This window comes from Tenrec ecaudatus, chromosome 10, assembly GCF_050624435.1.
Source record: "Tenrec ecaudatus isolate mTenEca1 chromosome 10, mTenEca1.hap1, whole genome shotgun sequence".
In the NCBI taxonomy this organism is placed as follows: Eukaryota; Metazoa; Chordata; class Mammalia; order Afrosoricida; family Tenrecidae; genus Tenrec; species Tenrec ecaudatus.
In genome coordinates this window covers 147021868-147166046 of record NC_134539.1, presented here as the reverse complement: position 1 = coordinate 147166046, position 144179 = coordinate 147021868, and the positions used below count along the sequence as shown (strand labels likewise).

The 144179-nt window shown below is 41.8% G+C and overlaps 1 protein-coding gene across 1 annotated transcript; it reads left to right on the top strand.

Annotated features, from left to right (window-relative positions):
* Nucleotides 1–71062: 71062 nt before the first annotated feature.
* On the top strand, nucleotides 71063–121613 carry ABCA10 (ATP binding cassette subfamily A member 10). Its single transcript, XM_075559683.1, has 37 exons — nucleotides 71063–71096; nucleotides 76046–76207; nucleotides 76629–76732; nucleotides 78701–78927; nucleotides 82586–82727; nucleotides 82938–83123; nucleotides 85260–85407; nucleotides 86061–86229; nucleotides 89746–89804; nucleotides 90387–90497; nucleotides 91006–91181; nucleotides 91358–91477; nucleotides 91697–91835; nucleotides 93565–93655; nucleotides 96962–97101; nucleotides 98474–98593; nucleotides 99841–100039; nucleotides 102535–102701; nucleotides 103063–103196; nucleotides 103905–104042; nucleotides 106558–106665; nucleotides 107846–108016; nucleotides 108229–108342; nucleotides 110172–110291; nucleotides 110984–111058; nucleotides 115399–115490; nucleotides 116162–116282; nucleotides 116939–117053; nucleotides 117478–117569; nucleotides 118184–118359; nucleotides 118632–118707; nucleotides 118778–118872; nucleotides 119417–119536; nucleotides 119753–119893; nucleotides 120072–120151; nucleotides 121331–121386; nucleotides 121515–121613. The coding sequence occupies exons 1-37, from the start codon at nucleotides 71063–71065 to the stop codon at nucleotides 121611–121613; spliced, it is 4617 nt and encodes a 1538-aa protein (XP_075415798.1).
* Nucleotides 121614–144179: the final 22566 nt, after the last annotated feature.

Sequence of the window (144179 nt, the reverse complement as noted above, 5' to 3'; positions counted from 1 at the left end):
AAAACAGCAATGAGGCCTTCTCCTAGTCTCCCCTTCCTCATTGTTATCCTCCTCCTCCTCCTTCTTCAGGAAGTTAAAATAATTACAGACAAAGTCAACATTTCCTTTGACCAGACACCTTCCACGGTCTCCTGCTACACTCCACAGAGTAAGCCTTATTTTCTATTTGATTACAGTTATGTACACATCCAAGAGGGCTTCCCAACCACTTGCCTGTCCGTTTGTTGTACTGTGATGGCTTGTGTGTTGCCATCATGCAGAAATTGTGCCACTGGTATTTCAAATGCCTGTAGAATCACCAAAAATGAGCAGGTTTCAGTGGAGCTTCTAGACAGAGACAGATAAGAAGGGCTAAGTTTCCCGCTTTAGAGGAATTGGTCATTGAAGGCCTTATGCATAGCTTCTAAACATTGTCTGATATTGAAGGCCTAATAAATGGAAGCAAAATATTGTCAAAGTTAGTGCCCATGGATGGGTCCCTCAGGTTGGAGGGCACTCAAAGTTTGACTGAGGAAGAGCTGCTTTCTTGAATGAAATAGACCATGGTGACTTGAGTCGGGCAATGCTGGTGGGCATGGAGTCTTCAAGATCTTCCTTTGCTGATGAAGCAAGACTCAAGGAAAGGAGAAAGAACTGCAAAATAATCTGCTAATGCTTGGAACTTTGAATGTGTGAAATATGAATCCCGAAAGATTGGAATTGGACAAAAATGAAATAGAATACATTAAGATTGATATTTTAGGCATTAGTGAGATGAAATGGACAGCGTATAGACCATTTTGAATCCAAAAATTATATGATTTTTACTCATGGGAATAACATAACCAAGAGGAATCATTTTACAGTCATTGTAAAGTAAAAGGACATTTTGAATTCAATCTTGCAGTACAGTGTGGAACGTGATAGGATTATATCTATACACCTTCAAGGATATCTAATCAATACAACTGTTTTTCAAATGTATGCACCAATCACAAAAGCTAGTAATGAAAAGTTGGAGAATTCTACCAACTGCTTCAGTCAGAAATTGACCAAACCTGCAGGCAAGATTCATTGATAATTATTAGTGATTACAATAGATTCAAATATAGGAACGATTGTGAGGGTGTTGTGGGACTAGGAGACATTTCATTCCATGGTGCATAGGGTCTCTATCAGTTGGTACCAACTCAAGAGCGCAATAAAATAGATTCTGAAGTCCTTATTCTTCAGACTCCTCAAAAATCATTACATCATATACTTTTATAAAGTTGTGATTTGGTTGAAAGTTTACTGAGCAAATTAATTTTCCATTGAACAACGCGTACACATGTTGTTTCATGGCATGGATTGCCATCCTCACAATGCAGTAGCATTCTCTCTTTCCCATTTCCATTTTCCTTATTTCCCATTCGTTCCTGCCTTCTGGGATGTCTCAGTAGTCAAATGCCACACTTTGGATCTACCGTGGCTGATTGTTCTAGAAACGAGTTGAGCATATGACTGTTATCCACAGCTAAACACTGAGAGATCATCAGGTCCCGTGCAGGCAAAAGATAAGGTTTTTACTCTTGTAAAATGTTACATTCTTGGAAACCCAGAAAGATAGTTCTACTCTGCCCTATAGGTTTGCCGTGAGTCAGAATCAACTCAATGGCAGCAATATTGCCTGAAAGTTGAGCAAGGGGAGGTGAGAGGTGGGGAAAGCGTGAGAAGGTAGAAGTTTTGAGGGCTATGAATTCAATTACAGGCTTCAAGGGCACCTAGTCTCTATCATACTACAAAGGCTTGTCTTTTTTCTTTAACTTTTTATTGTGAATTGGGTGAAGGTTTACAGGAGGAATCTGTTCTCCTTCAATAATTCATAGACATTGTATTGATTCTAATCCCACCGATGTAGCATCATTTATCCAACTACTTCTCTGTGTTTTCCATGAAAAGTTCTTCTTTCTAATCCTTCCTACCTTCTGAATTTTGTCCTTGTCCAAACCGTCTTTTTTATCTGATCAGACTGATGTTCTAAGTAGTCTATACCTCTCTGTGGTACAGCTGATGTTCTGAGGAGTGTATACCTGTCTGGTGTTACTATTCACCTGATAGACATGTTTGCTCTTTGGCCGCAAGTTGAGCCAGAGGAGTGAGTTCTGTTTCAGATAACATCTCAACGGCTGTCAAATCCAAACCATAGCAACCCTGTAGGACAGAGCAGAGTGGCTCCCAAGGGCTTCTGAGACTGAAGCTTTCCAGGAGCTGACAACATTTCAGTTAACCGTTCACCACTTAACCCGCTGTGCCACCAGGGTTTTCTAAACATCCCAGTGATCATCAGACACTTTTCTTTACAATAAACCAGCCAGCTTAGATGTCCTCTTGTTTCTTATGGGATGAAACTGTTCAGACTAGTCTCTCACGCACTGCCGTGAGGTTGGTTCCAACTCATGGCAACACTATAGGACAAGGTAGAGCTCTGGATTTCCGAGATGCTAAATCTTTACAAGAATAGAAAGCTGCACTTTTCTTCCACACAGTGGCTTGTGGTTTTGAACTGCTGCCCTTGCAATGAGCAGCCCACTGCGTCACCACTGAGCCACCCAAACTACCATACAAGTCATGATATTGAGACCGAAACCCCTTTCAACTTCACACACACACACACACACACACACACACACAGCTCCCTTACCTTGCCTGCCGAGCAGCCTGTGGGAAAACCTTCAGAATCTCCATGTGGACTCTTCATTTCTACTTCTAATAAATAATCCTCCAAAACTTGCTTTTTAGAGGTTGGATGGAACCGATGCACCTGCATCCAGGCAAGGAAAAGAAGAATGGAAAGAAAAAATGCAGGCCTCTTCATTTCTCCCCCGTTTCAAAAACAGGAGACACATTTGATTAATCCACCCAGGAACGGATGTGGCTCGGCTGCTTACACTGCGCTGCTGTTCTCTCCAGAAGAATTGTTCTTCTGTGTGAGGCTAATGCCTCAGGGGGTTGTGTGCTGCTGGATGGCACCCACCTGAGCCTCCCGGACACCATGATGGCCACATGGTCGCACACAGCCTCGGCCTCGGCCATGTAGTGGGTGGACAGGAGGGCGCCCCGCTCCGTGTTTCTGACAGTGCTCCGAATCGCCTGCCTGGAAAGGAAGGGATGGGTTGCATTGAGAATAAGTCAACCAGAAAAGTAAATATGCAGACACCAAAACGGAGAGCTCAATAGGAGATGTTATAGCAGGATGCAAGATCTTTGCCATAGAAGAAGAAAAAACGTGCTCCCTTATTTTCCGCTATGACCCTAGTAGTGCATTGTGCTTTGTAAATGAAACCCCCCAATGAGCAGAAAAGTATAAAGTAAAATGTTCTCTGGAGGGGAAAAAAAGAGTGGGAGTGGTGGGGGGCGTAGCATAAAAATACCACGGTCTAGAATTTTCCCGGATGGTAGGAAAATAAAATAGAAGAAAGAGAAAGAGGCAGCCGGGGAGGAGACAGATAAAAATAGCCCAACCATGCCCGTCTGAGAGTGTACTGGCTTCTTGAAAGCTCCTTTTCCCTCTCTGAGGACTCTGTGTGCTGTGACTTCAATAATAGAGGGTGGGACCCCACAGTGACTGCAACAGATCTAAATCAATCAATGAATGGAAACCACCCTGGACTCGTCACATGTGGCTCGGCCACCAAGGAGGAGGACTCTCTCACCACATCTGCTGCTGCCCTTCTGGGTCCATCCTCATCCAGCAGCCTCACCGCTGGGAAGCAAGAGGGTCTGGTTAAAGGAGCCTGTGGAAGCTGTTCTAGAGCAAAGAAGTTCATAGCAGATGAAAACTCCCCAAGATCAGTCGGATTCCAAAGTCTATACATGACACTTTCCAGTATGGTAGGGAGATATCCAATAAAAAGTAACAGTAACGTATGAAAGAGAAAATTAAAATAAGTAAACACAATATCCCTCTGATTATGGCAGTCACAGGCCTCATAGCTGCTAGTCTTTGGAAATCATAAATTATGCACATGATGTGAATTCAATAAATTAAATTCTAAAGTAAGATTATTTTCTAATTGTATTATGTTGCATAACCTTGCAAAGTGCCCCCCAAATACCAGGGCTTTTAGAAATGAGTTGGACCCCAAGGGCCTTTACTTCTGGCCATGGTGGCTAGCCAAGGGCCCTGGAAGAAGAGATCTGGTTGTATAAGACATCGGGGCCTCAACCTGTCTGTTGTGGTACTTTTGAAGGGAGAGTAGTGTGATTTCACACTGTGGCCTCAAGCTTGGAAGGTACACAGTTTACAAGTAAAAGTTTAACTTTCACTGGCTTTCATTTTATGTATATTTGAATTTTCATGAAACTAGATGTCCTATTTACTATACTACTTCCTTTGTTATTTTCAGAGCTAACAATTCATTCAAAAAAGTCAAACTGTGAATAACATTCTTCCAAGCATCCTTTCTGTGTCTCTACTAAGCACATGAGTCTGATCTTGACAATTCTTAGTTGTGCGTAAGCCTCCACAAACTCTCCCTCTTCTCTCCTCCAGCTCATTCTCCTGTTTCATTGCGGAGGTGGGAGTGGAAGGTGGCATGGGTATGGGCAAAAACTTTGTGGTGTGACAGGGAAGACAAAGCAACAGCAGAGAGGGAGGGAGAGCTGAAGGAGGAAAAGAACAAAGGGAGGGATGTAGCAATGAAGGAGAAAGAGAAGAAAGAAAGAAAGAAAGAAAGAAAGAAAGAAAGAAAGAAAGAAAGAAAGAAAGAAAGAAAGGAAGGAAGGAAGGAAGGAAGAATAAAGGGTGGAAGGAAGGAAGGAAGAGAGAGAAGGAAGGTGTTCACAGACTCATCTCTCATCCCACCTTCCCTTCCTTTCAAAGTCCAGTCCTTGTCTTCTTTCTTTCATTTAAATCATTTTATTGGGGGCTCTTACAACTCTTGTTACAATCCATACATCAATTGTCTCCGACATATAAGTACATATATTCCATCGTTCTTTTCTAGACATTTACTTTCTATTGAGCCCTTGGGATCAGTTCCTCTTTTTCTCCCTCCCCACCCCCTCTAACCCTCGTGGTCCCTTGATAGATTGTAGATTAATTATTTTCAAATCTCACACCAACCTCTGTGTCCCTTCCCCTCTGTTTTTTGTTGGTCTTCCCCCTGGATGGGGGTATGTGGTTATGTGCCATTCATTGTGATCCGTGCTCCCTCCCTCCCCACCTCTCCCCCACCCCTTCCCCCTGCCCTGTTGGTATCTCTATTCCTATTCCTGCTCCTGGGTTCCATGTCTTGTGAGTTTTATCTCCCGTCTATACCTATGCACAGGCTCCCGCCAGTCTTTTTCCATATTACTCTCAATCCGGCCCCTCCCATCCTCTGAGGCCTTCACCAATTAGCTCCTCCTGCCTTTATCCTCGACTACTTCCATTCTGTTGGCTCTTTCCCACCATCACTGAAGCACATTCTCAGTCTCCCATGCATAAAGTAAGTAGTCTTCTTGACTCCACACCTCCCACCTTCCACTTTCGACTTCCCTTCGTAGCCAAGCACCTCAAAGTTTGTCTGCTTTTAATAAAACTTTTAATGCCTTTTCTTTTCTGTTGGCAAATCCAATGGGCTCTTTTGGCTCTGAGAAGTCAGTTTTCTCCCTTACCTCTCCCCCCCGAAAAATCCTCTTTACTGTACACTGCCTTTCTTTCCACACATGTGAACACATGTCTACCATCTACCTGGTGTTTTTTTTCCCTTAACCAGCAACCTTTCCCTCGTGTCTGCTAATTCCCTCACCTCTAAGCTTTGCTCAAGTGTGGCCATTTCCAAGAGCCCAACCATAACCAGCCTATTTAAAATTAGAATGGACCCCCAAAGCCAAACAGCCCTCTTCATTGTCTTACTTAAGTCTCTTTAGTATAACCTACTAAATAATGAACTAAGACATCTGACTGATTGTGAGGGGGGTCCCTCACTGGGCAGTTTCTTTCTGTTGTGCATAAGGACACTCTGATTGCACAGATGTAAAGGCAGCGGGTACTTACAAGGACAAAGGAGCTCTTCTGTTGTGCTGTAACTTTCAGAGGAGGAGCTTTGCCACAGCACAAACCTGTCTCCTCCAGAGAGTTCCCTCACTGATGGCTTTCACATTTCGGAAGAGCAAAGACCTGCTGTATTTCACATTTGTTTTCCGTATCTCGGCTCACAGCTACTTTTAAAAAAATACTTTCACTGGGGGCTCTTACATCTCTTATCACAATCCATCCAGTGTGTCAAGTACATTTGCACATATGCCACCATCATCATTTTCAAAGCATTCTTTTCCCACTTGAGCCCCCACTTCTTTCCCCTTCCTCCCCCTCCCGCCCTCCTTCACAAACCCTTCATAAGTTATAGATAGTTATTTTCATATTTTACATCATCCTCCATCGCCCACTTTTCCATTGTTTGTCCCCTCTGAGAGGGGATTATACGCTGATCCTTGTGATTGATTCCCCCTTTCTCCTCCCACGCTCTTGGTATCTTTACTCTCATTGTTGGCCCTGAGGGGTTTATCTATCCTGGATTCCCTGTGTTTCGGGCTCTTATCTGTAACAGTGTGCATGCTCTGGTCTAATCGGATTTGTAAGGTAGAATTGAGGTCATGATAGTGGGAGGGAAGGAAGCACCAAAGAGCCAGAGGAAAGTTGTGTGTTTCATTGGGGCTATACTGCACCCTGATTGGTTCATCTCTTCCCTGTGACCCCTCTGTAAGGGTATGTCCAATTATCTACAGATAGGCATTGGGTCTCCACTCCATGCCTTCCTCCCCACTTCATATTGAGTATGATTTTGTTCTGGGTCTTAGATGCCTAATACCTGACCCCATCAACACCTCATGCTCACACAGGCTGGTGTGCTTCTTCCATGTGGGCTTTGTTGCTTCTCAGCTAGATGGTTGCTTGTTTATCTTGAAGTCTTTAAGACCCCAGATGCTATATCTTTTGATAGCCAGGCACCATCAGCTTTCTTCACCATATATGCTTATGCATCCATTTTGTCTTCAGCAATCCTGTCGTGAAGGTGAGCATCACAGAATACCAGATTGTTAGAAGAAAGTGTTCTGGTGTTGAGGGAGTGCTTGAGTCGAGGCCCAATGTCCATCTACAACCATAATTTTTAACATGTAGATATGAGTACATAGTTCTAGTCCCCTCTCATTTTATTTATATGTGTGTGTGTGTGTACATATGTACATGCCTGTATTTAGGTCTCTGTAAATGTCCTTTGCTTCCTGGTTCTTTCCTCTATTTTCTTTTACTTTCCTCTTGTCCCACCATCACTCACATCTATATTTTCTTGTTTCCAAATACCAAAGTCTATAGCCACAAACCATTGTAATAAGCTCTGGTTTTAAATTCTCTTTAGAAACATTTAAGATAATATTGGAATCTCTGTGATGACATTTCTAACAACTTCAGTTAGCTAATATCCATGAATCCTACTTTCAAAAGCTTTCCTTCCAACAATATAATGAATTCAATCTAATTTGTGAATAAATTAATTTATGAGAATTATTTAGGCTCTTGGGAAGCATCTATGCATTCATACCAACAGCAGCAAATCTTCACTAGGGTTTCTTTTGTAGCTTAAGTTTTATGCGAAGTGTAAGGATAAATTTATGGCCCTGAGTTCCAAAGATGTCTCCTCTGTTATTAAGAATCTTGTTCACAGAAATAGTTTATCACTATGCCTGACATCCTGGTTTCTGGATAGGATGCCAGGTAGTGGAAAGTCTGTAAAAGACCTTCTGTTTGAATTCCACATATACCACACTTTAGCTGTAAGGGCTTAGTTATCACTCAACTTCTCACTACCTCAGTTTTCTCGTGTCGTCAGAAAGTTCAGAACATAACCCAGGATCGGAGCATAGCGTTTGTCACATTGTTGATGTTAGGTGCAATCAACTGTGTTCCAACCCATCACTATTCTATGTACAATAAAAGAAAATACTGCCCGGTTCTTCCCCATCCTCACAAATGTACTTTGTTGGAGTCCATTGTTAAAGCTACTGTGTCGATCCATGTTATTGAGAGCCTTCTTTATTTCGCTGCCCCTCCATTTTATCAAGCATGATGTCCTAAATAGTCTCATTACTACGATTACATAGTAATGAGTAATCTCAAGAAAGAGAAACAGGCAAATATACACATGACCATTGGAAAACTCCTAGTGACTAATAGCAACTCTGTGGGTTTCTGAGGCTATAAATATTTATGGAAGTAGAAAGCCTTATCTTTGTCCACTGAAGGGGCTTGTGGTTTCTAAATGCTCACAAGTATCTAGAATCTCAAGAAAGAGGGTAACCTCAAAAAAGAGGAGATCTTACCTTATTATCTGCTATTCATATGTCAATAAGAATTCATGCATTAGCTAAGAGTGAGCACGTTTTAATAGGAACCAGCATGGAAGACACAACCCCAGAATTCATGGCACTGGCAGAGAATTCAGAGTGACTGATGCTGAGAAAGGAGTGGCCTCCACAAGGAGAAATGACCTTCACTGCCATGGGAAGTAAGCAAACGTCACCACATAAGCTGCCTAGCTACCAAGCCTGATTGTGTTGTTAAGCATAACATGATTATAACTGTGTGAAGCATAACATAATTATGGAACTTTATGAAGTAGACAATCCTATTTTGCTTCAAATATCCATTCCAGGCAGAATTCCATGGGAAATTTTATAGATACGAATTGTGCGCAGTCTTTTGTTTCTCTTTTTAAATAATTTCTGTTAGTAATGTGCATGCCTGCTTCATCAATTGATTTTCCTTCTAGGTTCAAAAATACTTCATTCAGAGTTGTCATGGAAACACCATAACTCATTATGTCCTGGTCAGAAAACGTATCAAGGTCATTATAAAGATCCTAAAATGATAATAAATTGATGCAATGCTAATGAGCATATTTAAAATTGCTAATGAGAATATTTAAAATACAACTTGATACAGATGACTCAGAATAAATAAATCTTTTAAAATTCATAATAGACTTATCACGATAATTCAAGATAATTTATTCCATAAGATGTTCCCTTCATCTTTATTACATTTTATTATATGGCACTTCTATTTTGTTTAATAAGTTTCAATTTTCCTTGTACTAGTATGACCACAGGAGCCCTCATGGCACAGTGGGTAATGAGTTGACCTGCTAACCACAAGGTCAGCATTTAGAAACCACAAGCCACTTCAATGGACAAAGATGAGGCTTTATACTCCCACAAATATTTACAGTCTTCCAAAGAGAGTCACTCTTAGTCACTACGAGTTTGAGTTTTCCAGTGGCCATGTGCATATCTGTCTCTGTTTCTGTATCTATTTAAATGTGTACCAGGCATAGGGAAATTCTAATTTCTTCAATATATTCCTGGCTTTTTACTTAGAATATTACTTTATAATCAAAATTAAAGTTAAAAGGCCTTTTAAAATATAAAGTCTCATTTAATGTGTCTCTAATCAAAATTTTAAATCTCCAATTTGAGGGGGGTGGGGAAGAAGGGCAAAGCATCATTCAACATTGACAAATAAAGCTAATCTAGGCTTCATGATGCGCCTTTTAACTGCTCCAAAATGAAAACTCTGAATCTGGTAGTGCAATTTATTATATTGGTAAGAAAGACAGAGGACTTAAAAGGCAATACTGCCCATTGCATAGGCTTTAAATTCCAACTCATAAAGCAACAGAGAACACAATCCGCGTGATCATGGAGCTTCCACATGATGAGGTGACGCGGTCATGGTCCCTCCGTGCTGTTTTCTGACAGAATAAGCAAGGATTCTCACATGTTCGATGAGAGCATGATCAGAAGCCCTCAGTGGTGTTCCATAGGAAACTATCATAGTTCCTCGGAAGGATTCTGTGAGACCACCAACATGGAGCCTCCGCAATATCTGCTACAATATCATCAAAGACTTGTAGGATGTCACCCACGGGCCCGGAGTGGTTTCCTCTGAGAGAACAGACAGGAGACCTCGGTGGTCTTCTATAGGACACAATGATGGGTCCTCAGCGGGATTCTGGGAGATCATGTCCCCAAGTGGTGCTCCGAATGTCATACTCATGGGCACTGGCTGATATTTTGTGTCAGACTAGGCATGAAGCCTCACTTGCCTTTCTATAAGCAAATCCATTGACTCTCAGGTGCACAAAGAAGGACCTTTCAATCAATTATCTGGAAACTTGTTTGTGTTTCCGAGAGGCAAATTATACACAAGCATCTCTTTACTCCCAGATCTCAGCTTGGCTTCAGGGAAGTGCTGTTTAATGAGGGATATGACTCTCTCTGGGTCGTACGTTTTGTTCCTGTGTAAACTGTGTCCGAAGAGGATATGTCTTTTGAATATGTCCACACCAACTCTCATGGAAAAGACAGCGTTTGAGTCCATAGTTTGCATTTGTTATAGAAACATCGCGCTGAACTGCAGTGATCCTTTCCCCCAAATTCGCTAATCCATCCAACGTCCTAACTGGGTATCAATTTCATATTCTCTTAATGGGGAAAATATACACATCATATGCCAATACCACAATGAAAAGTCTGCAGATGTGTGTGCACACATGTAACTCCATGCACAACAGAGCAAAACACTGCCCAGCTCTGTGTCATCGCTAAGATTGGTTGAAGATTATATAATACCCTGTTGTAACATGAGTGGGATTTTTGGAAGTAGATACTTTTTCTCTCCTTCCAGTCTAGAAGCTCTGCACAACCTCTGTCGGCATAATAGCAACATCCAATCTGCTATGACAAACGGATGCACTGGGCACAAGGCTCATTGTCTGGGAATTAAGCTGAGATCGTCTCTGGCATGAAATATGAGTATTTTGCACTGAATTACCAATACTTCATAAATACACACACCAAACCAAACCCATTGCCATCAAATCAATTCTGAATAATTACAACTCATATACAAGCAGAGTGGAACTGCTTCACGGGGGTTTCGGAGCTGCAATCTTTACAGAAGCAAATCATCGGGCTTTTCTTCCAGAATGGCTCTTCATGGGTTGGAAACACCAGCAGTTGGGTTAGTAGTTGATAAACTTTTGGAGAAACCCAGAGAGAAAAGGAAAGATATAAAATGTTTGAAAGATCTCTCTTCTGGGTGGCTGAAACCCTAATATGCTTGTTAATCAACAGTTGCTTTCTGCAAAGCAAAATGACTCTTCTCAGTAATCCCTTTATACATCTCTGCTCTTTTGGGGGGAAAGGTGCTTTCCTAAACATTCCATGTGATTCTAATACTCTATCAAGAGGACCTCATTGGGAGAGATCTTGTTAGGAGGGACTGGTCCTTGGAGAAGAACATCAGGCTTGGAAAAGGGATGGGGCAGTGAAGAAGAGGAAGACCTTCAGTCAGATGGATTAGACAGTGTCTCAAACAACGGGATCCAAACATGAGAACAACCGTGATGATGGCAGAAGACCACGCAGTGTTATTTTTCTACTGCACATGGGTTTGCTGTGAGTCAGTTCTGAGTCAGAACTGGCTCAAAGGAACAACAACAAGTGGAACCAGGATACAACTTCAGACTTTTAAGTTTATGAGATCATCTTGCTAAAACTGGCCAATTGCTTTTGGGGGGCATAAAACTACACTTTTTCACATACATTTTAGTTCACCCGATTTTTACCAAATCGTATGCTTTCAGAACTTTACATGGTTCAAACCAAATTATTTAACAGAACGGTATTAGTGAGAAGAATATTTTGCTTTTTTTTTTTTTGCAAATCCATTTCCACCAATAGTTAAGTTCACTTTCTACGATTACTAAAGAATCGAGTAGTGATTCAGGAGTCCTGGTGGCATAGCAGGTTCTTCATTGAGTTGTTGTGTTAGTCTGGGTACTTTAGAGAAACAAATCCACAGAAACTCATGTATAAGAGAGAGTTTTATATAAAAGGTAAGTGCGCATCAAGAAAACATCCCAACCCAGTGTTTCCCAAACCCACAAGTTCAACAACATGTCTGACACCGATCTACAAAGTTCTCCTCCATCTCCCAAAACTCACACTATGAAGCCAACTTCAGGAGGAAAGCTGAATCCGTGAACATGTAAGCATCTCAGCACTGGCAAGGGTCTCCACATGGCTATTCCAGCACCCAGGGCTGCATCAGGTAGGTCCATGTGGCTTCTCCTCGGGGATGTCTTGCAGGGAGTGAGCCTTGCCAGCTGAAGCAGGAAACTGGGTAAGGCAGCTGAACCCTAGTCTGACCATCAGAAAGCAAGAGACCCGAGAACTAGAAAGGCAAGGCCCACTGAGCCATTTATCTCTCTGCCCTTCAATTAACCCCATATGTGTTTATTGGCCAGGTTGGCACAAAAAAAACTTTAACTGTCTCAGCTGTTAACCAACAAGGTCACTAGTTCAAAAACACCAATTACCATGTGGAAGAATAATGAGTTGGAGTCAACTTGATGGCAGTGGAGATGATTTTGATGGTTAATATTAATTTAGTCGTATTAAAAATAATTTCTTTGAATATGTTAATGGGAAACTATCTTAGATGATATTCAATGCCCCATTATCACTTCAGAAACAAGGACAATCCTGCACATTTCCATTTCCCTTTAGACAGAAACACTTTTCTTTTCATTTTTTCTTTGTAACCTTTTGTTTAATGTTTGTTTTATAAATCATCTTATTGGGGTCTCCTACAGCTCTTATAACAATCCGCACATCAAGTGTATCAAGCACATGTGTATATATGTTGCTACCATCATTTTCAAAACATTTTCCTACTGCTTGAGCCCTTGGTATCAGATAGAAACACTTTTCTATCTAAAAGGAAAGAAAGAATCAATTATGGAAAGAGTAATTACTAACAGAGATATGTTCTCTATTCTGGATACCAAAATCAACTTTTTGATTTAAATGTAACCTTGATGTGAGTGATCCCTGAATGTGACACCACCTCTCATCCCCGTGCTTCCCTTGAAGCAGGACTTGGGAGCCCACTGCCTCTCCTACAGCCAAGCCAATGACACAAGTCAGATGACCTTTGTCCACACACTTTGTAGGTTACTTGACAGTGCTCTCCCTCCATGGAGTCCACTATCAGCCTTGTTTAAGTAAGTCAGTGACAGATTAGCCAATACTGGACAAGGAAAGCCTTAAAATGGAGTTGTGTATTGATGATTGCTCTCTGTAGGTTCAGCCACTGCCATAAGGACATGCCTGGGCTTTCAGCCAGTTGGTGGCTGAAATACACCTAGAGAAGGGCTGCCACCTGTCAATCAAGTTAATGGTCAGCCAACCACTAGACACATGAGTTTACCTTGTCAAGACCCAACAATCCCCTCAGGTGAACCCACCTTCAGTTGTACGGCATTGACATACGCATATTGACCTACAGTACTGAGTTTTAACTGGTTTCTTATGCATCATTGTCAACACAACAGATCACCAATACCGTAATTAAAGTTTATTGAATACCACACAGCCAACATCTATTTTCTGTCCACTGAGTCTTCTCCACTTCATTTGTTTGGGGTGTTGTCTTTTAACTCTTTCTCCACTCTAGTCTTCCTCTTGGTTCCAGCTCTGATTTTCCATTCTTGGCTCTTCACACACCACACCTCACTCAATGAACAAAAGATCTTCCTAAGAAGGCAATCCAGATGTGTGAAGCACATCTTCCCGACTAGAAGATTCCACATCCCCAGGAAAAAAATTTATATGAGTTTTTCAGCTTAAATATATATATACCTGCTAGTAATGTAAGCCAGCAGGTAAATTAGAGATGAGAAGAGATAGGAAGCAGGAGCCCAAGAGCTCACTGGGAATTCAAACCTTCTCCTGAGGGAAAGTTCACTTTCAGGACACAGTCATTCACATGGGAAGTAAACAAGATTCCCTTCTGTTGGAAACAGGCTCTAGAGAATTTCCCTCACACTAAACCTTTGCTTAGCTATTAAAATGCAGAAACTGAGATTCACCAATCAAGATGTCAGGCTCATCCATGAAGTTGGTACTGAAGAGGATCACACGGTCTGATTTCTGCTCCTTCCCAGGCTCCACACTCGGTGCCTTGAAAAGGGATCCAAGCCAGCAATTGGATCCTCTAATGGAAAAACCTACTGAGGAAAAACATGGATGAGATTATTTTCTAGTTCACAAAGTTATTATGTTGTTGTTGTTTCTAAAAATAAATGGGTTATGAGTTCTCATTTTCTCATAGATGGGAAATGTCCGTCACTGCCCATGAGTTTCATTTACAAAAGAGTAAAGTAATTGTTGAACAGGAACAGAGTCAGGGGTAGACTTAAATTATTTCTAAAGTCATTGATTCAAGTGTGTTCGCCCATCTATTGATCCACCTCCTCCGGCTGAATCCCTTTTATGTTCAGCAAATAGCCTGAGGTTTTCTTACATGAGAAAGTCCAATTAGACATTGAACTGTGGACAAAATCCAAGGTTCTTCCTGATGTCTTCCAAGCTAGTTCTTTGAGAGAGCTTGGTATGATAAATACTGAAGGAAGTTACAAACGGGGATTTGAAAGAATGTGACATCAGAGTGACAGCTATAGCAGAGTGGTAACATATGGTATTCATTTATTACTTATTTTAAAATAAGTGTCTGGATATATTTGAAGAAACGTCACATTTTCTAATTGTCAATTCTAAGTCTAATTAATTTCTAATCAATTCATTTAACAAACTTGTGTTAGGTTGAGTTCTCTTGGAAAGTCAAACCAGTGATTATCTTTCATCGAAATCATCTATATATCCATTTAGATATATACACATATATCTGTCAATAGATAGATATGGAGAGAAATTATATCGAGAGTATGGCTCACACAATTGTAAACTCACTGCCATCAAAGGTAATTCCAACTCATAGCAACTCTATAGGACAGAGTAGAGCTACCCCTATGGGTTTCTGAGATGGTAACTTTTTATGTGAGTAGAAAGCCTTGTCTTTCTTCCAGAGTGGCTGATGGTTTCGAACTGCTGACCTTGTCGCTATCAGCCCAATGTGTAACCACTACACTGCCAGGGCCCCTCAGACAGTTGTAAAAGTGAGTAAGTAATCCAGTTTAAAGTCCTTTGGTCAGATGTTAAGTTAGAGGCTACCCCTATCTCAAGGAGCTTTGGGGGAGTGGGGTGTTGATGACACCACAGGCTTCAGAGACAGATGAAACTAAGGTTGGTCAATCCACCTTCTGACCGAAAAGAACAAACCCAAGGTCAACAGGTCAGATGGCAGGCCTCCAATGTCTCCTGAGAGAGGCAGGCAATATGGCAGGTTTGGGGCTCAAATCCAAAGAACCAAAAGTCAAGGAGCCAGATTCAGGACCCAGATCCAGGAAAATACAAACTAGCTTTCCCACACTCACGAAAAAACTCATTCCCAATGTTGATTCATAGCGATGCTAGAAAACAGGGTAGCACTGCCCCTTTGAGTTTCTGAGACTGGAACTATTGATGGGAGTAGGGAGCCCCATCTTTCTCCTGAGGAGCAGCTGTGGTTTCGAACTGCCGACCTTGCAGATGGCAGCCCAGTGCGCAACCACTATGCCACGAGGGCTGAGTGTAAATGTGATGTATACCACGTCTGAGAGGCGATTTCCTTCCAATTGCATCAGGGCTGACCTGAGTAAGGGGCTAAACTTTACCCTAAACTTCCCACAACTGGTTGGCTACTTAGAGCAGACCCTATCATGGACTCTATTACACTATGTTCGGTCACATCGCAGAGCACTGCTAGCCCTCTACTTTGAAACCACTGAAAATCCAGTCCCAGACAGGTTGGCACAAAACCTATCACATCCCACCCTTGGTCAACTTGCCATCTGTATATCTCTCTTTAACCTATACATAATCTCTAAATAAGGATAATAAAAAAGCATATTTTCATCTAACATGATATAACTAATACATATATAACCAAAAATACACTAACCAGTTCACCTCTTATATTTTATAAATGAGCAAAAGAAAATGTTTGATGCATACCTCCAGTGAGGATCTCCTCATAACAACTACAGTCCTCATCGCGGCAACTGCTCACTTAGCCACAGCTGTTATTTACAAATTATCCAGTCTCTAGTCCCTTGTATCCATTCTCTGTTCTTCCATTATCCATTCTCTGGTCCCCTTTCTCTCAGCAAGCCCCTCAGCTAGGCAGGGTTCTTGGCCTGCTGGAGGGATCCTAAACTTCACACCTGAAATGTCTGGGCCATTATTAAAAATTGGGTCTCTGAGGTTTACCATTGACTTTAATCACAGGGCATGATAGTACTAAGAGATGACATAAAGAATCTCCTGGATTCCAGACATATTCTTCTTTACTTCTATCATAGAACACCAACACAATTTCCCCAAGGTAATCAGGGCCAATCGCACTACTCAACACAGCAGGATTGAGTGTTCTTTGCCTATTGATTCAGAGGAATGAAGAGTCTGAAGTGACCAGGACGCATTCTTAACTTCCAGTTCAATGAAATCAGAGCTGTATCTCCAGGTGGGCAGGTTCCTTCCTCGGGAGCTAAAATTTCCTTCCTTTGGATCTAAGACTTCTGGCTTCAAAGAGCATAGGCTCTCAGGGATAGGAGGCAAAGATGTTACAAATGGTTCACTAGGAGAAATAGTGGAACTGCAATAGTACCACCCCCACTTCCATCCCTCTGTTCCTAGACCTTTGAATCCAGGTTATTGGAGTAACAGCATTGTGTATTCGATGCTGGTGTAGAGCATATACAGGCCCCAGGAGAGCACTGTCCCAATCCTGAAAGGTATTGCCGTCTAGCAGGCACCATGATTGTGTCGTTAGAAAGTCGTTTGATTGGTCTATCAAGACAGTTGCATCAGGACCTTGGGGAACAGGGAAAGAGCAATGGATTCCACGAGCCTGGGCCCATTTCTGCACTTCACTTGCTGTGCACTGAGTCCCTTAATCTGGGGCAATGTTGTGCGAGAGACCATGCCAGTGGATACGGTGTTGTGGGTTCGGATAAAAGAGGACTAGTACAATGTCCAATTAGAACTATTGAAGTCTTTATTGTCAGGCTAGCCGGGACTGCGGTGGAATATGGTTCAGAAGGAACGTTTTACCAGACTGCAGTGCCTGTTGTCCTGGCCAAGCTTCTTTTACATTATTCAGAGAGGGTGGAATACAGAAAGCAGAAGAAAAAGAAAGTTAAAATACATATATCACTCAGTGGTCCTGACAGAAGTAAAACAAAACTATATTTAGGTAAAGTTTCAGGTGCTTTGTTTTATGACCCCAGTCCTGGATTTTGTCTCCAGCTTACCCTCCTAACCCGGGTGGGAAATGAACACTCCTGTCCCTGAGAGAATGACTTATAACATCTCTTGATAAGGAGACAGGGGTAGTTTAAACAGGCCTCTAAGGGCATTTACAACCCTGCATTCCATTGTGATATTAAAACAGATGCCCTCGGGCCAATCAGAGGCTGGCCAGAGGCCCAGAGGGGACTAGGAAGATGTCCTTAAGGAAAAGCGTTCTCAGGACAGTTCTCAGATGTGGTGATAGGAGATTGTCTATTATGTCCACAGACGGTGGTTTGGGCAGAAGTACCACGTGCAGAGACGGCTAATCCATAGTCAGTGTCAGTTTTCATTCCAGTAAGGACAAAGCATTGCCCTTTCTACAATTGAAGTTGTCCTATATAAACAACGTGCTATATAAACAACGCGCTACCAAGTTTCTGGTTGATCTGTTGAGGAATGAGTGGTCCTACATCTCATCCTCAGTATTGGTCTTTGCTGTTGATGGTTTGGGTACTCAGCAGGGTAGCCAAGTCAGTCTTGGTGAGTGGAAGTCTATTGTTCTGAACTCACTCATAACCTCTATCTTTGCCACCATGGTCATGAGCCCATGGAGCAATGACAAGAGTGGCTGGTGAATGATGAGGACTGATGGCCACAAACACATTATCCTAGCCACCTGGTTGTTAAATCCCTCTCCTACCTAGGTAATCCTTTGGTGAACAGAAGGAATTTATAGACAGTATCGGGCATAAGGGCTAATATCGGATGTATGGGCTTGATCTTGAGCTGGACTGGGCTGGGATGTTTCCTCAATATACAATTGTTCTTTGATCTAAAGTTTTGTCTAACACGCATATGAGTGTCGTTGGATCTGTTGCTCTAGCCAACCCGGTCTAACACAAGAACCTATGAGGCCGTATGTTCAGACTGAGAGAAAGAAGGCATGTAACAGGAGAGGCGAGCATAGGAATCTGCACCTCTTCTTTATGCAGCTTATTGGTACTTCCAGGTCCTGCTTGAGCCCAATCTTGTACAAGCCACTTTCGTTTAATGATGGGGTGCTGCTGTGCATGTACAACGTCATGGCTTTCTGAGTCAGGCAACGCCCAGCTCCTAACGACAGCTCAGGTCACATGAAGATTCATTGGCCCATAGTGAGGCTTTTGGTTACTAGTAAGGCCACATAGCAAGCCAAAAAAATGCTTATCAAAAGGGGATAGTTGACTACAGAGGAGGGCAGGGCTTGCTCCAAAATCCTATAAAGTTCTACTCCACGCTTCACCATTAGGGCCCAGCCAAAGCCTCCAAACTGCATTTCTATCTGTCACTGCCACTCAAGCACCTTTGGATCAGAGGGTTCAAATGGCTCAATTAGAAACGTGGCTTCAACAACAGCATGGACTGAGTGCAGAGCCTGCTCCTGTTCTGGGTCTTCCTCGTCCCTAGTCATGTTTTGAGTCACTGGATGAAGAGATCAGATTTGCACACTCAAATAAGGGAGATGTTGGCTCCACAGTCCAAAGAGGGCCACCAGTCGTTATGGTACTTTTACCGTTGTGAGATGGGCCAGATTCAAAGCCTGTCCTTCCCTTGACATGCCTCACATACTGGACCCCAAGAAATTTCACCGAGGTGAAATGGTTCTGATTTTTTGTCAGGTTGATTTCCCACCTTACAGCATGAAGATGTTTTACCAGTAAGTCTAGAGTCAGTGGTGATCCGTCCTCTTTTACTGGGTCAATCCATGTAATGCCATCAATACTGGGTCCATCCATGTAATGCCATCAATGTAGTGACCAGTGAAACATTTTGTGGAAGGGGAAGGTGATCAAGTTTCCTGGGAAGAAATGGTGACCATTGCTGGAGAGCTGATACAACTCTGAGGGAAGATTGTGAAGGTTTATTGTTGTTCTTGCCAGTCGAAGGCAAACCGCTCTGGTTTAAAAGTAGAATTGAGAGAAAGGCATTGATTAATAGCGGTGTACCAGGCACCAGGAGACGTATTCATGTGCTTACACAATGAAACCATATCTGGAATAATGGTTACAACTGGAGTCACTACCTGGTTAAATTTTCAAAAATTCACTGTGATTCTCCAAGATCCTTTTGAGATTTGCACGGGTCTAATAGGCAAAAAAAACAACAACAAAAATACAGAAAAAGAAGGTGAAATGATGGGAATCACCACCCCTGCATTCTGGAAGTCCTTGATGGTGGCACTAATCTTTGCAATCCCTCCAGGAATACAATATTGCGTTTGGCTTACTTATCGTACTAGTGGAAGCAGGGTTATAAGTGGCTTAAAAAACAATTAAAGGTGAGAACCAAGTTAGAAAACTTAGTTCTTTTTTATTTTAATGCTCTAGAAACACTCTGGGTACCAAATGAGCTGGGTTCTCTAGAGAAGTAAAACCAATGAAGCTTATGTATGTATACAAACAGAAAAGTTCCTATCAAGGAAATGGTTCACACCATTGTAGAAGTGGGAATGCCCAGTCCAGTTTGAAGTCCATGGGTGAGATGTTCAGCTGACGGCTTCTCTAACTCAAACAGTTTTCGGGGCTGATGCACCCATTGTCAACAAGAACACCATAGGCCACATAGGCAGACTGAAGAGATGAACAAATTTAAGATCAGTCGATCTGATGCCATGCTGCAAATGGCTCCTGGGACAGAGTAGGTAATATGGCAAGTCTTTGGTTCAAGTTCAGAGAATCAGGGGTCTATGAGCCACATGCATGGTCTAGATCCAGGAAAAAGCAAGTTACCTTTCCCATAGTGCCAACTTATATAGGAAGCAGACCACACCCCTGAGGAAACTTCCTTCCAGTTGCAGCAAGACCGTGTGCTGAGTAAGGGGGTTACACTCTACACTAACTTCCCACCACTTCTTGGCCGCTCATAGTAGATATCATCATGGAATCGATTACCTTATTTTAGGTTCCATCATGAAGGATAGCTAGGCCTCAGCTGCCAAAGTACTGAGAAAGCTGGCCCAGCCAATTGACACAAAACCTAACTCTCAAAAACTTGAATTTTAATATAAATTACAGTATCCACAAGAATATATGAAATACCAAGGAAAAGCTGGATCAAGATGTAACCCATCTCAAGAAATGATGTAAATGTGGGGGGGAAAATAGCTCCACTCCTGAAGGAGCTAACTGTGCAAAACGTCTGCTTTAGAATAACACCCTTATTTTGCATAATCAAATTGTGGGTATTGAATTTACCACCTGCTTTCTCAGCCAACTTGCTTAGTAAAATTATTTTCTCACTTTCTGTAGAAATAGATGAGCTGCCCAGAATGTTCAGCAGTGTTGATTTAACAACTGCACTGTTCCCAAGAATTGCAGTATTCAGACCCTTCATATATCTCAAGAAATACGCCTACTCAACATATGTACAAAAGTGCTTGATACAATGTATGCATGTGTGATAGGTAGGTTTATTGTGCCAATCTGGCCAATAGGAGCATGTAGGATTAATAAGGGCAAAGATATAAATGGCTCAGCAAATCCTGCCTGTCTCTCTCTTGCTCTCTGGTGATTGAACCACTGTGCGGCTGCCTTAGCAAGTTCTCTGCCTCAACTTGTGAGCTACACTACAGGTGGGACACCCAATCCGTGAATCATGTCACTAGAGCTTGAGGTTCCTTTGAGACCTGCTTCACCACACTGCTGGTGTATATATCGCTTGAGCTGGCGACTGTTGGATTCTGTCATCTGGCTGACTGTTGGTGTCCCGCCCTGCTGTTTGCTGCCTGTGGCCAGACTGCCTGCATTGCCCTAAGGAAGACTCAGCTGTCTGCTTCTTTGACCTTGGATCCAAACAATGTTTTTCTCCTTGCCTTGCAAATCTTCTATTTTTCTAGGCTTTCAAGTATATTCCTTTTTAATGTTACTTTTTTCAGAAAAAGAATATTAAGCAACTTTGAAGTAAATACATTTTCTAATAACACTGGTTCTATAAACTGCCCAATTTATGGTTAGATTGACTTTGTTTCAAAGAACATCACAATGAATTTAAAGAATGACAAGAACAAGAATGACATCCCCCAAAGATGATATTTAGAAACCCTCTTATCAAGTTTTGCATCTCATGCAGGGAAACCAAATTTAGGAAGGAAGAAGGGAATGTCAACTGATTATCTAACTGACCTCATTTCTATCACACAGGGATTCCCTGCTATACACAGGTAAGCCTACCCCTCATAACTTGACAAATGACATTGACTTGATCTGATTTTGTCCTACCTCTTAAAGTTCACCTCTCCTTCATCTAGTCTAAGGAAACCTGATGGTGTAGTGGTTACACGTTGGGCTGAGATCCTCATGGTCTGCAGTTTAAATCCACCAACAGCCCCTTTGGAGAAAGACTGGGCTTTCTACCCCTGTGGACAGTTATAGTCTCAGAAACCCACAGTCGGAGGCTATGAGTCACTATTGACTCAATGGCAGGGGGATGAACAACAGAAACGTGGAGACAGCGGTCAATGTAAAACATTAAGATAACAATAATGTATCATCTGTCAAGGGGTTACGAGGATGGGAGTGGAGGGAGGGAGGGGAAAAGAGGAGCTGGCACCAAGGGCTCAAATAGAAAGTAAATATTTAGAAAATTATGATGGCAACATATGTACAGATATGCTCAATATAATTGAAGTATGAATTGTTAAAATGATCTTTAAGAAAAAGAGTACAAGCTCTACAATCAAATATATGGGAGTCGAATATATTATAAAATGGTAGCCCTGCTCATTCTGGCACATGGACAAATTACCTACCCTTTCCCATGCTATGGTTGCTCTGAGAAGTAAATGTAAGTAAAAGCTGACTAGATACTTACCAGCATGTGACATAGGACACATAAGAAGCCCTAGTGGCACTGAGATTAATCCTTCAGCTGGGAACTGAAAGGGCAGGAACTCCAAACCACCAAACTCTGCATGAGAGGAAGGTGTGGCGGTTTGCTTCCATAAAGATTACTACCATATATACTCAAATATAAGCCCACCCAAGTATAAGCCAAGGTACTTAATTATTACCTGAGAAACCAGAAAAACTGATTGACTCAAGTATAAGCCTAGGGTGGGAAATGCAGGATATGAATTAACACAGAGACCAGAGGGGAGAGACAGAGCACAGCCACAGACACATCCTTACCAGTTCAGCTGCCGGTGTAAGTGAATCACTACGGGTACTTCTGTGAATTGGAGCCGTCCACGTCATAGGACGGCTCTGATTGGTTAGATGTGAGTAAACAAACATTCAAAGCCCTGCAGTGTCAGCAGGGCTTTGAATGAACAGCAGAGGAACGGCAATCACCCGGGAGATGTTACATATCTCTGGGGTACCACTGACCCGTGTATAAGCCGAACCCCAGTTTTTCAGCACATTTTTTGTACTGAAAAACTCGGCTTATAAACGAGTATGTATGGTATCTTGAAAACCCTATAGGGCAGCAGTTCTCAACCTGTGGGTCTCGACCCCTGATTCCTAACAGTAGAAAAATGATAGTGAAGAAGTAGCAACCAAAATAATGTGATGGTTGGGGGTCCCCACCACATGAGGAACTGTCTGAAATGATGCGGCATGAGGAAGGTCGAGAACCTCCGCTCTAGGGAACCTCTGCTCATCAAGATTTCAGAGGCTGGTTCAATGGGCTCAGGCACAGGAACAATTGTGAGGGTGGCCCAGGCCCGGCCGTGTTTCCTTCTGTTGTACTGGGGTTGCGAAGGGTCCGAAACCGCTGCATGGCACCTAACAGCAAGAATAACTATTTTTCACAAGTGAATCGCTTAATCCTTCTTCCTGTCTTAGTCTGGAAGTTCGTCTGAACCTTCTTCGCCAGGGGTGACCTTCTTTAAAATACGTGTACTGCCAGCATCAAGGACAGTTTAATTATTTCTGTAAACGGAATATCTGTTGAAAGAGTGCTCAAACATTGTATAAACAGTCCTTTGGCGTCCCCCTCTCTGACCATGTCACAGGGCCAGTCTGCACCCTGCCAGTGAAGCCTTTGGCCTGTCCTCCGCTATCTTCTGGTCTGCCAAACTCCAATTGTGTCGCATACAAATAAGAAAGAAAAAATGATAGGTTTGGGTTTTTGTTAGTCCTTGAGTCTGGGGTGATTTGTTATGTAATTTTATTCTGGCAAAAGCGAATTGATAAACAAATCATAATTTTTTCTTCAACTCCAGGAAGCTTTCTTTGTTTTCCACTGCCAGCATCTGGCAAGCTACAAAATCTGACACCCGTAAAATTGACTGCAGATAAAGAAAAATTGATGAGTGACCAGTGCTTGTTATTTTTATTCTTTTATTTTACTCTCATGAGTATCCTGATTCGTGAATTTATGATGTGCTGGGTAAAGAAGCAACTTACCCGAATGCTGACTCTAGGAGACGCCTCCCGGCCATCAGTTTGTTAAAGCTTGTTCTTTCTTTTGTAGCATTCAGTGATGCGGAGCATACAAAGAGGGATAAAGAAGTTACAGAAAATGGATACAGGCCTACCACTCAAAGTCCTGGCTCTGTAATGAAAGGCAGTACCTTCACATTTATTCCAGTGACAGGCATCAGCTCCCCCACCAGATGACTAGCTGGGACCTGGAGTAGAAGGAGAACAAACAACTGTGTGGTGGGGCCTACAGGAGAAAAAGCACGTGCCTTTGTTTCTTTTCCCTTCCACTGTCTACATATGGTCATCATTTTTAAATATGGGGAGATTTGAGTAGCCTCAAAACAATCTTGATGTCACTTGAGTGTTAACTTATGGGCATTACTGGTGTCGTTGAGGAATTAGTAAACCCCTGTGGTGCATAACCCACTGGATTAAGGGATGGGACAAGAGGAATGCCCACAGAAAGTGACCTTGCTCTCAAGGAGCCTTGCATTTCATGGTGGAGCAGGAGAAAGCAGAGGAGATTTTACACAGAACAACGACCGCTCTGAAAAAAAGAAGGCACTCTGAGAGCTAAAATATGGATGACTTTCCTAAGTGATTGGGATTTTATTCTAAGAATTGAACACTGGGATCTTACCCTTAAAAAAAATGGGAGGAGAGGGTCCAAAGAAACATGTGGGCAGTGGAGACAGCATGCACAGAGCAGAGAGAGAGAGTGGTGTATCAGAGGCTTAGGAAGGAGATCAGTGTAGCCAACGTTGCCAAATAAGAAACAGGCAGAGAAGGTTGGAGAATACATTGCTCTCATGTTTCAGGCAATAGATGATGGTGATTGGCTAGTGCTAGCGGCAGACTTGAGCAGCTCTGGGCCAGACTCAGCAAGGCTGGATGAAAGATGAGACACGGTGAGTCCAGCACAGAGAACTGTCCCTGGTAACTCTCCAGCGTGCACTGGAGCCACTACGTGGGTGGCTCTGGCATTCCCTGAGACTTGGAAATTGAGAACTGAGTAAGCCATAGCTAGAGAGCATCGCCCAGGTTCAGTTTTGAATATACTAAATGTGAATTGCTTCTGAGCCATCAAAGGGGAAGATAGCCAGGAAACAGCAAAGATCCGACTGTGGTCCACTAAACAAACGTGGCCAGCCACTCATAACCGTGTTACTGGAACACGATCTTGCTACTTTGTGTGCCAACTTATGATGGTTGCCTTCCCAATCCAAAGACAGAGATCCGTGGAGACCTGGTGGCATAGTGGGTTCTGTGGGGGGGCTGCTAACTGCAAGGTCAGCAGTTGGAAACCACCAATTACTTCACGGAAGAAAGATGAGGCTTTCTACTGCTGTAAGAAGTTAGCCATCTCAGGACCTCACAGAAGCAGTTCTCCCCTGTCCTCTGGAATCACTGATGGGAGAGTTGGGCTTTGGTTTCTCAGTATCGACCCTAAAGAATGAAATACTCCCTGGCCCTTTACAGAGGAAGTTTGTTAGTCCAGAATTTGAAGAAGGGTTTCTGAAGTGACCAGCATAAAAAATTATAATCAGAATTCTAGAAACGAATGAGACCCTCTAGAGCAGCGGTTCTCAACCTGTGGGTCGCGACCCCTTTGGGTGTCAAACAACTCTTTCACAGGGATCGCTTGATTCATCATAGTAGCCAAATGACAGCGATGAAGTAGCAACAAAAATAATGTTATGATTGGGGGTCACCACCACATGAGGAACTGTATGAAAGCGTCAGGACATTAGGAAGGTTGAGAACTGCTGCTCTAGAGAAAGTATAAAGGAGGAATGAGAACTTTGGGGAGCAACGGAATTTAAAGAGGTGGGAGAGGAACCATGGATGACCTGTGAAGGTGATGAGAACAACATGGCTGGAAAAGTAGAAGACTTGAAAAACCTCGTAAAATGAGGATTGAAAATTATGTCGATTTTTGTTGACACAGGGGAGTGAAGGATAGAGAAATATTGGGTTGAACTGAGGTCATGTGAAGTTAACTCTTTCAAAAAGTTTAGCTGTAAGGGAAGGGAGATAGATAATTGAGGAGGATATTGGAAGGGGAGCCCTTGGTAATATAGGGACGAAATTGTTCATTTTAAATCCTGAGGGTGAATCTAGTCGAAAGAGGGAAGTTGAATAAAGAGGAGTCACAGGAAAACCGATACTCCTTCATCTGCCCCATAGGTGATTCGTAAACCTACGCATAGAATACCTGGAGAATGCAGCAGCTGTTTAAGGCATGGTCTCCCTTTTTCACTTGTTGATGGTTAATTTTAGGCCCTGATGTTTCGACTTTCCTTAGGTTGATGTCTACATTCAGATGAAGGAGCTGTTTAATAAACGGTTTGGTCAAGCCTTTAAAAAGCACTTTGCTTTCTCTAAGGCCATTGCTTTCCTTCAGAACCATCCAATACTGTCAGGTTGCAATGTGATCATTATACTAACCGGCAGGACTTAGGTGGAAGCAGAATGAGAGCATGAAAGAGGAGCTGTGATTGAAGTGGGTTGGGGTGGTAGCAGACTTGAAGTTTTATACAAAACACTCGATCTGAGACTCATGTGATTCTAAGGACTCTAAACAACCCAAGTAGCTGGCACTGGACAGGCAAAGGACCATGTCTGGTTCCTCGGTTGAAAGAGTGAGTGTTATGTTTTTAAAACCCTAAATAAATCTAATTCCCCTTTCACCCACCTACATGCCAAACCCTACACTAGCTGACTTTTCAGTTAACACCCAAGCACTTAACCACTGTACCACCCAGTCTCCATCAAACATGGGAAACACCCCAGGCTAAACCTCACACTGGATTCAGCAAGACCACTGACCCTTGCCTACTCTCATTGAGTCAGTTGGGACTCACTATGACCCTACAGGAAAGACTTGAACTTCTCTCTAGGGTCTCTGAGATTAGGAATCTATGAAAGCACATTGCCTCGTCTTTCTCCCGACGAGTCCCAGGGGGTTACAACTTCCATCCTTACGGTGAGCAGCCCACTGTTGAGGCCACAGGGCCACCAGGGCTCCCTATTGACTTTTGAGCATCGTACATAAACCAAATGGGCACACGAACATCAAAGCACGCCTGTGTAGGTCTCAGAATAATGTAAACACTGGTCATTTGACAACAGACCTTTCATAACGGAGCCCAAACCATCTTACCCATTATCCTCTGTGTCAGGCTAGTGACTGGTGTGAACACCACCACTATTTCAGAGTCGTTAAATTCATCTGCACAACCCAGGACGTGAGCAGGATGTTCAGGAAGTTGGGTGGCTCTAAAGCTTTCCCAAAAGATGCAGAAGTACAGGCCCAGAAGCAAGGTTAGTTCCCATTCCTCCAGCACACAAAAGAAAAAGAGTCACGTCACCACGTGTTCCAGACAGTGAGCCACACCAAACACACGTTAAGCCATGTCACTTGACTCCATTTCACTATTTACCTCTACTCTTCATTTCACTATTTTTTTCCTTCCCAATTACTGCCTTTTTTATTTTAATTTTTTTAAGAAGGCAAAATCCTGTCTCACGTGTTTTAGATGTGTTCTCAGGACAGACCAGTCCCTGGAAAAAGGCATCATGCATGGTATAGTGGAGGGCCAGGGAAACAGAGGGGAACCCTCCATGAGATGGCAGGACTTGGTGGTGATTTGTTCTGCTGGACACGGGGTGACCATGAGTTGGAATCAACTGAGGACATGGCAGCAACACGTGGCCTGGTCAGAGTCCTGCAGAGTCACTGGGTGGCTTAATAGCAGAGAGCATAGCTGATGTACCACTGGGGACTCTAAATGTGTGTGTTCATATCTGGTGATGGTCAGGGTGAGGCAGGCGCTCCGTGGGAAAAGGACACCATTTCTAAAGTAGGCAACTTTGACATAATATTTCTAAAGCTCAGTTGACCTCAATCCCGTGACAAATTTAACACCCCACATAGTAAGACCACCTTTCTTGATAGACCTTCATAAGTCATGTGCCAATGTCAGTACACAACATCTCCTATGAGATCATCTTCCTTTTTTTTCTGTCACTTTTTATGTAATTAGGATGGGGGGTTACAAATGGATTTCACTTTCAGCAATTCATGTACGTGTTGATTTGAGACATTGATTACAATCCACACTTCCCTCTTTCTTCCCCGTGTTTGTTTTCATTTGTTTATTGTTATTATTTATTGCTTTCATTCGTCCTTCTCTTCTGCCCCTTACTGCCTTCTGAGTTTATCCTTGGGCAAATGCTGCCTTTGATCTTGGATGGATGGTGCACTAGGAAATGTGTGCCTCTCTGGTATTACTGTCCACCTTAAAGGCCCGTCTATTGTTTGGTGGTAAGTTGAGTCATGGGGGTGAGTTCATGGGGGTATAAAAGGTCCATAGCCTTGGGGTTCTGCCAATCTTTTTAAGTAGGCTTGTCTTGTGTTGTGTTACCTTTTTTCTCCCACTCTATCCAGGACCTCCTGATCAGCAGTGGTAGCCAGGCACCACCTAGTTCTTTGGGTCTCAGCGTTATGGAAACTGATTATCTGTATGGATACTTGATCATTCTCACCCTATTTTGCTCCCATCAGAGGGGAGCCAATAGTTGCACCTTAGATGGCTGCTCACAACCTTTTAAGACCCCCTTCACTAACCACCAAAGTAGGATTCAGAACAGTCTTTGTGGACACTATTATGCCCGTTGTCCCCTGAGAACATTGCCCTGAGTTCCCCAACTCAATGACCCATTCCTTCAAATGTTTGGTTATGTCTCTCTTATATTTATGGATATACCAGTATTTGCAGCGCATATAAATATGTAGTAGTAATATCCTCTGTCAAATCCATGGATGTCGGCGTAGTTCAATCCACTTTCCCATTCCTGTCCAATTTGCTTGTCTATCTGTGAATCCACCTGAATATTGTCGCTATTATTGCTCTGCCAGGATAGTGCATGTAATGGTATCTATCTCTACTGCCTGTAACTCCTATGTTGCTCCCAGTGTTTCTCTTTTCCTTGAACATTTTGAATTGATCTTCTATGATTGTAAATCACCTTTCCTTTGACCAAAGGTAATATGTGTCTACTGCTTGTGATAATGTGCACTTGGCCAGGCCAGGTGGCCCTTGACGTGACCTAACATAGTGCGGTCAACTCCAGGATGGGATCTTTTGTGAAGCAGTTAAGCAGTAGTGGGGGGAATAGGCCTCCTTAGTCTCGACCCAGCCTTGATAGAGTCAAGGGCATGCTACCTTCATGTGGCCTTCGTAGAATATAAATTGACAGTGTGTGGAACCTAGATCACTCCTCCTGCACCTGGATCCTGCATCTGGCTCTGGATTTTGCCCGCCAATCACAGAAGCTATCAGCAGACTGCCAACTTGAATTCATTAAGCTGATCGGGACTCTTTCAGATTGGCATCTACCTGCCTGCAATCTTCTGGCTTCATCTTCCTGCTTCCCGTTCCTCAGTCCCTTCAACTACAGGGGTCAGGAGAAGCCTTCGGCTTATATCTGATCCATGGACTTGAACCGGATTGGACTTATCCACTATTACCACTTAATATAAGTCTCCTATATACACGCACAAGCATTGCTGCATTTGTGTCTCTAGAGAACCCAGCCTAACACGCCTCTCGTTAGTGATTTACCTTCCTACCCCTGGTAACCGTCTAAGAACATTTCATTCTGCGTAGTTTTTATTTTTTACATTTATAGAACTAGTCTAATGTAATATTTGTCCTTCTGCGATGGACTGATTTCACTTAGTATAATGTCCTCCAGGCTCCTACATGTGGTGAAGTGTTTTACTGAGTCATCATTACTCGTTAACACTACATAGTGTCCCATGTGTGTAGGTGACATAGCTTGTTTATCCATTCGTCTGTTGATGGAGACTTTGGCAGTTTCCATCTTTTTGCTATTGGAAATAATGCTGCTATGAACCTGGGGGTGCACATATCAATTTGTGTCCAGGCTCTTATTTCTCTAACATATGCCCCTAGTCAGTGAGATTGGTGGGTCCAATGGAAATTGTACTTCAACAATTTAAAAAGAGTCAGACCATTTTCCACATTAACCATTGTTAGTGGTTCTATAGTCTTACCAGATGAGTACAATGTTCCAGTCTATCCACACTCTGTCAACATTTGTTATTTTTTGTCCTTGTTTTATAAATATATATTTTTTCTAATAATGCTGGGGTGAGATGATATCTAATCATCATTGATTGCATCTCTCTAATGGGTAATTATATTGAGCATTTCTTCTTGTGTTTGCTGGCCACCTGGATGTTTTCTTTGTTGAATTGCCTTCTGTCCATTGTTCAACTGTTTTGTCTTTTGGTTGATGAACTCTTGTGGTTTTCTATAAAATATAGAGATTAAACAATTGCCTAATATGATTATCATAAAAAAATTTCTCCCAAGTCTACAGGTTCTCATTTTTACTTTTTAGATGAGCATAAATGTTTGGTTTCTAGTATGTCCAGTCATCTCCTTTGTCTCCTGTGGTTTGTGCATTTTAATTTATACTTGATAATGCATTCATGCAAAATGCATTAATATTAAACCCACTGGAACCCTATAAGGTAGAGTAGAATTATAAATCTTTACAGGAACTAAAAGTCTCTTCTCTTTCCCATTGAATCTTTGGGAGGTTTAAACTTGGCTTTTCACCTTGCAGCAGACTAACTTGCAATCAACTATATCTCCAGGGCTCCCCATGCAATGTATTGTTGTTGTTAGGTGCCTTCTAGTTTGCTCTGGCATCTTTAAACCCGTGTATTAGGTATTTAGAAGCTCTTTATTCAGGTGTGTAGATTTTTATTATGGTTATGTCCTCCTGTTGATTTGATTCTATACATATCACTATATAATGTGCTCCCTTGTTTCTTTGCTACCTTGTACTATAAGTTTACTTTTTCAGAAAGTACTATTGTTAATCCAGTTTTTTCTTTCTTCTTCTTTTTAATATTTTTATTGGGGGCTTTTACATCTCCTATCACAATCCACACATTCATCCAGTGTGTCAAGCACATTTGTGTATATGCCGCCATCATCATTTTCAAAGTATTCTCTTCCCACTAGAGTCCCTGATATCAGCTACCCATTTCTTCCCCCTCCCTCACCTGCCCACCCTCCCTCATGAAAACTTGATAAGCTACAGATTATTATTTCTATATCTTACATCATCCTCCATTGCTCCCACCCACTTTCCCATTATTTATCCTCCTGGGAGGGAGTTCTACATTGATCCTTGTGATTGATTCCCTCATTCTCCCCCCACCCTTCCTTATTCCTCTCATTGTTGGCCCAGAGAAATGTATCTATCCTGGATTCCCTGTGTTGCAGGCTCTTATCTGTAGCAGTGTGCATGCTCTGGTCTAATCTGATTTGTAAGGTAAAATTGAGGTCATGATAGATGGAGGAAGGAAGCACCAAAAAACTAGAGGAAAGTTGTGGGCTTCATCTGTGCTATACTGCACCCTGATTGGCTCATCACTTCCCTTGGGCCCCTATGTGAGGGGATGTCCAATTGTCTACAGATGGGTCTCCACTCCATGCCCGTCCACCCCCATTCACCTTGGGTATGATTTTGTGCTGGGTCTTAGATGCCTGATACCTGATCCCGTTGATACCGCATGTTCACACAGGTTGGTGTGCTTCGTCCATGTGGGTTGTGTTGCTTCTCAGCTAGATGGCTGCTTGTTTATCTTCAAGCCTTTAAGACTCCAGACGCTATATCTTTTGATAGCCTGGCACCATCAGCTTTCTTCACCACATTTGCTTATGCACCCATTTTGTCAAGAAGTTGAGCATCGCAGAAGACTGGATTGTTGGAACAAAGTGTTCTTGTGTTAAGGGAGTACTTGAGCCAAAGTCCAATGTCCATCTGTAATATTAAGTCTTAGCATATAGATATGAGTACATAGTTCTATTCCCCTTTCGTTTTATATATATATTTACATATGTGCATGCCTGTATTTAAATTAAGCCTCTATAAATGCCCTTTGCCTTCTGGTGTTTTCCTCTATTTCCTTTTACTTTTCTCATGTCCACCATCATGTTTGGCCTTCATTCGGGTTTAGTAATTCCTCAGTGCTACATTGTCCTTGATTGAGCCCCACTAGGCATCCTGCGACCTTCCTTCCATTGATTATAATTCACTTGTGGTTCCCTTGTCCCTGGGTTTCTGGACACCCTCTTTCCTTTACCCCACCTCTCCTCTCCTGTGTCCCTCTGGAACCATCAGTCCCATTGTTTTCTCCTTGGGATTTTTTATTCCACCTATCTTATCTAGATAGATATGCAGAGACAACACTAAGCACAAAAACAAGACAGAGGAAAAGAAACCCCCCCCCAAAAAAAACACCCAATAACAATGACAAAAAAAGAGAAAAGCCTATAAATAGTTCCATGTCTATTGTTGCCCTTTAGAAGTGTTTTCTATTCGAGTCTGATTGGGTGCTACACCCTGGTCCCAACAACTGTTTTGTATTCCCCGGAGACTTCGATGCTTTGCGGCTCTGTTGCATGCCATTGGTGTTTTGCCCTGGTGTGGTCGGGTCAGATTTGGCACAATTCCCACACTGTGTCTCCAGTATTGTCCCCTGTAGCACTATCAGTCAGTGAGGGACACCGTGTCTCAAGCTGGAGCTGGCCCTATGGCCCTCTCTGTGCCTTGGCTGCTCTGAGTTGGAATATCATCCTGGGGCTTGGAAGGCTAGGCTGTGTTCCACTCTGTCTCCTTCCCTCTTTGTTCGCTCCTATGTGCTCTGATGAGCCATGCTGCTCTGCCTGAGCTGTACCTTCAGTGCTGCCCTCTGAAGTTCATTCTTCTGGGAAGGGGGTGGGGATTGTCCATGAATTTGGGACTGGGGCCGGACCCGCAGACCTCTCTCTTGGTTCCCTGCTTCATGCTAGTATGTTGCATTCACCTCTTGGCACACCGGGTTGAAATCTGATCCCTCTCTCCCTTTCCTGTGGAGATATAAACAATACCCTCTCCTTGGATGGGTTAGTGCCCTGTTCCCCCACTACCCATGTCTTCTTTCTTTCTTTCCCCCTCCTTTTTAGTTGGCTGCCATATGTATCTCTGGATTGGGTCTGGCCACTGGCATAGAACCTGGGCCTCTCCCCAGGAATGTATGTATATAGTAGCTTTCCCCTACGCCCCATTTGCATTCTTAAGCTTACCTCAGTGAACTCATGTTGTACTTGTCCTTTTACTTAGCTTACTTCACTTAGCATAATTTCCTCAAATTCTTCCTATGAGGTAATGGGCTTCATCACTGCTTTTTAGGGATGCATAGTACTCCATTGTATGTATATACCACAATTTTTAATCCATTAATCCATTGTTGGAAATTTGGGTTGTTTCCAACTCCTTGCAATTGTGAACTGCACCGAGATGAATATTGGAGCACAGATGTCTGACTGTGGTTTGTTTCTTGCCTCTTCTGGGTATATGCCCAACAGGAGGGTTGCTGGGTCATATGGTAGCTCAATTTCCATCAGTTTTAGATATTGCCGAATTGATTTCCATGGTGGCTATACATGCCTACAAGTCCACTAGCAGTGGACGAGAGTTCCTATCTCACCACAGCCCCTCCAACATTTGTTACTCTCTGCTTTTTTTAATTGGGCTATCTTTGAGGGTGTCAGGTGGTATCTCATAGTTGTTTTAATTTGCATTTCTCTTATGGTTAATGATCAGGAACATTTTCTTGGGTTTATTGGCCATTTTGATTTCTGCTCTTGTGAAACTTCTATTCAGGTCCTTTGCCCACCTCCTCAGTGTGCAACTAATTTTTTTTCTTATTGTAAGCTGGCAGAGTATTGTAGTTTATTTAGTATTAAGACCTTTGTCTGATGTGAAATTGCTAAAGATTTTTCCCAGTCTGTGGGGTCTCCTATTACTGTCTTGGTGAATTCTTTCGATGTATACAGGTGTTTTATCTTCAGTACAGGCCTTCATAGTACTCTGTAATTACCCTTTTGATTACATTATGGTCCGTTGTAATGTCCCCTGTTTCATCCCTCATCTTTGCAATTGAAATTTGTCCCTTCCTTTCATTGGTTAGGTTTGCCAGCAGTCTGTCATTCTGTCAATCTGTTCAAAGAATCAAGTTTTACTTGCATTAAGATTTCCCATAGCTTTCTTGTTCTTCCTCTTATGAATCTCAGCCCTGATTTTTATTATTTCTTTCTTTTTGTTATTAGTAGAATTGTCCTGTTGACTCTGCTCTAATTTCTGGAGGTTTTGTGTCAGCATCTCCATCATAAGACTCTCTTCCTTTTTCATATACTGCATGTATTGCTATCAGACTTCCTCTGATGACTGCCTTTGCTGTGCCCCAAAGGCTTTGGTACGTTGTATTCTCATTCTTGGCTTCTAGAAATTTCCTAATTTCATCTCTGATCTGGGCCCATACTCACTCCTTTTGCAATAGTTATTCAGCCTCCAGGTTTTTTTGCCTTTGTTTTCTTATTCATCCTTTTGTTGATTTCCAGTCTTATGGCATAATGGTCTAAGAGAGAAGTCTATGATCTCTATGTGCTTAAATTTATAGATTCGACTTATCATGTGGTCTGTCTTCAAGTATGTGCCATGCGGGCTTGAAAAGAATGTGATTTTTTTTCATTTGGGGGAGAGCTCTGAAAATATCTATCAGGTCAAGTCGTCTAATTGTAATGTTTAGATCTATAGCCTCCTTGTGAAGCTTCTTTCCCTGTGATCTGTCTTTTGTGGAGAGTGGTGTATTAAAGTCTCCAACTATAATTGTAAAGCCTGTGATTTCTTTTTTCAGTTTGGAACTTTGATTGATGAACTTTGTGGGCCTCTCTTTGGGCACGTGTGTATTTATTATGTTCACTGGTCCTTGGTCTACTCTTGAACATTATATAGTGCCCCTCCTTATCTCTCGTTATGGCTTGCACCTTGAGATCAATTTTGTCCTAGATTAAGATTGTAACCCCTGCTTTTTGTTAATTTCCATTTGCTTGGTATATGTTTTTTCCAGGCTTTGATTCTTAGCCTATTTTTGACTGTAATCTGAGATGTGTCTCCTGTAAGCTGCAAATCAAGGAGTTGTGTTTTCTAAGCCAGTCTGCTAGCCTCTGCCTTTTTATGCCCAAATTCAGAAATTGATATTCAAAGTTATTACATCCATCTGTGGACTCTGTGATGTCATCTTGTACCTTTTGTGTTGGGTGTTTCCTATCTCCTTTTCTTATCAGTGTGTTTTAGGTGTGAGTGTGTTTCTTTCCTCCCTTCTTTCCACCATTGAGACGGTGCTATTTTCGGGACTGTTTTATCTTTGTTGCCCTCTGGGTGGAGTTTTTTCTATGTGGAAGTCTCTTATTGTGCTCGACGAGTGTTGTTCTTCTGCCCATATTGGGTTGGTAAGGACATTTGTAGGGGTGGGTTTCTTTTAACATATTCTTTGAATTTGTCTTTGTCTGGGAAGACTCTTACTTCTCCATCTATCTTGATCGCTAATTTGGCTGGAGGGTTTGCATTCTATGCCTTCAATTTTTGGAATATGTTACTCCACTCTCTCCTCTTCTTCATAGTGTCTGCTGATAGGTCTGAGCATATTCTTATTTGAGTCCCTTTATCGATGACCGCTTGTATTTCCCTGACTCTTTTTATGATTATCTCCTTTACCTCAAAGTTGGATAGTTTAACTAATATGCCTTCATGACTTTTTCTTGGGATTCAGTCCAGCTGGTGTTCTTTTGGCCTATTGAATGATTGCCTGGTTTTCATTCATTAAGCTGCAGACGTTTTCCTCTAAGAATCCCCTCTCAGTATTTTTGCCATTGACGTATTTGTTGTGTCTTGTTTGGTAGTCCAATTATTCTAATGTTGCTCATCTTTATAGCATCAGACATGGCTCTCAGGTTTTCTTCGGCTTCTCTGATTATCTTATTTGACTGCCTTTCACGTTTGTTGAAGTCTGCCTATTATCCTCTAGATCAGAGATCCTCAAACTATGGCCCACAGGCCACATGCGGCCCGCCAAGGACATTTATCCACCCCGCCAGACTCGTCTAGGGCCAGCAGTGAGCATGTGTGGAATGTGCGCCACACTGCACTCTTCGACTACCCTCCTTCTCTCTGTCTTGCGACTCCTTTCAGTCTCTGATGTGACAGGATGAGTCACCAGCTTGCCTGTGCAGAACCCGCTGATGCCTGAGGGCCCAGGTAAGAACAAGTTAGGATTTTTATTTTTTGAAGTTAGGAGGTCTATTTTTTTTTTTTTGCAGTTGATAGGGCCCATTTTTTGCGGTTAAGGAGGGCCTTTTTTTCTGACGCTAGGAGGTCTTTTGTAAAAGTCGGTTAGGGGTGGTTTCTTGGAGAGTTGCATCAGAGTGATAATGAAAATTGTCAGTGCTCAGAGGTAATGATAATTGTAAATGCTCAGTATTAATGCAAATTGTCAGTGGTCACTGTTATCACAAATGGTCAGAGGTCAGTGTTAATGCAAATGGTCAGTTCTCAGTGTTATCACATGGGGGCCCCAAACTGGTAATCTTCCTAGGACCCCCATGGGAACTTAATCTGACTCTGCAGACAGCCAAGGAGTAGGAAACCCAATTTAATTGATAGTATGTGCATTTATATTCTGATTGCTATGGAGTTGTGTATGATGTTGTATGCTGTGTGCTGTGTAAGCCCTGGTTGACACTGTTGTGATCTCTGAGCTGTGAGAGTTCAGCCATAAGCTTCTATGGCTGAATTCTCATTAGATTCAGAAGGAAAGAGGCATACGTGCCTTCTTTATTCCTGCAATGGAATCTGATTGCTTGGGTCTTCTCACCCATGCTATCGGATTCCTGTGTGAGTTCACAGATCTCAACGCATTTCACAAAGGGTAGTGTGAACTGGAAAGGTGGTGGAAGAACCGGCTCTGTAATCGTGCCGGTTCCCGCACTGCACCATTGTGAGCCTGAGGTGAAAGCAGAGTTCCACCAATATGGGCACTGGTAAGGCTGAAATGATGTGGACTGACAAGAATGCATTGATGGACACTGATCAGACTGCATTGATGCGCACTGATCAGACTGCATTAATGGGTAGTTCAGTCTATATGTCTCTATGTGGGCAAAGTTATTGCTGATATATTGTTTTGTAACACTGTATATATGCACATATGTGTGTGTGTGTGTGTGTGTGTGTGTAATTTACTGATAGCAATTTGGAATCCCTAGGAAACAATGATATCAAGAAAAAGTAAAATTGACTCAAAGTGTAGGATATTCAAAGAACAGTGGACTTATGGTTACTTTTTCATGCAGTACAAGGAAAGACCTGTGTGTTCACATGCCAGAATATAGTGTCTGTGTTCACAGAATACAATTTGCAACAACACTATCAAACTCAACATAAAGATAAATATGATTGGTCAGAGAAGTGAGAAAAGATTAAAATATTAAAACTGAAAAATACATTGACAACGCAGCAAAATATGTTTGTGAAGCAGGAGCTGCTAAAAATTTTATCACTGCAAGCAAGTTTTCAAGTTGCCAAGCTAATAGCATGCACTGGCAGACCATTTGTGGAGGGAGAATATGTTAAAGAATGCCTTCTTTCTGATGCCAAAGAGATGTGTCCAGAGAAGGCTGATTTATTTAGTAGAGTGAGTATTTCAGGACCTACAATTACACGAAGGATTGAAGAAATGGGAGACAATTTGCATCAGCATTTGCAAAACTCCACACTCGATGAAAGTAATGATGTTCGTGATTCTGCACAACTTCTAATTTCTATTCGTGGGACGAATAACTATTTCAAAGTCGCAAAAGAGCTTGCTGTACTACAAAGCATCAAAGGAACAACTACAGAAGAGGATATCTATGAAAAAAATTTGCCAAACTGTAAATGGTTTGGAGCTGGGCTGGCCTAAACTACCCAGTGTGACAACTGATGGTGCTCCTAGCATGGTCAGGCCTAAGAAAGGAGTAATTGCTCGCATTAACCAAAAGATGGACAAACATAACCATTCTCATCCAATAGCCATACACTGCCTCATCCACCAACAAGCGCTGTGTAGTAAATCACTGGAGCGGGACTCTGTTATGAATATTATAGTATCTTGTGTTAACTTCGTTAGAGCTAATGCATTAAACCACAGACAATTTCAGGAATTTATGTCTGAGCTAATTGTTGCCTGTGAAGATGTTCTGTACCACACAGAAGTCTGTTGGCTGAGTCGTGGGAGAGTTTTGGAAAATTTCTATGACTTACTTGCACAGATTATAGCTTTTATGCTTTCAAAAAACAAAGAAGTACCAGAACTCAATGATGCAGAATGCAAATGGCACCTTGCCCTTCTGACAGATGTAACAGAGCTACTCAACAGTTTCCATGTGCAACTTCAAGGAAAGGGGAAGCTCATCTGTGATATGCAATCACACGTGAAAGCATTTGAAGTAAAATTAGGGCTCCTCATCAAACAAATGAAGGAGGAAAATTTCTGTCATCTCCCCACAACTCAAAATCTGTTAACGGAAAAACCATTGGTTGCATTCCCAAACAAAACATGTGTGGATTCACTCACAGAGTTGCAAAAGGAGTTCAGATTTAGATTTAAAGAGCTTCATCTCCATGAACAGGACATACAGCTTTTCTGTAACCCATTTTCTATTGACATTTAAAATGTGGATACAATTTACCAAATGGAATTGACTGAACTGCAGAATTGTGACTCTCTGAAAGATGCATTCAAATCAAGCAGCCTTCCTAATTTCTATGCATCTCTCGCCTCTGAGACATATCCTAATCTCAGGAACAATACACTCAAAATGACAACCAACTTTGGCAGCACTTATGTCTCTGAACAGACTTTTTCCAGAATGAAACATCTGAAATCTCCAACCAGATCTAGGCTAACCAAAGTCCAATTGCATCACTTGTTTCGACTAGCAGTGACAAATATGGAACCGGACATTGACATTAGCAAAAAGCAGGCCCATAGTCCGCATTGAAATACTGATAAGTTAGTTGATATAACTTTACTTGTTCTTCATTTAAAATATTGTATTTGTTTCCATTTTTGTTTTGTTTTGTACTTCAAAAAAGATATGTGCAGTGTGCATAGGAATTTGTTCATAGGGTTTTTTTTAAAACTATAGTCCGGCTCTCCAAAGGTCTGAAGGACAGTGAACTGGCCCCATGTTTAAAAATTTTGAGAACCCCTGCTCTAGATCACTGGAGAGATTCTCTGCCGCCTCGAGTTTGTTTGCGAAGTCTGTGAATTTGCTACTCGCTTTTGTTATCTCATCCCTTAGGTCTTGTATTTCCCTTTGGTGTGTGGCTTTAATCTCCTCTTCCATTTCATCCCTTTTCTATATCGCTTCCCTCATATCCTGTATGACTTCAAGCACAATTCTGAAGATTTCTTTCTGTGGAAGATCTATGTCTAGCTCTTCTATGCACATCGTTAAGTTCAGGACTTATGTCATTGCCTTTGATTTTCCCGTTTTTTTGTTGAGATCATGGGGCTGGTTGCTGTTTGTGTGTTGTTTTAGAGGAACCCAGTGCCATTTTCCAGAGAGTCGGAGAGCACTGGGTTCTCACTTTGGACGACTCATAGGAATGCTTCTTTCAACAGCCTGCAGCTAACTGCACTGGGGGTTGAGCTACCACTTTATCCTCCCATGGTTTCACTCTTTCTAGCCAACCAGTATTCTGTTATTTGGAGGGCAAGTTAGATGGTCCTTTAAGGGAATGTTGGTCAGGTGGTTATGGGTCCGAGAGAATGGCGCTGTACTGGATGATCTCACTGGAAGCTGTGGTGGTGTAGCCCATAGCGGCTTGGAGGGTGTAGAGGGGTGCCTGCTGCAATGGCCGTGACGAGAGTGTGGGTGAGTGTGCTCACTTTGTCGTAGAGCACTGGGGGTGATGGGTGGAATTTCCCTAGTTGGCAAGATCACCATGTAGGTCCAGCGGAGGTAACAGCAGCAACATGGACCACTGGTGATGGCTGGTGTAGCTGCTTTAAGCCATGTGAGGCACTGTGGCAGGCAGGACGAAGTTCTGTCAGCTGTGTAGGATGGGCAGGTGATCCCCAAGCCACATGGAGTGCTGTGGAAGGCGGGCAGAGGTTCCCACTGCCAAGTGGAGCACCAGGAATTCCCCCAGCAACTTAATGGGCCTTGGAGGGTAGGCGGGAGTTCCCCCAGCTGTTTGAAGGGGAGAACCCTGAGGGTTTGGGGTGTAACAGAAGGCAGGCAGGATTTCCCCAGCCACATATAAGGCCACAGAAGGTGGGTGGGAGCTCCCCCAGGTGGGTGGGGGTCGGTGTAGTTTCCCTAGGCAGAGGGGAGTGGCCAGCAGTGGTGTGTGAAAGGAAAGAGAAGAAGGGGCGGGGGAATGAACCCCCTGAGACTGTGGCAGGAAAGAGAAGAGAGAGAGAAAAAGTAAAGAAATTGCTGAGCTCCAATTGCTTGACCATGAGGTTGGAGAGGTTTAAACCCTGCCCAAAGGCAGTGGTAAGCTGTGATTGTGTAGAAGTAAAGTCGTTAGGCCGTCCAAAGTATACCAGCTCTGGCCAAGACTGTGTGGGGCTAAGGCTAAGTCCCAGCTGGCCTCCTCAGTGGTAAGCCAAAAGCCCACAGCTTTTTAAAACCTAGTGGATCTGTGTCTACTTATCTTCATGATACTCCTCCTGTGACCTGGAAGAGTGGAATTTCCCTCTCAGTGGCTCTCCTGCACTGATTTCTGTGGAGCCTCTCTGGTGTGCGTTACTCGGTTGCCATCTTGCTGGAACTCCGGGTCATTGCTTCCCATCTATTCTGCAACTCTCTGACGCTTTTTGTTGTTTTGCTGGCTTTTTTTTTATTTTAACAGTTTTGTTGTCATATAATTCACACATCATACAATTCCGTGGTTTCAATATATTTTTTAAAGTTGTGCAATCATCACCCTAATCCAATTTAGAACATTTTCTTCTTTCTCATATTCATTGTTATAAGCTAGTTATTTATTTCCAACCTCCCCTGCTCTAATCCTAAGAAATTATTAATCAGGTTACTGTCTCTATAGATATACCTTGGCTGATGTTTTCAATCCATTAAAATTCAGTGCAATTATCAATAAATATACTTTTACCAATGTCATTTGCTGTGTGTGTATGTTTTGCTTTTTCATGGTACAGATTTTTGTTGTTGTTATTCCATACATTTTTTTGTGCTGAGTTCATTTTTGAAATCAATAAAAATTATATTAAATTAGAACAAACTTAAAGGAATGCATAATAACTACATTCCTTTAATTTTAAAGTAATTTTTCTTAACCTTAAAGGGGCATATTATAAAATGTTACATCTTGCAAGGAACTAACAATAATGTAAAATTCAGCAATTGCTTTAGTGTATTCTTCTCATACTTAAGTAAAATTGAAGTTTACTATTTATTATGTTTTTGTATAGCATGATCTCATTTTGAAAACTTATATGCCCAAAGTCTTACTTATCTACTTGTTAAAGAGTCCTGGTAGCACTGTGAATTAGGCTGTGGACTACTAACTACAAAGTTGGTGGTTCAAACCCAGCAGATGCTCTCAGAGACAAAAATGAGGCTGTTTGCGCCCTTAAATTTTTGCCATCTTGGAAACCGTACATAAGATCCCCTTGAGTCCGAGATGATTCAATGACAGTGGGTGAAATGGAACCCTAGTCATAATACTTTTGACTTATGTTCATATTGAGCAGTGAAGTGTTATGTACCTTGAGAGGACAACAGAGGGAGATGAAGCAAAGATGGCAAGATGTTAGCAAGTCTCAAACCTGGATATTGAGTGCAGAGGTGTTTCTTTTACCAATCATTGTACATTTGGGGGTTTTATTATACATATGGATATATATCCACATCTATATGTATGTAAGTATGTATGCATGTATTTATCTTAATTCTTATAAATGAGAAATAGAAATGTATCCTTCTTTAACATGAATACTAAAATACTAAAACTAAACTGTTTCCGGAGCTATTATAGAGATAGAAAAAAAGACATGAATTCTGCTTTGTTGTTGTTGGGAGCTATTGAATCAGTATAAAGAATGAAACATCACCGAGTCCTGCCCCATCTTCACAATTATTCTTATATTTGAGCCCATTGTTGCAACTGCTGTGTCAATCTATCTCATTGAGAGCCTTCCTCTTTTTTGATGCCCCTCCACTTTACCAAAGATGATGAACTCTGTTAGCTACTACCAGATGCTATTTTCTATGTTCAAACAGAGTATAGCCTACATGCGGCTCTATAAGGCAGCCCAAGATATCCCTCATGGAAATAAATTGTATATATCTTTGTCCTAATGTACATGTCTATCCACTCAACAAATTGCAAAGTTACTAACAATGATTAATCTAGCTGCTTGCATAACCTCGAAAGAGATGACCTGAAAAATTCTCTCATGTTTTTCTTTTGGTCCCTAGAATAGACACTATTATATTTTATTTTCAATATAATATGGTTTTCCTATTCAAAATTCTATTCCTATTCAAAATAGATTCATAAACTATACTCAATTGAAAACAAAAACATTAGTCATCCCCACTAAAAATTCAAAAAGGATTTTCTGAGCAATCAAACAACATAGGCTTAAAGTTTGAATTTCATAAGAAATCATTAAGTGAATTTGAACTTGAGATGAGGACAGAATTTCCAACAATTTCTGAAATAGCCCTAAGCATACTTTTGCCGGTTTGTACTCTATGTTGATGGGAAGTGGCACTCTCAGGATTGGTGGTTATATAACCAACATATTGATCAACTCTGAAAAATGTTGAAGATGCTCTATGTCCAAAAGTAGCAAAGAGTATGCCAAAATTTAATTCCTTAGGGAAAATGAGTAAGAATATCATTTCATTTGTTTACAAGTATGCTTTAGTCTTTAATAAATAGTAAAATTATACATATACAAAGAATTGTTCTAAAGCACATGTCTTTGTGATTTATTATTAGTAAATGTTTGATCTGTTTATCTAATATACTCAGGGTCATGTAGGCATTTCTCATGTGACTAAAGGTCATGGGTGGAAAAAGTTTAAGAAGCCCTGCTGTAGACGATAATTGCTAAAACCGAGGATGCCCTACTCCCTTCTTTAAGCCACATCTAATTTTGGGTGTTTGAAAATAAATGAATGAGGTCATCAAGAGATGAAGAAGACAGCTGAAGTTTACTCTCCCACCTTTAAATTCTCTGCTCAAAGCAAGATTGCACTGTTCTGAAATTACCAACCTGGTTTCAGCCTCGGCTTATGATGTTATCCAGGTAGGACTGGACCTCTTCTCACCTTTCCTGGAAAGTGAAGCAGGAGGCCAAAGATGTCTGATCAGGGTTCTTCTTCGGTTATCAAATGTTCTTAACTACTTGATAATTTCCATTCAAAATATATTACTGCTAGCTCACATTTCCAGAGGCACCCTGAGGGCATAGTGCTTATGAACTGGGCCACTAACCACAGGTCAGAATTCTAAACCACCAGCTATTCTGAAGAAGAAAGACAAGGCTTTCTACTCCCAGAAAGGGTTACAGTCTAGGACACTCACAGGGCAAAGTAATCTTATAGAGTTACTTTGAGTTGTCATTGATGAAATGACAATGAGTTTTTATGAGGATCTTAATGGGGACCTGGTGGTGTAGGGGGTTACATATTGAGTTGCTAACATCTGGATTTGACAGAAAATTCCAGGTACTCTGTGGGGGAAAGATGAGGCTTTCTACTCCCTTAAAGAGTTGTAGTCTTGGAAAGCCAGGGTAAGTCTACCCCATCTTATAGGCCTACCATGAGTCACAATGGACTCGATGGCAGTGCGTTTGTTTTATGAGGCTCTTAAGGAGACCTGGTGGGGTAGTGGAGAGACCATGTTGGGCTGCTAACTTCAAAGTCAGCAGTTCTAAACTACAAGCCACTCAGCAAGAGAGAGATGAGGCTTTCTGCTCATGTAAAAAGTCCCAGTATAATTCAGAATGGACTCAAAGACAGTGAGGTTTTTTTGGTTTGAGTTGGGTTTTTTTGTTTTGTTTCGTTTGCTTGTTTGAGTTTTGGTATGGGACTTTTTAAGGAGTGTTAGTGGCATAGTGAGTTATATGTTGGACCACCAACCACTAAGCCAGGGGTTCAAAACCACCAGCTGCTCCAAGGGAGAAAGATGAGGCTTTCTACTCCCCTAAAGATTTTTATAACCTCAGAAACCTATAGAGTGAACTCTACTCTGTCCTATAGGACAACTGTGAGTTGGAATTGAGTTTGTTTGTGTTTGTTGGGCTTTTAAAAGTGATATGGTGGCACAGTGGGTTATGAGTTGTATTGCTAACTTCAAGGTCAGCAGTTTGAACTCATCGGCCGATCTGCAAGGGGAAGGCAACTTAGGAAATTTTATACAGGGTCACTGTGAATCTGAATTGGCTCAGCAGCCGTGGGTTTGGTATGGGGCTTTTAAGGAGCCTTGGCACACTATGGGATAAACACTGGAACTCAATGGGTTTAGTATAACTGAGTTTGGTTTGGTGATGTGTGGGACTTTCGTTTGTCAGTTCAAACCCAGTGGGAGAAAGATGAGGATGTCCGCTTCTGTAAAGATTCACAAGCTTGGAAACCCTACAGAGAAGTCGTATCTGCCCTATAAAGTCACTGTGAGGTGCAATCCACTTGATAGCAGTGGGTTGGGGGATGGATTAGCCTTGGTGCTGCCGCCATTAAAGTGCTTGGCAGTGAATCTAAAGATCAGCCGTTGGAACCTACCAGCTGCTCCTCAGAGGAAAACGAGGCAGTCTACTTTTGTAAATGATTGTCGTCTTGGAAACACTATGGTGCGGTTCTAAACTGCCCTACAGGCTCGTGATGAATCCGAATGCATGCAATGGCAAAGGGATTTGGGTGGGATCTAAATACCAGTGGCCGTAGGGTCCACTCTGATTCATAAGGACCCATGGGTATCAGAGCAGAACTGCATACCACGAGGTTGTCAATAGCTGGTCTTTGGGAAGTAGATTATCAGACCTTTCTCCCAAGCCATCTCTGAATGGTTAAGAACCTCCAGCTTTGAGATAGAATTGGTTTGACATGAATAAGCTTTTGCCTCTTCCTTTCTCAAACTCAAACTTGCAAAATAGGACTTTTGTTAGTCAAGCCTGGAGTATTTTCTCTAACATGGGATATTCTACCATTCAGATGGATAGCTTCCAAGTGAAGCTATTCAAGGTCAAGAGATAACTCTGAAATGTCACCAACTTTGGATGAAATACTAGAGACAAATGAAAGACTATCTTCACAGCAATGTTTGCTTTGAAATTTTTCTGAGAATATCAATAGTCATACCAGTAAGAAGCCAGATGGGCTCATTTGGTGCTTTTGCTAGAAGATAAAAATAAGCTCAGGACAGAAAAAATAGCAATCTTTGATAAGTGCTGGAACAAAGATAAATCTCTTGGGTTTTACAGAAATGATCTTTCTAAAAATCCAGTGCATTTTATACATTTCCTGTTTCTTGAGATTTGTGTATATAATGAATCTACTTTTCACTCCTCAATTGTGGGGTGACCAGAATAGCATCTAATACACACACTCAAGACTTTGCTTACTCAGAGGAACAATATTTTATTGCACTGTTTTCTTCGGTCACGCCCAACTGGACAGGGAAGTCTTGATGTGGTGCCTTGCTATGGGGGGAAAAGAGAGCAAGTAAGAAATTGGTAACCTGCCCTACAATAACCTCTCCCAGGAGGCTTGTGAGGAGAGCTGGGTCTATATCCTGGCTGAGTCCTAACTCTTGGGTAGTAATGAAATTTCAGATTGTTCACTGTATCTAGAGCCACAAGGAAATCAAACTCTGCAGAAAAGTACCATCCGCCGGGGAATCAAAAAGTGGTGGTACACATGCCCACTCTTTCTCAAACAAACCAAAATGTTTTGTGGGAATTGGGAGGCAAAAGGAGGAGGAGACTGACGCTTGGGTTTCCTTATTTTCTCTTATGTCAATCTTAAATGGAAAAAAATCCCTTCTCAAAGTCAATACATCTCCCCCTTGAACTCAAAAATGACAGGTTCTAGGACAGATGAGAAAATAAACAAAAAAAATAGTCTGAAGAAAAACACATAGAGAGACCATTGGTGGGTCAGAAACAGTGAAGACTTGTGGAAAAAACACCAGTGCACAAGAGCACATGGAAGAGGGAAACTCAGACTCACAGGCAGATAGGAGAGAGGACTAGCAAAGATGTTAGCTGTGTTCTGGAAGGAGGTGGATGTCAGGAGAAGGAGAGGTCCTTGGAGGTAAATATCAGCCTGGTTTATCTTCAAAGATTGACCCTGACCACACCCTCTATTTGGGTTAGCATGATCATGCAACATGGCTGGAGAGAATGAAAGAGAAGAAGCCAGTGGAAGGTAAAACAAGACTGTGGAAGGATGTGTTGGCAGTACAACTTCTTCCCACAAGCTTCTCACTACACTTAGTACTGCTTAAGTGACATTTGAACCTGTGTCCTTTACATTAGTAGCTTGTTTGTGCATCATTAGTGGTACCTTCTTCCATGTTGAAGTTATTAAGATTGCCATTCACTCTCCTCTCTCCAGTCTGATCTTTCTTTTGGGCTAATCTAGGATTGTTTGACTGATCGGGCATGCCCCAGCCTTGATTCCCTGGAAGAGGGGGTTTATGATGCATTCTTGCCTACGCTTGGCATATACACCAGTAATACCAGGCTTTGCCTCCCTGATCTCTGGCTCTGGCTTTCTCAACAATCTACATTCTCTGTGTGTTTCCACTTCTACCTTCTCCTCTCAAGCATGCATTCCTCCCAGGGAATGGCTCATGGTTGGGATTTTCCAAGCTTAAAGGACTCTACCAAGAGATGAGCACATACATATTTATATATGCTGTGTACTGGGATGAGAAATATAAGGTTTGTAGAAAACTTTCCACTACCTCCCATTTAGAATTTTCTCTACATGAAAATGTTGGGACCCCAGGAGGATAAAGGGAGTCCAGCCATATGTTTTTTTTTCCTGCCAACTGTGGCAAGAGATACGCTTTGAATGCTGTTCATGTTAAAAATAAAGCAATTAAAAACTATCTTTTCTATCCGTCATAGTGCTCTCTCAAACCGAGTCACTTTGGATAGTACTGGTTATAAAGTATTAAAACATAGATTTCAGTGGAAGCAGTCTGAGGTTCAAAATCAATATAACTAATATTGTTTTGTAATGACTAAGTAGTCTTGGCCACCAGTTGTCTGTCACTTTGGCATACCACCTTGTGGCGTCTTGTGTGTTGCTGTGATTCTGGTAGCTATGTCACTGGTGCTTCAAACAACAGCAGGGTCACCAAAAGTGAACAGATTTCAGTAGCGTGTCCAGACTTAGAAGAGACTATGAAGAAGGATCGGGCTGCCCACTTCAAAAGAAGCAGCCATTTATGCATAGCATCGAAAGATTGCCAGACACTGTAGGCCTACGGAATGGAATCAGAACATTGTGAGGGTTGTGCATGAAGAACGGACCTTTGATTCAGAAGGCACCTGAAATGGGACTGAAGAGGAGCTGCTTTCTCAAAGTAGAGTCAACCCCGGTGACATGAGTAAAGGAAAGCCTTTGGGAATAAAGCCCATGGGATCTTCATTTGCTGATGGAGTACAACTCAAAATGAGAAGAGACGGCTGAAGAAAATCTACCGATAATTGAAACTTGGAATGTACGAAGGAGGAATCTAGGAAAATTGGAGGTCATAAAAACTAAATGGAACACAGGAAAAATTGACATTCTGGGTGTCTGTGAGCTGAAATGGACTAGCATTGGATTTTAAATCAGAAAATCATATGGTTTACTATGTCAGGATGCCACAATCAAGAGGAATGGAGTTGCAGTCACCGTCCAATGACCATTTCAAGGTCCGTCTTGAAGTATAATGCTGTCCATTATAAAATAATATCAATCCCCAAACAAGGAACTCCAACTGATACAACCATTATTCAAATCTAGGCACCAATCACTAAAGCTGGTGATGCAGAAATTGAAGAATTCTACTAATGTCTTCCATCTGAAATTGATCAAACAATCAAGGTGAATTGACAGCTATTGTTGGATGGAATACAAAACTCAGTAACAAAGATAGAAACCATAATTGGAAAATATGGTCTTCTCCTCCCTGGGGGACAGACAACAGAAAAGGGGGTGAAGGGAGACGTCAGACAGGGCAAGATATGACAAAATAATAATTTATAAATTATCAAGGGCTCAAGAGGAAGTGGGTAGCGGGGAGGGAGGGGGAAAAAGAGGACTTGATGCAAAGGGCTTAAGTGGAGAGCAAATGCTTTGAGAATGATGAGGGCAAAGAATGTACCGATGTGCTTTACACAATTGATGTGTGTATGGATTGTGATAAGAGTTGTATGAGTCCCTAATAAAATGTTTATTAAAAAAGAAGAAAATATGGTCTTAGTGATAGAAATAAAGTCCGAGAATGCATGATAAAACTTTACAAGACCAATGACATGCTTGTAGAAAAATATATGAACTTCTCCAGATGGAATACACAGAAACCAAATTGACTACATCTCTGGATGGAGAAGCTCAATGTCAGCAGCTCAAGTCAGAAGAGGAGCTGACTGTGGATCAGACCATCAGTTGCTTATAGGTAAGTTCAGGTTGAAGTTGAGGAAAATTCAAGAAAGTCCGTGAGAACCGAAATACAACCTTGAGCTTATCCCACCTAAATTTTGAAGACATCTCAAGAACAGCTTTGATTATTTGAGCACTAATGACAAGACCTAACGAGCTGTGGGATGACATCAAGAACATCATTCATGAAGGAAGTAAAAGATCATTAAAAAGACAAGAAAGAAAGAAAAGATCGAAATGGATGTCAGAAGAAACACTGAAACTTGCTCTGCATCATAGAGTCGACAGGGCAAATGGAAGAAACGATGAAGTCAAATAGCGGAACAGAACATTTCAAAGGGCAGCTCAAGAAGACAAGGTCAAATACAACGAAACGTGCCAAGACTTAGATTTAGAAAAACTAAAAAGGAAGAACACAGTCAACATATTTTAAGCTGAAAGAGCTAAAGAAAAAAATCCAAACCTCAAGTTGCAATCTTGAAAGATTCTGTGTGCAAAATATTGAATGATGCAGGAAGCATCCAATGATGGAAAGAATTCGGAATCATTGTACCCATAGAACTAAGTGGTAGTCCACCATTTCAGGAGGAATACGTTGAAGTTACACTGAACTCACTAGCCAAAAGCAAGGCTCTGATAATTGATGGGAGGCCCATTGAAATGTTTCAGCAGACTGAAGAAGCACTGGGAGCCCTCACTTATCTTGGCCAGGAAATGTGGAAGACAGCCAGTTGACCACCTGACTGGAAGAGATTCATATCTGTGTCCATGCCAAAGAAAAGTGACCAAACAAGATGTTTAAATTTTAGAACAATATCATTAATATAACATGGAGGCACTGCTACAACAATGGAACATGGAATATCATTGCTGATGTCAGACGAACCTTGGCTCAAAGGAGAGAATACCAGAAAGATGTTCACCTGTGCTTGACTGACTAGGCCAAGGCATTCGACTGTGAATTAAAACAATCTATGGATAACCTTGAGAATAATGGGAATTCCAGAACACGTCATTGTGCTCATGTAGAACCCGTGCACAGATTAAGAGGCAATTGTGTGAACAGAACAAGGGAATATTGCATGGGTTACAATCAGTCCAGGTGTGAGAAATGGTTGTATCCTCTCACCATACTTATTCAATATGTATGCTGAGTAAATTATCAGAGAAGCCAGATTTTCTGAAGAAGATCAGGATTAGTGGAAGGTTTATAACCCCCTGTGATATGCAGATGACACAACCTTGCTTGCTGAAAGTGAGGAGGACTTGAAGCACTTGCAGATGAGCCAAGGATTGCAGCCTTCAGACTGGATTACAACTCCATGTAAAGAAGACCAAATTCCTCACAAGTGGACCAAGAGGCAATCTCGTGAGGAATGGAGGAGAGTTGGAAGTTGTCAGAAATTCCGTCTTGCTTGGATCCATGATTGATGCTGATGGAAGCAGCAGTCAGGAGGTCAAAGGACAAGTTGCACCGGGCAAATCCGCCGCACAGAACCTCTCTAGGGTGTTCCAAAGCAAGGAGGTGATTTGGAGGACTGCAGTGAGCCTAGCAAGCCACAGCATTTTCCATCGCCTCAAATGCATGGGAAAGTCGGAACTGAATATGGCAAACTACAGAAGAATCGGTGTGTTTGAGTTACGGTGCTGGCGACGACTATTGAAAGTACCATGGACTGGTAAAAGAACCAACATGTCTGTCTTGGGAGAAGTACAGCCAGATTAATCCTTAGGGGCAAAGATGGTGAGACTTTGCCTCGCTTACATTGGGAGGGTTATCAAGAGAGACCAGACCCTGGAGAAAGACATCATACTTGTACAGTAGAGGGCCAGAGACAAACGGAAAGCCCTCAGTGAGATTTGTTGGCACAGTGGCTGCAACCATGGGCTCAAATGCAGGCACAATCGCGAGGATGGTGCAGGACTGAGCAGTGTTTCGTTCTATTGTGCATAGACTCACAATGGGTTGGAACTGGCTTGATGGCACCTGACAACAACAAGAAGTGCCAGGGGAATCCTGCCCCTAACACATCATCGCGGGTTCAGTAGGCACAATCATACAGCGATAATAAGTAAAGATTATAGTAAAGTCATAAAGCGCATGAGAGAGAGACATAATGGAGTCAGACACATGTCATGGAGGACATATGTCACAGGAAGGGGTTGTGCTATAGGTAATACAGTAATGGGAGGGGGTGATCTAGGGGTATCCACGCAATAGGAAGAGGAGGGATTGGGGTTGACATGTGGCAAACCAATGGATCCTAGATTCAGGATGGCAGCCTCACTTGGATGTCACTGAGCTGGTTTGACCTGTTTCCTGGCTCATCTCTAGAGACCATTATCAGTAGGGTGTGAACTCCACCTACAGGAACCACATCAATGACTGCAAACCTTTAGGGAGAAGCAACTCATTGTCCTTAACAGCAGTGGGGGAGGGGGGGGCTTACCTTAGTCTGGTGACTGACTGCCTCAAGGGAAGTAACTTTTACCATTGGCTGCAAGCAGTGTCCTAAGTCTAATGTATTTGGGGGAGAAGACTTGGGAGAAATCTTTCTGTTTCCCACAAAGAAGTAATCCTGGAGTCACTGTGGTTACCAGCTAGGCTGTGCACTAAAGGGTCAGGGGTTCTTAGGCCCCAGCCACTCTGCTGGAGAAAGACAAAATAGCCTTTTTGTGTAGACAGTTGCAGTCTTGGAGAGCCTATGGCAGGTCGACCTTGTCCTAGAGGCTCAGTAGGAATCAGAATCGACTTGATGGTCAGAGGATCAGGATGGGATCTAATTACCAGTGGTTGGAGAAATAGTTATGGTGGCATAGTCAGTTATGTTTGGGCTGTTAACACTGAAACCAGCAGCTGCTCCGCAGAAGAAAAATGAGGTTTTCAACGCTCCTAATATTTAGTCTCAGGGACAATTCTGCTCTGTCTTATAGGATCACTATGACTTGGAATTGACTGGATGGGAGTAAGCTTTTTTAAAATTATTCATTTTATCTTATCACAATCCGTACATACATCAATTGTGTAAAGCCCACTTATGCATTCGTTGCTCTCATCATTCTCAAAACACTCGCTTTCTGCTTGGACTCCTGGAATCAGCACCTCATTTTCCTTCTCCCCCCTCCCTCCCCGCTCCCCCCTTCCTCATGAACCTTTGATAATTTATAAATTATTATTTCATCATATCTTACACTGCCTGAAGTCTCCCTTCACCCACTTTTCTATTGTCCATCCCCCAGGGAGGAGGTTATATGTAGATCTTCCTACCCCCTACCACCCCCACTCCCTGTTGCCTCCTCCTTCCAGGTATCACCACTCTCACCACTGGTCCTTAGGGGTTCATCTGTCCTGGATTCCCTGTGTTTCCAGTTCCTATCTGCACCACTGTACATCCTGTGGTCTAACCAGGTTTGTAAGGTAGCATTGGGGGAATGAGCTTTTGAGTGGTTGGAGAGTCAACTTCGGTTCAGAGTTCTACTTACATCAGACTAAAACTGTGCACCAAGGGTTTGCAATGACTGATTTGGTGGAATTCGATCACCAGGCCTTTCTCCCAAGTCACCTCTGGGTGGATCCGAATCTCCAGTCTTTCAGTTAGCAGCTAACCATGGTTATTTCAATTCTTCTAATGTAATAATTTTCTCACGAATATATCAGCTTTCCTTCGTATCTCCAAGCTAATGCCACCTGACAATTTTGCTTCATGGGAAATGCCTATGACTCATTTGCTCCACTATTAATGTTCTCTACTAAAATTTGAATCCAACAACATTTGAGATTTGGGGCATGACTAATATACTTTCTTTGGAGAGGAAGAAACATGGAGAACACAAGATTCTGTGACTTTCTTGGATTCAGAAAGAAGCCATGCCTAATTTTTTTTCCCCTCGAGCTTTCAGAGAAGTAAACACACTATTTGGCTTAAGACACCTGACTAAATTGATGTATAACCAAAGAAAGCCTCATCATGACACTAAATCGCTTTTGTGAAGAAGAGGCTATCTAGCATCTGTTTTGATTCATGTTGCTTGAATCAGGAAACCTTTTGTTATTTCTGTTAACATGGGAATTGAGACCTGTGGTCACGCTGGGCGAATTAAGGCTTTGTAATGTTTCCTATTAGGTTGTTGACTTCCTGCAGCTGTTGAAAAAATTGCTAATTAATGTTGGCTGGAAGCATTGATGGTGCCTGCTTCCTCTGTTCTTAGCTTGGTTCTGTGTGGCATGCAAGTGAAAAGGAAGCCTACTTTTTTATCCCACTCATAACATTTAAAAGTTAGTCAACCCGGTTATATGTCACTCACTCAAGGGGACAGCTTACCAAAAAGATATCCTTATTGTGCTTGAAGCCTCAGCCTTAAAGAAGGTTTGCTTTGAGCATGAGGAAGCTTGGCATGTGGCAGTGTACTCACCGTCACTTGCTGCAACTGCAGGTTTTAAATCATGGACTAGACATCTAGGCCTTCCTTGCTCAAACAAAAACAAAAAACTCACTGCCATCCAGTGGATTTCAACTCATGGTAACAGGGTAGAGTAGAAGGATCTCTGTGCGCATTTGAGGTTGTAACTTGGAGTAGAAAGCCTCATTTTTCCCCGGTTTCAAACTGCTGAACTTACAGGTAGCAGCCCAACACGTAATCCATTACACCACCAGAGTTCTGCTTTCTTATACTGAAGTTAAGGCTAAAAAAGACCACGTACAACTTTGACTTAAAGATACACTTAGAAATGAATCTCATTCACAACCTGGGAACAACCTGTATTTGCATTTTAAAATGCTGAGTTCTACCCATGAGAATGGGTCTTACATTGGAATATGGCAGTGATAGGCTTATTATCCAGAAACATTCTCTCTCTAATCTGACCAGTAAAGTTTATCTCCTTCTCCCTCTCCCTCCCCCCTCCTCCCTCTTTCTCTCCCCCTTCCTCTCCCTCTCCTCTTTTTCTCCATCTCTCCCTCTCCCTCTTTCCCCCTCCCTCCCCACCTCCTCTCCCTCTTTCCCCCTCCCTCCCCCTCCTCTCCCTCTTCCCCCCTCTCCCTCTTCCCCCCTCTCTCCCCCCTCCTTTCCCTCTCCCTTTCTCTCTCCCCCTCCCCCCATCCCTCTCTGGATCTCTTTTAGCCTGTGACCACAGAGCCTCCAGCCTCTAACCCTGCCAGAGGAAAACAACAGAGCTAAATGCTTCCAGGTGTTCCTTAGAGATGGGCGGACAGAGGGGTAGGATGCCGTCACTGCCCGCCAGGTGGCGGCAGAGCGCTTTCCCGCGGTGGCCCCGCCCCACGCCCTGCGGGAGGAGGGGGAGAGAGGAGGGGGGAGGGGGGGGAGGAGGCTGGCAGCTGGAGCAGCTGCAGAGCTGGAGCTGGAGCTGGTCTAGAAGGGGAAGCTGAACTCTGCTGAGCCAAAGAATCGCCCATCTGCTCTGGAAAACAAAGGTTCAGGATGTCCAAACAAAGAACAAGAACGAAAGGGTGAGCCAGAACACAGCCGCAGCCATTCATCACATTGAAGCAAGTCAGCAGGCAGAGGTCCCCATTGGTGGGAATGGGTAGCCAAGAGCCTGAGGCTTTACTTTACATCCCCAATTTTAACGCCCACCACCACCCATTGTCGTGGTAGCTCAAGTAGATCTGATCGCCTCTATAGGACCATAGAATTGCTTTTTAGTTTTTCTGCCCATCTTCATCTTCCTTAAGGGAAACAAGTACGTTTGCACATCCAGACTTGTAGTTAGAAGCCCAACACCTAACGTGTTCCTCTTCATCAAACCCAAACCAAACTCCCTGTCTTTGACACGATGCTGACTCCTAGCGACCGACCCAATAGGACAGGGTAGAACCGCCCCTGTGAGTCTCCGAGAATGTAACTCGAATGGGAGTAGAAAGCTCATTTTTCTCCCACAGAGCGGCTAGTGGTTGTGAACTGCTGACCGCTGTGTCAGCAGGGCTGAGAGGCACAAAATCTGAAACTTTCCAAGCAGGCAGGGGATCCTGTGTGTAGCACCTCTTGACCTGAAAGTAAACTTTTTTTCTTAAGTTGGGATTTAATACATAACTTACAGCATTTCACTTGATGGACAGAAATGTAAAGCACTCCACCTATGAACACGAGCCAGTCTAGGAGGGCCCTTAGTATCCCTCTTACTTAATATAATCTTAGAAATTTTAGCCAGAGCTATTAAACAGCAAAAAAGAAATCTGTGGGCAAACAAGAAGTAAAACTCTCTCTTTGCAGATGACCATGTTCTGCATGTAGAAGACACCGAGACTCCACAGGAAATTGGCTAGAATTAATTGAAAAATTTGAGAACGTAGCAGGCTACAAGATTAATATACAAGAATCAATAGAATTTCTATATATTAAGGAAGAGAACTCTAAAGGGAAACGAAGAAAACAATATCCTTTTCAATAATCGCCCCAAAGATGAAATGTTTACAAATATACTTAACCAGAGGAATAAGAATTATACAAACTACAAAACATCACAAGAAACTGAAAGAGAACTACATGAATGGAAGAATGTTCCATGTTCATAGACACAAAAACTTACTACTGTGAAAATGTTAGTGCTACCCAAACCAATCTGGAAATAGAATGCAATGCCAATCCAGAGCCTAGCCTCGTTCTTCAAAGAAAGCAGAAAACTCATCATCAACTTATATGGAAGGGAAAGAATCCCAGGAGAAGCAAAGCACCACTAAAGTAGTCGAACCAAGTTGGAGGCCTCCAACTTGCTGATTTCAAACCTTACTACGTAGTCACCGTAGTCAAAATGTCTAGTATTGGTACGGCGATAGACAAATAGGCCAATGCAGCAGAATAGAGAACCCAGAAACCATTTCTGGCTGAGATACATTAAGTGGTGAAAAGGGAGTCTCTTTTCCAAACAAATACCCAAACTAAACTCAATTAAATCAATGCTGCCTCATGGCGACCTGCCTGTTGGTTTCAGAAACTGTAACTATTTAAGGGAGTAGAAAACCCTGTCTTTCTCCTAACGAGTTGCTGGTGCTTTCAAACTGCTGACCATGTGGCTCGCAGCCCAGTGCATAACCACAACACCACCAGGTCTCCTTTCTTGCACAGATGTTGCTGGCAATCTTGCATCTCCATTTGCAAAAATAGAAAACAGGACCAGTACTTCACTCCATATTCAAACTCAAGATGGATTAAGCACCTAACTTAACTCTAGAACTATAAAAATTGGGAAGTCAGGAGACCAAAAAAAAAAAAAAAAGAACTAATGTGTCGGACACAATTGATGTATGGATTGTAACAAGAATGGTAAGCGTCCCCAATAAAATGACCCAAAAGAATTGAGGGGCGGTGGGGAGGCAAAAATTAAAGACGCTAATACAAAGCAAAAACACACTATCAAACTTAATGAAAAACACCCACAGAACAGAAGCCAATATAGAGAACTGAGACCTTCTAAAAATAGGACATTCGTACCCATCAAAAGATTGCATCAAAAGAGCAAAAAGAGAACTTACAAACAAGGGGAAACTTTGGCAATGCTATATCAGATAAAGAGGTCATCTCAAAAAATCTATAGAAATCATCAAAAATCTATAGAAAACATCAACACCTCAACAAGAGAAAAAAAAATAATCCAATTTTTGTAATGGGCGGAAGACATGAATAGAAAATTCACCAAAGGTGACATTCAGGTTGTCAGCAAACATATGAATGAGTGCTTGCTATTATCATAAGCCATTCAAAAATGCAAATAAAAAACCAACAACCTCACACCAGTACTAAGAACAAAGTTTAAAAAAAAATAGAAAATCACAAACGCGGGAGAGGACCTTAAGAGATCGGAACCTTCATCTACTGCTGGTGGAAGTGAAAAACCACTCTGGCAAGCAGGATGGCACTTCCTTGAGCAGACAGGACACAGCGATCTCTGTGCGTGGTATCCACCCGAAGGAAAATAAAGAGCTAGACCCAAGCAGATATATACACCCATGTGGCTCACAGCACTATCCTCATAGCAAGACAACTGAAACACCTTCCAAGCCCATTGGTGGAAGAATGGCTAAATAAAGGCTGGTACATGCATGTGAGGGACCATTATACATTGCTGAAGAATATTGATGGAACTGTCAACCCCCACATGACCTGGAGGAATTTGGAAGATGTTATGCTGCTGTAAATTAGTTCATCCTATAACGACAAATCCTCTAGGAAGCCAAGATTATAGAAGAAGAAAATCAAGGAACCTGGCTCTCACCTCAAAAGGAGCAGACTCTGATGATTACAGAGAAACTTGAATGAGTGCGGCAGAGGGAAGGATCTAGGTAAATAAAAGTGGTTGTGTTTTTTTTTTCTTTTTAAGTGCAAAGTAGGAAAAGCAATGGGGAGTAAGGAAGACCTAGAAGAGGTGCGTGAAAGTAAGCGTAGGACCGGAACTTGCAGCAAAACTGTGCCATTATCAAAGTATACTGTGCTAGAATGGAAGAGATCCAAACCCAATTATAAATCTGAGCAGAGACCTGAGGATTTTAAGGGACACAGCCAAAAGGTGACAGGTTTGGAATGAGAGTCTCAGACTCCTGAGGCTGTAAACATTTCCCTAAACTATACTGGCATATGAAATCTTTAATATGATGAAGTCTAGAAATTATCTTTAAATTTGCTTATTGGAAAAATTATATTGTCTGAATGTAGTATTGTGTTAGTTGTTTTCCCCTACTTAATAATATAAATATGACTGTTCATGTCTGAGATTGAAACCAAATTAAATATTTGATGGTTTCCAGTTCATGAACTTTTACTTTTAGTAATGACCTTGACTAAACAAAAAGAGAAACGGAGCTGAAAACCAGGGAGAGAATAAAAATTTAATGATCTCAAAGGAAATGGTCATTTCCCTATTTTTAATGAACTGATTTTTTAAGTAGCCTCACACGACCTCCCATCTCATCTGTCTGTCCTTCACTTCCATGACAGTTATTAGCTTCTCTGTACATCCTAAGAAGTACATTGATTGTGAAAATCAAATAATGAGCTTTGTAGGGTTGACACTGGTTGTTATTTACAAATCTGAGGATGTCCGATTTAGTTGTAGATGGCAAAAAAGAAAAACAATCACTAAATGTCCACCTATGTTGTCTAAATTCTTATTGTTTTTTAAATCATTTTATTGAGGGCCTGTACAACTCTTATCGCAATTGATCCATCCATTGTGTCAAGCACATTTGTATATATGTTGCCATCATCATTTTCAAAACTTTTCTTTCTACTTGAGCCCTTGGTATCAGCTCATCCCCACCCCATGAATTCTTGATAATTTTTTTTCATATCTTACACTAATGGCTGTCCCCCTTCACCCATTTATCTCTTGCCGCCCCGCTAGGAGGGGGTTATGTGTAGATCATTCTAATCGGTCCCCCCCTTTCTGCCCCATCTTTCCCTTACTCTCCTGGTATTGTTACTTTCATTATTGGTCCTGAGGGGTTTATCTGTCCTGAATTGGACATTGGATATCACTGCTTTGATTAATTTGATTTGCATAATTGCTGCTAATCGTGGAGCTCTGAAAGAACACTTGTCTATAATCCTTTGTTGGCGTTGACCTATTTAAACAGCTGCAAATCAGTCTACCCGTAAGCCTCAGGTTTAACATTTGTAAAATGGGTATATTATAAACATAATATTAACTTCAGTGCTACATTTTGGTATTAAATGAGGTATATTGAACTCAATATACTGTCTCATGTCTAAAACATCAGTCAATAGTAATAAAAGTTCAGTTAAATGTAAGGTGAAGCTTACTTCCATACCAATAATTCCTCATATTGTTGTCATAGAGCTGGTTTCAATACATGGGTGTTATTGTGATCGAACAAAGTATTGCCCAGACCTCCTCCCTAATGACATCTGTCACCTTAGTATGTTTGAGCCCATTGTTGCCACTACTGTTCCAGTTGTCTCGTTGAGGTTTCCCTTGTTTACACTGACCCTTTACTCATTAAACATGGTGGGCTTTTCCAACAATGGAGCTTTCCTGATGATGCATCCTGAACAAATAATCAGAGAATCTGGGTTATGTGAAGAAGTTCAGGATTGGAGGAAGGTTTATAACCAACTGTGATATGCAGATGACACAACCTTGCTTGCTGAGCCTGAGAAGGACGTGAAGCACTTGCTGATGAAGGTCGAGAATGAAGCCCTCAGTGTGGCTTATAACTCGATGTAAAGAAGGCCAAAATCTTCACCACATCATCATAAATGGAGAAGAGATTGAAGTTGTCAAGAATTTTATATTGCTTGCATCCATAAAGAATGCTCATGGAAGCAGCAGTCAAGAGACCAAAGAACATGTTGCATTAGCTAAATACACTGTACAAGTCCTCTTTAAAATGTTGAAAAGGGAAAAAAATGTTATCGTGAGGACTAAGCTGTGCCTGACCCAAACCGTGGTATTTTCAATTGCCTGAGCTGCATGTTAAAGTTGCATATTGAATAAGGAAGACCAAAGAATTGATGCTTTAGATCATGTTAGCAAAGAATACTGGAAGTTCCACGTACTGCCAAAAGAACGAACAGACCTGGCTGGGACAAACTACAGCCATGGCTCTTCAGAGACAGTGGTGATGAGCCCTCCTTTCATGTACTTTGCACATGTTATCTGGAGAGACCAGTCCCTGGGGAAGGACAACGCCCCGTTTTACATGAGAGCATGGCAAGTCCTGGGTGCTCTCGCTGTGTAGTTAGATGCTGTTCAGTTAATTCTCATGTACCAGAGCCCTACACACAATACAGTCCTGTACCATCTTCACAATTATTCTCACGCTTGAGCTCCTTGTTGTAGCCACTATGCCCATCCATCTTGTCCAGGATCTTCCTCTTTCTCACTACCACCTCCCCCTTACCAAATATGATGTCTCGTCTGACAATATGTCCTGTTGACTGGACCATCAGCTCCTGAGTGAGGAACGGCTTCCAATTTAGTGTCTGACCCCTGGAATTGAGCTAGACTCGGCTTGCCTGGCGTGCGGCTGTGTGGGCCACTGGCTTGGCAGGCATTTCCTATAACAGTGTAAGTGTCGTTGGTTTTGCTTCTCTAGGGAACCCAGCCTAGCCCATTTGGAGCCCAGAATGGCATTCTTGAGTAACCAAATACTAAGCACAGAGGACAAAGGCATGTGTCCTGTGCCTTATGAGGACTGGCCTTGGATTCAGGTGGAGTTGGATTCTCCTTCCCCCCGTATAGCCAGAGATCAGATATGGCTTCCATGCCATTTACTCTATTTGGCATCTGGAGCAAGATCCAAAGCAGTGGCTCCGGACTCATGGAATCATAAGGTGCTATAAGAGTCAGAAGAATGGAGCAGGAAAAGTAAATGTCTTTGAATGTGGCTGTGATTGCTACTTCATGGAAACCAGGGTTGACAGTGAGAAATGTCCTAATTGAATTAAGACTCATAACGATAACGAGGCTAATTGGGCTCCATGCTGGTCGGAGCTAAGTGTCAATCCTTAATTGACAGAGACAAGGAAGTCATGGGTACCATAATGGATAGCAGAATCAATGTAGTAATTAGAATAGTCTGACTCCCATGGCTTTGTGGTATTGACGATATAGACAATCTCGTCTAGAACCAGCAATACATGAAGACGGCAGCAAGGAACACCGGTTCACAATCAACACCTCTCTTTTCCTTGTAGTGGATCCTGGTCAATTCAGCCATAGCCATCTGTCGGGGCAAATGGATACCAAGAACATGCTTGGAAGTTCAAACACACCTCCCTGCACGTCAGACCACGAGGCCCCTTCGCATATTCTCATCAGCCCTGGTTTCTTAGAGATAAGTCATGCCCACAGGCTCAAGATTCGATCAGCTCTCAATTTCAAACCAGCCAACTCTTCCTCTTCTCTCATCTTCAGCCTCTGTAGACAAGGTCAATGGTTGCCTATGGAACAGTTCCAAATTCAGCCTGCCCCTTCATTGCTTCCTTTCCCCCACTTCCACTCAATCAGTGGATCAACGTGGTCATCTAGCAAGCATACCAGCTTGCTCACGAATCCCTTTAATGTTCAGCTCTAGAATAGGTGTTTTACCACCATCGGCACACCCAAGGCAGACTCCTTGCTCAAAATTCTGAGAGCCAGAGTCACTTTTTCTCCTGTAGGCTTTCCTTAAAAGTACATCTTCTATGAGCTCCTGTTAACTTATTTTTAGAGAAAAAGAAAAGCTGTTTCTGTTTGGTTGGGATTTAAACTCTGCCAAGAAGGGTTGCAGCTGCTGAGGAGGAAAAACAGGTGTGCTGTTGAGAGAAAGATGAGACGCTTGGTTGGTCCAGAACCTGTTTGGTAGAACCAGGTAATTGCTAGTCAGAGTGGGTCTGCCCAGTTTGAAGAGTATTGAAAGCTTAGGAGGGGTCATATAAGAGGCAACTACTGTTTGAGGCAACTCCTGTTTTCTCCAGTGTGATGTAAAGAAGAGTGGGAACAAAAACCCACTCAAGGAAATGGAAAGGACGAATGAACCACGTGAGCCAAAGTCTTGTCTAACAAAAGACCAGAACAACTAGATGCCACCTGGCTACCGGTATCAGCTATCTGAGGAGGATCACAATGGGACTCCTGGAGAGAGACAGAGGAAAAAAGGTACAACAAAATGTTAAAGTATAAAATGACCAGACTTACTGGTGGAACCCCCAAGACTGTGGCCTTTAGGCACTCCACATCTAAAACTGAACCCACTCTCAACCAAACAATAGACGGATCTATAAAGTTCATAAGAACATCAGCCAGAAACTCACTCTTCAATGCAATCAAGTGCACCAGACCCAGATATGGAAAATAGCATGCCCGGCTAGAACAGACACATGTGTCTTGGAAGAAGTACAACCAGCCTGCTCCTTTAAAAGACAGTCTTTCGAGACTTAGTTTCAGGTGGTTTGAACATGTTATTAGAGGAGCCCGTTCCTTGGAAAAGGACATCATGCTTGAAAAAACTGGAGGAACATGCAAGAAAGAGGAAGACCCTCTAGGAGATGGGTTGACACATTGGCGGCGATCACGGGCTCAAACACAACAAAAACACAACAATGGTGAAGAGGAACAAGACCAGGCAGCATTTCATTCTGTTGTACCTCGCCTCACTGAGTGCGTACTCATTCAACAACGCCTCACAACAAATCCGTAGGGCAGCATTTGCCCAAAAACAGAGCTCTGAAGTCGAGAAGGGGCAAAGACAAAGGGTACAGGAGAACAGGTTACCCCAGGGAGGGTGGGAAGGAGCTCTGTTAACAGCTAATGTCACAGAATGCAGTGTGTTTAAATTGTTGGATCAGCAAGCAAAAAGCCATCTAAGCTTTCAAATGACACATCAATATAGCTCGGATAGAGTTGTCCATAAGAGATTCTTTTCTTTCCTATGTTAAATCCAGTCCCTTTTCTGTGCGTGCCAGAATGATAGAGCCAATAAACAAAGTCCACGTGGCATGCTCAGCTACCCACTCCCTGCAGAGGAAACTGGACAAGGACATCAGAAATGAAAAGCAAAACAACTTATCAAGCAAAGAACATGCTTGGAAGATTTTCTGCCCAGAGACCATGGCCTGTTTTCAGAAGCCAAACTGAATAAAGAGAGTTCTAGAAGAGGGAAACATTTGCAAGGCAGTCCTTGAGAGATTAATCGCTGTTTTCCTGGATAGAAAGCAACCAGGGAATCCACTTTGCTTCCAAGTTCCTTTCTCTGATCTTCCTCACAGTAAGTCAAGGACTCTTTCACTTTTCATTGTGTGTCAGTTCATTAGGACATAAATCTTGATTGACATTCATTTGTTATGTTAGTCAGTCATTTCTCAGTTAGCCAATATTTTAAATTGAATGGGTGATTTATTTTTTTGTAACTCAGTTATCTTAATAGAGGTATATAGTATTTAAATGCACGGTTTAAATGAAAAGAGAACTTAGAAAGTGGGAAGATATTTTAAATGCATTGTCAAAGTGACACATCTCTGAATGTTTGTTTGTTTTTTTGATAGTTTGTAAGCTTTGGATCCTTGGGGATGTCCAACCGTTAGGATGTGCTCTTTTCCCCGTGGTTGATTCTTCATTAGAAACGTCCATGCTTACTGAGCTATTCAAACAAATGTAGATTCCTTCATATAACTGTCACATCCAGCTTTATCAAGTTAGGATTTAGAGATCATTCTGGTATTTGGTAGTTTTACCTTTCCTTGTGTAAAATGACGGGGCAGGTGTGATATAGAAAATACAGAAAGTTTTCTGAACACGAAAAGGTATGTATTCTAATAGCATTTGCTGGGTTGAATTAAAGTAGCCACAATGGAGGTCCTAATTGGCTTCCTCTGGAATTTCTCATTGCAAACAAGGGAGAAGAATCAGTGTTACACAAGATGATCTAGACATTAGTTACTCTCGTTAACTTGGCCTTTTCTGATATGCATCTTAATAGCTACTATATTAAAGAGAGTTGACAAAGTTAAAGAAGAGGAAGTAGCTAAGAATGATTATGTTATTCCCCGCTGCTTTACTTAGTAGTTAACACCTCTCCTCCATCCAAAAAAAGAATAAAACCACAAAAATCCACTACTGTCCAGTTGATGTGGATGCATAGGGGCTCTATGCATTTCCTGGTTGCCCTTCTGCGTTGCCTCACCAAGAGCTATGTTTGTCATTTCAAGAGTGCCCCCAGCACTTCCTTTTCCTGTGGTCAGCAAGCATTACCAATTCCCAAATTCATGATAACATGGGAAACCTTGAATCTGTCAGGAACAGGCTTCTCCTTCGTGTTTCTGAGATGGTAAGTCTTCATCGGAGAAGACAGCCTCAACTTTCTCCCATGGAGTAGCTGGTGGGTTCAAACTGCTGACCTTGTGGTTAACAGTTCTATCCCTAGGGCTCCTTTGCTCCGTAGTTTCCTGGGTATTAAGTAAGTGTGCCATTCAACGTAGGGGCATGCTTGTAGGCAAATCTCTGGCCAAACCGAAATGGAAATGTTTTATTCTAACAACACCTGTGTTTGTCTTTAAACTAAGTAAAGCTGAGTGTTTTGTGGATGATAAAGAGAATGAACATTTTGATTTGCTCAGGAATTTCTAATGTTGAGATTGTTTTGCTTCAGGTTGTGGTAATTCTAAAACTGACAGCAGGAAAAACGAGCTTCTGGGTCAAGGGGTGAAGGGACCTCTCACACCATCTCGCTCCCAGTCATACCAGCCAGGCAACAGGATATTTAATATTCATTAAGAGCCTGTCTTCTTTCAAAGGACCCTATTGAATATCAACTACAATGTCATGTAAGATTTTAAATTAGTAAATGGAAAAACAACATCATGAGATTTCAAAGACTTTTAAACTAGATTTTTTAATCTTCTTTCTCTAGTTATTTCCCTACAGTATTTACATTCTATTCTCTTTTCAAAGAAGGGGACAAGATGGTTAAGAAAGAGATCAGTGTGTTTCAGCAAACTCGGGCCCTCCTGTGCAAGAATTTCCTTAAAAAGTGGAGAAGGAAGACAGAGACCTTGTTGGTATGGTTCACGATATTTATTTTTCTATATTTAGTGAATGGAGTAGTCTGTTTGTTGTTGTTGTTGTTGTTGTTGTTAACAGATTCTCGTTTCTGGGGCTGTGAGTGTAATATTCTGCAAATACCACAGTATACAACAGATCATAGAATAAGATAATACTGCAAAAGGTGACATTAAGAAGCCTGCTATGACAGCCCATGAAAAAAATAAATTTTATACAACTAGTTTGTCCCCAAATAATTAGTCCAGTGGATTCTCACAGGGCTACTCTTGTTTATCCTGGGCCAAGTATAGTGTCAGGAGGGAAAAAGAGGGAGAGACATATTAGGTAAAATGAAATGGATTTTTGAATGGGAAAAATGTATTACATTAAACACCAAATATATTGGATGCATTTAGGGACGTTGTTTTAAGTGGTGGTATGGGAATAATAAGATAAAAAGTGACAGAATACTGATGATCTCTTCTCAAGGTTGTGTAAACAGACAGATTAATGATTGTCAGTATATTTGTAATCTGTTGAGGGAATTACTGTGTATATTTGGACAAAGAGCATTGCTGTGTATTGCTGTGGGTGCATATGGGGCTGCCTTAGCGAGCCATGTAGAGTCCTTACTCTGTTGAAGCACAGAGAATAGCATTTATGAAGTAGCTGGCAGAGTTCATATCTTTTAGATTCTCTATAATAGCTCCTGAAACAGCTCAGTTTTAATAGTCTTGTTCCCCTATTGAAGGACACATTGAGATTGCTCATACCCCTAACTTATATATATTATAACATATGACATATGAATGTATAACAATATGAATATGAATATTCAATATGAATATATAACTATTTATAAATACAACTGCATCAATTTTTATATGTATACATAAGCATATATATTATGTACTTATATAACTAGATATATAAACTATATATACTATATATATGCATGTGTATATATTTAACTATAACTATGTATTTGTATAAATAACTATAACTATATATGTGTAAATAGTTTTTTCTACCAATCTTTCTACTTTTGGGGATTTAAAAAGTGAGTTTGATGTGAATATAAATATATATGCTAAATTCACTAAATAACTGTAAGTAACATATGTATATGTAATATATGTAACTAATCTATATGTTATATATAGGGTTAGAGGGTATATGTGTTATTTATATCTATTAATTAGATGTGTTAGTTATATATATTTTATCTACATGTTTATTACATATATGTACTAACTATAAATAGTTATATACTAGTATTTATAGTTATATGTTAGTTACATATAATTGATGTTAGTTACATATAATAGTTATTTTATATAAATTATACATGATTAGTTTATATATATTTAAATTCACTATTTAAATCCTGAAAAGTAGAAAGATGGGTAATCAAGCCCGTCCACAGTCAATATCAAGATTTGACAGTTGTGAACATGTTCCCATGTTTACTTCACCTCCCCCTCTCTGACCCGTCACCACTCAATATGAGGATAAGTCAACAAGTAATGTTATTAGGGGTCTATGTCATACACAAGGATCCCTGGTGCTGTAGTGGATTACATGGTGGTCTACTAACTGTATGGTCACCAGTTTGTATCCACAAGGACTGTTCTACTCTGCCTTACAGGGTCACAGTGAGTCAGATCCACCCCTTGTCTATCAAGGGGTGTACTGTTGTACTGCCATGGCTTGTGTGTTGCTGTGATGCCGTAAGCTATGTCATGACATTTCAAGTGCCAGCAGGGTCATCCAAAGTGAACAGGTTGCAGTGGAACTTCCAGACTAAGAACAGCCAATGGAGAAAAACTAGCTGCCCACTTCAGAAGAAGTAGCCATTAAAAACCATACGCGTAACTTCAAAACATCGTCAGATGCTAAAGGCCTAAGGAAGGAAAACAGAACATTGTCTGATAGGCCCCTTGGGTTGGAAGGCACTTGAAATGTGACTGCAGGGGGGCGGGGGGGGGCGCTGCTTTCTCAAAGTAGAGTCAACCATACGGAGATGAATGGAGTGAAGCCCACTGGAGTGGGATGTTTGCAGCTTCATTTGCTGATGGGTCATAATTCAAGTGAAGAAGAAACAAATGCAAAAAATTAATAATCAGAACCTGGAATGAATGAAGTATGAACCTAGGAAAATTGGAACATATCAAAAATGAAATGGAACTCATAAAAATGTATATCCTCGGTTACTGTGAGCTGAAATGGATGGGTATTAGCCATTTATTTCGAATCAGAAAACCATATGGTTTACTATGCCGAGAATGACACAATCAAGAGGAATGGCATTGCATTCATTGTCAAAAAGGACATTTCAAAACCAATCTTAAAGTACAATAGTGTCTGTGATAGGATTATATCTATTCACCTTCAAGGAAATTTGATCAATACAACTATTATCCAAAATTTATGCACCAACCACAAAAGCTAGTGATGAGAAAATTGAAGAATTCTACAAATATCTTTAGTTGAGAATTGACCAAACATGCAATCAAGATGCATTCATAATTACGGGCAACTAGAATGCAAGCATTGGAAATAAAGAGGAAAGAACAGTAGTTCGAAAATATGGTCTTGGTGATATAAATGCAGCTGGAGATTACATGATAGAATTTTGTAAGACCAATTAATTGCTCACAGCAAATACCTTTTCTCAACAACATAAATGGTACATAAATGGTACACATGTGAATTTCTCAGGTGTAATACACAGAAATCAAGTAGACTTCTTCTGTGGGAAGAGAGAGTGGAGAAGTTCAATATCAGCGGTTAAAATCGAGCTAGAAGCTGACTGCAGAGCAGACCATCAATTGCTCCTGTGTAAGTTCAAGTTGAAATTGAAGAAAATGGAAACAAATCTCCCAAAGTCAAAATTCACTGCTATCAATTGTCTTCTTGGCACTGCTTTTGCTGTGTCTCAACAGATATGGACTGCTGTCTTTCCCAGCTTGTTTAATTCAAAGGATTTTTTTTTTTGTCTTCTACTATCCAACAGGATCGTATTCACTTTCCTTCTTTTTCTTGATTTTTCTGTTGTTGGTTTCTGATTTTATAGTCTTGTAATCTGAGAAGATGCTTTGCAGTAGTTGATGTTTTAAAATGTATCGAAGCCTACTTTGTGGCCTACTATATTGTCTATTGTAGGCTTTCTGCTCCCATTAAGACTTTCGGCCTCAATAACCCTAGGGAGTTTTACTCTGCTCTTCGGGGTCGCTATGAGTCAGAATAGATTAGATGACCCCGGTACTTCATGGCATAAGAACACTATCAAACACACCATATATACTCGTGGATAAGCCGAGTTTTTCAGCACATTTTTAATGCAGTTTTTGTGGTAAAATTAGGTGCCTCGGCTGATATTCAGGTTGGCTTATACTCAAGTATATACGGTAAATGAAAATGCACAAGCAGCAGAAGATAAATTAGAGGGTTGGGACCTCTTAAAAACCAAATAAAATACCTCACTAAAAAAGAAAAAGGGGAACATAAACACTGGGGGGCTGGGGAGGGGGGGATTTCGGCCACAACTAAGCAGGCAAGGAACTCAAATGTATAGGAAAATTTGACACCTCAACAACAAAACATCAAACAATTCCTTCTAAAAAAGAAGACATTTAGGCTGCCAACAAGCTTAGTTATTAGAGAAGTGCAAATCAAAACAGCTATGCGATATCATCTCATCTCAGCATTAATAGCAAAGTTTAAAAACAAAAAAATCAGGTAACAAATGTTGGCAGGGTGAGAAGAGATCAAAGTCTTAATACACTGCTGGCTGGAATATAAAATGGTACAACTAATGTGGAAAACAGTATGACACTCTTAGAACTTAGACACAAAAATACCGTATGATCCAGCAAACCCACTACTAGGGTTTCTTACTATTGAATTAGATGTATGCACACAGCAGGACTATTCCCAAAGGATGGCGATAATGATCCATGCACTCATGGAATACTCCACAACATCCAATAATAATGAAATGTCTCATAAAATGGATGAGCCTGGAGGACACTATGCTGCATGGAATTAGTCAATCTCGGAAGGATAACTCTTGCATTAGACCAGTTCTATAAAACGTCAAGAAAAGCTTACTGAAAGAATGAAAGATTCCTTGAAGGTTACCAGGACTGGGCGGGGAAGGAAAGACAATCACTAATGAGAGTGCAGACTCATATTAACTTGGATCAAAACAATATACAAGAGGGCAACAGCACAAAGGAAGATACTGGGAGTAACATGAGAATTTATTACAAGCAATAAAGGTGAATGCTACTATATTCCCAGTCCTGTGATATTGGAACAAGTAGCCTAAGGAACAAACTCAAGTACCACATGAACCTCAGCCTTCAGAACCCTGGGACCCAAAGAAGTGGTGGCTGCTCCGAAGGATCACAGTAGGAGGTCCTGGAGGGAGGGAGTGAGAATGATGAAATGAGACTAAATTAAGCAAACCCCCAAACCCAAGGCTAGTGGTCTGATAAGAGAGTTGGAGCCCTAAGAATGTGATCCTTCCATAACCTCGTGCCTAGAATTGAACTTACTCCTGGCTCAACTTCTCAGCTAAACAATAGCCACACCTGTAGGGTGGATGCCATACTCCAGAGCCTGGTTTCTCCTGAAACGATTCCCCAAGTAAGTCAGATGAAGTCTTGCCATCCATCCTTGCCTCTCAGGAGCACTCTGGTCTTCTTCCAATACCGATCAGTTTGTCCTTTTAGCGGTCGTGGTACTTTCAATATTTCTCTCCAGCACCACAATTCAGATGCATCAAAATTCTTCTACAGTCTTTCTTATCTAATGTCCAACTTTCATATGCATATTAGGGGATATCCCCCCAAACTGAAATTTTTTTCAAAGCTATGTTTTTAAAATTTTTATAAAACAACCTTATCACCTTCAAAGTACTCTCCATTACACTGAATACATTTGTTAAATCTGTGATTCCATTCCTGGAAGTATATTTCAAGTTCATCTGTTCAGATGGCCAACAGCACCTCCCTCGTTTTTTTTCTTCACCTCTTGTATATCATCAAATCGCTGTCCTTTCATGTCCCTCTTCATTTGAGGAAACAAAAAGAAGTTCCATTGAGCAAGGTCAGGTGAGGAAGGTACATGGGGCACGAGAGGCATGCTGTTTTTTGCCAAAAACCGGTGCATTGAGATGGCTGTGTGAGCAGGTGCTTTGTCGCGGTGGCAAAACCAGTCTCCCATCTGCCACAAATCAGTCCCTTTTTTGTCTCACACTTTTACACTATCTTCTCAGAACCTCTAAATAGAAACCTTGATTAACAGTCTAACCTGGTGGAATGATCCCCCCTCACATCAAGAAAACAAATGATCACCATCTTGATCTTTGATTTCACTTGAGGAACTTTTTGTGGGCAAGGTGATTTCTGCAGGCTTGATTGATGTTTGCTTTCAGGGTCATAAGAATGGAGCCGTGTCTTGTCACCAGCCATGACCGTGGGGGGAAAGTCTGGGTCACTTTGGAGCTGTTTTTTCAAAGCACGGCATGTTTCCAGACGATGCTCTTGTTCCTGGTCAGTCAGAACCTGAGGCACAAATTTCACAGGGACCCTTCTCATTCCCAAATCTTCCATTAAGATAGTCCAGATAACTTCCCCATCTCTTCAATGGTCCATTGTCAGTCCTCGGGCACAAGTGCAGGAGTGTGGTTGACATTTTCATCCATCCGGGAAGTTGACAGACACCGAAGGAAGTTGGTCATCAATGTCGACATTTCACCTTTTCGAAACCAGAAAACCACTCATACACTTGAGTTTTTCCTATAGCACTGTCCTTGTAAGTTGTGTTCAACATCACAACAGTTTCGGTGGCATTTTTCCCCAAGCAGGAAACAACATTTCACAGCAGCTCAGTGTTCTCTTAAATCAGCCATCACACACACACAAAAAAAAAAGTTTAAAGGAATCTGCTTTTACGTAAAAATTCACTGTGACTAGAGAGAACCTTCCCAGGAGAAGCCACTGGGTGCACTAACTCAGAGGGAGTTGCTCAATGCTCACCCAAAGGGAAAAATACATACTAAGAAATCTCTGCCGGGAAAGTTTTTTTTTTCCTTTTTTGGGGTGTGTGTGTGTGTACCCCCTCATATAATGCAGTGGAAAATACCATGACTTGGGTCAGGTACACCTTAGTTCTCAAAGTAATATCCTTGCTCTTTAATACTCTAAAGAGGTCTTGTGCAGCAGATTTGCCTAACACAATACATCTTTTGATCTCTTGATTGCTGCTTCCATCAGCATTGATTGTGGATCCAAGCAAGACAAAATCTTTGACAACTTTAACCTTTTCTTCGTGCTTGGTAATCATGTGTTTGGATGTTTGGACATCATGTTTGGTAAAGTGGAAGGGCCGTGAGAAAGAGGAAGGCTCTCAGTGAGGATGGACACAGCGGGTGCATCAATGGGCTCAGGAGTCGGAACACGTGTGAGGTTGGCACATCGTGCTGTGTTTCCTTCTGTTGTGCACAGGGTCATGATGGGTCACAGCCAACTACATGGCATCTGACAACAACAAAAAGAACTTACAGTGGATAATAATACCAAAGAGATATGCACTTCCTAGAACAGGAATTATAATATTAAATTATAATATCAACGGGCAGAATTTGCCAAGGAATAAAGCTCAGCAAGCAGTAAAGGATAGAAACGAAGGTCAAATGAAACCCCTAAGCACTAAGAGAAAGCGGGAAGTATGCCATTGCATTGTGGGGATGGCTGTCAATGTCACTAATCGACATGTGCATAAATTGTTGCGTGAAGAAACAATTTGTATAAAAAGAAAGGAAACTAAAGAGGATCTCAAAGAAAGTGCTGTGTACCGATAACAGCAAAGCATCACATGGACAGGGACAGAATCAATGGTCATCCTAGTAAGTAGGGTGTTCAATTTGAGCACAGGGTTGAAATCAACTCGACTTGTTGACGGCATCACAATGTTGCGTAGTTGTGAGATGGGTCTCCTCTGCCTTAAAAGACAAAGGGTGATGAGGAAGGAAAACTTTCATGAGCGTGAAACGAAGCCGCGCGGTGCAAGTGGTGTGGTCCACTGTCTGGACACATCGTGACTTGGTCCCCTCTTTCTCTTTTGTACTGGAGGAATGGACACTGGCCTTGTTTCTGAGCCTATATCCATGCTTGAGCCCGGAAAGCTTCACAGCCACCCAATTTCCTGAACATCCTGCTCATGTCCTGGGTCCTATGGGTGAATTTAACGACTCGGAATTAATGGTGGCATATACACCAGTCACTAACCTGACACGGAGGATAATGGACAAGGTGGCTCTGGCTCCCTTTATGAAAGGTAGGTTGTCAAGTGACCGATGTTCCATTGTTATGAGACCTACATAATAGGTCTGACTTTGACTTTGGTTTTGGAGTACCCATTTGGTTTATGAACCAACCCTAAAGGTCAGTAGGGAGCCCTGTTGGCACAGTGGTAAGTGACAGGCTGCTACTGACACATGGCATTGGGACCCAGGAGAGGAATGCAGCCATAGAATTTTGTAAAGATTCATGGTCTCAGAAACCCAATGGAGGAGGTGGCTTGTGTCCTATAGAGTCACTAGGAGTAGGAATTGCCTCATTGTTAGTAGAGATGAGTCACTAGTTGTCAATAGGACAAGGATCTTCTATCTGTACACAGTTTGGGGTTTAGCTTGGGGCACTTCAGATGGATTCTGGCAGCCTAGTGGCACAGTGGTTCAGTGCTCGAATTCAAACTGAAAGTGTATGCAACAAGGGGTTAGATGGGTGGGTGATAAATGAAGTACACTTATTTAGGGACTTTTAAAAATAATTTTATTGGGGGCTCGTACAATTCTTATCACAATCCTTACATACCCCGATTGTGTCAAGCACATTAGTACATTTGTTGCCATCATCATTCTCAAAACATTTGCTTTCTACTTGAGCCCTTGATATCAGCTCCAACCCACCCTCCTGGTATCACCACTCTCAGCACTGGTCTTGAAGGGATCATCTGTCCTGGATTCCCTGCATTTCCAGTTCCTTTCTGTAGCAGTGACCCTCCTCTGGTCTATCCAGATTTGTAAGGTAGAATTGGGATCATGATAGTCTGGGGTGGAGGAAGCATTTAGGAACTAGAGGAAAGTAGTATGTCTCATGGTTGCTACACTGCGCCCTGATTGGCTTGTCTCCTCCCTGTGATCCTTCTGTAAGGGCATGTCCAGTTGCCGACAGATGGGTCTTGGGTCCCCAATCTGCACCCCCCCTCATTCACAATGTTTTGATTTTTTGTTCTTTGATGCCTGATACCTGATCCCTTCCACACCTCGTAATCACACAGACTGGTGTGCTCCTTCCAAGTGGGCTTTGTTGCTTCTGAGCTAGATGGTTGCTTGTTTACCTTCGAGCCTTTAAGACTCCAGACACTATATCTTTTGATAGCCAGTCACCATCAGCTTTCTTCACCACATTTGTTTATGCACCCACTTTGTCTTCAGTGATCGTGTCGGGAAGGTGAGTACCATGAAATGCCAGTTTAATAGAACAAAGTGTTCTTGCATTGAGGGAGTACTTACGTAGAGGCCCAATGTCTAACTGCTACCTTAATACTAAACCTATGAATATATGCACATAGATCTATTTCCTTTAGGAGTTTTTTAAACAGCACACACTCTGTAAAGGAGGAATGATTCATAGACAGCTCCCTGCCTGCACAGTGGAGCTACTTTTTATGTTCAGAATGCTTAGAATCTCTTGGGTTCCCGGACTCTTTTATGTAAAACACTCAAGTCCAGCTCCCACTCCAACCCACCACAGTCACAACGCCTCTTCCAGTATCTCCTCTTGCTTCTCCCTAACCCTCGCTGACTGGTGTCCTCACCCTGTCGGGGCTAGATAGTATTTGTATGCCTCTCAAGGGAAGCCTGGGCATCTCACATCTGTACTCAGCTTGAAGAAGTGTTTTTCAAAAAGACCACACTGTCACTCCTCCATATCCCTCTCCACAGTATTTTATTAGCTCGGATTTAAGACATATAACACATCATTCCATATTTCAATCATGTCAAGTAGAATTGTACAATTACCACCATAATCAGTTTCCAGCCATTCTTTTACTACATGGACTCATTCACATTGTCTCCCTTTGACCCCACCACCACCATTGGACCCCCACATTCCTCCAAACCCCTTATTCTACTTGCTGTCCTTATTGGTTCATCAATCCGGGGTTTCATATACCGAAAAACAGATAAGCAGAAAGCACAGCTTCAAGAGGGTAACTTCCATTGACACAACGCCTCTGAGATACACTCTATTATGAACGAACAAACACCAAACAAAACAATACAAACTGAAACTATAGAACATTTTGTAAACCAGATCAGAACCGGCCTCCGTTACAGGGAGGGGGCCGGGCAGGGATCTACAGACAATGTTTAAACTGTTCAGGTCAGATTCATGCCTTTGATCTTCTACACTCCTCTCCTTCATCTGAATGTACACATCAGTCCAGGTAAGATTTAAAAGTTAGGTCCTAAAATTAGTACAACTCTTTGGAACCTAAATCATAAATGTCTGAAAAAAGGAGACCATAGCTTAAATATCACTGTTCTTCAGACCTTCCATTAGTAAAAGGTGGTGAAGTTGGGTTGCTAACCACAAGGTCAGTGGTTCTGCAGGAGAAAGTTGAGGCTTCCTATTTCTGTAAAAAATGTATAGTCTCAAAAGCCAACAGGGGCAGTTCTACCTGTTCCACAGGCTCAATACTGAGTCTACATCCACCTAATAGCAATGAGTTTTGTTTAATTTTATGAGGTACATGAAGGGTTCCTGATAGCACTGTGGATTAAGCATCAGGCTGCTAACTGCAAGGTGAGAGGTTCAAACCTACCAGCCACTCATGGGGAGAAAAAGGAGGCTTTCTGCTCCAGGAAAATTTCAGTCTCATAACCCTAGATTGGATCTCCATGAGTCAGCATCCACCCAATGTCAGTGGACATGGGGCAGATTACTTCTGCGGAATATAAATTCATTTTATATTATGATGATGTATTCTCAACTCTGAATTTTTAGTTATGATGATGTATTCTCAACTCTGAAGAATCTGACATTTTCAGACAGGCTGCAACTCAGATTCTTCGCCTGAAATTCACTTCCACTGGTGTAACTCAATTATGTGATAGAGATATTTGCAATATTGGCAGGAGAAAAAGAAAACAATTAATTTTCAAGTCATTCTATTGGTTATTTTAATTTTTTTCTTTCTAATATTTGTATTACTTGGATCACAAAAGTAATATCCATTCTAAAAATGGTTAAAGAAAATTTTTCCTCTTTATTTATCTTTATAAATCATTTTATTGTGGGCTCTTACATCTCTTAAAACAATGCATACATCAGTTGTGTCAAGCACATTTGTACATTTGTTGCCATCATCATTTTCAAAACATTTTATTTCTATTTGAGCCCTTGGTATCAGCTCCTCAGTTTTTCCTCCTTTCCCCACCCTCCCACCATTGTGAACCCTTGATAAATTATTATTATTTTGACATATTACACCATCCACGTTTCTGTTGTTCATCTCCCTGGGAGTAGGGGGGGGGGGGAGGCATGAATACATTGATCATTGTGACCTGTTCCCCCTTTCTCCCCCTTCTCTCTCCACCATCCCTCTACCCTCATGGTATCATTACTCCCATTATTGTTCCTGAGGGGGTTATCTGTCCTGGGTTCCATGTGTTGATAAATCTTCTCTGTACCAGTGTATATGCTCGGGTCTAGCTGGATTTGTGAGGTAGAACTAGGGTCATGATAGTATGTGTGTGTGGGGGGGGGATGCATTAAAGAACTAGAGGGATGTTATGTGCTTGGTTGGTGCTATACTGCACCCTGGCTGACTCACTCCTTCCCTGTGATGGGGATGTCCAATTGTCTATAGATGGGCATTGAGTCTTCACTCCGACCCCCTTGTTCACATTGATATGATGGTTTGTTTGGGGTCTTCTGATGCCTGATTCCTGATCCCTTCGATACCACAGGCTGGTGTGCTTCTTCTATGTGGCCTTTGTTGCTTCCCTGCTAGATGGTTGCTTATTTAACTTCGATCCCAGATGTTATATCTTCTATAGCCGGGCACCATCAGCTTTCTTCACCACATTTGCTTATGTGCCCATTTTGTCTTTGGTGATCATGCTGGGAGGGTGAACATCACCGAATTCCAGGTTATTAGAACAAACTGTTCTTGCATTGAAGGAGGACTTGAATATAGGCCCAATGCCCATCTGCTACCTTAATACTTAAGATATAAATATATGTACAGAGCCCTCTATCCTAATTGTTATACATTAACATATTTACATATATGCATGCCTATATTTATACCTCTATAAATATCTTTTGCCGCCTAGTTCTAAGATAAAACATTTTTATAAGTAACAACAACAAAAATGCATTTCTAATCATCCTAGCTATCAATTTCCCCCATCCTGTCCCTCATTTAAATTGGTATCCTTTTTAGGAAAAAATCTATAAGCACATATGCACATGATCATACACGTGTGTGTGTGTATATATATTCCACTGGGGTGAGTTGATCCCTCTTCATAATAATTTATTAAAACAGAGTAGAAACTACCCCATGGGATTGCTGGGGCTGTAAACTTTAGAGGAACAGACTGACGTATCTTTCCCCATGGCACAGCTGGTGAATTTGAACTGCTGAAGCTTTGCTTTACAGTTGTGTGCTTTAACTGCTGTGCCACCATGAATTCTGTATACATATGTTGTTGTTGTTAGATGCCATGGAATTGGTTCCAACTCACGGCGATCCTGTGTGCAAGAGAAAGAACCCCTGCTAGGTCCTGTGTCATCTTCGGTAGAGCTCCTGTTGACAGCCGCTGTGTCAGATTAGCGTGCCCAGGAGCTTTGCCTTTTTCACTGCCCCCCCTACCAAGCTGATATCCTCCTCCAGGGACTGGTCTCCCTGCCAACATACCTATCCACCTAGGTACACAGATTCCATTTTTCTTAACCAAAATGGGATCACACAAAACATTAATATGCTACCAAATGTTTTTTGTTTTGTTCAACATATCATTCTCATGTTCTCATGAATGCACCTTGTACTTGAAGCAATATAAAAGGCTGTCTTGACCACTCAGAGACAGCTATTCAGGGACAGCATCTAATACCAATAATGTTATGGGAAACATTGAAAGATTCATTTTGTTTTGGATCCTCTCTTAATAAGCTTATATGATGCTGTATATTGTTCATGTGTGGCAGGGAGAAGACTCATCGAAGCACCGGATGAAAGAGCCATGGACAAATTTTATGACAACTACACAGACATCATCGGGATTGTGTTTGCTGATATTTTCTCTTATCAACTGAAGCTTCATTGGGGATACAGAATTCCACATATGATGGAGCACTCTGAATACTCAGGTAATTATGAGAATCCATTCTGATTTTTCTTGCTCCTTTATCATATTCTAGAGGGAGTAAGTGGTAGAAACAACAAAAAATAAAAACATGTAAAGAAGATGCACCTTTTTCCTGAATTTGGTGATCAGTCTTTGCTGTGGGAAGAGTCTCATTTTAATCACTCAATTAGACACTTCTTTCTTGTGGTTTTCCAGAGTGCTTTCAGGTAGTCTAGATTGGGTGATCGTGTGCTCTGGGCTGATTTTGAATGTTTTACTTTACAGACAAAATAAAAAGATGAAGTTTTGATTCCAGTAACTCATGTTTTTTTTGGTTTGTTTTCTCTCTCTCTCTCTCTCTCTCTCTCTCTCTCTCTCTCTCTCTCTCTCTCTCTCTCTCTCTGTGGTTTTTGTGTCTGTGTTTTGTATTTTCTTAATTCAAGAACATTGTTGGAGGTGGCGTGATCACGTTTCTTGTTCCTTGGAAATATATTGGGAAAAAGGAATTGTGGTTTTTCAAAGTGCAATCAATGCAGCTATTATAGAAGTAAGTGCCTGGCATCAAATATACACATTACTTCTTAGTCTCTGATTTCTAACCTCAACCTCTTCCCCATCTTGCCCCAGTACTCTCACGAGATGGGACATTGTGTACCATTGTGCAGAGAAAATAGAAGTCTTCAAATGAGAAGATGTGCCCTTTTCCCAAAGCTAATTCTCTAAAGTTACAGGGGGACAGCCCCTACACCCATTCTTCTCCTTTTCCTGTCACCTGCCTACGGGCCTTATTTACACCATTGCCAGGCTGAAACATGACTTCCTAGCCTTGTCAGAAAGCCTTGGGATCAACTTTCCACCTTTCCCATCATTATCCAACCTCCCTCTTTCGAGTGCTTGTTCCCGTTCGGATTTAAAATTTTAAAATTCTCCATATGATCCAAACCTTCCCTTCCATATTACCTCCTCCACTGGCTCCTTCCCTTAACAGCTCAGCTTGAAAGAGTTGACCTCACTTTGCCTCAATGCCACTCAGTGTGATTTATAGATCTACCACCCTACCAACCAGCCCGCATAGCAACAAACAATGGTCCCTTTTCAATCCTCATCCGACTTGATTGCCCCATTAAACCACAGAGCATGCACCCATATTGCCTCCTCCTTCTCTAGCCATGTGTTACCTCCCCAACTCGGCCACCTTTTCTTTCCTACTGCTCTAAATCCTGCTATTCCCCCAATGTTATCGCTCCACCCGAGAGACTTGCTCTCGACCATCTCACAATTTCGGTAATTTGTATTACAATCTATATTCTGATAACTCCAGCAACCTCCAGGATGAGCAAATTCTAGACTAACAAGCTTTTTCCATAAAGGGCCAGATAATCAATATTTTAGTCTTCAAGGTCCATGAAGTCTGTGGCAACGACTTCACCCTGCTTGTGCTTTGTAAAGGTACCTCTCAGGACAGGCTTACGCCTATTAGCATGGTGGGGTTGCAGGTAGACCCTTTACAATAGGGTGACTGCCACATTCCGCTGATGAGCTGTCTATCGTTCCCACAGCTCGGCTCTGTTCACCGACTTTTTCTACTATGAGGTCTCAGAGCAATTCGAACGCTCTGTTCAAGTTGAGGGTAGGCGCTTGTCTCTAACATGACTTACTCTTTTTTTTTTTTTTTTTCATGCTCCCAATCTCTTTGAATGCCCAACCTCCCTGTTGCTCCCATGCACGTTGGAGCTGTGTCCGGGTAATTCTTTGTGCTTGCCTCATGTTCAACTTTTCATTGGGTCCTGTGGAGTCTAAACTAGCCGTCCTCCAGTGTGCCGCCAGCACTAGCCAACCAGCGCCACACCTTGCCTGAATGGGGAGAGTTGTGTATCCTCTAGGCTTCTCTGCCTGTTTCTTATGTCATTTTAGTCCATGCTGAGCAACTTTCCCTGCACCCTATGCTCCTCCTTTCCTCTGCACGTGAGGATCCTTCCCTCTCCTTCCCCTCCCGTCCCCCGTCCCCTCCCTCTCTTCCCCCTCCCCCTTCCCCTTTCCCCTCCCCTCCACATCCCCCTCCCCCTCTCTCTGGTGGGTAAGATCTCAGTCTTCAATTCTTAGAGCCAAAGTCATCCCTTAGGAAAAGCAGTTTAGCTTCCAGACTGTCCTGTTAGAGAAGTGGCTTTGAGGTGTATAAGGAGTCATGTCACGTCTCTCCTGCTCCACCACAAAATGTAAGGCTCCATGAGAGCAAGGCCCTTTCTGTCACAATTACGCTGCTTCCCCCCTCTTTTGACTCCACGGATGACAGATGAGAAGGGCTTGATAATTTCTAAATGATTTCAAGAGTGATCACACGCGCATTCTCAAGTGGCATCAGAGAGTCTGGGAGATGCTTATAGCTCTTCGTATTTTAAAAACGATAACCATGTGTAAGCCCTGAAAGAGGCCAGACACAAAAGGTGGGTGCTTTTTCTCCTGCGTGCCTCCTGTCGTTCGCCTCCTGCAGCTGTTTGTTCACCTTCTATTTCAGATCACAACGAACCACTCTGTGATGGAGAAGCTGCTGTCTGTCACTGGGATAAACATGAGGACACTGCCTTTCATTACTAAGAGCAAAGCTATAAATGAATTGATTATGTTTACCTCCATCATGTCGTTCTCCCCTTTGGTATACTTTGCATCATTAAATATTATGAAGGAGACAAAACGCATTAAAAAACTGATGATCATGATGGGTCTCCGAGAGTCAGCATTCTGGTAAGTGATTACTTCATTATGATCAATGAGTTCCTGTGGGAAAGCATGAGGGTACCACCGCCACCACTACCGCCTCCACTTCTACCACCACCACCACCACCACCACCACTACACCACCTCCACGTCCACCACCACCTCCACTACCTCCACCTCCACCTCCACACCCAACTCCACCACCACCACCACCACCACCACCACCACCTCCACCACCACCACCACCTCCACCACCACTACTACCTCCACCACCATCACCACCACATCTACCTCCACCTCCACCTCCACCTTCACCACCACCACCACCACCACCTCCACCTCCACCACCACCACCACCACCACCACCTCCACCACCATTACCACCACATCCACCTCCACCACCACCACCTCCGCCACCACTACTACCTCCACCACCACTATCTCCACCTCCACCACCACCACAACCACTACCTCCACCTCCACCTCCAACTCCACCTCTACCACCACAACCTCCACCACCACCACCACCACCTCCACCACCACTACTACCTCCACCACCACTATCTCCACCTCCACCCCCAACTCCACCTCCACCACCACCACAACCACTACCTCCACCTCCACCTCCAACTCCACCTCCACCTCCAACTCCACCTCCACCTCCACCTCCACCTCCAACTCCACCTCTACCACCACAACCTCTACCACCACCACCACCATCACCACCTCCACCACCACCACCGCCACTACCACCACCACCTCTGCCACCACCACCACCACCTCCACCTTCACCACCACCTCCACCTCCACCACCACCACCACCACCTCCACCTTCACCACCACCTCCACCTCAACCACCACCACCACCACCACCACCACCACCTCCACCTCCACCTCCACCACCATCTCCACCACCACCACCACCACTACCACTTCCACCACCACCACTACCACCTCCACCACCTCACCTCCACCAGTGGCACTGTAGAGAGGGTGACACCAAATGACCCTGCATAAAATTTTTGTGCAGAGACTTATCAGACATTTTTTATATGTTAGATGTTTATTTTATTCTTTTTTAATCATTTTATTAGAGGCTCATACAATTCTTATCACAACCCATACATACATCCACTGTGTAAAGCACATTTGTACATTCGTTGCCCTCATCATTCTCAAAACATTTGCTCTCCACTTAAGCCCTTGGTATCAGCTCCTCGTTTCTCACTCTCTCCCCGGTCCCCCCTCCCTCATGAACCATTGATAATTTATAAATTATTATTTTGTCACAAGAATATCTCATGCTAGAAGCTATGCCACTTATATTTTAGATAGGGTCACCCATGGAGAACGGGGTTTTGTAGAGCTTCAAAGCTATGATAGAGTTGCTCCTACTGTAAAGTAACTCAATCAAATTGAAGAAAGGATGGAGTTGAATAGAAAATTTCAAAGACAGCACGAGCAAACAAAGTCAAATATCATCATGGAATGTGCAAAAGTCTAGAATTAGAAAATCAAAAGGGAAGAAGTCACAAAGCATATCTAAAACTGAAAGAACTAAAAAAACAAAATCCTTCACGCAGCCATCTCGAAAGTTTCTCTGGACAAAATATGGAGTGATGCAGGAAGCATCAAGAGAAGATACAAAGAGTAGACAAAGTCACTGCACCAAAAGAGCAAGTCGGCAGTTCACCATCTCAGGAGGTTGTACACAAGGAACGAGCAAGGGTGCTGAAGGAAGAAGCTCAAGCAGCGATGAAAGCAGGAGCCAAAAACATGGCTCCAGGAACAGATGGAGCCTCCAATGAAATGTTTCAACAAGCTGATGAAGCACTGGAAGCACTTGTTCATCTATGTCAGGAAATTTGGAAGAGAGCTACCTGGCCAGCTGACTGCAAGAGACCCATATTTGCACCCATTCCAAAGAAAGCGACCCAACCGAATGCTCAAGTTATAGAAAAATATCACTGATATTTTAAAATATCACACAAAAGTAACATTTTCCTGAAGATAATCTAACAATGGTTGCAGCAGAACATTACCGGAAAACTGCCAAGTCAGGCCAGATTCAGAAGAGGACATAGAACAAAGGATATCATTGCTGACATCAGATGGACCTTGACTGAAAGCAGAGAATACCAGAAAGATGTGCATTTAACTGTGTGGACCCTAATGAACTATGGAAACCCTTGAGAAGAATGAAACTTCTAGGACACTTCCTTGTGCTCATGAGGAAGTTGTACGTGGGTCAAGAGGCAGGTGTGCAAACAGAGGAAAGGAACACTGCATGGTTTAAAATCAGGACAGGTGTGTGTCAGGGATGTATCTTCGTACCATACTTGTTTCGTCTCTCTGCTGAGCACATAAGCAGAGAAGCTGGCCTCTGTGAAGAAGAATGTGGCATCAGGATTGGAAGAAGGTTTAGGAACAACCTGGGATATGCAGATGACACAACTCTGTTTGCTGAAAGAGAGAACTTGAAGGCCTTGCTGAAGATCAAGGACTGCAGCTTGCAGGATAGATTATGACTCACTACACAGAAAACCCACATCCTCACAACTAGAGCAAGACGTTACATGGCGAGAAGGTTGACGTAGTCAAGGATTTTTGTCTTGCTTGAAGCCACCATCGATGCCCATGGAAGCAGCAGTCGAGAGAGCAAAAGACTTGTTTCATTGGGTACATCTGCTGCACAAGAACTCCCTATTAGAGGATTAAAAAGAAAGGAATGGTACTTTGAGGACTAAAGTGCATCTGACCCAAGACATAGTGTTTCCCATTGCCTCCTATGCATGTAAAACTTGAACAGTGAATAAAGAAGATCCAAGGAGAATCCATGCATTTGCATTGTGGTACTGGCGAGGAATATTGAAAAATTGATGATGGCAAAATATGTACAGATGTGCTTGACACAATGGATGAATGGATTGTGATAAGGGCTGTAAGAGACTCCAATAAAATGATATTTTAAAAAATAAAAAACGTACCATGGACTACTAAAAGGACAAACCTATCTGTCTTGGAAGAAGTAAGGCCAGAGTTCTCCTTGGAGGCAAGGATGGCAAGACTTTGTCTTACATTCTTTGGACATGTTGTCAGGAGAGACCAGTCGCTCGAGACGGACAGCATGCTTGGTAAAGTGATGTGGGGGGAGGGCGGGAAAAAGAGGAAGGTCCTCAAGGAGATGGAGTGACGCAGTGGCTTCAACAATGGACTCTGGCAGAGGAACAATGGTGAGGATGGAGCATGGCGGTGCAGTGTTTCCTTCTACAGTGCAGAGGGCTGCTATGGTTGGGAACCAACTTGAGGGACCCTGACAATAAGGTGCTTTCATGGAGAGCTGGTGAGTTCAAAGCACTGACCTTTGAGCGACCAACCGAATGGCATTGAACCACCGAGAATTCATATACCACCAGTATACCTGCTGGTATGTGTCTAGACAGCTTTAACATACCACTAGATGAGATCGCCAACATGATTAGACCCATCTCAGAGTTGAGCATAGCATGGGAAAGGATAGGTAATTTGCCCAAGTGCCAGAATGAGCCGGGCCACCATTTAATCATAAATTTGACGCCCATACATTGGATTGTAGAGCTTGTACTCCTACACTTGCTGCATGCAGCCTGCTCTGAACCCTTTCTCATGAGGGACGTGTTGAATTAACTCCTTGTTTCTTTCTTAGGCTCTCTTGGGGGTTGATGTATGCCGGATTCATTTTGATAATATCGACTATTTGGGCGCTGGTCCTAACTTCTTTCCAATTTATAGTTCTGACTGGCTTCATGGTGACTTTCACACTCTTTGCCCTGTATGGCCTGTCTTTGGTAAGTGGGTAAAGCTTGCTTCTTTGAACTGGTTTTGGGTCTCAGAGGCATGAGCAAATAATGTGTCTTCAGGATATGGCTACGCTGACTGGCTTGTTATCCTGATTTATACGTACTTTTGGAAATTTTGATGGTATGAGAAATCAATCTTAATGTTCATGAGTTTCAAGGGGAGAAAGGTCCTAATGGTAACTCTTCCCTTTCCTTCAGATAGCATCGGTTTTCCTCTTCGGCGTGTTGATAAAGAAACCTGTCCTCACCGGCCTGACCACATTTCTCTTTACGATCTTTTGGGGATGCCTGGGGTTCACTGTTTTGCATAGAAAACTCCCTTCAGCTCTGGAGTGGATGTTAGGGCTGTTTAGCCCATTTGCCTTCACTGCTGGTCTGTCCAAGGTAATAAATGCTGTGTTTTCTGTTTTGTTTTGTTTTTTAAATCATGTTATTGGGGACTCATACAATTCTTATCACAATCCATACACACATCCATGTGTCCAGCACATTTGTACCCTTGTTGGCATCAGCATTCTCAAAACATTTGCTTTCTACTGGAGCCCTTGATATCAGCTCCTATCCCCCCACTCCCCCCTCCTTAACGAACCCTTGATAATTTATAAATTATTATTTTGTCATATCTTACTCTTTTGTTTTTTAACGACATTTTAAACATCTCACTTGCGAAGAGCTTGATGCCTCCTGAATTAATTATGAATCACCCTATGATTTAAGGGATGGTGCTATTGAAAAGATAAGTGAAACACAAGGTCTTCTGATCAAATTAATAAGCAAATCAGGTCAATCATTTATGAAATGATCAACAATTGAGGAAGAAAAAACTATCACCCACCAGCAGACCCCGAAGACAATGCCTAGTTTGTCCCTTGATCGAGTATTGAGCTTTTGGGTAATGACATGGTGCCAGGGGGTGTGGGTCGGGGTCAAAACTCTGCCACTTAACAGATGTATGAGTGTGTGCAACTCCCTGACCCTCTGGGGTGCCCTTTTCTTCACCTGCAGAATAAAGACGTCAGTGGTACCCACCTTAAACTGACAACGACCTGGGTTAGTACATGTACACAGTCCTGGAATAGTGCCTGCTATAAGCTACACGAGTGCCGACCACACATTTTTTACATGTTCTTTAAAGTAACTTCTTCAAATCTTTACTATTTATTATTTTCTTGTTCCTGCATTATCTTAATATTTCTATGTTTCCTTTGAATTTAAATGGTCTCCAATATCATTACCCACTCTGAGACCCTGTCCCACTGAACAATTTTATTTTTCCTTTGTTTGGTGGTTCACCGACTCTCTTTGTTTTAAAATCTCTGTGATAAGTTAGAGAGTTAAATTTGTATTGTCCAGCTGTTTGACTTTCTCCTCAACTCTTCCCTGTTTTGTGACTACAATAGTATTTGGAAAAAGTAGCACTGATATGAATAAGTCCACTGTGCATTTTTTTAAAAATCCAAAATCTCACTTCCATTGAATGAATTCCCACTCATAGTAACCCTATAGGACAGGACACAACTGCCCCTGTGAGTTTCTGAGACTGTAACTCTCCTTCCCCATCACTTAGCAAGGTAAAGTGTTCGAATGACATAAACTCCCTTTTGGAAGAAAGACATTAAAATGTGATATGTTTGGAACAATTTTGCTTTTGTGCGCTCATCTCAGTTTATTTACCTATTTTAATTATATATACTTAATTGTGCTTTCAACGAGAGCTCCCATTTGTGGTAGTCCGGGTAGACTAGAGAAACAAATTCATGGACAATCACGTGTATGGGAAAGAGCTTTATATACAAGAGCAATTGAACATTGAGACAACATCCCAGCCCCGTCTAGATCAAGTCCATAAGTCCGATGTTAGCCCATATGTCTGATACCAATCTATAAAGTCCTCTTTAGACTCACGAAACACATGCAGCGAAGCCAAATGCAGAACGATCACAAGCCAGTGGGTAGAAAGTCTTTGGGTCCAGTGGCGTTGTAAGCATCTCAGTGCTGGCAGGGGTCTCTCTGTGGCTTCTCCGGCTTCCGAGGTCTTTCCATGTGGTTTGTCTTCTGCAAATGTCTCCCAGGGAATAGCAGAGAGAGTGTGTGTGCCTTCCACCTCTAAGAAGGAAGTACCTGATTTCCCAGAATTCTCAGGAGAAGGTCAAGCCCACACAGAAGTCTCATTGGCTATCTCCAGATTGACTCCTAGTCTCCACCCCTACACTCAATCCTTAAAGTGACTACCACAACATTCACGCATTTCTATCTATGTTATTGCGCAGTGTTGGTTAAACTCTTCACAATGCCTGAACATACTCATTGTTTCCATGCCTTTGGACCCAGTTCCACTACCTTAGTTCCCTTACCCTTACATTCTCATCATGGTTATAAACTAACAGATTGTTGACCATGTGATCTCATCAAGGGGATCTTTTTAAAGGCCGCCATACTTACGGGTGATATTCATGATTTTGTGAGCTAATCTATTATTTAGCTACCATTTGTAATCTATTTTATTCTTTCAAATATCAGATTACACACCTGGATTATTACTTGATTGGTGTTAATTTTCCGGATCACACGGGAGAGTCACACGTCATGATAACCACTTTCTTTACTTTGGCCTCTGATGCTCTTCTCTATTTGATATTAGCATTGTACTTGGAACGGGTTTTGCCTGGTAAGTAATAGTGTGGGTTGAAAGGGAATGCAATATGACTCTGTGTCTTGTAACGTATTATGTTAATAGTTCCACTATTTATGATTTAAGAGACATTTTGATTGCAGAGAGAGGGGGGGAAGCTCAAAACTTCTCACTTAATTTCCCAATTTTAATGTCATTATTCAATGGTCAGAACCGAATTCATTTTAAATATCTTAATTCAAAACAATTGGCATGTTTTGCTAATGGTAGTGTGTGAGTATGGATGTGTATGTGCCTATATGCATGTGAACAGGTGTTCGTGCGTGTTTATATTTTAGTTGGGAATGAGCGGGAAATACAAAACATTTTTTTTAATGCTTGATGTAATTAACCATGGCTACAACTTAACCCCATATTTGTGAACGCTTTTGTTCTTTATGAACCACAGCAAGAACTTATCCAAGGTCAGCTTCAATGTTCTTGTAATGCTTTACTTGTAACATTATAAACACAAACGATTAAAGTGAGGGCAGCTTTAATGTTCCTGTAATGCTTTGCTTACAACACGATAATTAATGGCAATGGTGATAGCATAATTTCAGAGTGATGTAAGCAATCCTAAGATAAATGTCATTCTTTGCTGGTGCAGTGGGACTGAGGCCAAATCTAATGACATCTTGGTTTACTAGATGAGAATGGCCATCGGCACCCACCACTGTTTTTCCTGAAGTCTTCATTTGGGTCCCACCATCAAAATACTCATCATGAAGTCTTTGAGGATGAAATAAATCCTGAGCACATATCTGATGACTCTTTTGAACCAGTGCCTCCAGAGTTCAATGGTAAAGAAGCCATAAGGTAACTTACAAACATGTGATCAGATATATTTACAGTTAAGAGCTCAATAAACTGGGATGTCACAGGGCCAAACAAGAGAAGTGGTGGTGATTTTGAAAGTCACTTCCTTTCAGCTACCCCTTTGTATTTATCCTAAATTTCTCCTAATCACTATTTTTAAAGTCAATCTTGTTGATGTTGTCATCTGTAACACACAGTGAGTCTGTCCATTGTCTTACTCTTTCTCTTCAGTCTATCCTTTGCCGTCATTACCCAGGCATGTTCATCTTTTCTCTGCTACCATATGTGTCTGTACATGCATTTCTACTTATTTTTATGCATGTATGTATCAAGTATATAACTATATATAATATTGATATGTGAATTTACACGTGCTCCCCCCCCCAAACCCATGCCATCTTCCTTCCTTAGGGAGTATGTGACATGAGATTTTGAAGTCCTAAGCCCGCTCTGTGATTGAGCAGCTATATGATTTCTACTAAACTATACGTAGTTTACTCCCTCTCTTTTATTCCCCTCATTGCTAAGAAGAGTGTAGTGTCTGTTTTCTTGAACAGCTTAGTCAATCAATGAGGTAATTAAGGAAACTTACCGGTCACATATAGTAGGCACTGGAAAATGTGCTCCCTCTGTATCCGTATGGGTTGGAGTGATGTAAAGGATATAGAACTCTCACGAGAGAAGGAGCAGGGAAAGCTAGCAAGGGAAACTAGGAAGATGTGTAGACAAGAAGGACCTTGCTTATTCATTCTGTTATAATTTGGTGTATGTTTTCCTATGAGCTTGCTGGTTTTATTGAAGATTATTGAGAGATGTTGTTAAGAAACATTCTATCTATGCCAAGATGTTTCTTTTAAAAGTCTATGACTTACAGTGATTCCTCCATTTAAGTAACACACACACATGCAAAGTATATTTTAAGGAGACAGGGCAGCACAGTGAGTAAGAATGTGGGCTTCGGATTTAAGGTACCTTACCACAAGTGAGGAGGACTTGCCATACTTGTGGATGACCATCAAGGATAACAGCCTTCAGTGTGGATTACAACTCAATGTAAAGAAAACGAAAATCTTCATAAATGGACCAATATCATGATAAATGGAGTAAAGCTTGAAGTTGTCAAGGGCTTCTTCGTGCTTGGCTCTACAAGCAATGCTCGTGGAAACAGCAATTAAGAGATGAAATGATGCATTGCAGTGGGGATATCTGCTGGGCAAGACCTCTTCAGAGGAGTGAAAAGCAAGGATGTCACTTTGAGGACTAAAGTGAGCTTGACCCACGATCACCTTTTGATTGCCCTAAAATTGGTCATCAAAAACGGATATTGAATAAAGAAGACCAAAGAAGAATTCGTGCACTTGAATTACGGTGCTGGAAAAGAATATTGAAAGTACCACGGTCAGCCAAAAGACAAATAACTCTGTCTTGGAAGAAGGACAGTCAGAATGCTCCTTTGAAGCCAGGCTAGGGAGGCACTGTCTTACATACATTCGACATGTTATTAGGAGAGACCAGTCCCTAGAGAAGGACATTGTGCTTGGTAAAGTGAATGGGCAGTAGAAAAGAGAAAGGCCCTTGACAAGAAGGATTGACACAGGGGCTGCAAAAATGGGATCAAACCTAAGAGCCACCATGAAGACATGTAGGTCTAGGGAGTGTTACATAGGACTGCTGTAAGTCGGAACTGACTCAATGACATCTAGCATCTAATAGCAACAATATCAACAATGAACTGAATGGATGTCACCAGCCATCCTATTCAATGGTGTTAGATCCCAATGGCATTTAATCCTTTAATGTGACCAGAACACTTTCAGGTACACATGAAAACTCTATGGCTTCTTTAAACCCGAGGCACCAAGTGGTCCACCTTCACATCTGTATATCTATGCTTAATATAGCATCTGTATATCACATTTATACCTATGCTTAAAGGCCCAACATTTCTCAACTCACTTTGGTCATTCTAGTCAAACTAGCCCTGTTGGAAAATGATTTCTTTTGAAATGTATTAATTGTTTATGAAATCCTTGGCTAGAACAAGGTGCACAGATTAAAGGCAGGGTCTTTAACTTCATGAAGTGCAGAGGAACAGATAAAATAGATAATTACTCAAAGCAGTGGTAGTAATGAAGACAGAGAATTCAACATACATGGAGCAGCAGCGTCCAGCCTGCCTAAGCGTGGTAGACATCGGAAGGAGATGGTACTTGAGGATGAGTCATACACATGTTCTTGACCACAATGAAGTGTGGTTCAGCATGGAAAGTTCCTTCCAGAGAGGAGGTAGATGGCATGAGAAATATCCGGCAAAAAGGTCTGTCTAAAGCAGTGATTCTCAACCTTCCTAATGCCACGACCCTTTAATTCAGTTCCTCATATTGTGGCGACCCCCCAACTATAAAATTATTTTCATTGCTACTTCATCACTAAAAGTTTGCTACTGTTATGAATTGGCCAACCCCTGTGAAAAGGTTGTTCGACCCCAAAGGGGTCACGACCCATAGAATGGCCAGTCATGAATGATTCTTAACTAACATACAGCACTAGAAGAGGAAGAGAAATTTAAGAAATAAGGCTAAAATCAGATCATGGAAGATGTTGTTGGAGATACTAGGGAAGGTAGGCTAGCCTGTATAAGATAGTGAATCCCTGAGTGATTTTAAGGAGGGAAATTTAGATCATCAGATTCCCTTTGTTCCTTCCTTCCTAACTTTGATTTCTCTCTATTCATTTACTAAATTAGAAAAATTACAGGAATATATGAGGTGCCAAGCTGGATAAGAATCTGTGTAAGCATCTTTTGGGAGGGATGAAGTTTGCCCTTTCCCCTGGCCTTCTTGAATTCCATTGAGAGGGTGATATCTTTTTTTCTTTTAAATCATTTTATTGGGAGCTCGTACAACTCTTATCACAATCCATACATACATCTATTGTGTCAAGCACATTTGTACATTCGTTGCCCTCATCATTCTCAAAACATTTGCTTTCTACCTGAGCCCTTGGTATCAGCTCCTCATTTTTCCCCACCCTCCCGCCCTCCCTCATGAACCCTTGATAATTTATAAATTATTATTATTTTGTCATGTCTTACATTGTCCAACATCTCCCTTCACCCACCTTCCTGTTGTCCATCCCCCAGGGAGTGGGTTATAAGTAGATCCTTGTGATCGGTTCCCCCTTTCTACTCCACCTTCCCTCCACCCTCCCCATATCGCCACTCTCACCACTGGTCCTCAAGGGATCATCTGTCCTGGATTCCTGTGTTTCCAGTTCTTATCTGTATCGGTGTACACCCTCTATTCTAGCCGTATTATTAAGGTAGAATTGGGATCATGATGGGTGAGGTGGGGGGGAGAGAAGCATTTAAGAACTAGAGGAAGAGTTGTATGTTTCATTGGAGAGGGTGATGTCTTACGTTACAAAGTCTGACTTTTACCCTAAACTGTGGCGGTTAACAGAACCTATGTCTTTAGAAAATGCATCTTTCTCAAGGTTGTCTTATCTTCTTTCCAGAATACGAAATGTTAAAAAGGAGTATCATGGGAAGCCTGGAAAAATACAAGCATTGCGAGGTAAAGAGAACAGCATTAGTCTAATGAAGTTTTTATATCAGGAAAAAGTGTGTTATTAGAAAATAAAAATAATTACTTGAAAAATAGAGAATAAATATAAAGGGAAAAGTTTTTTGGTTGTTTTTTGGGGTTTTTTAAAAAACATTTTATTAGGGGCTTGGGGAAAAGTTTTTAAGTATATTTCATATTGAGAAAGAATGCCTGTGTGTATGTTCATGGAACTTCACTGTGCATATTGGTTTATAATCTTCTACTTCTATTTGTTCAACTGAACTTGAACTCTCACGGCAATTGCTTTTATTTTCATAGACCATCGTATCATCTCTTTTGGGTTATGATAAGCCTTTCCTTCAGTTCTCTGGGAATCTAATTCATGCCTTTTCTGTCTTTAGAGAATCCCTTAAGATTTATCTAGGAAAATGGATGGGGGGGTTTTATATATATAAATTACTTTATAAAGTACAAGGTAAAATATTAATTAGATGGTATGTCAAAATGCAGTTGGATGTTTCATTTTTAAATGACCCCCATTCTATGTTGGATATGGTTCAAAGTCTAACGTCACATTTTATTCTACAACAGGCATATGTTTTGATATATATGAAGGGCAGGTCACTGCCATTCTGGGCCACAGTGGAGCTGGTAAATCAACGCTGCTGAACATTCTGAGTGGCTTGTCTGTTTCTACAGAAGGTGAGAAATTGATTTTACAAAGCAGGTTAGCGGATGGAAAAACAACAGCAAACAACTCCCTGCCATTGAGTCAATTCCAAGTCCTCAGAGAGCTGCCCCACTCCGCTTCCGAGACTGTTATTCTTTATGGGAATAGAGGAGGTGGTTAATTCAGGTCCCTCAGTTTGATTATTCGAAAGACAGATGGTAATCTAAAGCAGACTGTTACACAGGTGGCCCCTTTAGATGAGGAAATATTTATTTTACATGGACATAACCTCCTGACAAAGGTTGCATCTTGATTCTAGGTGTTTTGTAATTCACACATTATTGTGGATCTGGATGTTTGTGTTAAAATTCAGATAGTTCAGTGTCTTAATTAGGAAGTCATGAGACGAAGAAGTCACCATTAGAAAATGTGACGTGGCTTCCACTCTGTCAGGACCCCTGTTTGGGAAACGAGGATCTCAACATAAAAGGGTTACTACTCTCTTTGAGTTGTCACGTTCTTTCACATTTACATTTATAGGATCGGTCACTATTTATAACACCAAGCTCTCCCAAAGCACCAATATGGAAGACATCAGGAAGAACCTTGGATTTTGTCCACAATTCAATATCCAATTTGACTTTCTCACTGTGAGAGAAAACCTCAGGCTATTTGCCAAAATAAAAGGAATTCAGCCAAAGGAAGTGGAACAAGAGGTAGATGTGCAGGCTTGAATCGACGACTTCAGAAATGATTCGCTTCACTTACTGCTGACTGTGTTCTCGCTCAACCATTACTTTATTCTTTGTAAATAAAATGGAGTTTTAGAATAAATTTCCACTAATTTACTAGAGAGTTTTGTCTTTTTAATTTATTATGTCTTCTTGGATAGGTAAAGAGAATTATAATGGAATTGGATATCCAAAACATTCAAAATGTCTTTGCTAAAGAATTAAGTGGTGGACAGAAGAGAAAGCTGACATTTGGGATAGCTCTGTTAGGAGACCCTCAGGTGAGAGAACATAGTTCATTAAGCTTCATTTGAATGGAAGGATATGAAACAATGATCAATGCTCAAGTTCTTTCATGAGAAAATGCAAGAGACCACTTACGATAAAGTATCATGCCACTTCGTAAGGGATCCATGGGGGGGGGTGGCGTTCGAAATCATCGTGGTTTCTTGGCTATGTTATGAAGTCGACAGTGCACGCATGCATTTCCTCCTCGGTAGGTTTTGCTGTTAGATGAACCAACTGCTGGCTTGGATCCCCTTTCAAGACACCGAATATGGACCCTGGTGAAGGAGCGCAAAGCAGACCGCGTGATCCTCTTCAGTACCCAGTTCATGGATGAGGCTGACATCTTGGCCGGTGATTGTCATTTTCTTCCTTTGAAGGTGTTAGACCAAGGTTTCATGTGAGAGAAATCGAGTCTGTTACCAATGGAGGAGAATTTATTTGCCTTCCATTTGAGTGACTCTTTCCCAAAGACGAACTGCCTCTCGGGAGACATTCTGATTTCCTAGTGAGTTCTTGGACTTGTATTTCATAGCTCTTCCTCTTCTTCTTCTTTGACATAGTTTTATTGACATGAAATTTGCATATCATTCAATTCAGTAGTTCAACTGTGATAAAAATAATCAACATTAGAACATTTTCTTCTTTCTTGGACTTATTATGATTAGCCCCACATTTCTTCAACCTTCACTGTCATGCCCCAAAGAAGCTGTTAATCCAGTTACTGTTTCGATGGCATTACCTATTCTGGATTTCATATATAGGAACACATCTCCCCCAAATGCAAAACAAACCGAACAACCATAAAAATAAATAAATAAAGCAGAGCAAAACCTCTTGAAAAGAAAGGAGAAAATAGTAAAAACTAGCTCTTCTTGCCTGTAATTTTCTTCACTGCCTACATTAATAGTTAGTATTTGTTTTGAACATTAGAAAACTCATAGTTTTAAGATATAGTTGTCTCTCCCTTGGGGTAAATAGCCTTCTAGGTGGAAAAACTGCATTTTACACACCTTGGTGGCCTTCGTAGCAGGATCTTTGTTCATTGAGTGAGATGTTGTGTGTTAAGATGCAAGAATGGATCATTGGAGCTAGCACCAAACTTATAGGACGTAGTGCAGCGTGGGGTGAAGTTAGAGTGAATGACTGTGAAGGAAGAGTCAAAATACAGAAGTAAACCAACACAATGCAAATGAAGCTGCAAAGAGATCCAGTGGATTGCTGTGGGTTGTGAAGTGTAATAGTGTCCCCTTGATTTATGAGTTGAAATAAACGCTACCTGTTGTATCAGTTAATGGACACCTTTGAAATGCTGAGTAACCAATCAGCCCTAAATCAATACGCTAAGTCCATAAGCATTTATTTAGTCCATGGAGGCAAAGGACTGACAACTTAGGATGGGTTCACTGTGGGGATTTGGGGACCTTGATAGGGTTCACTCATGCTTCTAGAAATTGCGAGAGCACTGGCCTCTATTGTTGCTATTAGGTGTAGTTTGATGCCATCGCTGCTTAATGCACAACAGAATAAAACACTGCCTGGTCCTGGGTTATCCTCACAATTGTGCCTATTCCTGAGCCCATCTCTGTAGCCACTGTGTCATCCACTGTGTCATCCATCACTGTCCTAGCTTAAATGACAGTCCTGACCGGCATGTACTTCAGCCTCCATCTGGCCCAAAGCCCAGGCATGTTTTCATGGCACTGGCTGAGTCAAAGAAAGCCGCCCCCAAGGCATAAACCCACTTCAATCCATTGTTTGCTTAGTGTTGCCAAACGTGCTGCTGCCCAAACAAGGCCTATGGTCCAGAGGCCATGAAGGGAGAGCACTGACACTGTACCTAAAAGTGAGTGGTCAGGGGACAAGGTCATCAGTCTTGTGGTATCAGGTTGACCGTGGAGGTGGCTGTGGACCTCAGCGTCCTGCTTCAAGGGAAGCATTCGTACAACAAATGAGACTCAATGACATCAAGGTTATGTTTAAATGGACAAGTCCATTCATTGTTTTGGTAGCCAAGGTAGAGAACAACCCTCTCTAAGGAATGATTCTGCACGTAATTGATTCTTCCTTTCTTAATTCTCAGACAGGAAAGCATTTCTGTCTAATGGGCAGTTGAAATGTGCGGGATCGTCTTTGTTTCTAAAGCGAAAATGGGGCATTGGTTATCATTTAAGGTAGGTCCCCTTCGTGGATTCTGGGAAGTTATCCTTAATCTGAGTGAGTTGATCCTAACCATCAAAACCAAATCTATTGCCATCGAGTTGAATTCAACTCATCTTTATCACAATGAGCAGTTGGGTCTGAACCTGGCAGTTAGCTGCTCAATCCAGAACCCACTATGCCAGCAGCCTTCCTGAATTATTAACAGAGGTAATATATGGCTGAATCCTTTACCAATAGTTTAAAAAGTTAATTATTAGTAGAAGTTGATTTGTAATAAACAATGCAAATTGTTCCCCTCAGTAATATTTCTTCTTGTCAGGTATTTCTTGGTCTTTAGCATGTGCGTTTCTAAAATTCATCTTTTTTCAACATAACAATTTGGGGTCTGATATGTAAATGGGGGAATGGAGTTTTCTGTTTCCAAAAAGCCATTGATGGTTCTTAGTAAAAAATTACCTAAAGGCCCTAAAAAGTCTAAAAGTTGCATCCTGGGTCCACTTGACACGATGTTGGAATCGCGTGTAATGTTTGGGGAAGCACTTCTTGTCAGCATAGAAGATCTGCAGCTGTGAAATGCTGTGGTTCAGAGTGACCATTTTACTCCACAGAGATCAACTGTTGATCAATAAACATATCCACTTTTCAATGAGCCAGAGGTCGATCTTTCAAACATTTTACATCTATCTCAAGCTCTGTGGCTCAAACAGTTGGCAGTCAACTACTAATCTAAACTCTGGTGATTCAAACCCATCAAGACACACTGAAAGGAAGCTCTGGCAATCTACTTCCATAAAGATTACAGCTCAGAAAACCCTGTGGAAGATCCAGAACAAAAAATTTTATCGATGTGAATGAAGAGGAGGGCAGAGTGGAAACCCAAAGCCCATCTTGTATACAATTGAACACACCCCTACAGAAGGGTCACAAGGAAGAGATGAGTGAATCAGGGTGCAGTATAGCACCAGCAAATCATACAACTTTCCTCTAGTTCTTTTTGTTTAAAACATTTGATTAAGGGCTCATACAACTCTTATCACAGTCCATATATATACATACATTAATTATATAAAGCACATACTTTTTTAATTATATAAAGTACATACTTTGCCCTAATCATTTTCTTTTTTTTCTTTTATTTTTTTACATTTAATTAGGGGCTCATACAACTCTTATCACAATCCATTCATATACATACATCAATTGTATAAAGCGCATCCATACATTCTTTGCCCTAATCACTCTCAAAGCATTTGCTTTCCACTTAAGCCCTCTGCATCAGGTCCTCTTTTTTTCCCCTCCCTCCCTGCTATCCCCTCCCTCATGAGCCCTTGATAATTTATAGATTGTTATTTTGTCATATCTTGCCCTATCCAGAGTCTCCCTTCCCCTTCTTCTCTGCCGTCCATCTCCCAGGGAGGAGGTCACATGTGGATCCTTGTAATCAGTTCCTTCTTTCCAACCCACTCACCCTCCACTCTCCCAGCATCGCCCCTCACACCCCTACCCCTGACGGTATCGTCCACCCTGGATTCCCTGTGCCTCCAGCTCCCATATGCACCAGTGTACAACCTCTGCCCTATTCAGTCCTGCAAGGTAGAATTCGGATCATGGTAGTTGGGGGGAGGAAGCATCCAGGATCAGGGGGAAAGCTGTGTTCTTCATCAGTACTACATCGCACCCTGACTGACCCATCTCTTCTCCTAAACCCCTCTATTAGGGGATCTCCAGTGGTCGACATTTGGGCCTCGGGTCTCCACTATGCATTTCCCCCTTCATTCACTATGATGTATACACACACACACACACACACACACACACACACACACATATATATATATATATATATATATATATATATATATATATATATATATATATATATATATATATATTAGCATGATGCCTTATACCTGGTCCCTTTGGCACCTCGTGATTGCACCGGCTGGTGTGCTTCTTCCATGTGGGCTTTATTGCTTCTGAGTTAGATGGATGCTTGTTCACCTTCAAGCCTTTAAGACCCCAGACACTATCTCTTTCAATAGGCGGGCACCATCAGCTTTCTTCGCCACATTTGCTTATGCACCCGTTTGTCTTTGGCGATCGTATCATGGAGGTGTGCACCCAATGATATGATTTTTTTGTTCTTTGATGCTTCCTCTCACCCACTATCATGATCCCAATTCTACCTTATAAATCTGGTGAGATCAGAACATGTACACTGCACAGATAAGAACTTGCAACACAGGGAACCCAGGACAGATAAACCCCTCAGGACCAGTAATGAGAGTAGCTAGCAATAGAAGGAGGGGAAGGTGTGGGGAAAAAGAGGGAACTGATCATAATGATCAAATATAACCCCCTCACAGGGGGATAAACAACAGAAAAGTGGATGAAGAGAGACAGTGGTCGGTGTAGGATGTGAAAAAAAATTATAATTTTGTAAATTATCATGGGTTCATGAGGGAAGGGAAGTGGGGGTTGGGGAATGAGCTGATACTAAGACCTCAAATAGAAATTAAATGTTTTGAAAACGATGATGGCAACATATGTACAAATTGTGCTGAACACCATAGATGAATTGTGATAAGAGCTGTAAGAGCCCCCAATAAAATGATTAAAGAAAGAAAGAAAACCTTGTGGAGCAGTTCAGCCCTATAAATATATCGTCTCCACTAGCCAGAATGGCAATGGGCTTGTTTTGGTGAGGTGTGTATGTGGTATGTGTCCATGTAGGACATATGTGAATCATCTATAACTCCCTGTAAAAGTCTCACTTTCCATGCGAGAGAGGATAAGAGTTCAATTCCATGCTCCTAGAGAGCCACAACCTGGTTGCCAATGGAGAATGGTGTGTGGCAAAGATGCTGGCAAGTTTTCAGCAGTGTTTCCAGACTGGAAAGAATGGATTAGTGACCTACTTCCAAAAGGCAGCCAATGAACGGTCTATAGTTTAAGACCGGATAGTAGATAATCTGTAATCAATAGCCCACACAATATAATTAATTATCATGGGAATGGTGCAGGATTGGGCAGTGTTTCACTTAGTTGTGCGTGGGGTTTCCCACTCATGTAAATACTCACACAGAGAGAACATTCGCTGTGCTTTGGGCTGTTTGCATGTAATGTGGATATTTCCCCACTAAAAGAGCAAAGAAATAGATGCCCAGTTGGCATTTGGACAGATCATTGTATAAAAACTGATGACTGAGGCTACACCCGATATGTCTACAGTGAACACTAACCATTCACTCAAAAAACTATCACTGTCATGAGAGTTGGTGTTGACAAATCCAAAAGACGTGTCTCTTCTGGCTCAGTTTACACAGGAATGAAACGTGCGACCCGCAGAGGATCACTTCCCTCATCAAGCAACACATCCCGGAAGCCAAGCTGAGAGCTGAGAGTGAAGAGAAACTTGTGTATACCTTGCCCCTGGGAAACACAGACAAGTTCCCAGGTAATTGACTGCATGGTCCTTCTGAGCACAACTCAGAATCCATGGTCATGTCTATGGAGATGCAACTAAGGTGTCATGACTGACCTCACATAGAACCTCACTGAGGGCCTCTGGTCATGCTCTTGCACACTGCTCCTGAGGGCCCATGTTTGTGTCACACAGCACATAACAGGCCACTGAGTCCTTGACCAGGCTCTCACACTTCAAGGGTCTCTGATTACATCACACAGGGAAGCACTGAAGATACGGGATTACATCACACACACATTGCTGAGGCCCTAGGAGCATGATCACACAGAATACCGCTGAGCACCCGTGACTGTGTGACATTGAACTTGACAGAGAGTCCAGGCCCAGTCTTTCTCAGCCCAGCCCTGAGGGTCCGTGACTGTGCTCCACAAATGCTCCCTGGGGCCTGGTATTGTGTCACCTACAGTACTTCTGAGAATCCATATATACACTGATTGTGTTTTCGCTTGTTTCATAAGTTGGATTTTAACACCTATATAAATGAAAGTATTTAATTATAAGTAGCCTGCTTTTCTTTCCAAGATAATAAATCGTATTACCAGACATGTGGTTTTAATGTTGGCTCCATTAAAAATGCCCAGGAATGTAGTTCATCATGAAAAGCAGATTTAGCTCATTTGTCTGTATCAAATGATGCTTCGAAATCTCTTTCCATAGTCCCACCCCCTGAATCACAGAGTTTTAACGTGTAAGACCTTATATGTTAAAATACGTGTAGACACTTCTAGATTTTTTTGGTTATGTTTTTATTTTAAAGTAATATTCTCAGTAAAAGGAGAGAAAAATAGTGAAGCAGATAGAATTCATTCAGGCCTAATGAGTATTCAAATAGATACATAAGAGAAAATTACATGAATGCACACAGAGTCATAATAGTTCAAGAAAATAGACAACTTAATAGACAAAATAGAGATAAATATAATAAGCTTGATTCATTTCTTTTTAAAGTTTATTTTCTTTCTCTCCCGCTCTCTCCCTTCCCATTCCCTCTCCCCAGCTTCCCTGTGACCTTCAAAAGCTGCTTCCTTTGGTGTAGAAACCATTTGTCTTGATTGTTAAAAAAAAAAAAAAGGTCTTATTTTTCTTCATGAGATTAACTAATTTTGCTAAGCATGATGTTATCTAAATTTGTCCACGTTATGAGGTGTTTAAGTTTCATCGTTGTTTTTTAGGGATGCATAGTATTCCACCCTGAGAACATCCTATGGAAAATATTTCCTTGGATTATGGTGGCAGCCATAGTATGAAACTATTTTAGATTTATTTGTGCTGAGTCATCTTTATAAACTAGCATTTTTAGAATAGTGATTTTCATAACATCGATCTGTTTTCTGTTTTTTAGACCTTTACAATGACCTTGATAAGTGTTCTGGGCAGGACATAATGAGTTACGGCGTTTCCATGACAACTCTGACTGAAGTATTCTTAAATCTAGAAGGAATATCAACAATTGCTGAACCAGGTATCAAAACTTGTATCTTACATAAAAGTTAACAAGAACAAAAGTGACCATGTACGATTTCACATTTATACATTTTTTATGTGGGCTTCTGCCTGGAACAGGTATTTGATGCAAAATGGTTGTCTACCTTATAAGGTCTCATAATTACTTTCTGTTTAACACTATCAGACTTGGTGCTAGGCAATGTACCTTATGACATATATGTACTTCCACTGCAGAGCTAGTTGCTCACCTTGTAATGATATCTCCGTCCTTTAGCATCCACAACTCTTTGAGCTGTCTGCTAGTGCCATGAATTCTGGCCTTGTCTCTTCCACGCCATTTCCTAGTAAAATGTGCTTCCTCTTAGCTAATTCACAAATTCTTATTGATGTATTAATAGCAGGCAATAAAGCCAGATCTTCTCCTTATTGGGCTTACTCTGGAACGAGAAGATTCAGGTGCCTACAAATGTGCCAACCACAGTGCTCCATCATTAGATCATGTTGTTCTCCACTTCCATAACTTCCTGATGACGTGAGCCAACCAAGATGCATAGAAGTTGAATGATGAGCTAAAGCAGTGGTTCTTGACCTTCCTAATGTCGTAACTCAATACAGTTCCTCATGTTGTATGACCCCCCCCCTCCAACCATATAATTATTTTCATTGCTGCATCATCACTGTCATTTTGCTACTTTTATGAATCGGGCGACCCCTGTGAAAGGGTCGTTTGACCCCCAACGGGGTTGCAACCCACAGGTTGAGAACTGCTGAGCTAAACCCCCCTGGTAATGAGTGGTATATGTGGGATTCCAACAGGAGGGGTTTTGTGGACTTTCCACCACCTAACACAGCCCATTCTCAATCTAGTCACTCGGACGTCAGGCATAGTGGTGAACTACTCGTGTGAACAAGATTCCCACCACAGGAGACGTCCTACAAACTCTGTGCCACAAGTTTATCCTTCTGCTTCATATAAACTTACTCTGCCAAAAAAAATTGCAAGAAAACAAATCCCTAGTGAAGATCTGCTGCTGCGGATCCGAATGTATAAATGCTTCCCAAGAAGCCTAAACAATTCTCACGCTTTAATTTACTCATTGGATTGCATCCACTATGCTCTTAGAAGAAAAGATTTTGAATATAAAATTCATGGGCATCCATATGTTAAGTTGTCAGAAGTATTGTCACAAATGTTCTAATGTTGTCTGTAAAGTTTCCGAAGAGAGAGTGTAAGTAACTTAGCTGATGATAATGTGATTACAGACTTTGGCATTTGGAAACAAGAAACAATAGATGTGGCAAGAGATCCTGAAAACGCATCTGAAGTACAGCAGGGTCTGTGTTCTTTTCCTGAAATGCAAAAAGCCGTCAGTGATGGAGCGCTCTGGAGAAGGCAGATCTGTGCTGTCGCCAAGCTTCATTTCTTAAAGTTACGGCACAGCAGGAAAGTTCTTTTGTCCTTGTAAGTACCAGGTGACTTTACATCTGTTTAATTCCTACATACTTATAAATGGCACTATGTCACAAATCCTTATTGAAGCCTGCTATGCGGCAGGCACTGTCCCATGTGATTTGTTAGCCAGCAACCACCAAAGGCACAAAAGAAGGGATACAATAGAAAAACTTGATAAAATTTAGAGTACATTATACTAAAAAGGGCTGTTGGGTTTGGGGTGCATTATTAAATCCTGTGGTCAGGGCTGGCCTAATAAAAATGGTCACCCTGGAGCTAAGGTAAGGTTAGAAATGTGTGATAAAGCTGAAGTCATTAGGTAGAAGATGGTAGACAGCTGCTAACTTGGGTGAAAGGAAGGCAATATATACGGTAAGAGACGGTTTAAATTTTAAAAAATTTTAAGGAGGAGATTAACAATTCAGAACCAAAAGTGCACTCTGGGTTTGCCAACAGAAATTTATTGTAGGTGTTATCAAAAAGTAAAACTTTTGGCTTTTTTGCTTCTGAGCTAGATGGCCGCTTGTTCGCCTTCAAGCCTTTAAGACCCCAGACACTATCTCTTTTGATAGCCAGGCACCATCAGCTTTCTTCACCACATTTGCTTATGCACCCATTTGTCTTCAGCGATCTTATCATGGAAGTGTGCAGTCAATGATAGAAGCACACCGGCCAGTGCGATCACGAGGTGCCAAGGGACCAGGTATAAGGCATCATGCAAAAAAAAAAAGATATATGTGTGTGTATGTATATATATATATTAAATGAAGGGGGAAGTGCAGAGTGGAGACCCAAGGCCCAAGTGTTGGCCAATGGAGATCCTCTCATAGAGGGGTTTAGGAGAGGAGATGGGTTAATTAGGGTGCGAGGTAGTACCGATGAAGAACACAGCTTTCCCCCAGATCCTGGATGCTTCCTCCCGCCAACTACCATGATCCAAATTCTACCTTGCAGGACTGGATAGGGCAGAGGTTGCACACTGGTGCATATGGGGGCTGGAGGCACAGGGAATTCAGGGTGGATGATACCTTCTGGACCAAGGGTGTGAGGGGCGATGCTGGGAGAGTGGAGGGTGAGTGGGTTGGAAAGGGGGAACTGATTACAAGGATCCACATGTGACCTCTTCCCTGGGAGAGGGACAGCAGAGAAGGGGGGGAAGGGAGACTCTGGATAGGGCAAGATATGACAAAATAACGATGTATAAATTACCAAGGGCACATAAGGGAGGGGGGAGAGGGGAGGGAGGGGGGAAAAAGAGGACCTGATGCAAAGGGCTTAAGTGGAGAGCAAATGCTTTGAGAATGATTGGGGCAGGGAATGTATGGATGTGCTTTATACAATTGATGTATGTATATGTATGGACTGTGATAAGAGTTGTATGAGCCCCTAATAAATTGTTTAAAAGAAAGTCGAACTTTTGATTAAGGTTTACTGAAAGACAAATCTGGAGGGAGCTGACTTTAGAGGAAAGTAGGAAGTGGAAGTTGGAGGGAGATGTGGAGTCCAGAGGAAATATTATTTGTTATGCATGAGAGATAGGACACCATGCTTCTGTGCTGGTGGAAACAGTGTAGGGTGAAAGGGAGAGTAATGAATTGATCGAGGTCCCGGAGAGGCTGGGAGGGGACTGCATTCAGCGCAATGGAGAATAGACTTTGACAAAAGCAAGACAGCTGGGGGGATAGGTGCCTCTGTGGATTTCTTAGTCCCTCCGACTCTCTCTCCCTTCACTCATCCCTTCCTCTCTCTCTCTCGTCTTCCTACCACCTGTTCTTCCTTTCACACAGCCAAATTACTATGTGATGAGTTCTGCTTTTCCTGCAGGAAATATGAAGCTGAGATGGAGGGGAAGGAGGTGGAGTTGGTGCTTTGTTGAGACTTTACATTGCCAGGTGTTTGTTGAGATTTAAGTATAAATAATCATTGTCAAGCTAGGAGGACTCACAAGCTTAGTAGGCAAACAGGAAGTGTTTTCTTCCCACTTTGACTTTGGAAATGAATTCCAAAATATGAAAATAGCATCCTAAACAGTATATTAATTATCAATTCTAATTTCATGGAAATGAAAATATACATAGATGACCACAACAGCTGGTGGAAGTTCAACTTTTACTCTTTGAATGTGCACCTTCCAAGTTGGACAGCACACTTAAATAGAGGCCTTTCCCATCAAGAGTAGGCAACCAGGCAGTTTGAGAGTCCTGGAAGTTCATGAAGCCAGATACGGTCTTTCACATGTTGTCCTAGTGAACTGTCACACCCACAAGCTGTGTCCCTGGAGTCCGCCTTGCCTCTAAAGCGCTGTTGTCTTGGGCACTTTGCAAACTTGTGCAATTTTAATAGAAGCTTAAGCTCATTTCCTGAGTAATCTTGAAATTTGATGTTACTGAACTCAGAAGCATGTGCACGATTTCCAGGAACTGGCAGTTAATGAAGCACGTTAATGACCTACATAATCAAAGGGAAATTGTATTTGCTTCTGATTTAAATTTTCTTTTATTTAGGTTACTGTTATTTTGTATGGGGTTTATCCCTATCATTTTGGAAAACATAGTTCATAAAATATATGAACCAAATAAATTTTGGGAATATTTACCCAGTAAGTATTTCCTTTCTCTGGAACAACTTCCACGGGCTCCACTTACCAGCCTATTGATCATCAATAACACAGGTGAGAAGTAGGACTTTTTCATGTCCTTGATCATTACAAGCATTACAGGGTTCTAGAAAGTTTATAAAATTTGCAAGTAAGGAGACTTAGTTCTGTGTGAACTACAATCTCACCCAACATGAATAAAATCTCTTAGCTTATGGCAATTAGCTAAGAATTTATGTACTTAAGTAAATGAGTCTGTTACAATGAATATTGTGACTTGGAGAGCAGTCCCCTAACATTACATAAATATCATCCTCAAAGAGGATGAGGGTCATTAACACACTTTTCTGGGTGTTCCTTAACAAGATTGGACACTGTTCTTTGAAAGTTTGACATTGATCTTGTTTTAACTTCTTTCCTGTACTGACTGCACTAGGATCAAACATCGAAGACTTGGTGAGTTCCATCAAGCATCAGAACATCACTTTGGAAGTAGATGACTTTAGAAACAGAAATGGCTCAGACGATCCTTCCTACAATGGAGCCATCATCGTGTCTGGTGATGAGAGGGTATGTTTACTTCCTGGTGCTTTTGTCTCCTGTGTGGCTTTTTAACACATTCCAGTGTTTTGAAACAGCACAAAGACAACTCAACTATGCATCACGTGCACCACCCAGAAAGCGACCTGGACCCTTGTGAGTTATGTATGAAATGTTAATCTGTTCAAGGCTTTCCATCTGCAGTTACATCTTAATGGAACAATTTTATTGGTGGTTTTATTTGTTATGGAAATAATGCAGGTTAATAGGAGAATGCAAACATTTTTAGGGTGTACAATATAGAAAGTGAAATTCTTTCTATAATCTCATCCCTTTCTTTTATATTATATTTCTGGTACCAGTTAATACTTTGGTCAATATTCTCTATTATTTTCTCACATAGACCACAAACTCACTACAGAGAAAATGGTTCCATATTTAAAGTTGTAAAAGACACGTTCTAAACTGGAATCGTATTACATGAACTCGGTAACTATGTCACATGACATGGAAAACTTTGAAATCTTCTATGTTAGTGAATGTTCATCTATTTCACATGCAAATCCAATGACTTAAATTATAAGAATAATCCACTCCTATACCAATTTTAAAAGGCAAGATGTCAAAGAAATAGGATTAATCTTTTTTTCACCTTAGATCCACTATCACAATAAGTTACCTGTCACTTCTTAAGAATTCGGGATTTATATTTACATGTTCATTTTTGGATTTTTTTAGGATTACAGATTCTCAGTTGCATGTCACACCAAGAGATTAAATTGTTTTCCTGTTCTGATGGGAATTGTTAGCAATGCCCTTCTTGGAATTTTTAACTCTACCGGGCATATCCAAACAAAGGGAAGATCATTTATTCAAGTAAGTATAGGAATGAGTTATATAAGAGGCAATGTAGCAAAACACAAAGCATGAGATCACTGGAGCCCATGACCTGAGATTGTCTAGTCTTGATTTCATGCTTATGTCACTTTTTAACAAGTGTGTTAGTCACTTTTTGCCTAAATTTCCTCATCTGTAAAGGGGGGGGGGATAATACTGTCTATTTTATAGGGTTATTATGAGCATTCTTGGGTTTTCCTAAGTGTTAAGAACAAAGATGTATGTGTGTTTTTTTAAATTTAAATTTTTCGTGGGAAATTTAGCAATATGTAATTAACCTCCATCCTTTAGTACATTAAATCTACCTCTTACTTTCTAAGAAGCACTTGTGAAGAATATATATACACATATATACATATATATCAATTGATATAGGTGTAGATATATATAAACCAAACTCACCGCCAGGGAGTCAATGCTGACTCATAGACTCACCTGTGCATTACTGAGACTCCTGATAATCAGTTATGGGTGTAGAAACCCAGTCTTTCTCCCACGGAATTGCTGGTGGTTTCAAACCGTCAAGCATGTAGATCACAGCCCAACACATGTGTATATATATGTATATGTGTGCATATGCATATGTATACATACACACATATATATATATCCAGTAGAGAATATATTACCCAACTCTAAAATTGTCATTTTTTCACTGTTATAAAGAATTTCTCTATTATTATTTCAAATTTTGTAGTGTATTATTGATTCTTTTAATATTTAACATCTTGGGAAGCAGGGCATAATATTTCATCAGATACAATTTTTAATAAATCTGCTTTGGACTTCAAATGATTACTAACAAATATTTTACATTGTGGTAGACAAAACAGGGGGAAATTTTATAAATGGCTGCTGCCAAAAACATGAATAGAAACTGTGAAGAATAGGATTTTACTAGAAAATGCCACAATCAGACATTAGTATTCTGATTTTAATTCCTTGCAAGTGAAGTAAAGTGATGTATTTCTAAGTAGCAAAGCTCTCTGATGCTCAAGTGTGGCACATGCCTATCTTTATGATACAATTACCAAAACCAGTCCATTGCTTGATTCTGCCTCATCGTGATTCCAGAGGACATAGTAGATGTTTCCCATAGGGTCTACACGCCTGGAATATTTATAAAGGCAGACGGCTACCATTTTCTCCCACAGAGAATCTAGTGGGTTCAAACTGTGCCATCGGAGAGGTTTCATTTACATGATCAACCCCAAATATCTCACTGCTATTGAGTTGGTTCCAACTCACAGTGACCCTAATGGACAGAGTCGAACTGCTGCATCAGGATCTCCAGGCTACACATCTTTAGATGAATAGACGGCCTCGTCTTTCTCCTGCCCTCTACAACACAGAGAAGAAGAAATACTCTTTCCCGGCTAAAATACTGCTCTTAGAATTTTAGAAATATTTCAATTGGGCAGTTGGAACCAACTTTGATTTAGTGTTTGGTATCTACAATCCACTTAACTCTGAAACAGGAGACTGTCATGAATGACAGCTTCGTTCAGTGTTTCAAAGATGAGCACCGTTGCGTCCAAAGGGCTTTTGTCTTCGTCCCACCATTCATCTCGGCGCAAATGTGAAATAGAAGCTGCTCGTGCCCTTCAAGTATTGAAACATATCAAAACTCCAACCCTACACCCTATGGGGTCCATTCCACCACGCAGGGAGCCTGAAGGTCAACAGAGGATGCCTCACAGAGTTCCCATGGCAGCCATCTTTACAGAAGACCTTTCAGTCAATAGCTGAACTCTTTAGCCACTGTGCTACCCACCAGGACTTCTTCCTTGAAACATGCTTGCCTACTCTTATGACTCTAACTTTTGAAATCACGTTTTTCCTGGGGAGGAAACCGGCCATGAAGGCATCAGACATATCTGGTCCTCTGTTTGCTTCTGGGTTTTTTACTGCGTTGCCCAAGAGCTGGGTTCCTGCCCAGGAGTGATCTGACCCATGAATAACCAAGTGAAACAGAGAAAGAGAAAAGCTGTTTATTAGGAAGCCAGGCTAACCAAGCATCTAACAGCAATAGACACTGGTTATTAGCAGGTGCTCGGCTTATAGTTATACTATTTTCCTAACATTTCCAGTAACGTGATACACACAGATGGGCTATATATAAAATCCATAGGGTACATGAGAAAGCACAAGAAAGTCATAAGATAAGAAAATGCACCCACAAAAAGAACTCTTAACACTGAACACCTTGTCCACTACTTTCCATCAGAATGTAGGCAATGGCCAAAACACCTGGATGGTGAGTCGGCCTCAAACGGGAGTGCATCTTCCAAGTTCCTGACTGAACCCTTGGAAACAGCTAAAGCACATGTTTGAAGATGACATGGGGAGATCTATACAGTACTGAGCAAAACTAATTATACTTACCCATGAGGATAGAAATGCCAATGGCTGCCTTAGGCTCACAAAGGTTTATGCTTGGTTGGATGATATGTAACCATATCAGTAGCTTATAGATTCTTTTTTTAACTTTCAGGATGACTTACTGATCGGAATTGGTCTTCTGAATTGGTCCATACTATTGGTGTTCTTCGCAAACGGCATGTCTCCTAACATTGGCATGAGCAGCATCAGTGATTACAAAGTAAGAGTGAGAGTAAAAGGCATAGATAGACCAGCGGTTCTCAACCTGGGGGTCGCGACCCCTTTGGGGGTCGAACAACTGTTTCACAGGGGTCGCCCGATTCATAACAGTAGCAAAATTACAATGATCAAGTAGCAACAAAAATAATTTTACGGTTGGGGGGGATGGTCACCACAACATGAGGAACTGTATTAGAGCGTCGTGGCATTAGGAAGGTTGAGAACCACTGGTATAGAGCATTGGCAATAGAATTTAAATGCTTTATACACACAAGATTTTCTTTCCAGAAAAACACAATGTACCTACATATATATGCATGATTTTGAGCCCTTACCTTTTCATCACCAGATGAGTGCTTAACCTTTGTGCCACCAAAGCTCCTTAATCTCAAGGTAAACTCAAAAAGAAAATAAACAAACTCACTGTCATAGAGTCTGTTTGACTCATGGTGACCCTATCAGGCAGGGTAAGACTGCCCCTTTGGATTTCCAACCCCGTAACTCTTTACAGGAGTAGAATGCCTCCTTTTCCTCACTAATAATCTTTTTTTTTTTTAACTCACTGCCATGGAGGCAACACTGACTTATAGAGAGTCTAGTAAATAAGTTATAATTTCAATGAAGTCAAAAGTTGACTACACACCACATTAAACTCGCCTCAGCTTGAAAGGGATTCATGCTAAGTCCACTTCCGAGATGGAGACGGGGTTCTTCTGGATAGCTTTGCAGGTACATCACAATTCCTGAGGGAATTTGGAGTATTGAAATATAGCATGCAATACTAGGCTCGTAACTAGTATTTCACACACTGGGATCTTAAAAAAATACAATGTAGTCATTTTCATTTATCGACACCAAAGGGTGAGTCCACTTTACAGATAGGTCATCTATGCCTTCCTGTGTTAGTGGTCAGATCCCCGGGAGCATGCGCTCTGACTCTGACTCTCAGGGGTCCTGTTTTCTCAGGGAGAATAGTCCTCCCTTTGTAACACTGGGCTAGAAATGCATGTGACTCATTAACTGAGTCATTGTTTGACCCACATAGACACCCTCCCCCCAACAGGCTGCTATTATAAATGCTACTTTAAATTTTTATTGGAAATTTGTATTTTCATATAACCAAAATACTTCTCCAGTTTAGGGTTTCACTCTCTCATTTACTCTGTCTCTTTATGTCACAGAAAAAGACCCAGTTCCTGTTGAGGATTTCAGGACTCTACCCTTCGGCCTACTGGTGTGGACGGGCCCTGGTGGACATCCCATTGTACTATGTGATTCTCCTTTCAGCATTTCTAATTCAAGATTTCATGATTTCAGACTTTATCATTCTAAGTAAATGCATGATTGTCACGGTACGTGCTCCTCTCCCACTTCCACCCTCCAGGCCAAATCGAGTAACAAAACCTAACGAAAATTCACTCGCGTGAAGGTTTGCCATCCGTCAAAGGTCTTCTGAGAGCTTTCAGATCGGATTCTTTTCCCTCGCTCTTCACCCCCCACCTCTACCCCATCCCCCACCCCCATCCCCCACTGGCATCTTGTTGATACTTTCTCTTATTCTCAGGTGGTGTGCTTATTTGGCTGTACGGCTTCTATTATCCTCTTCACATATGTGATTTCCTTCATGCTTCACAAAGGGAGAGAAAATACTGGCCTTTGGTCTTTGGGCTTTTTTATTGTAAGTATCTATATATGATTGTGTGTGTGGGTACCCATCTTCACCTGTACATTTACATGGAAGTTTCCTGAAGCTCGTGTTTTTAAATGCAACGTTAGGTCTATCGACATTCCTTCAAAGAAATAAAGGTATTAATTTTGTAGCACCACGAATGTTGAACCATGCTCACCATTCCAGGTATTTTTGAGTAGCTTTCATTCCCTCCACCTCCTTTGTTCTTGGAGGTTGGTTTTTATGCTTCTCTTTCTTGAGAAAGAAACAAAAACCAAGAGGAATCCAGACGTGTCACAACTGAAAGACTGGATCAGGAGGGCAGTCCCCACACTTGAGGGGCAGGAATTACTGAACCCAGTGACATTTTCTTTCGAAATAATTTTCCTTGTTGGAAACTTCAAGTGTAATAGGGTCCATGTAGGCAAAGTTATAAACAAACATGGATGTGTGGATGGATTTGTTTATTTTTCCAGACAGATTCTCTTGCTTGTCCCTCCCTGCCCCGTGTGGATATCTAAGCAGATGCTATATAGCTCTCTGATCCCCTCAGATACTAAAATGATCTCATTCTGCTACTTAGATCGCCTTTCAGAAAATAACAACAACAACAAAAATAGCCGGTCAAGTCCAAAAGATCACTTCATCTCTGTAGCATGGTGTAAAGTTCTTCTTTACTTCCCTAACCCGTTCCAGGCATGCCCCCGATGGCAGGGATGGAGGGTGGCAAAGGTGACAACATGTGTGTTCTCTTTTCTTCTGCCTCTTAATATTTTTTTTTAACTTTTGATTCTGAATTGGGTGAGGAGACAGACACATTATGTTTCCTCTCATCTTTCATTGCAATCCTCTCAATGGACCATCTCTTGCCCTCCTTCCTCCTCGTGTTTCCGGTTTCCATTCCTTCTTCTTTCCCATTTCTTATAAACTTAGCCTTTTGATCAATGCTGCCATCTGGATCTCAAAGGGTGAGTCTTTTCAGGTGTGTATACTTCACTACTCTTCTTCTTCTTCTTCTTCAACAGCTCTACTGTTGGCTGAAAATTGAACCGGGGGGTGGATGAAGTTCTAGACCTGACGGGCTGCCTAAGGGTCATAGTCTCTGAGGTTCTACTAGTCTCTATCCAAATTGTGAGGCTGGTCTTTGTTATAATTTCAAGTTTTGCTCGACATTTTCGCCCCACTCTACTCAGACATACGAAAGTGATCTCTTGCAGAGCAATTAATAATGGTAGTGGAGCACCATCTAATTCTTGTCTTGGGATTGTGAGATTGGCGTTTGCATGGTCCAGTTTTCTATGGGGCTGGTCAAAACAGGGAACAATGACAGACACATACACCAATGGAACAGAATGGAAAACGCCGAAGTAAATCCACTCTTTCAGAACCCTTTTCTCCTCCATTGTCACGGGATAAGGGAAGAGGGACTAGAGTAAAAGTACTTACACCAGATCTTAGTGATTGCATTTCTTGTAGTGATAGCTTAATACTTCCTATAGGAATAACTCTTATTGTACATAGGGTTAAAATTGAACATGGAAATATCACCTGTGAACACTAATGATTTAGAGCAGCGGTTCTCAACCTGTGGGTCGTGACCTCTTTCGGGATGGAATGACCCGTGCCCAGGGATCGCCCGATTCATAATAGTAACAAAATTACAGTGATGAAGTAGCAACAAAACAATTTTATGGTTGCGGGTTACCACCACATGAAGAACTATATTAAAGGGTCACCATGGCATTAGGAAGGTTAAGAACCACTGATTTAAAAGAAATCTCTTAAAATAGCAAATATAACTGAAGTAACTGAAATTTCTCTGGTTTCTTTCCTACTAGATTTCAATAATTACATTCTTCATAATGATATATGATGCGTTTAGACTGACCACCATAATTTTATGTATGATTTTCATGCCTCTCAGCATTTTACTTGGATTTATTGTGTGTTTGATACTGGTAAGCAATGTCTCATTGGTCTTGATCGGGTATCCCGTTAAAATAATTATTTGCCAAGGATGGAGTAGATGCATTATATGAAACTTAGGTGTTATTCAATGCTGTTAAGTTCCCTAAGACTGGTATGCATATTCACAGTGAGGATGATAAATCTATGATGAACTGCAGGAGGAATTTAGGAATTCCAGAAGGAAGTATGGGAAAAGACTAGGACTTTTTATCTTTACAAAATATTCTTTCAGGGGAAACTCAATCTGAGCATAAGATGAAGGATGTTCCCCACTTTAACTCTGGCGAATGTCCGAAGGTCTTTGTGGATGGGTCTTTCTTACCCTAACGTAGAAGATGGCTTGGAAGATGTAACACGTTGTATTTATTGACAGCATACCACTGAGTGCCCACCTGATCTCTCTAGGATTGTGATGAGTAAGCAGAGGGAAGGGTGGAGTTACTAAAGCTGAAAACAAACAATGATGGGAAGGTATAAACAAGGAAGGATGAATGTAAAGCCAGAGATTTGGGTGTCAGAGAACAAACCTTTACGCTCCCTATTTATGATAATTCTTTCGGGCCTGGTGAAATATCAAGTATAATGTAGGACCATTTATTATGTGAATTTTATATTTATAAGATAGAGAAACTTCCATTTATTCCCTGTTGTTGGGTTTTTTGTTGGTTTTTTTTTTGTTCAGATCTATACCCACCATGAAGATCAGAGCAATGCGAACAATGAAGCTGTGAAAATCATGGTCGCAACCATCTTAATTGTAAGAAAAAACTTTTACCTGCGTGTGAATTATGTAGTCTTTGTAGATATGTGATACGCTTGATCTATTCAAAGCATGCAGAATGTACATCAACTGAATACACCCACTCTTATTATGTTTTATATTTCAGTGTAATTCTGAGAACATTTAGCTGACCACTCATGATAGGATGAAACATCAAAACCCATGGTGGCCAGTCCTTTCTGACGCATAGCAACCCTCCTGGACAGAGTAGAGCTGTCTCATGGCGTTTCCAAGACTGTACATCTTTCTTGGAAGCGGACAACACTTTCTCCCAGAACATGGCTGGTGGCTTGAACCTGTGCATCTTCTGAGCTGCAGCGGGGGGCATCACCACTCCATCACCAAGGCTCCTCTTACTAAGCATGCCAAAGGCATACACTTGTTCCACTCGGACATAGATTGTTAGAGAGAATGCAGCCGTGGCTTACATAACAAAAATACATGGACGTTAATAGAGAGTTCTGTCCTTCACTCACATGCAGCACAGAGTTGTTGGCGTGGTCCTCCTCTTTTCTGAGTCTATGCCATGTGGAATTTTTTTACTGCCGGGGTTGCCTCCGGCCAAGATAAGAGGACTAGAGTATTGTAGGGACATTTTCTGAGCCAGATCAGCACTGGCTAACTTCCTCCCATAGAATGCTTTCAGGTATTGCTCCAGGCTCTTTCCCTATTCACTGATATGGAATTCCATGTGGTGGTAAAGATAACTGCAGTGATTGTACTTGTGAACTTTAGTGATCTATTTATCCGTGTGTTCCGTTTATTTGCATATTTAATAACTTGCGTTATAGAATGCATGTGCTTCATATTTATCTGTCTCTTTCTCTCACTCTCAATTTCAACCACTAAAATCTGGGAATGTATTTCATCTTCAGTGAGGGGCGATAGTTTTCTTTATGCTTTCTTCCATTTCCTATCTCTTTCAGCTTCAGGACGTGTCCTCCCACTTGCCCAGTGTTGTGTTTCTGATTAAGAAGTCAGCTGTGAATTGTACCAATGACCCTCTCTAAGTAACGATTCCTTTTCCTCAATAGTCTCTCCTTTTCTTTGGTTTTCAACAGCGTACCTGTGATTCTGTCAGTAGTTTTCCTACATCTACAGTGACTCTGTCAGGGTTAGTGGATTCCATTGATTCACTTTTCCCATCAACTTTTGGAAGTTTTCCATCATCACTTCTTTAAGTGTGTTCCTACTCTTTATTTCTTCTGGGATTCGCACTGCATGTGTGTTGGAATGCTGGACATCCACGAGTCCTTTAGGAGTCTGTTCATTTTTATTTCATCTGTTTTCCCCTCCCGGTTTTGAAGAAGAGCTCACTTTTATGAATCCCTTTATATTAGTAAATGATGTCTCCGGTAATCTCAAATCTAGTGTGGGGTTCTCTTACTGAATTTCCTATTTATTTTGTCCTCTTCCACGAGAGAATTTCAAATTTGTGTTTTGGGCTTTTTTTTTAATTCTATTCCTCTATTGAAATTCCCTGCTTACGGAGTCATAGTTTCCATTAGTTTATCAAATATAACTTCCTTTACTGCAATAAACAGACAAGTGTTTTATGTGCTTTTCTGCTAAATCCAGCATTTGACTGCTTTCTGTCATGTGCATGGATCACAACTCCTGTTTCCTCATGTGGGGGGTTCTTGTTCCTCCAGACTAGAAGGGAGCTCGAGGAATCGGGGTGCAGGAAGATTAGGGTAGCCAAGGATAGGGAGACAGGAGAGAAGGGGCAGGGAGAGGAGCCAGGGACAAAAGCAAGTCAGAGCAGAAGAGAGAAACAGAGTCAAACAAACACACAGACTAATATACCCTCCGGGGCTGTGGCTAATAACTAGGTTTGGGAAAGCACCGTAGATCCTGATTGGGAAGTTTGAATGTGATGGGGAACGTCTTTGGCTTGTGTGGACAGTTGTGGAGCTTGTGGGGGGAATCATGGGAAGGAGACTCTTGTAATGGCTTGGCCTGCTTCCTGCTCAGCTGGGCCTATGACGGTTCATCTGAAGGCCATTTCTGGACACTCATTTTATCATTTGTGAGATGAAAGAGCATCTTTATCAGTGTTGAAATGATTTTTATAGATGAAACGGATTCTTCTGTCCTGCTGATTCATTGGTTCACGTCGGTGCAAAGGCTACGCTGTTTAATTACTAAGCTTTTTATACAGTGCCAAGGACCACATCATTGTTCTCCCTTGAAAGTGTTCTGTGGCATTCGAATTGAAGAATCAAGTTCTAGGAAACAGAATGTCGATGATTTTTTTGACATGGTGAGGCCTAGCTAATGCGTTGCAGAACTTGTGGCTTTAAAATAGCGATGTCAAATACGCTCTGCTTTGATTTTCATTCAACCAAGTAAAACTTCAATCTTATTTATATGCTGCGATTTTTAAAAATTCTGCCGAAGCTTATTTTGTTTCATACATTAGTTTGTTTTCATTGTAAAAAAGTTCTTTATTCTCCTTATTCGTGCTCGCGGGCGATTTTTATCATTAAATTTGTTTCCCTTCCTAAACGTGCTCGTTACTCAGCTTCCCTTTCCAGATGCAGAGCGTACATTTTTCTAGTTATACAATCATTTTATTGTCACGTAGTCACGTTTCTATTCAGAACGCATGTATTGCATTTTACGTTCCTGCCTTGTGCAACGGGTTTGCACTCTGAAAGAAATGCCGTTGACTAATACTGTTTCTAGCAGACAGTCTTCAAGCTCGGGTGGCAGAGTGGGTTACTGGTTGGGCTGCTGACCACAAAGTAAGCAGATCGACTTCCCCAGTTGGTTTGGAGGAGAATGACGAGGCTCCCCACTGCTGTGAGGCTCTACAGCCTCAGAAACACACAGGGACCGTTCTAGTCTGTCCCCTTGGGTCCCTCTGAGTTGGGATTGACCTCGTGGCAGGGGTTAGCAGACATGCTTGTATTGTTTCTATCTTACGAAAACTGTTTATAGTGCTTTACCATTACAAATATTATTTACTGATTTATTGTAAGAAGAATTCATCTTTTTCTGAAAATCTGAGTGAGAAAAGTTGAGTTCATTCTTTTTTTCTCTCAGGATTTATAAAAGATGAACTTTAAATTTTATCAAAAGGCCCTAAACATGTATTAAGTTTGATCAGCTATTTTTTTACCCAAAAAGTCTATTCATGTGATTATTTTAGTATTATTATTATTTTTTATTTGGGATGTTTAAGAAGTATTTTCTTTCCTTGAGATCAGGAAGGTATTATTTTATATAATCTTCTAAATACGAACTATTCTTCCTTTCACATTTATATCCTAAATGAACTAAAATTGGTTTATTTTCCTATCATGTTTTGAAAAGCCATTTCATTTCTCTCTTTAAGGATACCCAATTTTCCCTGCACTATTTTTTTTTACACAACGTGTGCCTTCTCCATTCTATTCAAAGCAAACTCTATGCATACATCAATGCCCAGATAAGTGCGTTCCGTTTCTCAGATAGCATTGCCATGTTCTTTGCTTCTGCTAAATTCCTAGGGGTCACCAGTGGGCTACTACTTTGGACCATCCAAAAAACTAAGTTCACTGCTCTGGAGTCATTTCTATCACCCAGTGGACCTGTAGGAAAGCATTAAAACGGCCCCCTAGGGCTTCCAGGGCTGTCAATCCTGATGAAGTCACTGTCACAGCCTTCTCCCTCAGAGCAAGCTGCTGGCTTGGGATGACATAGCTTTCGGTTAGCAGCCGAGTGCTTTAACCACTTGGCCGCCAAGGGTCCTCTTTGGCTTTTCCAGGGGATGTGCATTTGGTCTGTCTTGTGCTTCTGCTCTCACCCACTGTGGTCCCTTCTCAAGGTCAATATCTGAGCAGTCTTACTGATGCTTTTTAACCCTTTACTGAGACTGTAGGTAAGACCCAAGCTTGATTAAACAGCCGGTCACATATTTGACTCCTGCCTGGGAGAAATCTCTGCAGTTTAGACATTTGTCTTTTGTTCTTGGTGAGGCCGTAAAAACTCAAACATGAGTGTTTGGGGGTTTTCAAAAACCTCTGGGACAAGAGCTGACTCCCTCAGCCTGTCTCCTGCCTGCACTGAAACTGGGCTTACACATCCCTTACTAATTTTGTCAGCTCTTCTCTGCTTTTAAAAAGCTTTTTCTTTTCCATTAAAAAAATGTTTTAACTTGGGGTTTTTAGTTGTATTCATGGTAAAGTTAGTTTGAAGAACTCCCTCCACGTAAGGGTTTTATAAGAATGCGTCACCGTGATAAAAAAGTCATATCTCTGACCAAAGCAAATATTTCCCCTTAACATGGAATACCGTGGTAACACCAGTCTGATTCTCTTTCTTGCCTTTAGTCATGCCTTCAGAGTCTCCTTTTCCTCTTTATTCTAAGATGTCTGGAAATGAAATATGGAAGTGACGTAAGGAGGAAAGACCCAGTTTTCAGGTTGGGAGAAAATCAATTGACATCTGAATGTAATTCAAATGTTTAATGTGTATGGCAGCACATTTAACACCAACTGAGACGCATGTGTTCACTGTTTGCTAGGGAGTCTGGGAAATGTGTTGTCTGGGAAAGAAACAGAATTAGATTGAATGCAAGGATGGGTCTATAACGTTTAGATGAGAATCTTCTGACTTTAGATTATTTGAGTTTTAGTTCCAAGCAGTAGTTAAACACCAGAACGTGTATTTGTGCATATGTTCAGAATAAGTCTTGGAATAAAAGAGGCAAAGGCAGACTGGAGGGTGGGACAGGGTGTGGAACAGACAGAACAGAAAGATAATGGTGATTGGGAGGACGGTAACACTAAAAGGGAGCCAAGACGATAATACAGAAGAGAACTTAAAAGGAAGAAGAACACACGTAGTGAACAGATTGTAAAACTTTGTAAACATAAGAGAAAGTCAAAGAAATGGTCAAGGGGCTGCCCCAGGAGAGGGGCAGTTGGCTCCCAGGGGGATCTTGCAGGTTGAGAAAAGAGTTTTCGTAACGAAGGAAATGGAAATAAGCTCATCAGTCCATATTCATTTAAAACAAAGGAAAAGTAATCAAAGATGCACCTTGTCTCGGTGGCGATGGTACAGCACGGTCCTTTGACATTATCTTTTCTGTAGAATCTCCCCAAGAAACAGGGAGACTCGGCCAAATCCAGAAGCGCCCGAAGAAGAGGATGAAGATGTGCAGGCTGAAAGGGTGAACACAGCAAATGCTCTCACTAGTCCAAGTGTGGATGAGGTGAGAACGCGTTAGCAGACCCTCGGTGTCACACCCACACCGAGGGCACTACAGAACCCGGCCTGGGGGCAGTTGCTTGGCGGTTCTGTTTATTTTCTTGTGTCTCTGTCATCATTCTGGTTGCAGGGCAAGGCCAAGCCATGCTGTCAATGTAGCTTCTTCCCCCGTCATCACCCCCTTTCCTTTTCTCTTCTTTCCTTCTTTTGGGGATTTCAATCTGACAGGCTCTCCACTTTCGATTTCTCTTTCCAACAGAGCTAACGGGATTCTACCTATTGGGTAAAATGTATAAATTCATTTCGCAAAGCCCTGGAGCTGTAATTAGTAACTGCGTATCATGAAAAAGCTCATGAGTTTATATTGTACCATCATCAAGAAGAAATAAATTCTCAATGAAATTAGCAAAGGGGACCATGAGAAATTATCCATATAGTACAATGAAAGAGGAATATATCTGATGACAAATTAATGTTGATGGTGGTCTATAAAGCAATCTTCATTGTTGCACATAAATATGGATATTTTATTTCTAAAAAGAGGCTGATTTACCAATGGCACAAAATCTGGTTGGGTTAATGGCCCAGGAAATGGAAGGTCAGGAAATGGAAGGTGAATCAGAAGTACTGAGGCTACTGGAACTTCTTCATGTTTTCCAGAAACCCGTCATAATAGCAAGCTGTTTACGCAAAGAATACAAGAAGAAGAAGAGCTGCTTCTCAACAAGAACGACGAAGCTAGCCATTAGAAATGTTTCCTTCTGTGTTAAAAAAGGTTTGGATAGAGATAGAGATAGAGCGGGAGGGAGGGGGGGGGCGGGGAGAGAGAAATGGCTTTGGGATGTTCCTCAGTTTCTAGATTAAACACTATAAATAGGATGCCTTTCTGGTCTTAGAAGTTTCTGGTCCCTTGGTTCACATATCATTATGAAAAATATCTGGCATGTCAGCAGCGATGTCTTTTCTACTTCAAAATCATATCCCATTTCAAATGGCAAGAAACTGTGTAGGCCGAGGGAGATCCGTGTATTTGGATGTCACCCCAAATGTCCCATAACCAATTGAACAAAGGCGGTGATGAAAGAGTTATAACTCGGAATCAAGTTAGCCAAGCATTTCTGTCAAAATGTCGCTGGGTCGAGTGAGTTGGGTTTGTCACCCTTTCAATTTCATGTATTTATAAGGACTCTTTTTTCCAGGGGAAATTTTGGGGTTGCTGGGACACAATGGAGCTGGTAAAAGTACTTCCATCAAAGTGATCATGGGCGACACAAAGCCAACGGCAGGCGTGGTAGGTGACCCATGAAGGACGCATGTGCTCGTCTCCAGGAGAAATTTCATTTTCATGTTGATGGCATCTTTGCCTCTCTTACTGCCTTGAAGTCAATTCTGACTCACCGCAACACTAAAGGACAGAGTAGAGCTACCTCTGGGGGGTATCCCAGGCTGTAAAAATGCCTCATCTTTCACCCAAGGAGCAGCTGGCGGGTTCAAACTCCCAGCCTTGTGAGCAGTCGTCCAAAGCATAATCCACCATACCACCAAGGCTGCTTTGGGTATCTGTATGGTATTCCTGTTTGTCAGTAAAGAAGGATTCCTTGTGGCCCAGTGGCTTTTACCTACTTGACGACTAAACACAAGGTCAGCAGCTCGAAACCACCAATTGCTCTCTCTGAAACCCTCAAGAGCAATCTACCTGCCCTATAGGTTTGCAATGAGTCAGAATCTACTCCATAGCAGGGAGACTTGGTAGCCAAAGGATCTTTAAAATGATAAAGAATCTGTAAAATAGTCCTTGCATGTTCAAGAAATGTTGCACCTTAAAGGCCACTTCCATCTCCATTGGGAGAAGGGAAGTTGGCAGGAAAGCCACGCACGGACCCGACAGATGGATGTTTCATGTAGGTGGTTTTACAAGGCAAACCGCCGTCAGCGAGGCCACGAGAAGACAGCATTGGGTTCCTGGGATACTGTCCGCAGGAGAACACACTGTGGCCCAGCTTAACGATGCAAGATCACCTGGAGCTGTTTGCAGCGGTGAAAGGACAAGACAAAGAGGAAGCTGCGCTTGGTATTTCTAGGTACAGAGAGGCGCCTCATGCAGACATGGCAGCTGGAGGAAAGAAGGGGTGCAGAGGCTCCCCTCCTGTTCAATACAAAAGGGAGCTCAAGAACTGGGTCTTGGTGCTTTCCTGCAACTAGATGGACTGGCAGCCTACATAAGCAGCGCGTGGCAGGATTCAGGATTAGTGAATATGTTGAGCATCGTTGGGACTTGGGTTGCCCCGTGCTAGTTCCGAGAAGTTTCTTGGCCATGTGTCTTCTGTGTAGTCATTGTGATATCTCCTTTCAGATTGGTGAACATGTTCAAGCTGCAGGACCAGCTGAAGGTGCCCGTGAAGGCCTTATCCGAGGGGGTCAAGAGGAAGGTAGGAGCGGGGCTCAGGGTCCCTCCCCAGCGCTCACAGACGGGGCCTGACCGAGCCCCTCTCGTTCCAGCTGTGCTTCATGCTGAGCATGCTGGGGGGCCCGGCGGTGATGCTGCTGGATGAACCGTCCACGGGGATGGACCCCGAAGGGCAGCAGCAGATGTGGTGAGAGAGTCCTCCTCCTTCGTGGCCGAGCCACATGTGACGAGTCCAGGGTGGTTTCCATTCATTGATTGATTTAGATCTGCTGCAGTCACTGTGGGGTCCCACCCTCTATTATTGAAGTCGCAGCACACAGAGTCCTCAGAGAGGGGAAAGGAGCATTCAAGAAGCCGGTACACTCTCAGAAGGACACGGATGGGTTATTTTCCTCTGCCTCCTCCCCACCTGCCTCTTCCTCCTTCTGTTTTATATTCCTATCCTGGGAAAGAATGCATTCTTGCTCTACTATACTTCAATTTTTTTCTCCCCCGGAGAACTGACTGCGTTTACTCACTCCTTCATACTCCTCAGCTCTTTGTGCTTCCTCTACAAAGCACAATGCACTACTAGGGTCATAGCGGAAAATAAGGAAGCACGTTTTTCTTCTTCTATAGCAAAGATCTTGCATCCTGTTATAACATCTCCTATTGAGCTTTCCGTGTTGGTATCTGCATATTTACTTTTCTGGTTGCCTTATTCTCAATGCAACCCATCCCTTTCTTTCCAGGCAGGCGATTCGGAGCACTGTCAGAAACACGGAGCGGGGCGCCCTCCTGTCCACCCACTACATGGCCGAGGCCGAGGCTGTGTGCGACCGTGTGGCCATCATGGTGTCCGGGAGGCTCAGGTGGGTGCCATCCAGCAGCACACAACCCCCTGAGGCATTAGCCTCACACAGAAGAACAATTCTTCTGCAGAGAACAGCAGCGCAGTGTAAACAGCCGAGCCACATCCGTTCCTGGGTGGATTAATCAAATGTGTCTCCCGTTTTTGAAACAGGGGAGAAATTAAGAATCCTGCTTTTTTTTCACTTTCTGTTCTTCTTTACCTTGCCTGGACGCAGGTGTATCGGTTCCATCCAACATCTTAAGAGCAAGTTTGGGAAGGATTACTTACTAGAAATAAAAATGAAAGAACCCACTCAAGCCAAGTGTCTCCACAAGGAGATTCTGAAGCTTTTTCCACAGGCTGCTCGGCAGGATAGGTAAGGGGGCTTTTGTGCTTGCTTGACAAATGTAAAAGTTCCTCAGGTCCGTGCTTTTATCCAATTGAATGATGCTAAGTTTTCATTGAAAGAGACTTTGAAACGGGATGGTTTCGTTCGACTGTCAGCTCGTCCCCCAGCTTACCCTGACGTGATGGTCACTCCTTGCACTTCCTAGGTATTCCTCTCTCATGGCGTACAAACTGCCTGTGGATGGCGTTTACCCTCTGTCTCAGGCCTTTTTCAGATTAGAGGCAGGTAAGTTTGCCCTTCTTTAAAGAAGACTTTCTCCAGGTCAGAAGTCTTTGTGGCTGCGCGGTTAAAGCATTTGGCCCAACCGAAAAAGCTGGTGGTTGGGATGCACCAGTTGTCCCAGGGAGAATGATGTGGTCCCGTGCTTCCACAGGCCAGCTGCCTTGACAACCTTCTGTTCTCAATGGGGGTTCATCGTACTTAGCTCCTTGGCAGTGGGATTTTGAGCTATCTTTGCTATAATATTTTTCACATAGAATGTATACTGTATGACCACAAGAAGGAAGTGATACAATCCATCAAAACCTGGACAACTTGTAATGGAATACAGTAGACGTTAAAAGGATGATGGGGATGGAAGTGAGCTTGGGACTTCAGTCAGCCTGGCCTGATTCGTTCTCTGCTAATATGGAAGGCTAACGGGCAGCAAGAACACCCTGTAGTGAAGAAAGACAGCTGGAGTAGCAGCTCCACCGCCCCGAGGCTCCGTGTTCAGAGGACAATGACCCAAAGGGATACCAAGTTGAGCTTTCAGTGTTTCCATTAAAGGCAGGGGCACAAGATGGAAGACCAGTGAGTGAGAGCTTAAAGGAAGGTCAGAGAAGGAAAATAGGTACAGTGCAAAGCAAACGTCAGGAAGAGAGTCTGCACTAGTCCTAGAGACAGTGGCTAGGATTCTGATCTTTAGAACACCCTTCACACGCATGATTGTAGGGGTCATCTAAAAGGGGTCAACAAAGTGGTCCCCTCCACAGGAATATAAGTAGAGAATAGATCTATATTCATTACAGAATATTAACCTCCTTCTAAGACTAACCATTATTTTTTGATATCATAGAACATACATAAGTTAATTACTGAAGGCAAAATATTGAAATACAACGCTCGGAATACCGTCAAGAGATTTATTTAAAAGCAATGCACTGAATTTTGGTTATCGTAGGGTTAAGGAACCCTGGTTGTATAGTGGGTTCTGCGTTGCACTGCGACCCTCAATCACGGTTGATATCTATGGACATCTGTTGATTGGTGGCATAAGGACTTTAGTTTTTCCTTCATGAAACCGTCATTACTTAGCCTATATTTAAAGTAGCTAATGGATTTGAAGTTGGTACATTTTGTGGTTTTCAGAACACTTTTGGTGAAAACTATGTAAACCTTTAATGTCACTCTTTTTAAATGCAGTGAAACAGACCTTTGACCTGGAAGAATACAGCCTCTCTCAGGCTACCTTGGAACAGGTGGGTCTTCTGTGCACCGATGCCATCCTCCGGGCTGCCTTTGTGTGCATGTTTCTCTACCTCCATGTTTGAAAAAGAAGAACACCATCCTGGCATGTTGTTCCCTAATTTTCTTTTCTCCTACCTAGGTGTTCTTAGAACTGTCTAAAGAGCAAGAGCTTGGGAATTTTGATGATGAAATTGATACATCAGTGAAATGGAAACTCCTTCCACAGGAAGAGCCTTAAGATCCTCAACCTCCAAACCTCTGCTTTTAGGTCCTACTGCATAGTCTCCGCAACTCTAGAAGACGCTTCCATGTTACTTCAGCTCATAGGATACTTCAGCTCACGCCAAGGGGGAAAAAATCCCACAGAGTACAGAGTCAATAAGAATGAAAGTATTTAGAAAATATTTAATTGCCATTTCAGAAGAGAGGGGATAAGGAAGAGTGGAGAAAGATGATAGGCAGAATAAGCAGAAGCAAGCATTATATCACCATGGAAATAGGCCTATTTATTAATGATTAGAAAGATCTCATCACATGAGCCTAGTTTCAAAATTATTATCAACATAACCGAAAGCTGAGTACATTTTACAAATAAAATGTGTTTTTTTTTAACATGAGTTTAAATATACCAGCTATTTTTAATCATTTACTTAAACACCAGTTTAATGGGCCACTGATTATAAGATATAACAAACTGACAGATAAGGTAGTATAGTATTGCTTTTTAGTATATTGAAATACTCTGACAAGTATGTGGTGCTTTTAGAATACTTAGAAATTATATATCTAGATCCCTATTTTTAAAGAGGATCATCATAATCTATAATTTTTAAAATATTTCCTTATTGATGTTGGGTGTGTTCTTATGATCACTTTTCCAAAGCTGATGCCTCTTAGCACAGCAATCCTCTATGTATGTCTACTGCACTGTGCGGGAACATTTCATATATAATTATAATACTCTTGTGTCACATAATGGCTGCAGTGTGTTCTTTTGATAGAATATTATGAGTTTTACTTACCATCTTTCTCTGCTATCTGACATTGTGGTCACAGGTAAATTGTTGTTGGGTTGTTTTTTTTTTAATAAAATGGGAGTGAACTTCTTCTAAGGGTGAAAGTTACTGATATCAACTGATGGCTCCCTGTGCATCCTAAGGTCCAGAAGCCCGATTATCAGACCTAACCAGACATCCAGGCCCAGCCCAACGGGGACTTCTAATCCCCTGATCATCCCTGATCCGAAATTCCCTCGTCTGGTGACATCCTGGGACCTGGTCTATGGTTTGTGTCAGCTCCTATACCTCTTCCTTGACCTCTTACCTTGATTCCCACAGAACAGCCACTCCTACACCCAATCTGTAAAACAGACATGCTCCTCTAACTTAAAACTGTGTACAAAGATTTTACATGGATTTCGCTTTTTATATGACTTGATTTTAAACAAGTTGTTTCCTTGGCAGTATATATGAGTAGAGTATGCCAATTCAATGCAGAGAAGTAAGACAACATTCTTAGTCCCTTGAAATGCTGACCTACTGAGAGCTTCCACATGGAAATTAAAAACAGTTATCTCACATTAGCTATTAATACCATATTAGTACAAATTACTTAATGCAGTTGTGCCAGAGGTAGAGTGGGGAAGGCATCAGAGAGAAAAGAGAGGAGAGAAAAATTTTAAAAAGAAGATAAAATAAAACTCACCCACTACCATTGAGTTGATTCTGACACATAACAACCCTATGGAGCAAAGTAGAATGCCCAACAGGGTTTTCACAGATATACGGCTTTACCTTGTCTTTTGCCCACAAAGTGGCTGGTGGATTCAAACTGCCGATGATTCGGTGAGTTTAACCCAACTCACACAGCCAGGGTTCCTTAGTTAATCTATTACAAAGACAACCCATTGTCATCGATTAATTTCAACTCATAACAATTCTTATAAGGCAGAGTAGAATTGCTCTACAGAGTTTCAGAGCTCTACCAAATTGCAGAGCCTGTAAATATGGGAGTAGACGCCCTTTTCTTTCTCCAGTGGCCCTGCTGGTGAGTTTGAATAACCAACCTTGCAGGCAGCCACCCAATGCTTTCTCCACAGCACCAACAGGGGTCCTAGATCATCGATCTGTAGATAACCCCAAATTATAGTTTACTCCATTACCCAGCATACATGGTATTTGATTTCTGACCAACTTGGTAAGGATTTTCATGTGCTCACCTCTCTTTCTTGGGTAGAAAGTAAGTGCAATGGGAGAATGAGGTGGCTTCCACCCCTCCATCTCCCCAGACAAGGGCAGAGAACAAAGTCTCATGGCTGGTCCTCATTGGAGGGGGCGGAGTGTCTCTTATCCCTGATATCCATTAGTCATGTTTTATCTGGATGGTACAAACAATTCATTCGCTCTGCTGCTAAGCAATATATGGGAGGTTTGAGTACCCTGAGGTACTTGAGAAGAGAGGCCGAGTAAGCTGTTATTTATAGGTACCACTGAGTCACTTTGATTCATAGTGACCCATACACAACCGAAAGACTGCCTGTCCCATGACATCTTCACAATTATTCTTATGTGGGAAGCCACTGTTACAGCCACCACATCTACCCATCTCTTCAGGAGTCAGCCTCTTTTTTGCTGCCCTTCCACTTTACCAAGCATGATCTTCTTCTCCAGGGACTGGTCTCTCCTGATAAGACACCCAAAGTATGTGACAGGAAGTCTCACCATCCTAGTCTCAAAGGACCGTTCTGACTGGACTTCTTCCAAGACAGATTTGTTTGTTCTTTAGGTAGTCCGTGTTGTTGTTCGGTATCGTCAAGCTGGTTCTAACCCATACCAACGTTTTGTACAACAGAATGAAACTGCCCGGCCTGTGCCATCCGCACAGTTGTTCCTATGCTTGAGCCCGTTGTGGCAGTCCATGGTACTTTCGATCGTCTTCGCCAACACCCTGGTTCAAATGCATTGGTTTTCCATTGATCTTCCTTATTCGGTATTCAACTTTCACATGCACAGGGACAATGGAAAATACCATGGCTTTAGTCCGGCACACCTTAGTCCTTAGTGTAACATCCTTGGCTTTCAACACTTTAAAGAGGTCTTATACAGCAGGTTTGCCCACTGCACTGCATTGTTTGATCTCTTGACTGCTGCTTCCAAGAATATTGATTGTGGATCCAAGCAAGATGAGATCATTGGCAACTTCAAACTTTTCTCCATTTATCATGATGCTACCTATGGATCCAGTTGTGAGGATGTGGGTTTTTCTTTATATTGAGTCATAATCTATACTGAAGCTTGCAGTCTTTGATGTGCATCAGCAAATGCTTCAAATACTCCTTCCTTTCATCAAGCAACCAGCTTATCTTAGGTTGTTAATAAGCCTGCTTCCAATCCTGATGCCGCATTTTTCTTTACATAATCCAGTTTCTCTGTTAATTTGCTCATAACACATGTATTAATCCAATTACTAGAGAAACAAATCCAGGGAGACACGTATGTGCATAAGAAAGAGCTCCATATAAAGAGTAATTGTTCATTAAGAAACCTTCCCAGCCCAGTCCAGATGAAGTCCATAAGTCTGAGATTAACTCAAATGTCTGAAACCAATCTATAAAGTCCTCTTCAGATTCACAAAACACATGCAATGATGCCGAGTGCAGGGAGATCACAAGCCAGTGGGTGGAAAGTCTTGTGGCTTCAGTGGCGATGAAAGCATCTCAGTGCTGGCAGGATCTTCACGTGGCTCCTCCAGCTCAGGGCTCTAGCATAACTCCATTTGTCTTGTCAGCTGCAATGTCTCCCAGGGAGTGAGTCATCGACCTGCCTCCAGCGAGCTTAGTGCCTCCTTAGTGCCTCCAAAGGAGGTCATCAAGCTGTGACCTGATTGACAGGCTAAACCCCACCCCTTGACTCTTAATCCTCTCAAATTGACAACAGATTATATAACTACCACAACACATCATCAGGAAAACTCAATTGCTAGAAAAGGCCGCCATGTTCAATAAGGTAAAGGGTCAGTGAAAAGATGGGAAACCTCGAGACAATTGGAGCAATCATGGCAACAAAGGGCTCAAATATACTAAGGATGATAAATGTCATTATGGAGTAGGCCTGGGCAATATTTTATTCTGTTACAAGAATATTACCATGTGTTTGGAAACACCTTTATGATAACAATCTCAGGAATCTGAATAATTCAGAATAAATCACATAATCTAGCTTCTTTGATTCTTTGCTCAGTCTATAGATTGAATAAGTATGGTGACAGATTGCAACCCCAATGCACACCTTTTCCATATTCTAAAACATTCAGTATTTCCTTTTGTTCACACAACTGCCTCACGTGGGCACAATGAAGTGTTCTGGGTTTCCCATTCATCTCAAGGCTATCCATAGTTTATGACGATTCACACAGTCAAATGCGTTGGCATAGTCCATAAAACACAAGTAAACATCTTTCTGGTATTTTCTAATTTCTGCCGAGATCTATCTGACATCATCCATGATACCCCTTGCTCCCCTTCCTCTTCTGAATTTGGTCTGAACCTCTGGCAACTCCTTGTTAATATACTGCCATTTCTGCCACATCCCTAAAATTTGAGAGACTTCTTGAACAACTGAGGATAAAACAATGAGACCCATTGTCACTCCTCACATTTCAAGGCATGTTTTGGGAATCTCAAAATTATTTCTTTTAATGACATCTTGATGACTTCCCTTGCCATTTCAGCTTGACAAGGGGAACCTCTATCCAAGCCAGGAGTGTATCTAATAGGACCAATAAAAACTTCATCTGGTGCTTGGTTCTAAAAATTTCCGTAAAGTTAATTTGCCCTTCCTCTCCAGAAAAGGGCCTGTCCACTAGGCATGGACTATCCTTGGCCCGTGTTCTTTGTGCAAATGACACACCAACAGCCCACTATACTGTGACTCTCTAGTAATATGTCAGGTTATCCGATCATACATCCTCTCTTTTCCAAGAGAGAAGGCCCGATATAAGCACATGTACCTTGGGCACAAAAATCTTGCCTACAGACATGGATTTCCAGTGATTTGTTTCAGTGAGAGTTCCACAGCACAGGAATGTAAACATGGGACCTTACCTCCAATGAAAGGTCAGAGAAGGTAGCACTTACCATTCATCTTGGGGCCAGTTTAGCAGCTAAGTCAGTAGCATAGTTTCATTGAAAAGACAAATTAATTTCCCTTCTGGGCATTGGACAGTGCAGGGCAACTTCCTCTCTGGTTTTAGCACTGCATGCAGCAGCTGTGTCATTTCAAAGTCATACTCGATGACACCACCTGATGCTGTCAACATCACCCTCTCCTTCCACAAAAATCCATAAAAATTAGATACTTAAAAAAAACACTTTTAAAATACTTTAGAATCCATGGATGTGGAAATGCACTGACCTGAAAGGCTAGGTTCTCTAAAGAATCCAAACCAATGATATAGCTATATATAGATATAGATGTAGATATAGATACAGATATAGATATATACATATACATACTTACACATATACATATATACATAGAGAGAGAAATATTTATATCAAGAGGTGTCTAGCATAGCTATATAAGTGGTTAAATCTAGTCTGGCTCAATTCCATGGATCAGAAGTTCCACCAGAGTGGGAGAACCAGAAAGCAGGAAGATCACAGCCTGGTGGAGGCAGGAGTGGGTGAATCTAAGGTTAGCAAATCAGGCTCCAGGCTTTTCCTGACTCGTGTACCTGCTGGAGCTGCTGAATCAGGAAACCAGGAGATGAATTAGGAAATAAACCAGGTTCATGGCTGGAGAGTTGAATGACTCTAAGGTCAGCAGGCAATGTGACAGGTTGCTGATAACTCCCAGAGGCAGCAGACAATATGGCAGGTCTATGTAGGAGGGTTGGTGGTATAGTAATTACAGGTTAGACTGCAATCCACATGACTGCCAGTTCAAACCCATCAGCAGCTCCAAGGGAGATACATTGGACTTTCTATTCCCAGAAACAGCTAAAGTCTCAGAAACCTACGGGGGTCACTATAAGTCAGCATGGACTCGATAGCAGTGAATTTGTTTTGTTTGTAAGATCCAGATGTGGTATCTTGATGAGCAAGAAGTGACCTAGCTATCCCACAGTGTCACCTTCCTTCCAAGTGCATTATGGCTATGACCAGGTCAACGGGTTATCACTCCACCTTAATCTTCCCACAACTGATTGGCTGCTCACAGTAGATCCCACCATGAGTTGATTGCATTATACTAGACCATATCATTGGGGAGGGTCCAGCTATCCAACTGAGATTCCTGGTCCAGTCAAGTTGACACGAAATCTAGGTATCAGAGCCTATCTTCAGCTAAATCCATCTGATCTGGACTGACACTCCTATTAGCAGACAGCTGTTTTGTATGGCTCTTAAAATGGACACTAGGGTGTAGACTGTACATATTTATCTTTGATAAACCTGCTTCCAATTTTAAATCATTCACCCTCAGGGTCTGGCAATGAGGTGTCTGTCAAGCCTAGGCGACTGGAATAAACATTATCTAGAATTTAAGGTCACTGTGGCTTACTGCCTCTATCGGTTCTACCAGGAGCAATATTGCAGGATTTTACCGTGAATTCAGGAGGAAGAAGGAGCATGGCTTCCCAAAAAATTATACCCAAAACCGTGTCAACTTGCTAGAAGTGAGCCATACATGTCCCTTCTGCTCTAACGCTGCTATTACTGGGTGGAGAGTGTGTGGTGTGTTGAGTGGCTTAGGGTCAATTTGTCTGCCTCCTTGGCCATGATCTTTCCTACAGCAATTTCTCTCAAACAGATTGGATACCCTGTGGGTACAAGGTCTAGGTTCTTAAAAAAACCTGCTGGTCTACACTACAGTCCCAAACTTTTGACTAAAAACTCTACGGCCACTCCTCTGCAGTCATCCAGATGAAATCCAAACTGTTTTTCATTATCTGGGGAGTCTAGGTCTTGTGCTTCCATTGACCAGGCCTTTAAAGTAATTTAGGGTATTTTGGCACCCTGTTGCCCAATGAAAGAGATTGACCTCACCCCCCTGGATTGCTTAGTCCAAAGGCTGGACTCAACTCAACTCACTGTCCTCAAGTTCATTCCAACTCATAGTGGCCTTCTAGGACAGGCTATAACTGCCCTTTGAGTTTCCAGGGCTTGACACCTTTATGAGAACAGAAAGTCTTACCTTTTTTTCTTATGAAACAGCTAGCGGGTTCCAGCTGCTGACCTTCCGGTTCATAATCCAATGTGTAACTCACTGTGTGTCCAAGGGCTCAACCCCAAACTGGGATTCCATACCCTATACAAGTCAGCCATGTTCAGAATCCCCACAATTGTCTCTGTTACTTGCTAGTCTGCAAAGAGCCTCCACTCACGGGAACACTAGCCGTCTTCTTCCTTGAGAGTGGGTTATATGTTGGGTTGCTAACCGTAGGGTTAGGAGTGTAAAACCACCAGGTCTTCTGCAGGAGGAAGATGAAGTTGTCTAGTCCGTCAAGGATTAACAGACTTGGGAGCCCAAGGAGGTATTCTACTTTGTCCTATAAGGTCACTGTTAGTCAGAATCCACTCAAGAGCAGTGAGTTTATTTACTGCTCCCAGATGAGATGTTCAGTAAAGCGATTCTCACAGATCAAAGCCTTCTTGACCGGAAGAAGAGGGATTAAAAGGTGATTGGCACTCCATGAGTAGCTCCCATTCCAAATCCTTAACTATGCTGTCCTTGAGACCCACCTCTCCTAAGTACAATGACTAGGAATTTCACAATTTCCCCACGGAACAATTGATTTAGAAAAACAAGTCCGAAAATAAAGCAAGACTATCAGATCCAGATTGCTCTGCTCACGCTCTTTAGGAGCCTGAGTAAGAATCTCTGAAAGTGGGCACCAGTTTAAGGGGTAAATAAGAAACTAATTCCAACTGTTGCCTTAGACAAAAAGAGCTGTGGTTTAGCCATCTTTCCAGAGAATATTGGCTAGATTTTCTGGATAGTAAGTGGATGTGCATGTGTGTGTGTGTGTGTGCGCGTGCGCCAAATGTCTATATGGACAATACTAAAAACCAGGGCTTTCTAGATGTTTCCAATTTTTCTGTAAAGTGATTTTGTATATGTCTTTCATTTGCTTTCTATGCTGTCAGAATTATTTAACTGTCTTCCCATTGTTGTTCAGTGTCATCTAATTGGTTCTCACTTTTGTGACTCTACATAAAACAAAACTAAACCCTGCCCAGCCCTGTGCTATTCTCACAATTGTTCTTATGCTGGAATCTATTGTTACTGCCACTCTGTCAGTTCAGCTCATTGAGAGCCTTCCTCTTTGTCACTAACCCTCTGTTTTATCAAGCACAGTGATCTTCTCTGTAGACAGGTCCCTCCTGATAATATGGCAGAAGCACCTACTCATCCTTGCTTATAAGTAACATTCAGGTTTTACTTCCCTGTGACAAATGTTCCCCCATTTCTTTGAAAGTGTGTGATATATTAATATTCTTCTTCAACACCATAAGTTAAAGGCAATAATTCTCCTCAGTCTCTCTTATTCAACTTTTGTATGCATAGAAAACCATTGAAAATGCCATGGCTTGCTGGTAGGGCTTGATCAAGGGCAATGTAGCTGAGAGGAATTACTGAAACCCAAATGAAGGCAGAACATAATAATGGGACAAGAGGAAATAGAGGAAAGAAGTAGGACGCAAAGGATATTTATAGAGGTCTAAATGCAGCCGTGTACATATGTAAATATATTTATATGTAATGATAGGGAAATAGATCTATGTACATATATTTATACATGAAGTATTAAGGTAGCAGACAAGCATTGGGCCTCTACTCAAGTACTCCCTCAACGCAAGAACACTTTGTTCTAATAACCCAGCATTCTGTGATGCTCCCCTTCCTGACACTATCACTGAAGACAAAGTGGGTGCATAAGCAAATGTGGTGAAGAAAGCTGATGGTGCCCGACTATCAAAAGATATAGCATCTGGCATCTTCAAGGCTTGAAGATAAACAAGGCTTGAAGATAAACAACTAGCTGAGAAGCAACAAAGCCAACATGGAAGAAGCATACCAGCCTCTGTGTGTCGATGGGATCAGGTATCAGGCATCAAAGACCGAAAACAACAAAAAAAAATTATCTATGTTAATGAGGGGTAGCACAGAGTGGAGACCCAAAGCCCATATGTAGACAGTTGGACATCCCCTATAGAATGGTCACAAGAAAGAGACGAGCCAGTTGGGGTGCAGTATGGCACTGATGAAACAAACAACGTTCCTCTCGTTCTTTAATGCTCCCCACCACCCCACCACCCCCAACTATCATGAACCCGATTCTTCCTTCAAATCAGGCTAGACCAGAGCATGTACACTGGTACAGATAAGAGCTTGAAACACCAGGAATCCAGGACAGATAAAGCCCTCAGGATCAATAATGAGATTAGCAATACCAAAAGGAGAATGGGAAGGTGGAGGGGGAAAGGGGGAACCAATCACAATGATCTACGTAGAACCCCCTCCCAGAGGGACGGACCACCGAAAAATGGGTGAAGGGAGACAGCGGTGGATATAAGACATGAAAAAATAACCATTTATAAATTATCAAGGGTTCATGAGGAAGGAAGGGGGAGGGGGAATTTAGGTGATACCAAGGGCACATGTAGAAAGAAAATGTTTTGAAATGATGATGTCAACACATGTACAAATGTGCTTGACACAATGGATGGATGGATGGATTGTGATAAGAGCTGTAAGAGCCCCCAATAAAATGATTTTTAAAAAGAAAGGAAAATGCCATGGCTTGAGTCAAATGCACCCTGGTCCACAGAGTGATGCTTTTGCTTTTTAACCCTTTAAAGAACACTTTGGCAGCAGATTTTCCCAGCTCAAAATGTCGTTTCATTTTGGGAGTGCTGTTCCCATCAACATTGATGGGGAATCCATGTGAAATCAATCTTGGACATCGATCATCTTTTCTCCATTTATCATGATGTTACTTCTCGGCCCAGTGGTGAGCATTTTTGTGTTCTTTTTATTGAGACCTATAGTCTTTGATCTTTATCAGTAAGGGCTTCAAATTCCCTTTGCTTTCAGCAAGCACGGCTGTGTGATCTGTCAGTCTTCCTCCAATATTGATGCCACCTGCTTGTTTGTACAGTCGGCTTCTTGAATTATTTGCTGAGCATATAGCATTTGCTCAAAGAATCCTTCAATAAATGTTGTAACTCAGAGCTTCAATTTTTTTCTTCAGTTTTTCCACCTTGAAGTATGCTGACTATATTTTATCTTAGTTGAGGTAGTTAGTTTATTGTGCCAACCTGGCCGATAAACACTTGTGGGGTTAATTGAAGGGCGGAGGGATAATTGGCTCCGTGAGCCTCACCTTTCTAGTTCTCGGGTCTCTTGTTTTGTGATGGTCAGACCAGGGTGCAGCTGCCTTAGCCAGTTCCCTGCTTCAGCTGGCAAGGCTCACTTCCTGCAAGGCATCCCTGAGGAGAAGCCACATGGACCTATCCGATGCAGCCCTGGGTGCTGGAGCAGCCGTGTGGAGACTCCTGCCAGCACTGAGATGCTTACATATTCACTGACTCGACTTTCTTCCTCCATTCAACATCATTGTGTCTGTTTTGTGAGATGGAGATGGACTTTGTGAATTGGTGTCGGACAAATGGGTTAATGTTGGACTTGTGGACTTGGGCAGCACTGGGTTGGGATGGTTTTTTTTATGTACATTTACCCTTTCTATAAAACTCTCTCTTATAAATATGAGTTTCTGTGGATTTGTTTCTCCAATGTACCCAGACTAACACATAGTTTTGTAATTCCAGGCCTTTGCACATGTCATCACAATGTTTTTCTTTGCTGCCTTTTGAAAATTTCCATTCAGCTGTTTTTTGCTTCGTTCTTTCACTTGCTTGTGCTACTCTATACTCAAAAGTAAGTTTCAGAATCTTTCTGAGATCTGTTTTTAGCTTTTCTTTCTTTCCTGTCATTTCTACAGTTATGAAGTCCTTGATGTCATCCCACAACACATCTAGTCTCCAATCATTAATGTTCAATGTGTCAAATCTATTCTTGAAATGGTCTCTAAATTCATGTGTTAAGGTTTTACTTAGGCTCTCATGGATTTGTCTTAGTTTCCTTCTGTTGAAACTCAGACTTGCATATGAAGAACATATGGTGTGTTCTACAGTCATTCCTTGGCTAGTTCTGACTAAACTTCATATTAAAGTTCATCTTCCCTTTCCCCCCAACAAAATATCAAACCCGCTACCATCAAGTCAATCTGTCTTGGGCACCTTAAGACTGTTCCAAAGAGCTTATGAATCAGGTGGCTTATGGTGCAGGGCAGAGAACTTTCCATCTCTAAGCTTCACACAATGACTGGGCCAGGTTCTTTTGTGAGTGCCAAACATGCTATGAGACAAATAGTCTTTTAATTAACTTATTGCAGTCCATAAAAATGGGCAAGACTTACCAGCAAGAGTGAGAGCGAGGGTAAGAGTTTGTCCCACGGCAGCTCTCAAGAATCTCTGCCCCTCTGAGCTCTTAGCTGGATTTTCATACAATTTTTGTGTGTGCAACCAGAGGTGTGATTATGAGTGTTCGTCCAAAAAAGGTCCAACCCCAAGTGTTCAGGCCAATAACCTTTGATTATGGCCAGTTTCTGTTTCCTTCTTGTCAGCCATTTTCTTGTTTACTTCTTTATTCTGGCAGCCATGTTGTTGTCCATGGTTACTCCATTTTGCATCTTTATTCACAATGCTGACTCTTAGTGACTATGTGGTTTCCAATACTGTAACTGTTTACAGGAGTAGAAAGCCCAGTCTTTCTCTCTAGGAGCTCCTGGTAGTTTTGAACTGCCAACCATGTGGATCACAGCCCAATGGGCTCCTTTCCCTTTCCAAAGGTGTAGTCAATTTGATTCCTGTGTGTTCCATCATGTCCATGTATCTGGTTTCTGCTTATGTTATTGAAAAGGGCATTTGCAATGACTGTCATTGATCTTGCAAAGTTCTATCATTTGAGCTCCATATTTCTATCCATATTTCCCAACTACTGATCTTTTGTGATTGCTTCCAACTTTCTCACTCCAATCATCAGTAGTTATCAATGTTTCTTAATTGTCTATTGGATCAACTTCAGATTTCAGAAATTGGTAAAAGAAATCATTGACATTCATGATTGATATATAAATTTAAATAATATTTCTATTAACTGATATTGCTTGTGGGTCTATAAAAGCACATCACTGACATCATTATACATCAAAAGAAATCTTGAAAGTTCTTATTGATGATAAATGCCACATCATTGCTCTTGGATCGGGTTCTCCTAACATAGCAGACTCTATGATTGTCTGACTCAAAATGGCAAAACGCCCATTGTAGCTCACTAATTGATAGGCGGGAAGCTTAGAGTTGTCCCCACTAAAGGCCTACCTAACCAGATATAGCTGGCCATGCCCCCAAATAAAAAGAGGTTCTTTCAAAAATGAATCAGACGTACATTAAAAGGTTATGGGAAGAGACATATGCAGAAAGGACCCAAAGCTTGAACATGTGCCTTAAGGACCAGTTACATCACACACACTCTTATGGGGGCTCACTCAAAATTTGGGCATGTACAGTAAGAGCTAGCAATGTTAGTCTTGGGGTACCTCTCCCCCCTAAAAAGAAAACAAAACAGAAAAAAAGCTCTATTGGGCAGAGCTTTCGTAGTACACATTTTTCTCACTAGTCAAGCATCAAGCAACTTGCTCTGAGCTAGTGCACCCAGCAGCATTGCTTGGGGAGGTTCTCTCTGGTCACAGTGAATTTTGGGGATGGCCAATTTGAGAGAACAGCGTGTGGCTGTGAAGTTTGGTTTCCTGCTCAAGAAAGATGCTGCAGAAACTACTGTGATGCCAAACACAGCTGACAGGGGCAGTGCTGTGGAAACACTCAAGTGTACCAGTGGTTTTCTCAGTTCAAAAAAGGTGAAATGTCAATTAATGGCAAAGCTTGTTCTGGGCATTTGTCAACTTCCTGAACAGACGAAAATGTCAGCTTGTAGTGCATTTCAAATTTGTTGCAACAGGTCAGACTGTTAATCAAGTTTTCTGTTAGTGGTTCTGAAAAGACAGCATAACAGGGTACCACAAGAGAACGCCTGATCTGTGGCAGACGGGGGACTGGTTTTGCCACCACGACAATGCACCTGCTCACACAGCCATCTCAGTGCACCAGTTTTGGGCAAAAAAGCAGCATGCCTCTCTTGCCCCATGCACCGTACTCTCCAGACCTCACCCCATGAGACTTCTTTTTGTTTCTGCAGATGAAGAGGGACATGAAAGGACAGTGATCTGATGACGTAGAAGAGGTGAAGGGAAAACATCAACGGTGTCATCCAAGCAGGTGAGTTCGAAAAGAATGGCATCACAGATTTGACAAATGCATTACTGAGTGTAGTGGAGAGTACTTTGAAGATGATAGGTTGTTTTGTAAAACAATGTAAATACATGGCGTTCAAAAAATTCCAGGGTTTTTTAGATACCCCCTCATACATGACACACACTTAAATGCATCCATAAGAGTCTACCAGTACACATGGCCAAGTCCTCCACGTGGATGTGTGAGGAGACTCGTCACGAAGGAAGAGCATGATCAAGCCACTCTCTCATTGGCTCCACCTCCATTCCCTTCTCTGTGTCTCTCCCTTTGCAGAGATGGCAGGGTCTCTCCCTCTTTCAGTTCTGACACCCCTCCTTTCCTGGTCTCTCCCTCATCCTTTCCACGGTCCTCCAAACTTCCCAGAGAATGCCACTTTTTTCCCTGTGAGAATGTGCTATCCAAAGCTTCACTCATAAGAGTTCACTTTGACTTTCACTTGTGCTTCTGCCTTCTTTCTTTGTAGAGATGCAAGAACAGAAGAAAACCATACCCAAACCTGATATAATGGCTCAGATATTTGTCTTCAAACATTCTATTTCAGGTTTGACAGCTTTCTAGATTCACTTTTGAGCCCATTGCTAGAGTCACTGGGGCAATCCATCTCTTCGGAGTGATTTTGTCTTCTCCCCCACTGATCCACTACATTACCAAGCATGATGTCCTTCTGGGAGAGAGTTACCATTATGCAGTTTGTAAACAAAGCAGTTGGAGATTGAGTATGGAAGACCATAGAAGAATAGGTGCATTTGAATTGTGGTGCTGGGAAGATTATTGAAAGTATCGTGATCTGTTCAAAAAGGACAAAGATATCTGTATTGGGAGAGATAAGGCCAAAGTGATCCTCAGAAGCAAGACTTCATTTTACGTACGTTGGACATGTTATCAGGAGAGACCAGTCTCTGGAGAAGGACGTCATGTTTGCTAAAGTGGAGGGGCAGCAAAAACGAGGAAGGCTCTCCATCAGATGAACTGACATGGTGGCTGCCTCAATGGGTTCAGGCAGAGGAACCACTGTGAGGATGGCACAGGACTGTGCAGTGTTTCCTTCTGTGGCGCACAGGGTTGCTATGGGTTGGAGCTGGCTCGATAGCATCTAACAACAACAAAACATAAGTATACATGCAAAAAGAATACACATGCATGTCCATGTCCATGCGTATCATGATAAAAACAAATCATTGAGGAGTAGCAATAAAGACCTCACCAAATAATAGTTAGCAATTTGAAATGAAGACCAAGGTCTAAGCTGCCCAGTGGCCAAAGCAGATACGTTTTCAATACAATCAGTTGCATATTGTCTAGGAAGAAGTTAAGAAAGGGTGGGAGGGGGCTCTCTCTGTATATTTCATCCCCAAAAACTGCAACATTTTTGTTATTGATTCACCATATCAAGAAAAAGCCCTTTTAGAGGTAAGAGCACAAGAGCTTTTATTTAACACTACTTTGGAAGTGATGTGCTTCCTGAAAGGCATCATAGCCTGGGGAAGTTTAAATGTTCTATAGGTGTATTTTATCAGCAGCGAGAATTTTCATTTCAGTCGGCATCCAGTGCGAAATAGCGAAAGAGAAACTGTCTTGAAATAAAACAGAGAGGATAAGCGGGTTACAGGGAACTTTGTATGACACGAAGAAATTGACCTAGAACCTTCTCGAGTCCTGAGACCCCTTCTCACAGGAGGGAAGATCAAAGGCCTCTCTGTAAAGCTGGTCTCCCCTCAGGACATAGTTTTGCAGTAGCAACGCTGTGCCCAGCTGACACCAGGGAGGATGGAGGCAAGCTTACATTAAAGGCAGAAAGGTATTAAGACTGAGCCAGCCTCTATAGAGAAAAGATCCCTTGTACGCATGTGAGACGCCATCCGTCTCTGCTAAGTGTGTTATCTGCACATCTGTGGTTTCCTAGGCTCCTTAACATCTCCCCCTGCCTTTGGCCCCAGTTCCTTTTCCCACCTACTGTTTTCATTTCCTTCGGTTTCAATTCTCTCGCCCTGTGGGTTTTCAGTTCCTCAGTCAAGCAGTTCCCTTCTGGATTCAGGAAGTGGGTTCTGCAGAGTCTATGATTTTTCAAAATTTCAGATGTTTGTATCAAAGCTTGAGTCATTGTCCTGGTAGGAAATTTAAAAAGGAGTCACATAAACAAGAATCAAATTCTTCATCTAAAAAGGACTACGTAAGCAAGGACCAAATCCTTCATAAACATGTCTTACTGGGACTTACTGTTACAATGGCTGCATTCTTCAACTGTTGCATTCTACGTTGGGAATAGGCAGATGATAGATGGATGGATAGATAGATAGATAGATAGATAGATAGATAGATAGATAGATAGATAGATAGATAGATAGATAGATAGATAGATAGATAGATAGATAGATAGAGATAGATAATAGATAGATAGATAGATAGATAGATAGATAGATAGATAGATAGATAGATAGACAGATAGATAGATAGATAGAAGATAGAGATGATACATTGATAGATAACACACCCCTAACCTAAAGGAGGTTTGTGACTTCATTTTAGCCTTGTTATTGATTTAGCTTGTAAGTTTGGATAACTGATAACAGGGAACGCTGGTTCCTTATCTATAAAGTGAAAAGGTTAGATGAAAAGCCTTTTTGGCCTATTGCATCCAAATTGGTATACTGACTGTTCTGCAATTGATTGTGGTGATGGTTGCACAAGTCTTCATATGATTGAACAGTCACATTGTATGCTATGTGACCAAACCAACTCACTGCTATTGAGTTAATAATGCTAACTAATAGCCATCACCTGTGGGTTTCTGAGACTGTCTCTCCTGAAGAGCTGCGGGTGGTTTCGATCTGTCAGCCGTGCGGTTTGCAGCCCAATGTGTAACCAGTACACCACCCCGGTTCCTTGTTGTAGGTGAAGTATATACCAATAAAACCAATGTTAATGAATAAAATGACACTCTTCTTCTATATAACTGCCTTATACAAAAATGAGCACTACCAGCTCAGCTTACAGCTAAGCGCTGTGCACATTTAAAGGTGTAAAATGAGTTTAAGCAATGAGATCAACATAAGCCAGAATGAAATGGTGTTAGTGATGACATAAGAAATTCCAATTATCCTAAGGAGAGCGGAGTGGGAGAAAGGCTTTCTATTCCCATAAGCGAGGAATTCCTAAAACCCAAAAGTTGAACATGGGACAAGAGGAAAGTACAAAGAAATAGAGAAAAGAACTAGGTGGCAGAGGGTAGTTAGAGAGCTCTAAATACACGCATGTACAGATGTAAGTATATTTATATAAAACGAGGGGGAAATAGATTTATATATATATATTTATAGATTTAGTATTAAGGAAACAGATGGACAGTGGGCCCCTGCTCAAGTACTCCCTCAACACAAAAACACTTTGTTATAACAATTCGGCAGTCTGAGATGCTCACCTTCCTGGCACGATCACTGAACACAATGGATGCACAAGCAAATGTGGTGAAGAAAGCTGATGGTGCCTGGCTACCAAAAGATATAGCATCTGAAGTCTTAAAGGTTTAAAGATAAACAAGCAGATATCTAGCTGAGAAGCAACAAAGCCCACATGGAAAAAGCACACCAGCCTGTGAGATCGCAAGGCATCAAAGGGATCAATTATCAGGCATCAAAGACCAAAAATTTAAAAATAATAGCATTGTGAATGAGGGGGAGTGCGGAGTGGGGGCCCAGGGCCCATCTGTGGGAAATTGGACATCCCCTAGCAGAAGGGCTGTAAGGAGGAGACGAGCCAGTCAGGGTGCAGTGGAGCAATGATGAAACATACAACTTTCCTCTAGTTCTTGACTGCTTCCTCCCCCCCCCTCCCTCCCCCACCCCCCACTATCATGATCCCAATTCTCCCTTATAAATCTGGCTAGACCGGAGGTTGTACACTGGTACAGTATGAACAAGAAACACAGGGAATCCAGGACAGATGAGCCCCTCAGGACCAGTGGTGAGAGTGGAGATACCAGGAGGGTGGAGGGAAGGTGAGGGAGAAAGGGGGTACTGATTACAAGAATTTACATATAACCTCCTCCCTGGGGGATGGACAGCGAAGAAGTGGGTGAAGGGAGATGTTGGATGCTGTAATATATGACTAAAATAATAGTTTATAAATTATCAAGGGTTCATGAGGGAGAGGGTAGCAGGGAGGGATGGGGGAAAATGAGGAGCTGATACCAAGGGCTCAAGTAGAAAGCAAATGTTTTGAGAAAGATGATGGCAACATATGGACAAATGTGTATGGATGGATGTATGGATGGATGTATGGGTTGTGATAAGAGTTGTACGAGCCCCCAGTAAAATGATTTTTTTAAGTTAGTCTGGAAATCCAAAAGGCAATTCTGTCCTGCCTTGTGTGTCTCTATGAGTCAGAACTGACTCAGTGGCAGGCAAGTAGCTGCTTCCCGAGATCCTCAAGAATGGTCAAGTCATCACTGGCTGATGTTTTTATAGTTACTTGATAGATAAGCCGCTGTGAAATCCTTCCCAGTTCAATTATGGGAATAGGGGTGGGGTTTTTTTGTATTTTTAATTCTTGTGTATTTTTCCAAAAAGACATATACTGGAATATTCTCAGTGGCATTGTAATAGCAAATAATAATAACATCAATAATGGAAATAGGCTAAATGTCACTGAGCAAGAGAACATTATGATATATTCAAATGAAATGTGAAAATTTCAAAATATTTTACAGTATTGACCCAACCCACTTGCTCTGTGAGACAAAGACATAATAATTTGCTTCAGTAAAGATTACAGGTAAGAAAACCCTAAGGGGCAGCTCTTCTTTGTCATAGGGCTCCCGATGATTAGAAATTGATTCCATAGCACCCAACCAAAAATATGTAATATTATTAATGTTGGTTGGTAAAGGCAAATTGCAGGAGAATGTGCACAGAATAATTCTGAGTATACAACATTTACATAATTTATATATTAAAATGGCACGTAAGTGATAGCCCAGCCTGTGGGACCTATATAGCCATGTCAATATTCACAGCCACATAATCGGTTTAGGCATCCTTTCTGGTTGGTTGATGCCTGTGTTGTACCTAAATTCAGGGTCTGAGTATAAGCTCTGCTTGCATAGCTAGTAAAGGAAATAAAAATGCATGAGAATTATAAATAGCACATTTAGGTAAGTAAAGATTCTTGTAGGAAGAGAAAGGATCATAGAGTTCAGGAAAAGGGTGGACAGTGGGGTTCAACTAATGTGAATGTAGTTATGAATCGAGATGGCAGGTGCAAATGTAATCATTGTATTAGTCTCTGAATATTGCTGTGTGTTGTGACTTAGTATGTTTTAAATACTTGAAAAAAACTTAAAATGATTTAACTTTTGTCTCCCTTGGTCTTTCTTAGGGCGTCACGTAAGCTGGCTTCATCTTCATTGTTTCCATCTAATGACATGGACCATAAAATCTACCCAGATAATAATCATGATGGGTTTCATGGTGATATGTGCACTTTTTCTTTCTCTATGACTTATCTTGGGTAAGTTCATCGACTTATTGTCACTTTACCTGTTTCTGGTCATAGCTCTTTCGTAGGTCCATTTTTTTTTTCCTGTTTGCTTGAGAAAGTCTTCATGGCAATAAGAAAGTAATGTAACTGAAATTAAAAAATCAAAACTTCTGTTTCACAGAAAGGTCTGAATTGACAAAACAATTCATCAAAAAAGAAATAAACCTTGTTTTTAATTCTAAAACATAGCAAAGACTATTCTAGGTCATGCATGCCAATGTTCTTCTGCAGTCGACATCTTTGTTTACAAGGGCGTCCGCCACTGATCACAGTCTTCTCTCTTCTCCCCCTAATGCCCCACCTTGCAATTCCGTCCACTTCATTCTCCCCTCTTCCTCTGCCACTCACTCACTGCCCTCGAGTCGTTTCCAACTCACAGTGGCCCTGTAGGACAAGGGAGACCTGCCCCTGTGGGTTTCTGAGACTGTAACTCTTCGTGGCAGTAGTAAGCCTCGTCTTTCTCCCTGGGAGCCGCTAGTGGCTTCAAACTGCTGATCTTGCTGTTGTCAGGCTAACGAGTAGCCATTTTCCCACCAGGGCTACTCTTTCTCTGACAAAGCCCTCTAATTGTTTTTCCCCCTTCCAGGGTATTTTCTGCAAAGTATATGTAGATATTCTTTCTTTGTACGTTCAGAGAGAAAGGACTAGACTCAGGTGCCTTTGAGTTGATTGTCCCTCATGTGACCTCATAGGGTTTTAATGGAAGGTACGGATTTTAAAATAGATCGCCAGCCCTTTCTTCCAAGGGGAGACTAAAACCAGCGGCCTTCTGGGTAGCAGGCAAGTTCATGAAGCGTTTGCACCACTCGGGAACCGAGTCCATTCATTGAGCTGCTTTCAGCTTTGCAGGTGTTCCCTTCTACCCTTTCCTCAGCCCTTCCCCAGCTTCTTCCTACCTCTTCCGCAGCCACCATCAGCGTACAGCAGAATCAAAGCCCCTTTAAAGAGGGGTAAGGCCCCCTGCTGGGGTTACTGGTTGGGCTTCTAGGAATCACGGGGCCAGTAGTTTGAACCCATCAACTACTCTGCAAGGGAAACTTGGGACTGATCCATTCTGAAAGGTTTACAACCTCAGAAACACAAAGAGGCAGCTCTACCCTGCACCAAAGGGTTGCTATGAGTTAGCATCCGCTCAATGGCCGTGGGTGAGTTTAACAAGAGATTGAGGCTGGAATACGCTCATGTTCAATAGAGTCATCGTTGTTTCCATGGTAAGTATTCCTATTATTGCTATAAAGGCCCTTACTGCATAGTGCTGACAGTGACTGTCTGTGAACAAGCAGGTGAAGCCCACTCTCTCCTCCCGCTCTCAGATAACATTGGTGTTCCTGACGAGCGTGCGGCTGCACAAAAGCTCCCTCGCCTGTTTGCTGTGTTTCTCCTTACGCTCTCCGGGTGGGGGGGGGGGGTGAGTAGGATTCACTGTGTTGCACAAACACATTGCTTCTTCTCTGGACTGGATTGTGAGCATTTGCGGCCCCGTTGCCTTCATTGCTGGGATGGCTTAGGTAAGAACTTTGTTAACCCGTTCATTAGTGAAGTTTAAAAATATTAGACTTCATGACCCCTTATAGCCAATGCACTTTTCAAAGTAAAAAACAAAACAAAACGTTTAGTCCTAAGTAATTCTACTATAATGCTAAAAAAAAATTAAAGCTTTTTTATCCTTTTACTGTGAATTAGGTGATGGTTTGCCTTCAGTTTGGGTTCAGTTTTCTGATCAATAATTGATGCACATTTTTGCATGATTAATTGCAATCTCCACAATATAACACCCTTATCTCACTTCCTCCGTGTGTTTTCATCTCTCTTTTCCTAGCCCTTCTTAATTTTGTCTTTCAGCAAATGCTGTCCTCTTAGTCTTAAATGGTTAGTTAAGGAGCGCAAACTTTCCTGATATTACCGTTCCACTTAGAGACGTGCCTATTGTTTCATGGAAAGTTGAGTAAGTTCAGTTCCTGACCTCAATGATGGCTAAGGGCCATAGTCTCTAGGGTTCCATCAGTCTCTATCTGACCAGTAAGCCTGGTCTTTCTTTGCATAATTTTGAGTTTTGTTCCACATATTTATCTGACGCTATCCAAGATTTTCTAATGTGATCCCTTCCAGAGAGTTCTGTTTCAAAGAAATGTAAATAAAGTAAGGAAAATTATAGGCTAGATATCAGATGTGAAAAATGAGATACTGTCTCTGAACTTTGTGTGTGGAGATTTGGGAAGGGATTGTGAGATGAGGCAGTTTATAAGGCAGCTTCTTAAATAAGGTAGTCTTGAGAAGGCAGCAAGATTTAACAATGGACTATACTGCAGAACTGTATAGGAATCAATGTAAAGTGGCATAGAATAGGAAAGGTCCAATCCTGATTATGTATTGGAGCAGAAGCTGAGGGACTTTAAAGGACACCATCAGTAAGTGGCGGGTTTGGAATGTAGGTCTCAGGTTCCTAACCCTGTACCTGTTTCCCTGAGCTATACTGGCATACGAAATCATTAACATGATGAAGTCTAGAAATTATCTTCAAATTTACTTATTAAAAAAGAAGAAAAATACGCTGTTTTCATTGTAGTATGATTTGGACTGCTTTCTCCACCTATTAAAATAAATACCACCACTCGCATCTCAGATTGAAGCCAAGTTAAACATTTGATGTTTTCCAGTTCATGAACTTTTACTCTTAGTAAGGACCTTGACTAAACCACAAGAGAAATATTGATAAAAACAAAGGTGAGAATGAAATTAAATAATGTCAAAGAAAATCTTCATGTTCTTAATGAACGACCTTTCAAATGAACTGCCTTTCAAAGAGGCTCAGAGAACTTCATACCTCATCTGTCTGTACTTCACTGTCATGAAAGGTTATTAGCTTCTGAATGCATCCCAAGAAGTACATTGATTGTGAAAATCACATAATGAGCTTTTCAGGGTTGATACACGGTAGTTATTCGCAAATCTGAGAATGTTCAATTTAGTTGTAGCTGAAATAAAAGTTAAAGTTCTGCAGGTAAAGAAAGGGTTAGTGATTTGTCTGCTTTCCAAAATGCTAAGTAAATGTTACTTCCAGAGGTGACATTTTTTCAGTTTTTTCCTTAGTTATACTAATCTCTTTTAAATTAATACTGCAAGACTCAACATATAGCTATCAGCAAGAAAGTTTAGAACATTAAATCTAAGATACCCTAGATTGAAAAATTTTTCATGACTAGCATTAGAAATGATCCCGTTCATAAGGAACCAGAATAATTCAGCTGAAATTTATTGTCAGGAAGTACCAAAAGGAATTGGGCAGCTCTCCTCTCCCTCTCTTTTCCGCCTGTTGGAAAGAAAATCTTGAAGTGATTCAGTTTATAGCCACACTCCCTCCCAATTTACTGTGGGTTATGATTGATCTTGACCTTATCTCATCCTTCACAATTACGTTGCAAAGATATGCTTGCACCCCATAAAAGGTGTGCAGTGTTTAAAACAAAGAGTGAGGGGCACATGCCGGCTCTGAGCAGACCGTGCTCAGCACGGCAGTGGTTTCCCGCGGCGTCTGTGAAAAACACATGCTTCTTCCCCGAGTTCTTGCCCTTTTGCTCTCAAGGATGGAGGTCCCCATGGTCACATGAGCTGATTTATGCGAGCGTTGTAACGCTAGAGCTCAGGACACAGTCCTCATTTTGACTTGAGCTGTGGGTGGGTTTTAATTATGTGAAGGAAACAAGTTGGATTAAGGTGAAAAGCTAAAAATACATGGGAACTTGGTCCTTGCAAATCCATAGAGTATTGCAATTCAAAAACCAAATATTAGTTCAAGATATTTTTCTGAACTGGAAATTGTGCAATTCCATAAAA

Excerpts from the sequence above, each read along its gene's own strand:
- ABCA10 (XM_075559683.1), top strand. The coding sequence starts at position 71,063 with ATGGACAAGGTGGCTCTGGCTCCCTTTATGAAAG. Across the intron at positions 89,805-90,386 it reads AAAAATACAAGCATTGCGAG|GCATATGTTTTGATATATAT; the intron begins GTAAAGAGAACA and ends ATTCTACAACAG. Across the intron at positions 119,537-119,752 it reads ATGGTGTCCGGGAGGCTCAG|GTGTATCGGTTCCATCCAAC; the intron begins GTGGGTGCCATC and ends GCCTGGACGCAG.